The 144,179-nt window shown below is 33.7% G+C and overlaps 1 pseudogene; it reads right to left on the minus strand.

The window, feature by feature from the left end:
- Positions 1-44,404: 44,404 nt before the first annotated feature.
- Positions 44,405-48,009, minus strand: LOC136609904 (CCR4-NOT transcription complex subunit 8-like; annotated as a pseudogene).
- Positions 48,010-144,179: the final 96,170 nt, after the last annotated feature.

Consider the following 144,179-nt stretch of genomic DNA (forward strand, 5'->3'; position numbering starts at 1 on the left):
AGTTTGGCCAATCCGTATCCATATAAGTGCGGAACAAAAAATGATCAAGTCTTTACAACTATTTTATGAAAGGCAAAAACATTTTAAACATATTAGCCACAAACTTAATCTATCTGGCAGCTGGAAAAGTAAATGTGGATATTCAAAAGTTACAGCCTATCACATAAAACATGGGAAGAGAATGTGTGTTAAAAGACATTTTAGGGTCAAGACTAGGGAATTGAGTGTTTTTTAAAAGACTATATATGCAACATTGATGAGCAGTCATGGTATTTAGATTACCCCAACAAAATGCACTTTGTATATGATAGAAAAGTCAGTGCTTAAGTTTGGCCCATGTGGCTCCATTATTTGGGCATAGAAATAATACAGATGTATGCAAAATACTTTAGGATTGAAGGCATGTTAAAGCTCTTGTTTTGCTTAAATACAATTGGACAAAGTTTCTTCATAAGATTAAAAATTATTTTGAAGAGTAATTATGGCATTCAGATACACCAAACAGGAAGCACTTACTATATTTTAATTTAAGGCAAGTACTTTAGTTTGGCCAATCTGTATCCATATAAGTGTGGAACCAAAAAGGATCAAGTCTTTACAACTATTTTATGAAAGGCAAAAACATTTTAGTTAAATATATTAGCCACAAACTTTATCTATCTGGCAGGTAAAAAGGAAATTTTGATATTCAATAGTTAAAGCCTATCACATAAAACATGGGAAAAGAATGTGTGTTAAAAGACTTTAGGGTCAAGACTAGAGAATTGAGTGTTTTTTTAAAAGACTATATGTGCAACATTGATCAACAGTCATGGTATTTAGATTAACCAACAAAATGCACTAACTGTATAGGATAGAAAAGTCAATGACTAAGTTTGGCCCATGTGACTCCATGACTTGGTCATAGAAATGTTACAGATGCATGCAAATCACTTTGGGATTAAACACATGTTAAAGCTCTTGTTTTACTTAAATAGAATTGGACAAAGTTTCTTCAGAAGATTAAAACTTATTTTGAAGAGTAATTATGGCATTCAGATACACCAAACAGGAAGCACTTACTATATTTTAATTTAAAGCAAGTACTTTAGTTTGGCCAATCCGTATCCATATAAGTGCGGAACACAAAATGATCAAGTCTTTACAACTATTTTATGAAAAGCAAAAACATTTTTGTAAATATATTAGCCACAATCATTGTCTATCTGGCACCTGGATAAGCGTATTTTGATGTGCAATAGCTACAGACTAAGACATAGTACATGAGAACAGAATGAGTGTTGGAAAAGTCTTTTTAGGGTCAAGATCATTGACTTTAGTGTTTTCCAAAGACTATATATATATGCCATATTGTTGAACAGTAACAGTATTCAGATAAACCAAATAAAATGCAATTATTATATGTTATACAAAAGTCAGTGCTTGACTTTTGCCCATGTGTCTGCATCATTCGAGCATATAAATTATACAGATGCATGCATAACACTTTCTGATAAAGAGAAAAAAACAACTGCTTACCTAGGTTGTTAAAAGGACATGGTTCTTCCAGTTTCCATTTAGCAACTGCCACAGTATCAAAAATGTTGCCTATTTATAAGCCTAAAACCATAAGACTTTCAACCAATCACATGTTATTTGACCCTCCCTTAGTTTCATTAACACATTAGTATATCCAACCTGTATATTTTGCTAGTGGGTGAATGAATTCAATGATTAAAATGTACATGAGACTAAATTTGCAGAACAATAGTCTTTTGTTTATACACACATTCAATATCATGTTCTTGTTCATGCACACATTTAGTATCATTGTTTTAAAATGTGTGGTCCCACTGACACACCCTTCTAACATTTTTTTCCCAACTTCACTTTAGTGAAGCTACTTTCTTATGTGATCTCTTTTATACCATGTAATAGATACAGATTATTACATACTACTTGGGCATATTAGAAAAGATAATACTCTTGTGTTGGTTATAGAAAATCCAATACCATTTTGAAACAAGGCTTAAGGGAAAAATGATGATGAATCATGGTATTGAGATATACCAAACAAGAAGGACTTACTGTATTTTAAAGCAAAGCAAGTACTTTTGCTTGGCAAATCCGTATCCACAAAAAAGAGTGTCATAAAATGAGAAAATCTTTACAACAAATATTATTTGAAAGACAAAAACATTTTTGTTTAATATATTAGCCACTAACTTTATGTATCTGGTAGATGGGTAGCTATATTTTAATATGTAAAAGATACAGACTAACACCTAATACTTAGGGACAGAAGGAGTGCTAAAAGTTATTTTAGGGTCAAGACCATTGAATTGAGTGTTTTCAAAAGACTCTATATGCAACATTGATGAACAGTCATGGTATTTAGATTAACCAAACAAAATGCACTTACTGTGTATGATAGAAAAGTCAGTGATTAAGTTTGGCCCATGCGACTCCATGATTTGGGCATAGAAATGATACAGATGTATGCAAATCACTTTGGGATTAAAGACATGTTAAAGCTCTTGTTTTGCTAAACAGAATTGGACAAAGTTTCTTCATAAGATTAAAAATTATTTTGAAGAGTAATTATGGCATTCGGATACACCAAACAGGAAGCACTTACTATATTTAATCTGAAGCAAGTACTTTAGTTTGGCCAATCCGTATCCATATAAGTGAGGAACAAAAAATGATCAAGTCTTTACAACTATTTTATGAAAGGCAAAAACATTTTAAACATATTAGCTACAAACTTTATCTATCTGGCAACTGAAAAAGTAAATGTTGATATTCAAAAGTTACAGCCTATCACATAAAACATGGGAAGAGAATGTGTGTTAAAAGACATTTTAGGGTCAAGACTAGGGAATTGAGTGTTTTTTAAAAGACTATATATGCAACATTGATGAGCAGTCATGGTATTTAGATTACCCCAACAAAATGCACTTTGTATATGATAGGAAAGTCAGTGCTTAAGTTTGGCCCATGTGGCTCCATGATTTGGGCATAGAAATAATACAGATATATGCAAAATACTTTAGGATTGAAGGCATGTTAAAGCTCTTGTTTTACTTAAATAGAATTGGACAAAGTTTCTTCAGAAGATTAAAACTTATTTTGAAGAGTAATTATGGCATTCAGATACACCAAACAGGAAGCACTTACTATATTTTAATTTAAAGCAAGTACTTTAGTTTGGCCAATCCGTATCCATATAAGTGCGGAACACAAAATGATCAAGTCTTTACAACTATTTTATGAAAAGCAAAAACATTTTTGTAAATATATTAGCCACAATCATTGTCTATCTGGCACCTGGATAAGCGTATTTTGATGTGCAATAGCTACAGACTAAGGGCTCATGTCCACGGGGAAAATAGGATTTAGGATCCGCAGCGGATTTCCTGCATGCGGATCCGCATCCCATAGGGATGCATTGACCACCCGCGGGTACATAAATACCCGCGGATCGTCAATAAAAGTGATTTAAAAAAAATGGAGCATGAAAAAATCCGGACCATGCTCCAATTTCATGCGGGTCTCCCGCGGGGACGGCTCCTGCGGGCTTCTATTGAAGCCTATGGAAGCCGTCCGGATCCGCGGGAGACCTAAAATAAGAATTTAAAGTATTTACCTATCCGGCGCGGGCACGGAATGTCAGCTGTTCCTCACGGCCGCATCTTCCTTGCTTCGGCTCGGCGGATGTGCCCGGCGCATGCGCGCGGCACGTCGACGACGTGCCGGCGACGTGCCGCCGGCGTCAGGAATTCATCCGCCGGCCGAAAATGAAGATCCGGCCGTGAGGAACAGCTGACATTCCCCGCCCGCGCCGGATAGGTAAATACTTTTAAATTGCTATTTTCGGCGCTCATGTCCGCGGGGCAGGAGGGACCCGCTGCAGATTCTCCATGTAGAATCTGCAGCGGATCTGATTTTCCCCGTGGACATGAGGCCTTAGACATAGTACATGAGAACAGAATGAGTGTTGGAAAAGTCTTTTTAGGGTCAAGATCATTGACTTTAGTGTTTTCCAAAGACTATATATATATGCAATATTGTTGAACAGTAATAGTATTCAGATAAACCAAATAAAATGCAATTATTGTATGTTATACAAAAGTCAGTGCTTGACTTTTGCCCATGTGTCTGCATCATTCGAGCATATAAATTATACAGATGCATGCATAACACTTTCTGATAAAGAGAAAAAAACAACTGCTTACCTAGGTTGTTAAAAGGACATGGTTCTTCCAGTTTCCATTTAGCAACTGCCACAGTATCAAAAATGTTGCCTATTTATAAGCCTAAAACCATAAGACTTTCAACCAATCACATGTTATTTGACCCTCCCTTAGTTTCATTAACACATTAGTATATCCAACCTGTATATTTTGCTAGTGGGTGAATGAATTCAATGATTAAAATGTACATGAGACTAAATTTGCAGAACAATAGTCTTTTGTTTATACACACATTCAATATCATGTTCTTGCTCATGCACACATTTAGTATCATTGTTTTAAAATGTGTGGTCCCACTGACACACCCTTCTAACATTTTTTTCCCAACTTCACTTTAGTGAAGCTACTTTCTCATGTGATCTCTTTTATACCATGTAATAGATACAGATTATTACATACTACTTGGGCATATTAGAAAAGATAATACTCTTGTGTTGGTTATAGAAAATCCAATACCATTTTGAAACAAGGCTTAAGGGAAAAATGATGATGAATCGTGGTATTCAGATATACCAAACAAGAAGGACTTACTGTATTTTAAAGCAAAGCAAGTACTTTCGTTTGGCCAATCCGTATCCACAAAAAAGAGTGTCATAAAATGAGAAAATCTTTACAACAATTATTATTTGAAAGACAAAAACATTTTTGTTTAATATATTAGCCACTAACTTTATGTATCTGGTAGATGGGTAGCTATATTTTAATATGTAAAAGATACAGACTAACACCTAATACTTAGGGACAGAAGGAGTGCTAAAAGTTATTTTAGGGTCAAGACCATTGAATTGAGTGTTTTCAAAAGACTATATGCAACATTGATGAACAGTCATGGTATTTAGATTAACCAAACAAAATGCACTTACTGTATATGATAGAAAAGTCAGTGATTAAGTTTGGCCCATGCGACTCCATGATTTGGGCATAGAAATGATACAGATGTATGCAAATCACTTTGGGATTAAAGACATGTTAAAGCTCTTGTTTTGCTAAATAGAATTGGACAAAGTTTCTTCATAAGATTAAAAATTATTTTGAAGAGCAATTATGGCATTCAGATACACCAAACAGGAAGCACTTACTATATTTAATCTGAAGCAAGTACTTTAGTTTGGCCTTCCGTATCCATATAAGTGCGGAACAAAAAATGATCAAGTCCTTACAACTATTTTATGAAAGGCAAAAACAGTTTAAACATATTAGCCACAAACTTTATCTATCTGGCAGCTGAAAAAGTAAATGTTGATATTCAAAAGTTACAGCCTATCACATAAAACATGGGAAGAGAATGTGTGTTAAAAGACATTTTAGGGTCAAGACTAGGGAATTGAGTGTTTTTTAAAAGACTATATATGCAACATTGATGAGCAGTCATGGTATTTAGATTACCCCCAACAAAATGCACTTACTGTATATGATAGAAAAGTCAGTGCTTGAGTTTGGCCCATGTGGCTCCATGATTTGGGCATAGAAATAATACAGATGTATGCAAAATACTTTAGGATTGAAGGCATGTTAAAGCTCTTGTTTTGCTTAAATACAATTGGACAAAGTTTCTTCATAAGATTAAAAATTATTTTGAAGAGTAATTATGGCATTCAGATACACCAAACAGGAAGCACTTACTATATTTTAATTTAAAGCAAGTACTTTAGTTTGGCCAATCTGTATCCATATAAGTGCGGAACCAAAAAAGGATCAAGTCTTTACAACTATTTTATGAAAGGCAAAAACATTTTAGTTAAATATATTAGCCACAAACTTTATCCATCTGGCAGCTGAAAAAGTAAATGTTGATATTCAAAGGTTACAGCCTATCACATAAAACATGGGAAGAGAATGTGTGTTAAAAGACATTTTAGGGTCAAGACTAGGGAATTGAGTGTTTTTTAAAAGACTATATATGCAACATTGATGAGCAGTCATGGTATTTAGATTACCCCCAACAAAATGCACTTACTGTATATGATAGAAAAGTCAGTGCTTGAGTTTGGCCCATGTGGCTCCATGATTTGGGCATAGAAATAATACAGATGTATGCAAAATACTTTAGGATTGAAGGCATGTTAAAGCTCTTGTTTTGCTTAAATACAATTGGACAAAGTTTCTTCATAAGATTAAAAATTATTTTGAAGAGTAATTATGGCATTCAGATACACCAAACAGGAAGCACTTACTATATTTTAATTTAAAGCAAGTACTTTAGTTTGGCCAATCTGTATCCATATAAGTGCGGAACCAAAAAGGATCAAGTCTTTACAACTATTTTATGAAAGGCAAAAACATTTTAGTTAAATATATTAGCCACAAACTTTATCCATCTGGCAGGTAAAAAGGAAATTTTGTTATTCAATAGTTAAAGCCTATCACATAAAACATGGGAAGAGAATGTGTGTTAAAAGACTTTAGGGTCAAGACTAGAGAATTGAGTGTTTTTTTAAAAGACTATATATGCAACATTGATCAACAGTCATGGTATTTAGATTAACCAACAAAATGCACTAACTGTATAGGATAGAAAAGTCTCAGTGACTAAGTTTGGCCCATGTGACTCCATGACTTGGTCATAGAAATGTTACAGATGCATGCAAATCACTTTGGGATTAAACACACGTTAAAGCTCTTGTTTTACTAAAATAGAATTGGACAAAGTTTCTTCAGAAGATTAAAAATTATTTTGAAGAGTAATTAAGGCATTCAGATACACCAAACAGGAAGCACTTACTATATTTTAATTTAAAGCAAGTACTTCAGTTTGGCCAATCCGTATCCATATAAGTGTGGAACACAAAATGATCAAGTCTTTACAACTATTTTATGAAAAGCAAAAACATTTTTGTAAATATATTTGCCACAATCATTATCTATCTGGCCCCTGGACAAGCGTATTTTGATGTGCAATAGCCACAGATTAAGACATAGTACATGAGAACAGAATGAGTGTTGGAAAAGTCTTTTTAGGGTCAAGATCATTGACTTTAGTGTTTTCCAAAGACTATATATATATGCAATATTGTTGAACAGTAATAGTATTCAGATAAACCAAATAAAATGCAATTATTGTATGTTATACAAAAGTCAGTGCTTGACTTTTGCCCATGTGTCTGCATCATTCGAGCATATAAATTATACAGATGCATGCATAACACTTTCTGATAAAGAGAAAAAAACATGAAAAAACAACTGCTTACCTAGGTTGTTAAAAGGACATGGTTCTTCAAGTTTCCATTTAGCAACTGCCACAGTATCAAAAATGTTGCCTATTTATAAGCCTAAAACCATAAGACTTTCAACCAATCACATGTTATTTGACCCTCCCTTAGTTTCATTAACACATTAGTATATCCAACCTGTATATTTTGCCAGTGGGTGAATGAATTCAATGATTAAAATGTACATGAGACTAAATTTGCAGAACAATAGTCTTTTGTGTATACACACATTCAATATCATGTTCTTGCTCATGCACACATTTAGTATCATTGTTTTAAAATGTGTGGTCCCACTGACACATCCTTCTAACATTTTTTTTCCCAACTTCACTTTAGTGAAGCTACTTTCTTATGTGATCTCTTTTATACCATGTAATAGATACAGATTATTACATACTACTTGGGCATATTAGAAAAGATAATACTCTTGTGTTGGTTATAGAAAATCCAATACCATTTTGAAACAAGGCTTAAGGGAAAAATGATGATGAATCGTGGTATTGAGATATACCAAACAAGAAGGACTTACTGTATTTTAAAGCAAAGCAAGTACTTTCGTTTGGCCAATCCGTATCCACAAAAAAGAGTGTCATAAAATGAGAAAATCTTTACAACAATTATTATTTGAAAGACAAAAACATTTTTGTTTAATATATTAGCCACTAACTTTATGTATCTGGTAGATGGGTAGCTATATTTTAATATGTAAAAGATACAGACTAACACTTAATACTTAGGGACAGAAGGAGTGCTAAAAGTTATTTTAGGGTCAAGACCATTGAATTGAGTGTTTTCAAAAGACTATATGCAACATTGATGAACAGTCATGGTATTTAGATTAACCAAACAAAATGCACTTACTGTATATGATAGAAAAGTCAGTGATTAAGTTTGCCCATGCGACTCCATGATTTGGGCTTAGAAATGATACAGATGTATGCAAATCACTTTGGGATTAAAGACATGTTAAAGCTCTTGTTTTGCTAAACAGAATTGGACAAAGTTTCTTCATAAGATTAAAAATTATTTTGAAGAGCAATTATGGCATTCAGATACACCAAACAGGAAGCACTTACTATATTTAATCTGAAGCAAGTACTTTAGTTTGGCCTTCCGTATCCATATAAGTGCGGAACAAAAAATGATCAAGTCCTTACAACTATTTTATGAAAGGCAAAAACAGTTTAAACATATTAGCCACAAACTTTATCTATCTGGCAGCTGAAAAAGTAAATGTTGATATTCAAAAGTTACAGCCTATCACATAAAACATGGGAAGAGAATGTGTGTTAAAAGACATTTTAGGGTCAAGACTAGGGAATTGAGTGTTTTTTAAAAGACTATATATGCAACATTGATGAGCAGTCATGGTATTTAGATTACCCCCAACAAAATGCACTTACTGTATATGATAGAAAAGTCAGTGCTTGAGTTTGGCCCATGTGGCTCCATGATTTGGGCATAGAAATAATACAGATGTATGCAAAATACTTTAGGATTGAAGGCATGTTAAAGCTCTTGTTTTGCTTAAATACAATTGGACAAAGTTTCTTCATAAGATTAAAAATTATTTTGAAGAGTAATTATGGCATTCAGATACACCAAACAGGAAGCACTTACTATATTTTAATTTAAAGCAAGTACTTTAGTTTGGCCAATCTGTATCCATATAAGTGCGGAACCAAAAAAGGATCAAGTCTTTACAACTATTTTATGAAAGGCAAAAACATTTTAGTTAAATATATTAGCCACAAACTTTATCCATCTGGCAGCTGAAAAAGTAAATGTTGATATTCAAAGGTTACAGCCTATCACATAAAACATGGGAAGAGAATGTGTGTTAAAAGACATTTTAGGGTCAAGACTAGGGAATTGAGTGTTTTTTAAAAGACTATATATGCAACATTGATGAGCAGTCATGGTATTTAGATTACCCCCAACAAAATGCACTTACTGTATATGATAGAAAAGTCAGTGCTTGAGTTTGGCCCATGTGGCTCCATGATTTGGGCATAGAAATAATACAGATGTATGCAAAATACTTTAGGATTGAAGGCATGTTAAAGCTCTTGTTTTGCTTAAATACAATTGGACAAAGTTTCTTCATAAGATTAAAAATTATTTTGAAGAGTAATTATGGCATTCAGATACACCAAACAGGAAGCACTTACTATATTTTAATTTAAAGCAAGTACTTTAGTTTGGCCAATCTGTATCCATATAAGTGCGGAACCAAAAAGGATCAAGTCTTTACAACTATTTTATGAAAGGCAAAAACATTTTAGTTAAATATATTAGCCACAAACTTTATCCATCTGGCAGGTAAAAAGGAAATTTTGTTATTCAATAGTTAAAGCCTATCACATAAAACATGGGAAGAGAATGTGTGTTAAAAGACTTTAGGGTCAAGACTAGAGAATTGAGTGTTTTTTTAAAAGACTATATATGCAACATTGATCAACAGTCATGGTATTTAGATTAACCAACAAAATGCACTAACTGTATAGGATAGAAAAGTCAGTGACTAAGTTTGGCCCATGTGACTCCATGACTTGGTCATAGAAATGTTACAGATGCATGCAAATCACTTTGGGATTAAACACACGTTAAAGCTCTTGTTTTACTAAAATAGAATTGGACAAAGTTTCTTCAGAAGATTAAAAATTATTTTGAAGAGTAATTAAGGCATTCAGATACACCAAACAGGAAGCACTTACTATATTTTAATTTAAAGCAAGTACTTCAGTTTGGCCAATCCGTATCCATATAAGTGTGGAACACAAAATGATCAAGTCTTTACAACTATTTTATGAAAAGCAAAAACATTTTTGTAAATATATTAGCCACAATCATTATCTATCTGGCCCCTGGACAAGCGTATTTTGATGTGCAATAGCCACAGATTAAGACATAGTACATGAGAACAGAATGAGTGTTGGAAAAGTCTTTTTAGGGTCAAGATCATTGACTTTAGTGTTTTCCAAAGACTATATATATATGCAATATTGTTGAACAGTAATAGTATTCAGATAAACCAAATAAAATGCAATTATTGTATGTTATACAAAAGTCAGTGCTTGACTTTTGCCCATGTGTCTGCATCATTCGAGCATATAAATTATACAGATGCATGCATAACACTTTCTGATAAAGAGAAAAAAACATGAAAAAACAACTGCTTACCTAGGTTGTTAAAAGGACATGGTTCTTCAAGTTTCCATTTAGCAACTGCCACAGTATCAAAAATGTTGCCTATTTATAAGCCTAAAACCATAAGACTTTCAACCAATCACATGTTATTTGACCCTCCCTTAGTTTCATTAACACATTAGTATATCCAACCTGTGTATTTTGCCAGTGGGTGAATGAATTCAATGATTAAAATGTACATGAGACTAAATTTGCAGAACAATAGTCTTTTGTGTATACACACATTCAATATCATGTTCTTGCTCATGCGCACATTTAGTATCATTGTTTTAAAATGTGTGGTCCCACTGACACATCCTTCTAACATTTTTTTTCCCAACTTCACTTTAGTGAAGCTACTTTCTTATGTGATCTCTTTTATACCATGTAATAGATACAGATTATTACATACTACTTGGGCATATTAGAAAAGATAATACTCTTGTGTTGGTTATAGAAAATCCAATACCATTTTGAAACAAGGCTTAAGGGAAAAATGATGATGAATCGTGGTATTGAGATATACCAAACAAGAAGGACTTACTGTATTTTAAAGCAAAGCAAGTACTTTCGTTTGGCCAATCCGTATCCACAAAAAAGAGTGTCATAAAATGAGAAAATCTTTACAACAATTATTATTTGAAAGACAAAAACATTTTTGTTTAATATATTAGCCACTAACTTTATGTATCTGGTAGATGGGTAGCTATATTTTAATATGTAAAAGATACAGACTAACACTTAATACTTAGGGACAGAAGGAGTGCTAAAAGTTATTTTAGGGTCAAGACCATTGAATTGAGTGTTTTCAAAAGACTATATGCAACATTGATGAACAGTCATGGTATTTAGATTAACCAAACAAAATGCACTTACTGTATATGATAGAAAAGTCAGTGATTAAGTTTGCCCATGCGACTCCATGATTTGGGCTTAGAAATGATACAGATGTATGCAAATCACTTTGGGATTAAAGACATGTTAAAGCTCTTGTTTTGCTAAACAGAATTGGACAAAGTTTCTTCATAAGATTAAAAATTATTTTGAAGAGTAATTATGGCATTCAGATACACCAAACAGGAAGCACTTACTATATTTAATCTGAAGCAAGTACTTTAGTTTGGCCAATCCGTATCCATATAAGTGCGGAACAAAAAATGATCAAGTCTTTACAACTATTTTATGAAAGGCAAAAACATTTTAGTTAAACATATTAGCCACAAACTTTATCTATCTGGCAGCTGAAAAAGTAAATGTTGATATTCAAAAGTTGCAGCCTATCACATAAAACATGGGAAGAGAATGTGTGGTAAAATTCTTTTTAGGGTCAAGACTAGGGAATTGTTTTTTAAAAGACTATATATGCAACATTGATAAGCAGTCATGGTATTTAGATTAACCCAACAAAATGCACTTTGTATATGATAGAAAAGTCAGTGCTTAAGTTTGGCCCATGTGACTCCATGATTTGGGCATAGAAATAATACAGATGTATGCAAAATACTTTAGGATTGAAGGCATGTTAAAGCTCTTGTTTTGCTTAAATACAATTGGACAAAGTTTCTTCATAAGATTAAAAATTATTTTGAAGAGTAATTATGGCATTCAGATACACCAAACAGGAAGCACTTACTATATTTTAATTTAAGGCAAGTACTTTAGTTTGGCCAATCTGTATCCATATAAGTGTGGAACCAAAAAGGATCAAGTCTTTACAACTATTTTATGAAAGGCAAAAACATTTTAGTTAAATATATTAGCCACAAACTTTATCTGTCTGGCAGATAGTCAATAGTTAAAGCCTATCACATAAAACATGGGAAGAGAATGTGTGTTAAAAGACTTTAGGGTCAAGACTAGAGAATTGAGTGTTTTTTTAAAAGACTATATATGCAACATTGATCAACAGTCATGGTATTTAGATTAACCAAACAAAATACACTAACTGTATATGATAGAAAAGTCAGTGACTAAGTTTGGCCCATGTGACTCCATGACTTGGTCATAGAAATGTTACAGATGCATGCAAATCACTTTGGGATTAAAGACATGTTAAAGCTCTTGTTCTACTTAAATAGAATTGGACAAAGTTTCTTCAGAAGATTAAAAATTATTTTGAAGAGTAATTATGGCATTCAGATACACCAAACAGGAAGCACTTACTATATTTAATCTGAAGCAAGTACTTTAGTTTGGCCTTCCGTATCCATATAAGTGCGGAACAAAAAATGATCAAGTCCTTACAACTATTTTATGAAAGGCAAAAACAGTTTAAACATATTAGCCACAAACTTTATCTATCTGGCAGCTGAAAAAGTAAATGTTGATATTCAAAAGTTACAGCCTATCACATAAAACATGGGAAGAGAATGTGTGTTAAAAGACATTTTAGGGTCAAGACTAGGGAATTGAGTGTTTTTTAAAAGACTATATATGCAACATTGATGAGCAGTCATGGTATTTAGATTACCCCCAACAAAATGCACTTACTGTATATGATAGAAAAGTCAGTGCTTGAGTTTGGCCCATGTGGCTCCATGATTTGGGCATAGAAATAATACAGATGTATGCAAAATACTTTAGGATTGAAGACATGTTAAAGCTCTTGTTTTGCTTAAATACAATTGGACAAAGTTTCTTCATAAGATTAAAAATTATTTTGAAGAGTAATTATGGCATTCAGATACACCAAACAGGAAGCACTTACTATATTTTAATTTAAAGCAAGTACTTTAGTTTGGCCAATCTGTATCCATATAAGTGCGGAACCAAAAAGGATCAAGTCTTTACAACTATTTTATGAAAGGCAAAAACATTTTAGTTAAATATATTAGCCACAAACTTTATCTATCTGGCAGGTAAAAAGGAAATTTTGTTATTCAATAGTTAAAGCCTATCACATAAAACATGGGAAGAGAATGTGTGTTAAAAGACTTTAGGGTCAAGACTAGAGAATTGAGTGTTTTTTTAAAAGACTATATATGCAACATTGATCAACAGTCATGGTATTTAGATTAACCAACAAAATGCACTAACTGTATAGGATAGAAAAGTCAGTGACTAAGTTTGGCCCATGTGACTCCATGACTTGGTCATGGAAATGTTACAGATGCATGCAAATCACTTTGGGATTAAACACATGTTAAAGCTCTTGTTTTACTTCAATAGAATTGGACAAAGTTTCTTCAGAAGATTAAAAATTATTTTGAAGAGTAATTATGGCATTCAGATACACCAAACAGGAAGCACTTACTATATTTTAATTTAAAGCAAGTACTTTAGTTTGGCCAATCCGTATCCATATAAGTGCGGAACACAAAATGATCAAGTCTTTACAACTGTTTTATGAAAAGCAAAAACATTTTTGTAAATATATTAGCCACAATCATTGTCTATCTGGCACCTGGATAAGCGTATTTTGATGTGCAATAGCTACAGACTAAGACATAGTACATGAGAACAGAATGAGTGTTGGAAAAGTCTTTTTAGGGTCAAGATCATTGACTTTTGTGTTTTCCAAAGACTATATATATATGCAATATTGTTGAACAGTAATAGTATTCAGATAAACCAAATAAAATGCAATTATTGTATGTTATACAAAAGTCAGTGCTTGACTTTTGCCCATGTGTCTGCATCATTCGAGCATATAAATTATACAGATGCATGCATAACACTTTCTGATAAAGAGAAAAAAACATGAAAAAACAACTGCTTACCTAGGTTGTTAAAAGGACATGGTTCTTCAAGTTTCCATTTAGCAACTGCCACAGTATCAAAAATGTTGCCTATTTATAAGCCTAAAACCATAAGACTTTCAACCAATCACATGTTATTTGACCCTCCCTTAGTTTCATTAACACATTAGTATATCCAACCTGTATATTTTGCCAGTGGGTGAATGAATTCAATGATTAAAATGTACATGAGACTAAATTTGCAGAACAATAGTCTTTTGTTTATACACACATTCAATATCATGTTCTTGCTCATGCACACATTTAGTATCATTGTTTTAAAATGTGTGGTCCCACTGACACACCCTTCTAACATTTTTTTCCCAACTTCACTTTAGTGAAGCTACTTTCTTATGTGATCTCTTTTATACCATGTAATAGATACAGATTATTACATACTACTTGGGCATATTAGAAAAGATAATACTCTTGTGTTGGTTATAGAAAATCCAATACCATTTTGAAACAAGGCTTAAGGGAAAAATGATGATGAATCATGGTATTGAGATATACCAAACAAAAAGGACTTACTGTATTTTAAAGCAAAGCAAGTACTTTCGTTTGGCCAATCCGTATCCACAAAAAAGAGTGTCATAAAATGAGAAAATCTTTACAACAAATATTATTTGAAAGACAAAAACATTTTTGTTTAATATATTAGCCACAAACTTTATCTATCTGGTAGATGGGTAGCTATATTTTAATATGTAAAAGATACAGACTAACACCTAATACTTAGGGACAGAAGGAGTGCTAAAAGTTATTTTAGGGTCAAGACCATTGAATTGAGTGTTTTCAAAAGACTCTATATGCAACATTGATGAACAGTCATGGTATTTAGATTAACCAAACAAAATGCACTTACTGTATATGATAGAAAAGTGAGTGATTAAGTTTGGCCCATGCGACTCCATGATTTGGGCATAGAAATGTTACAGATGCATTCAAATCACTTTGGGATTAAAGACATGTTAAAGCTCTTGTTTTGCTAAACAGAATTGGACAAAGTTTCTTCATAAGATTAAAAATTATTTTGAAGAGTAATTATGGCATTCAGATACACCAAACAGGAAGCACTTACTATATTTAATCTGAAGCAAGTACTTTAGTTTGGCCAATCCGTATCCATATAAGTGCGGAACAAAAAATGATCAAGTCTTTACAACTATTTTATGAAAGGCAAAAACATTTTAGTTAAACATATTAGCCACAAACTTTATCTATCTGGCAGCTGAAAAAGTAAATGTTGATATTCAAAAGTTGCAGCCTATCACATAAAACATGGGAAGAGAATGTGTGGTAAAATTCTTTTTAGGGTCAAGACTAGGGAATTGTTTTTTAAAAGACTATATATGCAACATTGATAAGCAGTCATGGTATTTAGATTAACCCAACAAAATGCACTTTGTATATGATAGAAAAGTCAGTGCTTAAGTTTGGCCTATGTGACTCCATGATTTGGGCATAGAAATAATACAGATGCATGCAAAATACTTTAGGATTGAAGGCATGTTAAAGCTCTTGTTTTGCTTAAATACAATTGGACAAAGTTTCTTCATAAGATTAAAAATTATTTTGAAGAGTAATTATGGCATTCAGATACACCAAACAGGAAGCACTTACTATATTTTAATTTAAGGCAAGTACTTTAGTTTGGCCAATCCGTATCCATATAAGTGTGGAACCAAAAAGGATCAAGTCTTTACAACTATTTTATGAAAGGCAAAAACATTTAAGTTAAATATATTAGCCACAAACTTTATCTGTCTGGCAGATAGTCAATAGTTAAAGCCTATCACATAAAACATGGGAAGAGAATGTGTGTTAAAAGACTTTAGGGTCAAGACTAGAGAATTGAGTGTTTTTTTAAAAGACTATATATGCAACATTGATCAACAGTCATGGTATTTAGATTAACCAAACAAAATACACTAACTGTATATGATAGAAAAGTCAGTGACTAAGTTTGGCCCATGTGACTCCATGACTTGGTCATAGAAATGTTACAGATGCATGCAAATCACTTTGGGATTAAAGACATGTTAAAGCTCTTGTTCTACTTAAATAGAATTGGACAAAGTTTCTTCAGAAGATTAAAAATTATTTTGAAGAGTAATTATGGCATTCAGATACACCAAACAGGAAGCACTTACTATATTTAATTTAAAGCAAGTACTTTAGTTTGGCCAATCCGTATCCATATAAGTGCGGAACACAAAATGATCAAGTCTTTACAACTGTTTTATGAAAGGCAAAAACATTTTAAACATATTAGCCACAAACTTTATCTATCTGGCAGCTGAAAAAGTAAATGTTGATATTCAAAAGTTACAGCCTATCACATAAAACATGGGAAGAGAATGTGTGTTAAAAGACATTTTAGGGTCAAGACTAGGGAATTGAGTGTTTTTTAAAAGACTATATATGCAACATTGATGAGCAGTCATGGTATTTAGATTACCCCAACAAAATGCACTTTGTATATGATAGAAAAGTCAGTGCTTAAGTTTGGCCCATGGGGCTCCATGATTTGGGCATAGAAATAATACAGATGTATGCAAAATACTTTAGGATTGAAGGCATGTTAAAGCTCTTGTTTTGCTTAAATACAATTGGACAAAGTTTCTTCATAAAATTAAAAATTATTTTGAAGAGTAATTATGGCATTCAGATACACCAAACAGGAAGCACTTACTATATTTTAATTTAAAGCAAGTACTTTAGTTTGGCCAATCCGTATCCATATAAGTGCGGAACCAAAAAGGATCAAGTCTTTACAACTATTTTATGAAAGGCAAAAACATTTTTGTAAATATATTAGCCGTAATCATCATCTATCTGGCCCCTGGACAAGCGTATTTTGATGTGCAATAGCTACAGACTAAGACATAGTACATGAGAACAGAATGAGTGTTGGAAAAGTCTTTTTAGGGTCAAGATCATTGACTTTAGTGTTTTCCAAAGACTATATATGTATGCAATATTGTTGAACAGTAATAGTATTCAGATAAACCAAATAAAATGCAATTATTGTATGTTATACAAAAGTCAGTGCTTGACTTTTGCCCATGTGTCTGCATCATTCGAGCATATAAATTATACAGATGCATGCATAACACTTTCTGATAAAGAGAAAAAAGCATGAAAAAACAACTGCTTACCTAGGTTGTTAAAAGGACATGGTTCTTCAAGTTTCCATTTAGCAACTGCCACAGTATCAAAAATGTTGCCTATTTATAAGCCTAAAACCATAAGACTTTCAACCAATCACATGTTATTTGACCCTCCCTTAGTTTCATTAACACATTAGTATATCCAACCTGTATATTTTGCCAGTGGGTGAATGAATTCAATGATTAAAATGTACATGAGACTAAATTTGCAGAACAATAGTCTTTTGTTTATACACACATTCAATATCATGTTCTTGCTCATGCACACATTTAGTATCATTGTTTTAAAATGTGTGGTCCCACTGACACACCCTTCTAACATTTTTTTCCCAACTTCACTTTAGTGAAGCTACTTTCTTATGTGATCTCTTTTATACCATGCAATAGATACAGATTATTACATACTACTTGGGCATATTAGAAAAGATAATACTCTTGTGTTGGTTATAGAAAATCCAATACCATTTTGAAACAAGGCTTAAGGGAAAAATGATGATGAATCGTGGTATTCAGATATACCAAACAAGAAGGACTTACTGTATTTTAAAGCAAAGCAAGTACTTTCGTTTGGCCAATTCGTATCCACAAAAAAGAGTGTCATAAAATGAGAAAATCTTTACAACAATTATTATTTGAAAGACAAAAACATTTTTGTTTAATATATTAGCCACTAACTTTATGTATCTGGTAGATGGGTAGCTATATTTTAATATGTAAAAGATACAGACTAACACCTAATACTTAGGGACAGAAGGAGTGCTAAAAGTTATTTTAGGGTCAAGACCATTGAATTGAGTGTTTTCAAAAGACTATATGCAACATTGATGAACAGTCATGGTATTTAGATTAACCAAACAAAATGCACTTACTGTATATGATAGAAAAGTCAGTGATTAAGTTTGGCCCATGCGACTCCATGATTTGGGCATAGAAATGATACAGATGTATGCAAATCACTTTGGGATTAAAGACATGTTAAAGCTCTTGTTTTGCTAAACAGAATTGGACAAAGTTTCTTCATAAGATTAAAAATTATTTTGAAGAGTAATTATGGCATTCAGATACACCAAACAGGAAGCACTTACTATATTTAATCTGAAGCAAGTACTTTAGTTTGGCCAATCCGTATCCATATAAGTGCGGAACAAAAAATGATCAAGTCTTTACAACTATTTTATGAAAGGCAAAAACATTTTAAACATATTAGCCACAAACTTTATCTATCTGGCAGCTGAAAAAGTAAATGTTGATATTCAAAAGTTACAGCCTATCACATAAAACATGGGAAGAGAATGTGTGGTAAAAGACTTTTTAGAGTCATGACTAGGGAATTGTTTTTTAAAAGACTATATATGCAACATTGATGAACAGTCATGGTATTTAGATTAACCCAACAAAATGCACTTTGTATATGATAGAAAAGTCAGTGCTTAAGTTTGGCCCATGTGGCTCCATGATTTGGGCATAGAAATAATACAGATGTATGCAAAATACTTTAGGATTGAAGGCATGTTAAAGCTCTTGTTTTGCTTAAATACAATTGGACAAAGTTTCTTCATAAGATTAAAAATTATTTTGAAGAGTAATTATGGCATTCAGATACACCAAACAGGAAGCACTTACTATATTTTAATTTAAAGCAAGTACTTTAGTTTGGCCAATCTGTATCCATATAAGTGCGAACCAAAAAGGATCAAGTCTTTACAACTATTTTATGAAAGGCAAAAACATTTTAGTTAAATATATTAGCCACAAACTTTATCTATCTGGCAGGTAAAAAGGAAATTTTGATATTCAATAGTTAAAGCCTATCACATAAAACATGGGTAGAGAATGTGCGTTAAAAGACTTTAGGGTCAAGACTAGAGAATTGAGTGGTTTTTTTTAAAGACTATATATGCAACATTGATCAACAGTCATGGTATTTAGATTAACCAACAAAATGCACTAACTGTATAGGATAGAAAAGTCAGTGACTAAGTTTGGCCCATGTGACTCCATGACTTGGTCATAGAAATGTTACAGATGCATGCAAATCACTTTGGGATTAAACACATGTTAAAGCTCTTGTTTTACTTAAATAGAATTGGACAAAGTTTCTTCAGAAGATTAAAAATTATTTTGAAGAGTAATTATGGCATTCAGATACACCAAACAGGAAGCACTTACTATATTTAATCGGAAGCAAGTACTTTAGTTTGGCCAATCCGTATCCATATAAGTGCGGAACAAAAAATGATCAAGTCTTTACAACTATTTTATGAAAAGCAAAAACATTTTTGTAAATATATTAGCCACAATCATTATCTATCTGGCACCTGGATAAGCCTATTTTGATGTGCAATAGCTACAGACTAAGACATAGTACATGAGAACAGAATGAGTGCTGGAAAAGTCTTTTTAGGGTCAAGATCATTGACTTTAGTGTTTTCCAAAGACTATATGTATATGCAATATTGTTGAACAGTAACAGTATTCAGATAAACCAAATAAAATGCAATTATTGTATGTTATACAAAAGTCAGTGCTTGACTTTTGCCCATGTGTCTGCATCATTCGAGCATATAAATTATACAGATGCATGCATAACACTTTCTGATAAAGAGAAAAAAACATGAAAAAACAACTGCTTACCTAGGTTGTTAAAAGGACATGATTCTTCAAGTTTCCATTTAGCAACTGCCACAGTATCAAAAATGTTGCCTATTTATAAGCCTAAAACCATAAGACTTTCAACCAATCACATGTTATTTGACCCTCCCTTAGTTTCATTAACACATTAGTATAGCCAACCTGTATATTTTGCCAGTGGGTGAATGAATTCAATGATTAAAATGTACATGAGACTAAATTTGCAGAACAATAGTCTTTTGTTTATACACACATTCAATATCATGTTCTTGCTCATGCACACATTTAGTATCATTGTTTTAAAATGTGTGGTCCCACTGACACACCCTTCTAACATTTTTTTCCCAACTTCACTTTAGTGAAGCTACTTTCTTATGTGATCTCTTTTATACCATGTAATAGATACAGATTATTACATACTACTTGGGCATATTAGAAAAGATAATACTCTTGTGTTGGTTATAGAAAATCCAATACCATTTTGAAACAAGGCTTAAGGGAAAAATGATGATGAATCATGGTATTGAGATATACCAAACAAGAAGGACTTACTGTAATTTAAAGCAAAGCAAGTACTTTCGTTTGGCCAATCCGTATCCACAAAAAAGAGTGTCATAAAATGAGAAAATCTTTACAACAAATACTATTTGAAAGACAAAAGCATTTTTGTTTAATATATTAGCCACTAACTTTATGTATCTGGTAGATGGGTAGCTATATTTTAATATGTAAAAGATACAGACTAACACCTAATACTTAGGGACAGAAGGAGTGCTAAAAGTTATTTTAGGGTCAAGACCATTGAATTGAGTGTTTTCAAAAGACTCTATATACAACATTGATGAACAGTCATGGTATTTAGATTAACCAAACAAAATGCACTTACTGTATATGATAGAAAAGTCAGTGATTAAGTTTGGCCCATGCAACTCCATGATTTGGGCATAGAAATGATACAGATGTATGCAAATCACTTTGGGATTAAAGACATGTTAAAGGTCTTGTTTTGCTAAACAGAATTGGACAAAGTTTCTTCATAAGATTAAAAATTATTTTGAAGAGTAATTATGGCATTCAGATACACCAAACAGGAAGCACTTACTATATTTAATCTGAAGCAAGTACTTTAGTTTGGCCAATCCGTATCCATATAAGTGCGGAACAAAAAATGATCAAGTCTTTACAACTATTTTATGAAAGGCAAAAACATTTTAAACATATTAGCCACAAACTTTATCTATCTGGCAGCTGAAAGAGTAAATGTTGATATTCAAAAGTTACAGCCTATCACATAAAACATGGGAAGAGAATGTGTGTTAAAAGACAATTTAGGGTCAAGACTAGGGAATTGAGTGTTTTTTAAAAGACTATATATGCAACATTGATGAGCAGTCATGGTATTTAGATTACCCCAACAAAATGCACTTTGTATATGATAGAAAAGTCAGTGCTTAAGTTTGGCCCATGTGGCTCCATGATTTGGGCATAGAAATAATACAGATGTATGCAAAATACTTTAGGATTGAAGGCATGTTAAAGCTCTTGTTTTGCTTAAATACAATTGGACAAAGTTTCTTCATAAGATTAAAAATTATTTTGAAGAGTAATTATGGCATTCAGATACACCAAACAGGAAGCACTTACTATATTTAATCGGAAGCAAGTACTTTAGTTTGGCCAATCCGTATCCATATAAGTGCGGAACAAAAAATGATCAAGTCTTTACAACTATTTTATGAAAGGCAAAAACATTTTAAACATATTAGCCACAAACTTTATCTATCTGGCAGCTGAAAAAGTAAATATTGATATTCAAAAGTTACAGCCTATCACATAAAACATAGGAAGAGAATGTGTGTTAAAAGACATTTTAGGGTCAAGACTAGGGAATTGAGTGTTTTTTAAAAGACTATATATGCAACATTGATCAACAGTCATGGTATTTAGATTAACCATCAAAATGCACTAACTGTATAGGATAGAAAAGTCAATGACTAAGTTTGGCCCATGTGACTCCATGACTTGATCATAGAAATGTTACAGATGCATGCAAATCACTTTGGGATTAAACACATGTTAAAGCTCTTGTTTTACTTAAATAGATTTGGACAAAGTTTCTTCAGAAGATTAAAAATTATTTTGAAGAGTAATTATGGCATTCAGATACACAAACAGGAAGCACTTACTATATTTTAATTTAAAGCAAGTACTTTAGTTTGGCCAATCCGTATCCATATAAGTGCGGAACACAAAATGATCAAGTCTTTACAACTATTTTATGAAAAGCAAAAACATTTTTGTAAATATATTAGCCACAATCATTATCTATCTGGCACCTGGATAAGCCTATTTTGATGTGCAATAGCTACAGACTAAGACATAGTACATGAGAACAGAATGAGTGTTGGAAAAGTCTTTTTAGGGTCAAGATCATTGACTTTAGTGTTTTCCAAAGACTATATATATATGCAATATTGTTGAACAGTAATAGTATTCAGATAAACCAAATAAAATGCAATTATTGTATGTTATACAAAAGTCAGTGCTTGACTTTTGCCCATGTGTCTGCATCATTCGAGCATATAAATTATACAGATGCATGCATAACACTTTCTGATAAAGAGAAAAAAACATGAAAAAACAACTGCTTACCTAGGTTGTTAAAAGGACATGATTCTTCAAGTTTCCATTTAGCAACTGCCACAGTATCAAAAATGTTGCCTATTTATAAGCCTAAAACCATAAGACTTTCAACCAATCACATGTTATTTGACCCTCCCTTAGTTTCATTAACACATTAGTATATCCAACCTGTATATTTTGCCAGTGGGTGAATGAATTCAATGATTAAAATGTACATGAGACTAAATTTGCAGAACAATAGTCTTTTGTTTATACACACATTCAATATCATGTTCTTGCTCATGCACACATTTAGTATCATTGTTTTAAAATGTGTGGTCCCACTGACACACCCTTCTAACATTTTTTGCCCAACTTCACTTTAGTGAAGCTACTTTCTTATGTGATCTCTTTTATACCATGTAATAGATACAGATTATTACATACTACTTGGGCATATTAGAAAAGATAATACTCTTGTGTTGGTTACAGAAAGTCCAATACCATTTTGAAACAAGGCTTAAGGGAAAAATGATGATGAATCGTGGTATTCAGATATACCAAACAAGAAGGACTTACTGTATTTTAAAGCAAAGCAAGTACTTTCGTTTGGCCGATCCGTATCCCCAAAAAAGAGTGTCATAAAATGAGAAAATCTTTACAACAAATACTATTTGAAAGACAAAAGCATTTTTGTTTAATATATTAGCCACTAACTTTATGTATCTGGTAGATGGGTAGCTATATTTTAATATGTAAAAGATACAGACAAACACCTAATACTTAGGGACAGAAGGAGTGCTAAAAGTTATTTTAGGGTCAAGACCATTGAATTGAGTGTTTTCAAAAGACTATATGCAACATTGATGAACAGTCATGGTATTTAGATTAACCAAACAAAATGCACTTACTGTATATGATAGAAAAGTCAGTGATTAAGTTTGGCCCATGCGACTCCATGATTTGGGCATAGAAATGATACAGATGTATGCAAATCACTTTGGGATTAAAGACATGTTAAAGCTCTTGTTTTGCTAAACAGGATTGGACAAAGTTTCTTCATAAGATTAAAAATTATTTTGAAGAGTAATTATGGCATTCAGATACACCAAACAGGAAGCACTTACTATATTTTAATTTAAAGCAAGTACTTTAGTTTGGCCAATCTGTATCCATATAAGTGCGGAACCAAAAAGGATCAAGTCTTTACAACTATTTTATGAAAGGCAAAAACATTTTAGTTAAATATATTAGGCACAAACTTTATCTATCTGGCAGGTAAAAAGGAAATTTTGATATTCAATAGTTAAAGCCTATCACATAAAACATGGGAAGAGAATGTGTGTTAAAAGACTTTGGGGTCAAGACTAGAGAATTGAGTGTTTTTTTTAAAAGACTATATATGCAACATTGATCAACAGTCATGGTATTTAGATTAACCAACAAAATGCACTATCTGTATAGGATAGAAAAGTCAGTGACTAAGTTTGGCCCATGTGACTCCATGACTTGATCATAGAAATGTTACAGATGCATGCAAATCACTTTGGGATTAAACACATGTTAAAGCTCTTGTTTTACTTAAATAGAATTGGACAAAGTTTCTTCAGAAGATTAAAAATTATTTTGAAGAGTAATTATGGCATTCAGATACACCAAACAGGAAGCACTTACTATATTTTAATTTAAAGCAAGTACTTTAGTTTGGCCAATCCGTATCCATATAAGTGCGGAACACAAAATGATCAAGTCTTTACAACTATTTTATGAAAAGCAAAAACATTTTTGTAAATATATTAGCCACAATCATTATCTATCTGGCACCTGGATAAGCCTATTTTGATGTGCAATAGCTACAGACTAAGACATAGTACATGAGAACAGAATGAGTGTTGGAAAAGTCTTTTTAGGGTCAAGATCATTGACTTTAGTGTTTTCCAAAGGCTATATATATATATGCAATATTGTTGAACAGTAATAGTATTCAGATAAACCAAATAAAATGCAATTATTGTATGTTATACAAAAGTCAGTGCTTGACTTTTGCCCATGTGTCTGCATCATTCGAGCATATAAATTATACAGATGCATGCATAACACTTTCTGATAAAGAGAAAAAAACATGAAAAAACAACTGCTTACCTAGGTTGTTAAAAGGACATGGTTCTTCAAGTTTCCATTTAGCAACTGCCACAGTATCAAAAATGTTGCCTATTTATAAGCCTAAAACCATAAGACTTTCAACCAATCACATGTTATTTGACCCTCCCTTAGTTTCATTAACACATTAGTATATCCAACCTGTATATTTTGCTAGTGGGTGAATGAATTCAATGATTAAAATGTACATGAGACTAAATTTGCAGAACAATAGTCTTTTGTTTATACACACATTCAATATCATGTTCTTGCTCATGCACACATTTAGTATCATTGTTTTAAAATGTGTGGTCCCACTGACACACCCTTCTAACATTTTTTTCCCAACTTCACTTTAGTGAAGCTACTTTCTTATGTGATCTCTTTTATACCATGTAATAGATACAGATTATTACATACTACTTGGGCATATTAGAAAAGATAATACTCTTGTGTTGGTTATAGAAAATCCAATACCATTTTGAAACAAGGCTTAAGGGAAAAATGATGATGAATCATGGTATTGAGATATACCAAGCAAGAAGGACTTACTGTATTTTAAAGCAAAGCAAGTACTTTCGTTTGGCCAATCCGTATCCACAAAAAAAGAGTGTCATAAAATGAGACAATCTTTACAACAAATATTATTTGAAAGACAAAAACATTTTTGTTTAATATATTAGCCACTAACTTTATGTATCTGGTAGATGGGTAGCTATATTTTAATATGTAAAAGATACAGACTAGCACCTAATACTTACGGACAGAAGGAGTGCTAAAAGTTATTTTAGGGTCAAGACTATTGAATTGAGTGTTTTCAAAAGACTCTATATGCAACATTGATGAACAGTCATGGTATTTAGATTAACCAAACAAAATGCACTTACTGTATATGATAGAAAAGTCAGTGATTAAATTTGGCCCATGCGACTCCATGATTTGGGCATAGAAATGATACAGATGTATGCAAATCACTTTGGGATTAAAGACATGTTAAAGCTCTTGTTTTGCTAAACAGAATTGGACAAAGTTTCTTCATAAGATTAAAAATTATTTTGAAGAGTAATTATGGCATTTAGATACACCAAACAGGAAGCACTTACTATATTTAATCGGAAGCAAGTACTTTAGTTTGGCCAATCCGTATCCATATAAGTGCGGAACAAAAAATAATCAAGTCTTTACAACTATTTTATGAAGGGCAAAAACATTTTAAACATATTAGCCACAAACTTTATCTATCTGGCAACTGAAAAAGTAAATGTTGATATTCAAAAGTTACAGCCTATCACATAAAACATGGGAAGAGAATGTGTGTTAAAAGACATTTTAGGGTCAAGACTAGGGAATTGAGTGTTTTTTAAAAGACTATATATGCAACATTGATGAGCAGTCATGGTATTTAGATTACCCCAACAAAATGCACTTTGTATATGATAGAAAAGTCAGTGCTTAAGTTTGGCCCATGTGACTCCATGATTTGGGCATAGAAATAATACAGATGTATGCAAAATACTTTAGGATTGAAGGCATGTTAAAGCTCTTGTTTTGCTTAAATACAATTGGACAAAGTTTCTTCATAAGATTAAAAATTATTTTGAAGAGTAATTATGGCATTCAGATACACCAAACAGGAAGCACTTACTATATTTTAATTTAAAGCAAGTACTTTAGTTTGGCCAATCTGTATCCATATAAGTGCGGAACCAAAAAGGATCAAGTCTTTACAACTATTTTATGAAAGGCAAAAACATTTTAGTTAAATATATTAGCCACAAACTTTATCTATCTGGCAGGTAAAAAGGAAATTTTGATATTCAATAGTTAAAGCCTATCACATAAAACATGGGAAGAGAATGTGTGTTAAAAGACTTTAGGGTCAAGACTAGAGAATTGAGTGTTTTTTTAAAAGACTATATATGCAACATTGATCAACAGTCATGGTATTTAGATTAACCAACAAAATGCACTAACTGTATAGGATAGAAAAGTCAGTGACTAAGTTTGGCCCATGTGACTCCATGACTTGGTCATAGAAATGTTACAGATGCATGCAAATCACTTTGGGATTAAACACATGTTAAAGCTCTTGTTTTACTTAAATAGAATTGGACAAAGTTTCTTCATAAGATTAAAAATTATTTTGAAGAGTAATTATGGCATTCAGATACACCAAACAGGAAGCACTTACTATATTTTAATTTAAAGCAAGTACTTTAGTTTGGCCAATCCGTATCCATATAAGTGCGGAACACAAAATGATCAAGTCTTTACAACTATTTTAGGAAAAGCAAAAACATTTTTGTAAATATATTAGCCACAATCATTATCTATCTGGCAGCTGGATAAGCGTATTTTGATGTGCAATAGCTACAGACTAAGACATAGTACATGAGAACAGAATGAGTGTTGGAAAAGTCTTTTTAGGGTCAAGATCATTGACTTTAGTGTTTTCCAAAGACTATATATATATGCAATATTGTTGAACAGTAATAGTATTCAGATAAACCAAATAAAATGCAATTATTGTATGTTATACAAAAGTCAATGCTTGACTTTTGCCCATGTGTCTGCATCATTCAAGCATATAAATTATACAGATGCATGCATAACACTTTCTGATAAAGAGAAAAAAACATGAAAAAACAACTGCTTACCTAGGTTGTTAAAAGGACATGGTTCTTCAAGTTTCCATTTAGCAACTGCCACAGTATCAAAAATGTTGCCTATTTATAAGCCTAAAACCATAAGACTTTCAACCAATCACATGTTATTTGACCCTCCCTTAGTTTCATTAACACATTAGTACATCCAACCTGTATATTTTGCCAGTGGGTGAATGAATTCAATGATTAAAATGTACATGAGACTAAATTTGCAGAACAATAGTCTTTTGTTTATACACACATTCAATATCATGTTCTTGCTCATGCACACATTTAGTATCATTGTTTTAAAATGTGTGGTCCCACTGACACACCCTTCTAACATTTTTTTCCCAACTTCACTTTAGTGAAGCTACTTTCTTATGTAATCTCTTTTATACCTTGTAATAGATACAGATTATTACATACTACTTGGGCATATTAGAAAAGATAATACTCTTGTGTTGGTTATAGAAAATCCAATACCATTTTGAAACAAGGCTTAAGGGAAAAATGATGATGAATCGTGGTATTGAGATATACCAAACAAGAAGGACTTACTGTATTTTAAAGCAAAGCAAGTACTTTCGTTTTGCCAATCCGTATCCACAAAAAAGAGTGTCATAAAATGAGAAAATCTTTACAACAAATACTATTTGAAAGACAAAAACATTTTTGTTTAATATATTAGCCACTAACTTTATGTATCTGGTAGATGGGTAGCTATATTTTAATATGTAAAAGATACAGACTAACACCTAATACTTAGGGACAGAAGGAGTGCTAAAAGTTATTTTAGGGTCAAGACCATTGAATTGAGTGTTTTCAAAAGACTCTATATGCAACATTGATGAACAGTCATGGTATTTAGATTAACCAAACAAAATGCACTTACTGTATATGATAGAAAAGTCAGTGATTAAGTTTGGCCCATGCGACTCCATGATTTGGGCATAGAAATGATACAGATGTATGCAAATCACTTTGGGATTAAAGACATGTTAAAGCTCTTGTTTTGCTAAACAGAATTGGACAAAGTTTCTTCATAAGATTAAAAATTATTTTGAAGAGTAATTATGGCATTCAGATACACCAAACAGGAAGCACTTACTATATTTAATCTGAAGCAAGTACTTTAGTTTGGCCAATCCGTATCCATATAAGTGCGGAACAAAGAATGATCAAGTCTTTACAACTATTTTATGAAAGGCAAAAACATTTTAAACATTTTAGCCACAAACTTTATCTATCTGGCAGCTGAAAAAGTAAATGTTGATATTCAAAAGTTACAGCCTATCACATAAAACATGGGAAGAGAATGTGTGTTAAAAGACATTTTAGGGTCAAGACTAGGGAATTGAGTGTTTTTTAAAAGACTATATATGCAACATTGATGAGCAGTCATGGTATTTAGATAACCCAACAAAATGCACTTTATATATGATAGAAAAGTCAGTGCTTAAGTATGGCCCATGTGGCTCCATGATTTGGGCATAGAAATAATACAGATGTATGCAAAATACTTTAGGATTGAAGGCATGTTAAAGCTCTTGTTTTGCTTAAATACAATTGGACAAAGTTTCTTCATAAGATTAAAAATTATTTTGAAGAGTAATTATGGCATTCAGATACACCAAACAGGAAGCACTTACTATATTTTAATTTAAGGCAAGTACTTTAGTTTGGCCAATCTGTATCCATATAAGTGCGGAACACAAAATGATCAAGTCTTTACAACTATTTTATGAAAGGCAAAAACATTTTAGTTAAATATATTAGCCACAAACTTTATCTATCTGGCAGGTAAAAAGGAAATTTTGATATTCAATAGTTAAAGCCTATCACATAAAACATGGGAAGAGAATGTGTGTTAAAAGACTTTAGGGTCAAGACTAGAGAATTGAGTGTTTTTTTAAAAGACTATATATGCAACATTGATCAACAGTCATGGTATTTAGATTAACCAACAAAATGCACTAACTGTATAGGATAGAAAAGTCAGTGACTAAGTTTGGCCCATGTGACTCCATGACTTGGTCATAGAAATGTTACAGATGCATGCAAATCACTTTGGGATTAAAGACATGTTAAAGCTCTTGTTTTACTTAAATAGAATTGGACAAAGTTTCTTCAGAAGATTAAAAATTATTTTGAAGAGTAATTATGGCATTCAGATACACCAAACAGGAAGCACTTACTATATTTTAATTTAAAGCAAGTACTTTAGTTTGGCCAATCCGTATCCATATAAGTGCGGAACACAAAATGATCAAGTCTTTACAACTATTTTATGAAAAGCAAAAACATTTTTGTAAATATATTAGCCACAATCATTGTCTATCTGGCACCTGGATAAGCGTATTTTGATGTGCAATAGCTACAGACTAAGACATAGTACATGAGAACAGAATGAGTGTTGGAAAAGTCTTTTTAGGGTCAAGATCATTGACTTTAGTGTTTTCCAAAGACTATATATATATATGCAATATTGTTGAACAGTAATAGTATTCAGATAAACCAAATAAAATGCAATTATTGTATGTTATACGAAAGTCAGTGCTTGACTTTTGCCCATGTGTCTGCATCATTCAAGCATATAAATTATACAGATGCATGCATAACACTTTCTGATAAAGAGAAAAAAACATGAAAAAACAACTGCTTACCTAGGTTGTTAAAAGGACATGGTTCTTCAAGTTTCCATTTAGCAACTGTCACAGTATCAAAAATGTTGCCTATTTATAAGCCTAAAACCATAAGACTTTCAACCAATCACATGCTATTTGACCCTCCCTTAGTTTCATTAACACATTAGTATATCCAACCTGTATATTTTGCCAGTGGGTGAATGAATTCAATGATTAAAATGTACATGAGACTAAATTTGCAGAACAATAGTCTTTTGTTTATACACACATTCAATATCATGTTCTTGCTCATGCACACATTTAGTATCATTGTTTTAAAATGTGTGGTCCCACTGACACACCCTTCTAACATTTTTTTCCCAACTTCACTTTAGTGAAGCTACTTTCTTATGTGATCTCTTTTATACCATGTAATAGATACAGATTATTACATACTACTTGGGCATATTAGAAAAGATAATACTCTTGTGTTGGTTATAGAAAATCCAATACCATTTTGAAAGAAGGCTTAAGGGAAAAATGATGATGAATCGTGGTATTGAGATATACCAAACAAGAAGGACTTACTGTATTTTAAAGCAAAGCAAGTACTTTCGTTTGGCCAATCCATATCCACAAAAAAGAGTGTCATAAAATGAGAAAATCTTTACAACAAATACTATTTGAAAGACAAAAACATTTTTGTTTAATATATTAGCCACTAACTTTATGTATCTGGTAGATGGGTAGCTATATTTTAATATGTAAAAGATACAGACTAACACCTAATACTTAGGGACAGAAGGAGTGCTAAAAGTTATTTTAGGGTCCAGACCATTGAATTGAGTGTTTTCAAAAGACTCTATATGCAACATTGATGAACAGTCATGGTATTTAGATTAACCAAACAAAATGCACTTACTGTATATGATAGAAAAGTCAGTGATTAAGTTTGGCCCATGCGACTCCATGATTTGGGCATAGAAATGATACAGATGTATGCAAATCACTTTGGGATTAAAGACATGTTAAAGCTCTTGTTTTGCTAAACAGAATTGGACAAAGTTTCTTCATAAGATTAAAAATTATTTTGAAGAGTAATTATGGCATTCAGATACACCAAACAGGAAGCACTTACTATATTTAATCTGAAGCAAGTACTTTAGTTTGGCCAATCCGTATCCATATAAGTGCGGAACAAAAAATGATCAAGTCTTTACAACTATTTTATGAAAGGCAAAAACATTTTAAACATATTAGCCACAAAGATTATCTATCTGGCAGCTGAAAAAGTAAATGTTGATATTCAAAAGTTACAGCCTATCACATAAAACATGGGAAGAGAATGTGTGTTAAAAGACATTTTAGGGTCAAGACTAGGGAATTGAGTGTTTTTTAAAAGACTATATATGCAACATTGATGAGCAGTCATGGTATTTAGATTACCCCAACAAAATGCACTTTGTATATGATAGAAAAGTCAGTGCTTAAGCTTGGCCCATGTGGCTCCATGATTTGGGCATAGAAATAATACAGATGTATGCAAAATACTTTAGGATTGAAGGCATGTTAAAGCTCTTGTTTTGCTTAAATACAATTGGACAAAGTTTCTTCATAAGATTAAAAATTATTTTGAAGAGTAATTATGGCATTCAGATACACCAAACAGGAAGCACTTACTTTATTTTAATTTAAGGCAAGTACTTTAGTTTGGCCAATCTGTATCCATATAAGTGCGGAACCAAAAATAGTCTTTACAACTATTTTATGAAAGGCAAAAACATTTTAGTTAAATATATTAGCCACAAACTTTATCTGGCAGGTAAAAAGTAAATTTTGATATTCAATAGTTAAAGCCTATCACATAAAGCATGGGAAGAGTATGTGTGTTAAAAGACTTTAGGGTCAAGACTAGAGAATTGAGTGTTTTTTTAAAAGACTATATATGCAACATTGATCAACAGTCATGGTATTTAGATTAACCAACAAAATGCACTAACTGTATAGGATAGAAAAGTCAGTGACTAAGTTTGGCCCATGTGACTCCATGACTTGGTCATAGAAATGTTACAGATGCATGCAAATCACTTTGGGATTAAACACATGTTAAAGCTCTTGTTTTACTTAAATAGAATTGGACAAAGTTTCTTCAGAAGATTAAAAATTATTTTGAAGAGTAATTATGGCATTCAGATACACCAAACAGGAAGCACTTACTATATTTTAATTTAAAGCAAGTACTTTAGTTTGGCCAATCCGTATCCATATAAGTGCGGAACACAAAATGATCAAGTCTTTACAACTATTTTATGAAAAGCAAAAACATTTTTGTAAATATATTAGCCACAATCATTATCTATCTGGCACCTGGATAAGCGTATTTTGATGTGCAATAGCTACAGACTAAGACATAGTACATGAGAACAGAATGAGTGTTGGAAAAGTCTTTTTAGGGTCAAGATCATTTACTTTAGTGTTTTCCAAAGACTATATATATATATATGCAATATTGTTGAACAGTAATAGTATTCAGATAAACCAAATAAAATGCAATTATTGTATGTTATACAAAAGTCAGTGCTTTACTTTTGCCCATGTGTCTGCATCATTCAAGCATATAAATTATACAGATGCATGCATAACACTTTCTGATAAAGAGAAAAAAACATGAAAAAACAACTGCTTACCTAGGTTGTTAAAAGGACATGGTTCTTCAAGTTTCCATTTAGCAACTGTCACAGTATCAAAAATGTTGCCTATTTATAAGCCTAAAACCATAAGACTTTCAACCAATCACATGTTATTTGACCCTCCCTTAGTTTCATTAACACATTAGTATATCCAACCTGTATATTTTGCTAGTGGGTGAATGAATTCAATGATTAAAATGTACATGAGACTAAATTTGCAGAACAATAGTCTTGTTTATACACACATTCAATATCATGTTCTTGCTCATGCACACATTTAGTATCATTGTTTTAAAATGTGTGGTCCCACTGACACACCCTTCTAACATTTTTTTCGCAAGTTCACTTCAGTGAAGCTACTTTCTTATGTGATCTCTTTTATACCATGTAATAGATACAGATTATTACATACTACTTGGGCATATTAGAAAAGATAACACTCTTGTGTTGGTTATAGAAAATCCAATACCATTTTGAAACAAGGCTTAAGGGAAAAATGATGATGAATCGTGGTATTCAGATATACCAAACAAGAAGGACTTACTGTATTTTAAAGCAAAGCTAGTACTTTAGTTTGGCCAATCCGTATCCACAAAAAAGAGTGTCATAAAATGAGACAATCTTTACAACAAATATTATTTGAAAGGCAAAAACATTTTTGTTTAATATATTAGCCACTAACTTTATGTATCTGGTAGATGGGTAGCTATATTTTAATATGTAAAAGATACAGACTAACACATTATACTTAGGGACAGAAGGAGTGCTAAAAGTTATTTTAGGGTCAAGACCATTGAATTGAGTGTTTTCAAAAGACTCTATATGCAACATTGATGAACAGTCATGGTATTTAGATTAACCAAACAAAATGCACTTACTGTATATGATAGAAAAGTCAGTGATTAAGTTTGGCCCATGCGACTCCATGATTTGGGCATAGAAATGATACAGATGTATGCAAATCACTTTGGGATTAAAGACATGTTAAAGCTCTTGTTTTACTAAACAGAATTGGACAAAGTTTCTTCATAAGATTAAAAATTATTTTGAAGAGTAATTATGGCATTCAGATACACCAAACAGGAAGCACTTACTATATTTAATCTGAAGCAAGTACTTTAGTATGGCCAATCCGTATCCATATAAGTGCGGAACAAAAAATGATCAAGTCTTTACAACTATTTTATGAAAGGCAAAAACATTTTAAATATATTAGCCACAAATGTTATCTATCTGGCAGCTGAAAAAGTAAATGTTGATATTCAAAAGTTACAGCCTATCACATAAAACATGGGAAGAGAATGTGTGTTAAAAGACATTTTAGGGTCAAGACTAGGGAATTGAGTGTTTTTTAAAAGACTATATATGCAACATTGATGAGCAGTCATGGTATTTAGATTACCCCAACAAAATGCACTTACTGTATATGATAGAAAAGTCAGTGCTTAAGTTTGGCCCATGTGGCTCCATGATTTGGGCATAGAAATAATACAGATGTATGCAAAATACTTTAGGATTGAAGGCATGTTAAAGCTCTTGTTTTGCTTAAATACAATTGGACAAAGTTTCTTCATAAGATTAAAAATTATTTTGAAGAGTAATTATGGCATTCAGATACACCAAACAGGAAGCACTTACTATATTTTAATTTAAAGCAAGTACTTTAGTTTGGCCAATCTGTATCCATATAAGTGCGGAACCAAAAAGGATCAAGTCTTTACAACTATTTTATGAAAGGCAAAAACATTTTAGTTAAATATATTAGCCACAAACTTTATCTATCTGGCAGGTAAAAAGGAAATTTTGATATTCAATAGTTAAAGCCTATCACATAAAACATGGGAAGAGAATGTGTGTTAAAAGACTTTAGGGTCAAGACTAGAGAATTGAGTGTTTTTTTAAAAGACTATATATGCAACATTGATCAACAGTCATGGTATTTAGATTAACCAACAAAATGCACTAACTGTATAGGATAGAAAAGTCAGTGATTATGTTTGGCCCATGTGACTCCATGACTTGGTCATAGAAATGTTACAGATGCATGCAAATCACTTTGGGATTAAACACATGTTAAAGCTCTTGTTTTACTTAAATAGAATTGGACAAAGTTTCTTAAGAAGATTAAAAATTATTTTGAAGAGTAATTATGGCATTCAGATACACCAAACAGGAAGCACTTACTATATTTTAATTTAAAGCAAGTACTTTAGTTTGGCCAATCCGTATCCATATAAGTGCGGAACACAAAATGATCAAGTCTTTACAACTATTTTATAAAAGGCAAAAACATTTTTGTAAATATATTAGCCACAATCATTATCTATCTGGCACCTGGATAAGCGTATTTTGATGTGCAATAGTTACAGACTAAGACATAGTACATGAGAACAGAATGAGTGTTGGAAAAGTCTTTTTAGGGTCAAGATCATTGACTTTAGTGTTTTCCAAAGACTATATATATATATATGCAATATTGTTGAACAGTAATAGTATTCAGATAAACCAAATAAAATGCAATTATTGTATGTTATATAAAAGTCAGTGCTTTACTTTTGCCCATGTGTCTGCATCATTCGAGCATATAAATTATACAGATGCATGCATAACACTTTCTGATAAAGAGAAAAAACATGAAAAAGCAACTGCTCACCTAGGTTGTTAAAAGGAAATGGTTCTTCAAGTTTCCATTTAGCAACTGCCACAGTATAAAAAATCTTGCCTGTTTATAAGCCTGAAACCATAAGACAGCACCCTCCATATCGTCCCCCGGACGCTCCCGCGCAACCAACAGGTAGGAGAGGTCGGGGGACGGGGGGAGGAGGATCCTGGCTGCACACTGACATCACAGTGTGCTCCGGGATCAGCGCTGATTATTAGTGCTGGTTAATGAATACCAGCAGGGGAGTCACGGCCCCTGCTTGTATTCATTAACTGGGTGAGCGGCCGCGTGTCAGTGACTATGGCTACGCATGTCAGTGCTTACACGCTTGTCATAGATTCGCCATCACGCGCCTAGGAGTTCTTACTGTAAGATATTCTGAAGACATGACCTGTTGGGGCGCGCTTAGAACTGGACTTGGAAAACACTGCTCTAGATGATGTAGGCAGGGAGAGACCGGCATGGTGCAGCCCCCTTGACTCCAAATGCTGCTCATACTGGAACTTCAAAGTATGTTTCAGAATAGGGTGTACATGCCAGAAATGTACATACTTGTCCCGGTTCTGGCAGCATGAACCTGGTGAGAAGTTCCCTTTAGTTTTGGCTGCAGCTGTAGTTTAAAGTGGTATTCCTCTATAAACAAGGACAGAGGTTTTCCCATCTTATTGTGTGATGACCTGCTTCTTGAGTATTGGGGTTCCAACTTCTGGTATCTACACCAATCACAAGAATGAAAGGCCGCACTGTATGCCTTTTAATCTTTTTCCCTTGCACATGGACAGTTGGTGGTGTTGCTGTACAGGAGAAAATTAAGAAGGGACTTGGCACTAAATCAGCACCCCCTCCATTTTCAGTATGAGTGGGGGTCCCAATCAATCAAAAAGTGATCCTAGTGATGTCATCATATTAGAAAATGGAAAAAACCCTTTAATGCTCCTCTCACTGGATCTATTCCTGCCATGTATGAACTAAACCCGCAGAAAGGACTACCACCACCGTGTACCATCATTATCCTACTGCTGTAATGGGCATTGCTGACAGACAATGAGGAAGTTCTGTAATCATCATTTACATGTGATTTTTGCTTGTACACAATATAAGTTTTAGAACATCTGTGAATGGTGTTCCATAGGTTGTCTAGAGTAAGGAAAGGAGTTTGCCCCCATCAGCCCTGAAACAGCACTACTGCTGTCCATGGGCCATGTGTGGTATTGCAACTCGGCTCCATTCCAGTGTATGAGACTAAGCTGCAATAACAGCCACAATCCATGGCCAGGGGTGGTGCAGATGGGGGTGGGGATGGGGGAAGCCATAGCCCCCTATTCTAATCCTGGACTAGTCTCTTGTCACCACTAGAGGATAAGAGGGCTCGGAAAATGAAAAATGTACTTAATATATATAAATGTACTAGAAGATGTGAATGGTATTCTTCCAATCTGAGGAGGGGTCATAGTCACATTAAAACCTTTAAGGGGTAACTGATTTACATTTTTTTCTCATGCAAATATAAAATTTTGGAATAAATCTTAATACAGAAAAATGCCTCTATATCTGCTAAAAAGCCACTCCTTCTCCCTCCTGTACTGATCACTCCCTCTAAATCTGATAAGATGAACACACTGAGTGATCAAGTTTACCATACTGGAGTTTTTCTTTAAGTTATTCGGCTGATCTTGTATATCCAATAAAAACTAATGTCTAAACTAGGAGAGCAAGCAAGAAATTGAGGATGATTAATAATAGATTTTCTTAACCCCACTGATGACATCCACATTACAGTAAAGCCAGCCTATATGCTAGCATACCTTGTATGGCACCATCTATTGAGCCTTTTGCGTGGAGGAAGAGTGTGGTCAAATTTACAATATTAGATTTACCTTAAGACCAGGGGCGTACCTAAAGGCTCAGGGGCCCGGGTGCAAAAGTTCAGCTTTAGTATACGGTGGAGGGCAGCCTCTGGGCCCCCTCAAGCGCAGGGGCCGGGTCGCCATTGCGACCCCGGCACCCCCTGCTGGTACGCCTATGCTTAAGACCACTGCTGCTCTCTGATTTCCTAGAGGCAAGCAATACAATTCTCCCATAATTTCTTCAAAGCTTGCAACTAAAGAAAACCATCAGGTCTTTACTAGAGATGAGCGAGCACCAAAATGCTCGGGTGCTCGTTACTCGGGACGAAAACTTCGCGATGCTCGAGGGTTCGTTTCGAGTAATAAACCCCATTGAAGTCAATGGGCGACGCGAGCATTTTTGGATTTCGCCGATGCTCGCTAAGGTTTCCATTTGTGAAAATCTGGGCAATTCAAGAAAGTGATGGGAACGACACAGCAACAGATAGGGCAGGCGAGGGGCTACATGTTGGGCTGCATCTCAAGTTCCCAGGTCCCACTATTAAGCCACAATAGCGGCAAGAGTGCCCCCCCCCCCCAACAATTTTTACTTCTGAAAAACCCTCATTAGCAAGGCACACCTTAGCTAAGCACCACACTACCTCCAACAAAGCACAATCACTGCCTGCATGACACTCCACTGCCACTTCTCCCGGGTAACATGCTGCCCCCCCCCCTCCCGCACGACCTAGTGTCCACAGCGCACACCAAAGTGTTCCTGCGCAGTCTTCAGCTGCCCTCATGCCACACCACCCTCATGTCTATTTATAAGCGCATCTGCCATGAGGAGGAACCGCAGGCACACACTGCAGAGGGTTGGCACGGCCAGGCAGCGACCCTCTTTAAAAGGGGCGGGGTGATAGCCCACAATGCTGTACAGAAGCAATGAGAAATCCAATCCTGTGCCACCTCCATCAGGAGCTGCACACGTGGGCATAGCAATGGGGAGCCCATGTGCCACACACTATTCATTCTGTCAAGGTGTCTGCATGCCCCAGTCAGACCGGGGTTTTTTATAAATAGTCACAGGCAGGTACAACTCCGCAATGGGAATTCTGTGTGCACCCACAGCATGGGTGGCTACCTGGAACCCACCGGCTGTACATAAATGTATCCCATTGCAGTGCCCTGGACAGCAGAGCTAACGTCAGATTAAATGCAGGTGGGCTTCGGCCCACACTGCATGCCCCAGTCAGACTGGGGTTCTTTAGAAGTGGACACATGCAGTTACAACTCCGTGTGGACCGACAGCATGGGTGGCTCCCTGGAACCCACCGGCGGTACATAAATAAATCCCATTGCAGTGCCCATCATAGCTGAGGTAACGTCAGGTTTAATGCAGGTGGGCTAAAAATTAATTGGATTACACTGTAGGCGAGGGCCCCCAAAAATCGGTGTACCAACAGTACTAATGTACCTCAGAAAAATTGCCCATGCCCAACCAAGAGGGCAGGTGAAACCCATTAATCGCTTTGGTTAATGTGGCTTAATTTGTAACTAGGCCTGGAGGCAGCCCAGTGAAAGTAAAAATTGGTTCAGGTGCAAGTTTCAACGCTTTAATGAGCATTGAAACGTATAAAAATTGTTTACAAAAATTGTATGACTGAGCCTTGTGGGCCTAAGAAAAATTGCCCGTTCGGCGTGATTACGTGAGGTTTCAGGAGGAGGAGCAGGAGGAGGAGGATGAATATAATACACAGATTGATCAAGCTAAAAGGTCCCCGTTTTTTATGGTGATAGAGAACGATTCTTCCATCCGCGGGTGCAGCCTACGTATTGTTTAGGTATCGCTGCTATCCGCTGGTGGAGAAGAGAAGTCTGGGGAAATCCAGGCTTTGTTCATCTTTATGAGTGTAAGCCTGTCGGCACTGTCGGTTGACAGGCGGGTACGCTTATCCGTGATGATTCCCCCAGCCGCACTAAACACCCTCTCTGACAAGACGCTAGCCGCAGGACAAGCAAGCACCTCCAGGGCATATAGCGCGAGTTCAGGCCACGTGTCCAGCTTCGACACCCAGTAGTTGTAGGGGGCAGAGGCGTCACGGAGGACGGTTGTGCGATCGGCTACGTACTCCCTCACCATCCTTTTACAGTGCTCCCGCCAACTCAGCCTTGACTGGGGAGCGGTGACACAGTCTTGCTGGGGAGCCAGAAAGCTGTCAAAGGCCTTGGAGAGTGTTCCCCTGCCTGCGCTGTACATGCTACCTGATTTCCGCGCCTCCCCTGCTACCTGGCCCTCGGAATTGCGCCTTCTGCCACTAGCGCTGTTGGATGGGAATTTTACCATCAGTTTGTCCGCCAGGGTCCTGTGGTATAGCATCACTCTCGAACCCCTTTCCTCTTCGGGTATGAGAGTGGAAAGGTTCTCCTTATACCGTGGGTCGAGCAGTGTGTACACCCAGTAATCCGTAGTGGCCAGAATGCGTGTAACGCGAGGGTTACGAGAAAGGCATCCTAACATGAAGTCAGCCATGTGTGCCAGGGTACCTGTACGCAACACATGGCTGTCCTCACTAGGAAGATCACTTTCAGGATCCTCCTCCTCCTCCTCAGGCCATACACGCTGAAAGGATGACAGGCAAGCAGCATGGGTACCCTCAGCAGTGGGCCAAGCTGTCTCTTCCACCTCCTCCTCATGCTCCTCCACCGCCTCCTCCTCCTCCTCAACGCGCTGAGATATAGACAGGAGGGTGCTCTGACTATCCAGCGACATACTGTCTTCCCCCGGCTCTGTTTCCGAGTGCAAAGCGTCTGCCTTTATGCTTTGCAGGGAACTTCTCAAGAGGCATAGCAGAGGAATGGTGACGCTAATGATTGCAGCATCGCCGCTCACCATCTGGGTAGACTCCTCAAAGTTTCCAAGGACCTGGCAGATGTCTGCCAACCAGGCCCACTCTTCTGTAAAGAATTGAGGAGGCTGACTCCCACTACGCCGCCCATGTTGGAGTTGGTATTCCACTATAGCTCTACGCTGCTCATAGAGCCTGGCCAACATGTGGAGCGTAGAGTTCCACCGTGTGGGCACGTCGCACAGCAGTCGGTGCACTGGCAGATTAAACCGATGTTGCAGGGTGCGCAGGGTGGCAGTATCCGTGTGGGACTTGCGGAAATGTGCGCTGAGCCGGCGCACCTTTCCGAGCAGGTCTGACAAGCGTGGGTAGCGTTTAGAAAGCACTGAACCACCAAATTAAAGACGTGGGCCAGGCATGGCACGTGCGTGAGGCTGCCGAGCTGCCGAGCCGCCACCAGGTTACGGCCATTGTCACACACGACCATGCCCGGTTGGAGGCTCAGCGGCACAAGCCAGCGGTCGGTCTGCTCTGTCAGACCCTGCAGCAGTTCGTGGGCCATGTGCCTCTTCTCTCCTAAGCTGAGTAGTTTCATCTCGGCCTGCTGACGCTTGCCCACCGCTGTGCTGCCACGCCGCGCGACACCGACTGCTGGCGACGTGCTGCTGCTGACACATCTTGATTGCGAGACAGAGGTTGCGTAGGAGGAGGAGGAGGAGGGTGGTTTAGTGGAGGAAGCATACACCGCCACAGATACCACCACCGAGCTGGGGCCCGCAATTCTGGGGGTGGGTAGGACGTGAGCGGTCCCAGGCTCTGACTTGGTCCCAGCCTCCACTAAATTCACCCAATGTACCGTCAGGGAGATATAGTGGCCCTGCCTGCCTGTGCTTGTCCATGTGTCTGTTGTTAAGTGGACCTTGGCAGTAACCGCGTTGGTGAGGGCGCGTACAATGTTGCGGGAGACGTGGTCGTGCAGGGCTGGGACGGGAAAAGTAGTGGCGACTGGGAACCGAATAGCGCAGGGCTGCCGCCGCCATCATGCTTTTGAAAGCCTCCATTTCCACAAGCCTATACGGTAGCATCTCCAGGCTGATCAATTTGGCTATGTGCACGTTTAACGCTTGAGCGAGCAGGTGCGTGGCGGCGTACTTGCGCTTTTGCTCAAACACTTGCACTAGCGACGGCTGGACGGTGCGCTGAGAGACATTGGTGGATGGGGCCGAGGACAGCGGAGGTGAGGGTATGGGTGCACGCCAGGAGACGGTAGTGCCTGTGTCCTGAGAGGGAGGTTGGATCTCAGTGGCAGGTTGGGGCACAGGGGGAGAAGCAGTGGTGCAAACCGGAGGCGCTGAACGGCCTTCGTCCCACCTTGTAGGGTGCTTGGCCATCATATGTCTGCGCATGCTGGTGGTGGTGAGGCTGGTGGTGGTGGCTCCCCGGCTGATCTTGGCGTGACAAAGGTTGCACACCACTGTTCGTCGGTCGTCTGCACTCTCAGTGAAAAACTGCCAGACCTTTGAGCACCTCGGCCTCTGCAGGGTGGCATGGCGCGAGGGGGCGCTTTGGGAAACAGTTGGTGGATTATTCGGTCTGGCCCTGCCTCTACCCCTGGCCACCGCACTGCCTCTTCCAACCTGCCCTGCTGCTGCACTTGCCTCCCCCTCTGAAGACCTGTCCTCAGTAGGCTTAGCAAACCAGGTGGGGTCAGTCATCTCATCGTCCTGCTGCTCTTCCTCCGAATCCTCTGTGCGCTCCTCCCTCGGACTTACTGCAGTTACTACTACCTGAGTGATAGACAACTGTGTCTCATCGTCGTCGTCCTCCTCACTCACTGAAAGCTCTTGAGATAGTTGCCGGAAGTCCCCAGCCTCATCCCCCCCGACCCTGGGAACTTTCCAAAGGTTGGTCATCGGTCACGACAAACTCCTCCAGTGGGAGAGGATTCGGAACCATTGCTGCCCATTCTGGGCAGGGGCCCGAGAACAGTTCCTGAGAGTCTGCCTGCTCTTCAGAATGCGTCATTGTAATGGAATGAGGAGGCTGGGAGGAAGGAGGAGCAGCAGCCAGAGGATTCAGAGTTGCAGCAGTGGACGGTGCAGAACTCTTGGTGGTCGATAGATTGCTGGATGCACTTTCTGCCAACCACGACAGGACCTGCTCACACTGCTCATTTTCTAATAAAGGTCTACCGCGTGGACCCATTAATTGTGAGATTAATCTTGGGACGCCAGAAACGTGCCTCTCTCCTAATCCCGCAGGAGTCGGCTGCGATACACCTGGATCAGGAGCTTGGCCTGTGCCCACACCCTGACTTGGGCCTCCGCGTCCTCGCCCGCGTCCACGTCCTCTAGGCCTACCCCTACCCCTCAGCATGGTGTATTACCAGTAGTGCAGAAACAGAATGCTGTAATTAAATGTGCCGCTTATTGGCCTGTGGTTGGAGGCTGACTTCGCTTACAGAATGCACAGCAGAGCCAGGAAAGAATTTTGCGCAAGCCTGTAGTGAGACGTAGGTGCGTATGACTGAGCTAGTGGAATTCACAGCGCAGAAGCAGTCAAGTGTCCAAAGGCCACTAGTAGGCCTTAAGTGTTTTGCTTCTATTTTTTTAAAGGCTGAGCTGAGACAGCAGACAGATACTGTAGGCAGCGTATATATGTATACTGTTTCCCTCTGGACGGGATGGCGGCGGTGATGTAACGGGCAACGCAGAGCCAGGAAACACTTTTGCGCAAGCCTGCTGTAACACTTAGCTGTGTATTAATTAGGCCTACTACCCCCAGCAGAGACACAGTACACTGAGGACGGTCACAGGCAGCCCAAATATATATTTTTTTGCCAAATTTTTTAGAAAACGCCGACTGCCTATATAGACAGTATATCTCTTTCACCTTTCCCACTGTCCCTGCCTCACCACTACTTGCCCTATACTATGTAAAATTACTGCAGACTGTTTCTCTCTGGACGGGATGACGGCGGTGATGTAACGGGCAACGCAGAGCCAGGAAACACTTTTTTGCAAGCCTGCTGTAACACTTAGCTGTGTATTAATTAGGCCTACTACCCCCAGCAGAGACACAGTACACTGAGGACGGTCACAGGCAGCCCAAATATATTTTTTTTCCCAAATTTTTTTGAAAAACCCCACTGCCTATATAGACAGTATATCTCTTTCACCTTTCCCACTGTCCCTGCCTCACCACTACTGGCCCTATACTATGTAAAATTACTGCAGACTGAGAACGCAATGCTCTGCACGGCCGATATACAAAAAAAAAAATGTGCAGCACTGCTAAAAGCAGCCTCAACAGTACTGCACATGGTCAGATGTGGCCCTAAGAAGGACCGTTGGGGTTCTTGAAGCCTAAAATAACTCCTAACACTCTCCCTATAGCAGCTCCAGCATCAGCAGCACTTTCCCTGATCTATGTCAGAATGCATCTGTGGCGAGCCGCGGGAGGGGCCGATTTAAATACTCGGGTGACACCTGATCTCGCCAGCCACTCACTGCATGGGGGTGGTATAGGGCTTGAACGTCGCAGGAGGAAGTTGTAATGCCTTCCCTGTCTTTCTATTGGCCAGAAAAGCGCGCTAACGTCTCAGAGATGAAAGTGAAAGTAACTCGAACATCGCGTGGTACTCGCTTCTAGTAACGAGCATCTCAAACACGCTAATACTCGAACGAGTATCAAGCTCGGATGAGTACGTTCGCTCATCTCTAGTCTTTACTGAAACGTCCAATGCAGATATACCGGTACCTGGATAGGCAACATCGTCAGGTGCAACAATATTGACTACGCTGGTGCAGATGTAACTGCATAGAACCACATATCCAATGAAGAAGCAATGGCTGCTTTCTACTGCCAGGCCAGAGTAGACAACAGTGGATCTCTTTAAAGGTTTTCCGCTTTGTAGCAGTGGAGGACAAACACTGGTCGAAGAGATTCTCACTATGCTGCAGTTAAATATCCCACACTGAAAGCAAAATGAGATGTCTGCAATTGTACGAGAATGAGCAATGGATTGAGGTGTTCCTATAAGCCACAACCCACAAAATCGGTCACATGTGAAGTCATTCATGATGTTTACAAATGTTTTATTTTTTGTAAAAGCTTTAAAACAATGAAAAATGTTACATACAGTATATGGCACAATATTTGTAATCAAAGTCATTCCAACAACTGCTTGGGATCATAAAAATCATGGATCTTTGCAAGACCTGGAGAATATAGGAAAAGGGTGCAATATATTGGCAGGAGACGGGAGACCGAGTGAATGGTGTCTGATTGCTGGCCGTTGTTGATGAGACTTTTTGCTTATTTTCTCCTCTCTTGACTTGGGCGCCATTCTTGTTCCCAGCCCATACACATGTCCACAGAACTTGGCATCATCAATATGGTCCCCAAAAAAACGCTGTTAAAAGAAAAAGAAAAACAGAAAAAAGTGATGGTTAAGTCTAGCACATATTTAAAAATAGTAAAACCACTTTAACCTGTTAGTGCCCACCTGCCATAAACATACAATGGTCAGTCAAGGGTGAGATATGCAGATGGCTCAAGAGCAGAGCCTGCTCCATAAATGGCAAGAGTAGACTGCTTGAAACTGTAAAACACCCAATTGCAACAGTCACGAGGACATTCTACTACTAGGATGCTGCAGTTAATGTAGACCACAGCAACTAAGCAGCTTTCCAGAGAAGGGAACCCCTTCAGCACCTCATCAGCCCCCAAACCAGCCTGGATGTTCCCAGGGTTTCCATGTATTGCAGTCTCTTAAAGGGGCGTGAGACAGAATTTATCTGACTTACAGTCAGCCCACCTGCTCATCCTGAAGTGCACCACTGCTGCATTCATGTTAATGGGACCGCTGGACATTGCTAGCTCTGCTTTCTCTGTCGGTCTCAGTGTAGTGAACAAAGCTGTGGTGCACATGTGCGGCCAACCGCTACCATGCAATTCAGGACAAGCCATGGCTGGGCTATCTGCATGACAGGTAAACCCCATCATGAGACAATGCCTTTAAGTCTTGCCTGTAGACACTTGTAAAGTTTTCTCACTGAATGGTACAGAAAATAAACCCACCTTTTTCATACAGAAGAACACCTTGCTGGTTAGAAGCGAGTCCGAACCTGCTTGATGCTGTCCACCAATCCTCTGCAGATTTAACTGATCGGCCACCTCCTGAAGACCCCCCTGTACAAAATAAACGTATGGCTTTAGACAAGAGATAAACTTCAGTAGCGTTCATTATACCATCTGCATACATGATGCTATAATCACTACCACACAGAGCAAACCTAAGGCCAGGTTTACACAAGGCAACTTTATAACCCACCTTGATATAAAAGCAGCTTTTCATTAAGTATTTTACATCATAGATGGAAGGGAAGAAGAGATTCAGTAGATGGAAGAACTCGTGTTCCTCCTTCGGAAGTCGAGAGTTCGTTAGAAGTTTTATCAAATATCCAAAGTCAAAAGAGCTGCAGGGGACAAAGATAATAATTAATAATATAACAAGACCAGATGAGGTCGAAACAATACAAATCCATCAACACCAAGAATAGAGGTTATACAGCAACAATCCACAACATATGTACAGTACAGTGACCGCTATTTAACAAAACTACTTCACACCTCAGATTTCTTTAAGATGGATTTTTAAATCCAGGCTCCAGTATATTATATAAGCAATTGGAAGATTGCAAGTTCAAGTCCCCTATGAGGACAAGAAACCCACTTTAAAAAAATCTGTTAAACCTAATTATTAAAATATTAAACAATTAAAAAACGTTTCCCCATTTTTAACATTAAAAGGTACATTATGTTGTGCAATAAATGGTACCAATGAAACATACAATTTATCCCGCAAAAAGCAAGCCCTCATACGGCTAGGTCGCTGGGAAGATAAAGTTATGATTTTTTTTTTTTTTTTTAAGTAAGGAAGTGAAAAAATACAAATGAACATTTGTTCAAGGGGTTAAAAGCCTGGATAACCACTTTAAGATGTGACTCCATATGAGCGTTAACGGGCTATTCCCAACAGAACACTGCAAAACCTCACCTGTGAAATGACAGCCACTTCACATTATCACACAGAACCACTCCAGAGGTCCTAAGCAACTCTGCAAACGTCAGCCTGTCGATGCCTTCTTCTTCATGCTTCTGGAACTGAAGCCCGCAATTTGCTAAAAAATTGATGGAGTCTTGAGAATATTTATCCTTCCTGCAAGAGTAGAAGAAAATGATGAAATTCCATGACACATTGCAGAATTCTCAGACTCTGTATATCTCTTGCACACAGGGAAGACTGTGGCTCCAGCACACTTTTAACATAAAACCCAAGATGAGATAACTCAAGAGGCTGCTGCTGCAGCCAAGCCCGCTCCATACCTGGCACCTTTCAGCTGCTTCATACACCTGATAGCCACCCACAATTGGCAGTTCCAATCCTACGTATTTAACAGATTGGATGCTGACTCCCCTGATTTCTTTCTTTGGTTTATACCCGCCCCTGTGTGACCTCTTAGATTCGGCTCCCGGAACTGTTAATATCTCTTAGCGGGTCTGCAGCTGCAAAGCTATGCATACGGTCTTGCTGACATCCCTGATAGAGAATCTGATTTATACATTTAAGTCCTCCTTCCAGTCTTATTTATTCGTTAGGTCAGTTTTGCAAATTAAAATGTCCAGTGGGTTTGTGTTACAACTCCCATTAAACCCTTTTACAATGATCAGACTTACCTGAGGTTAAACTTGAAGTTAAATTGCCAGGTGTTGGTTCCGGGTGGGTACTCACCCTTCTCATTTATGAAGGTGAGACCGAGCTGTATAATTTTTAGCAAATCCACATTGCAGCGTATGAGCTGATACTGATAATCCATATTTCTTCGGATAAATGGCCTCGTCACCACACCAGGAAACTCTGTGTCCTGCCAACAGCAATGGGAGAAAAATCATCACTAAGTCAATGAAATGCAGCCTGAATACAAAGATTTTAGGGGGTCAATTGTAATAAACTACAATGGGAATATATTACACAGCTGAAGCATTATTAAACATAATAGAGGGAAGCAACCCTAACCACAAATGAAGCCTGTATGTGTGTATATATATATAAATATATATAAGCTACACTAAAACCACTAAGTCCAACACACAAGACACAGGAACACTGGAACATAGGTAATAGAATTTTATCAGAATGTTCCTGAACCCCGACGCACGTTTCACCACCTGCTTTCTCAAGCGATTGTGTGAGCCTGTTGTAAGGACACTGCATGCTATGTTTTTTAGAATATTTTTGGTCCTCTTGAGTTCTAATAAAAATTTATTTCCCATGCTCCTGTGTCTTGTGTGATGGACTTACTGATCTGGTACAGCTGAAGCATTATGGAGTGTCCAGTCAAATCAAAAGTGGTGCTGTGTTTAGAAGAAAGCAGCCATGTTTTTCTAACCCTGGACGAGCCCTTTAAGCTTAGTTGCTGTGTAGTAAAATATGCTGCACATGAGGCATAACTGGATCCCCATGCTATTGCCATAGAAGACAAGTGCTGCTCCGCTGTATACATAATAGAGTCCATGATGCAGGAAAACACGCTCTTGAGCTGGTGAATATCCCTTTAGTATTTTCAGACACAGTCCTATACCTTGCAGATAACAGCACTCACCATTGCAATGTATCTGTAGGAGCGGACAAGCTCACTGATCTTACGCATCTCCTCGTCCAGGTTCAATGCCCAAACCTCACAGATCACTTTACTGTTGGCAGCGGGCATCATGATAGGATTCATGGTTATCACGGGATGATGACTTGTATAGCGGGAGAGGCTTGTTCTGGATAGACGGAGGGTTTTACACCTGTGGGTTTAATACAAACAGATATTATTGCAGCGTTTATGATTTAGCCTCAATATCCTTTAAAATGGCCTGCTTGTTCCACAGCTGATTTCGGCAACACAAAAATGGTCCCTTGTTGGCTGTACGGCTATCCTAAGGGGATACAATTCTGCGTCCGTGTAAGCGATTCTCGGCCAATGTCAAGCAAAGTAAATGAGCGGTGACTGACATGCATGTGGATCAGTGCATTTTATATAGACTGACAATTCGGCCCACATAAAGACGTCTTACATTTATACAATGAGTGATAATTCCTTCACTTATTGTACATTGTTCAGTTTCTGCAGCCATAAAAATCAAACGACAATCGGCCTGTGTAAACAGATAGTCATTCATCTAGGAACGACTGTCTGTATACTATGAATGGAGTCTGGAAGAGATCTCTGATGCGTTCTGCACTCACTGAACGATTATCTATCTGTTCACATGGCCGTATTTTTTACAGCTGTGTTTTAAAGAAGCAGCACACACTACTTTTGTTGCCTCTGTTTTTGCCTTCATTGTTACTATTTTTTGTTGGGCAAATACGGCTCCATATTTGCATAAGAGAAAATAAAACCAAAGATAGCAAAAGCAGAGGTAACAACAAACCAAATACTAGTGACTGGCCGCACCCAATCATCACTAACACAATGAGGGGCGTCCGGGCGGTTTCTTTTTTTTTTGCTGCTAACCAATTGTTTTTGAATAAGATTCAACAATTACTAATTGACTTGTGTATCCCAGTGTCAAGTAGTCCATTATACGTATGCTAAGTGATGTGGATTGCTAGATATAGTTGGGTGGCGGGCGGGTAGACCGGATTTGTGTATAACTCTGTTGCTTAAGTTCAAAATTAAAAGCTTCAATAAAAATAACATGATAAAAAGAAATGCGACAACATCAATTCTTTGTGCTCTGATAGTAAAACCTTTCATGGACCCAATCAATCATTTAGAAGAATTTTGACAATCAATTCAACAATCTAAAATTAAAGCAACTCTCTAGTTTCAAAAGAAATTTCAATCTCAGGACCAGAGGGGGCAAGAGAATATTTCCTGCAGTTGTTCTTCTCTGCCACCCCTTTCAATTTGCCACTCCAGGTGCCACTTTTGGCCATCTGAGATGGCCAATGCAATCTTCAGACTACCTAATCATCACAGTGCACTGTTAAAACTATTAATTCACTATACCTGCTCTCTGATTGGTCAAAGCTACTCACATGATCAGCACTGCTCAATCAGAGATCCGTGCACAGTAACTAAGGGCATAGAATACTATGTGTCAATTAGGGGTTAATTCACAGTAGTTTAGCTTAATGAAGTAATTAGAAAAAAGATTTTTTTAGGTAACTAGCAGGATATGATGTAGAGGTGAACAAGACTGTGATAAGAGTTGAAACGCGTTCTCCATTCTTTCTGTGAGCATTATATGCAACATTGATGAGCAGTCATGGTATTTAGATTAACCAACAAAATGCACTTTGTATATGATAGAAAAGTCAGTGACTAAGTTTGGCCCATGCGGCTCCATGATTTGGGCATAGAAATGATACAGATGTATGCAAATCACTTTGGGATTAAAGACATGTTAAAGCTCTTGTTTTGCTAAATAGAATTGGACAAAGTTTCTTCATAAGATGAAAAATTATTTTGAAGAGTAATTATGGCATTCAGATACACCAAACAGGAAGCACTTACTATATTTAATCTGAAGCAAGTACTTTAGTTTGGCCAATCCGTATCCATATAAGTGCTGAACACAAAATGATCAAGTCTTTACAACTATTTTATGAAAGGCAAAAACATTTTAGTTAAATATATTAGCCACAATCATTATCTGTCTGGCAGGTAAAAAAGAAATTTTGATATTCAATAGTTAAAGCCTATCACATAAAACATGGGAAGAGAATGTGTGGTAAAAGACTTTTAGGGTCAAGACTAGAGAATTGAGTGTTTTTTAAAAGACTCTATATGCAACATTGATCAACAGTCATGGTATTTAGATTAACCAACAAAATGCACTAACTGTAGAGGATAGAAAAGTCAGTGACTAAGTTTGGCCCATGTGACTCCATGATTTGGGCATAGAAATGTTACAGATGCATGCAAATCACTTTGGGATTAAAGACATGTTAAAGCTCTTGTTTTACTTAAATAGAATTGGACAAAGTTTCTTCATAAGATTACAAATTATTTTGAAGAGTAATTATGGCATTCAGATACACCAAACAGGAAGCACTTACTACATTTTAATGTAAGGTAAGTACTTTAGTTTGGCCAATCCGTATCCATATAAGTGCGGAACACAAAATGATCAAGTCTTTACAACTATTTTATGAAAGAAAAAAACATTTTTGTTAAATATATTAGCCACAATCATTATCTATTTAACACTTTCTGATAAAGAGAAAAAACATGAAAAAACAACTGCTTACCTATGTTGTTAAAAGGACATGGTTCTTCAAGTTTCCATTTAGCAACTGCCACAGTACCAAAAATGTTGCCTATTTATAAGCCTAAAACCATAAGACTTTCAACCAATCACATGTTATTTGACCCTCCCTTAGTTTCATTAACACATTAGTATATCCAACCTGTATATTTTGCCAGTGGGTGAATGAATTCAATGATCAAAATGTACATGAGACTAAATTTGCAGAACAATAGTCTTTTGTTTATACACACATTCAATATCATGTTCTTGCTCATGCACACATTTAGTATCATTGTTCTAAAATGTGTGGTCCCACTGACACACCCTTCTAACATTTTTTTCGCAAGTTCACTTTAGTGAAGCTACTTTCTTATGTGATCTCTTTTATACCATGTAATAGATACAGATTATTACATACTACTTGGGCATATTAGAAAAGATAATACTCTTGTGTTGGTTATAGAAAATCCAATACCATTTTGAAACAAGGCTTAAGGGAAAAATGATGATGAATCATGGTATTGAGATATACCAAACAAGAAGGACTTACTGTATTTTAAAGCAAAGCAAGTACTTTCGTTTGGCCAATCCGTATCCACAAAATAGAGTGTCAAAAATGAGACAATCTTTATAACAAATATTATTTGAAGGACAAAAACATTTTTGTTTAATATATTAGCCACTAACTTTATGTATCTGGTAGATGGGTAGCTATATTTTAATATGTAAAAGATACAGACTAACACCTAATACTTAGGGACAGAAGGAGTGCTAAAAGTTATTTTAGGGTCAAGACCATTGAATTCACTGTTTTCAAAAGACTCTATATGCAACATTGATGAACAGTCATGGTATTTAGATTAACCAAACAAAATGCACTTACTGTATATGATAGAAAAGTCAGTGATTAAGTTTGGCCCATGCGACTCCATGATTTGGGCATAGAAATGATACAGATGTATACAAATCACTTTGCGATTAAAGACATGTTAAAGGTCTTGTTTTGCTTAAATACAATTGGACAAAGTTTCATCATAAGATTAAAAATTATTTTGAAGAGTAATTATGGCATTCAGATACACCAAACAGGAAGCACTTACTATATTTAAATTTAAAGCAAGTACTTTAGTTTGGCCAATCTGTATCCATATAAGTGCGGAACCAAAAATGATCAAGTCTTTACAACTATTTTATGAAAGGCAAAAACATTTTAGTTAAATATATTAGTCACAAACTTTATCTATCTGGCAGGTAAAAAGGACATTTTGATATTCAATAGTTAAAGCCTATCACATAAAACATGGGAAGAGAATGTGTGTTAAAAGACTTTAGGGTCAAGTCTACAAAATTAAGTGTTTTTTAAAAGACTATATATGCAACATTGATGAACAGTCATGGTATTTAGATTAACCAAACAAAATGCACTAACTGTATATGATAGAAAAGTCAGTGATTAAGTTTGGCCATGCGACTCCATGACTTGGTCATAGAACTGTTACAGATGCATGCAAATCACTTTGGGATTAAACACATGTTAAAGCTCTTGTTTTGCTTAAACAGAATTGGCCAAAGTTTCTTCATAAGATTAAAAATTATTTTGAAGAGTAATTATGGCATTCAGATACACCAAACAGGAAGCACTTACTATATTTAATCTGAAGCAAGTACTTTAGTTTGGCCAATCCGTATCCATATAAGTGCTGAACACAAAATGATCAAGTCTTTACAACTATTTTATGAAAGGCAAAAACATTTTAGTTAAATATATTAGCCACAATCATTATCTGTCTGGCAGGTAAAAAAGAAATTTTGATATTCAATAGTTAAAGCCTATCACATAAAACATGGGAAGAGAATGTGTGGTAAAAGACTTTTAGGGTCAAGACTAGAGAATTGAGTGTTTTTTAAAAGACTCTATATGCAACATTGATCAACAGTCATGGTATTTAGATTAACCAACAAAATGCACTAACTGTAGAGGATAGAAAAGTCAGTGACTAAGTTTGGCCCATGTGACTCCATGATTTGGGCATAGAAATGTTACAGATGCATGCAAATCACTTTGGGATTAAAGACATGTTAAAGCTCTTGTTTTACTTAAATAGAATTGGACAAAGTTTCTTCATAAGATTACAAATTATTTTGAAGAGTAATTATGGCATTCAGATACACCAAACAGGAAGCACTTACTATATTTTAATGTAAGGTAAGTACTTTAGTTTGGCCAATCCGTATCCATATAAGTGCGGAACACAAAATGATCAAGTCTTTACAACTATTTTATGAAAGAAAAAAACATTTTTGTTAAATATATTAGCCACAATCATTATCTATTTAACACTTTCTGATAAAGAGAAAAAACATGAAAAAACAACTGCTTACCTATGTTGTTAAAAGGACATGGTTCTTCAAGTTTCCATTTAGCAACTGCCACAGTACCAAAAATGTTGCCTATTTATAAGCCTAAAACCATAAGACTTTCAACCAATCACATGTTATTTGACCCTCCCTTAGTTTCATTAACACATTAGTATATCCAACCTGTATATTTTGCCAGTGGGTGAATGAATTCAATGATTAAAATGTACATGAGACTAAATTTGCAGAACAATAGTCTTTTGTTTATACACACATTCAATATCATGTTCTTGCTCATGCACACATTTAGTATCATTGTTCTAAAATGTGTGGTCCCACTGACACACCCTTCTAACATTTTTTTCGCAAGTTCACTTTAGTGAAGCTACTTTCTTATGTGATCTCTTTTATACCATGTAATAGATACAGATTATTACATACTACTTGGGCATATTAGAAAAGATAATACTCTTGTGTTGGTTATAGAAAATCCAATACCATTTTGAAACAAGGCTTAAGGGAAAAATGATGATGAATCATGGTATTGAGATATACCAAACAAGAAGGACTTACTGTATTTTAAAGCAAAGCAAGTACTTTCGTTTGGCCAATCCGTATCCACAAAAAAGAGTGTCATAAAATGAGAAAATCTTTACAACAAATATTATTTGAAAGACAAAAACATTTTTGTTTAATATATTAGCCACTAACTTTATGTATCTGGTAGATGGGTAGCTATATTTTAATATGTAAAAGATACAGACTAACACCTAATACTTAGGGACAGAAGGAGTGCTAAAAGTTATTTTAGGGTCAAGACCATTGAATTCACTGTTTTCAAAAGACTCTATATGCAACATTGATGAACAGTCATGGTATTTAGATTAACCAAACAAAATGCACTTACTGTATATGATAGAAAAGTCAGTGATTAAGTTTGGCCCATGCGACTCCATGATTTGGGCATAGAAATGATACAGATGTATACAAATCACTTTGCGATTAAAGACATGTTAAAGGTCTTGTTTTGCTTAAATACAATTGGACAAAGTTTCATCATAAGATTAAAAATTATTTTGAAGAGTAATTATGGCATTCAGATACACCAAACAGGAAGCACTTACTATATTTAAATTTAAAGCAAGTACTTTAGTTTGGCCAATCTGTATCCATATAAGTGCGGAACCAAAAATGATCAAGTCTTTACAACTATTTTATGAAAGGCAAAAACATTTTAGTTAAATATATTAGTCACAAACTTTATCTATCTGGCAGGTAAAAAGGACATTTTGATATTCAATAGTTAAAGCCTATCACATAAAACATGGGAAGAGAATGTGTGTTAAAAGACTTTAGGGTCAAGTCTACAAAATTAAGTGTTTTTTAAAAGACTATATATGCAACATTGATGAACAGTCATGGTATTTAGATTAACCAAACAAAATGCACTAACTGTATATGATAGAAAAGTCAGTGATTAAGTTTGGCCATGCGACTCCATGACTTGGTCATAGAACTGTTACAGATGCATGCAAATCACTTTGGGATTAAACACATGTTAAAGCTCTTGTTTTGCTTAAACAGAATTGGCCAAAGTTTCTTCATAAGATTAAAAATTATTTTGAAGAGTAATTATGGCATTCAGATACACCAAACAGGAAGCACTTACTATATTTAATTTAAAGCAAGTACTTTAGTTTGGCCAATCTGTATCCATATAAGTGCAGAACCAAAAAGGATCAAGTCTTTACAACTATTTTATGAAAGGCAAAAACATTTTAGTTAAATATATTAGCCACAAACATTATCAATCTGGCAGGTAAAAATGAAATTTTGATATTCAAAAGTTACAGCCTATCACATAAAACATGGGAAGAGAATGTGTGCTAAAAGACTTTAGGGTCAAGACTAGGGAATTGAGTGTTTTTTAAAAGACTATTTATGCAACATTGATCAACAGTCATGGTATTTAGATTAAACCAACAAAATGCACTTACTGTATATGATAGAAAAGTCAGTGACTACGTTTGGCCCATGTGACTCCATGACTTGGTCATAGAAATGTTACAGATGCATGCAAATCACTTTGGGATTAAACACATGTTAAAGCTCTTGTTTTACTTAAATAGAATTGGACAAAGTTTCTGCAGAAGATTAAAAATTATTTTGAAGAGTAATTATGGCATTCAGATACACCAAATAGGAAGCACTTACTATATTTTAATTTAAAGCAAGTACTTTAGTTTGGCCAATCCGTATCCATATAAGTGCGGAACACAAAATGATCAAGTCTTTACAACTATTTTATGAAAGGCAAAAACATTTTTGTAAATATATTAGCCACAATCATTATCTATCTGGCAGCTGGATAAGCGTATTTTGATGTGCAATAGCTACAGACTAAGACATAGTACATGAGAACAGAATGAGTGTTGGAAAAGTCTTTTTAGGGTCAAGATCATTGACTTTAGTGTTTTCCAAAGACTATATATATATGCCATATTGTTGAACAGTAATAGTATTCAGATAAACCAAATAAAATGCAATTATTGTATGTTATACAAAAGTCAGTGCTTGACTTTTGCCCATGTGTCTGCATCATTCGAGCATATAAATTATACAGATGCATGCATAACACTTTCTGATAAAGAGAAAAAAACATGAAAAAACAACTGCTTACCTAGGTTGTTAAAAGGACATGGTTCTTCAAGTTTCCATTTAGCAACTGCCACAGTATGAAAAATGTTGCCTATTTATAAGCCTAAAACCATAAGACTTTCAACCAATCACATGTTATTTGACCCTCCCTTAGTTTCATTAACACATTAGTATATCCAACCTGTATATTTTGCCAGTGGGTGAATGAATTCAATGATCAAAATGTACATGAGACTAAATTTGCAGAACAATAGTCTTTTGTTTATACACACATTCAATATCATGTTCTTGCTCATGCACACATTTAGTATCATTGTTTTAAAATGTGGGGTCCCACTGACACACCCTTCTAACATTTTTTTTGCAAGTTCACTTTAGTGAAGCTACTTTCTTATGTGATCTCTTTTATACCATGTAATAGATACAGATTATTACATACTACTTGGGCATATTAGAAAAGATAATACTCTTGTGTTGGTTATAGAAAATCCAATACCATTTTGAAACAAGGCTTAAGGGAAAAATGATGATGAATCGTGGTATTCAGATATACCAAACAAGAAGGACTTACTGTATTTTAAAGCAAAGCAAGTACTTTCGTTTGGCCAATCCGTATCCACAAAAAAGAGTGTCATAAAATGAGAAAATCTTTACAACAAATATTATTTGAAAGACAAAAACATTTTTGTTTAATATATTAGCCACTAACTTTATGTATCTGGTAGATGGGTAGCTATATTTTAATATGTAAAAGATACAGACTAACACCTAATACTTAGGGACAGAAGGAGTGTTAAAAGTTATTTTAGGGTCAAGACCATTGAATTGAGTGTTTTCAAAAGACTCTATATGCAACATTGATGAGCAGTCATGGTATTTAGATTAACCAAACAAAATGCACTTACTGTATATGATAGAAAAGTCAGTGATTAAGTTTGGCCCATGCAACTCGATGATTTGGGCATAGAAATGATACAGATGTATGCAAATCACTTTGGGATTAAAGACATGTTAAAGCTCTTGTTTTGCTAAACAGAATTGGACAAAGTTTCTTCATAAGATTATAAATTATTTTGAAGAGTGATTATGGCATTCAGATACACCAAACAAGAAGCACTTACTATATTTTAATTTAAGGCAAGTACTTTAGTTTGGCCAATCCGTATCCATATAAGTGTGGAACACAAAATGATCAAGTCTTTACAACTATTTTATGAAAGGCAAAAACATTTTAGTTAAATATATTAGTCACAAATTTTATCTATTTGGCAGGTAAAAAGGAAATTTTGATATTCAATAGTTAAAGCCTATCACATAAAACATGGGAAGAGATTGTGTGTTAAAAGACTTTAGGGTCAGGACTAGAGAATTGAGTGTTTTTTTAAAAGACTATATATGAAACATTGATCAACAGTCATGGTATTTAGATTAACCAACAAAATGCACTAACTGTATATGATAGAAAAGTCTGTGACTAAGTTTGGCCCATGTGACTCCATGACTTGGTCATAGAAATGTTACAGATGCATGCAAATCACTTTGGGATTAAACACATGTTAAAGCTCTTGTTCTACTTAAATACAATTGGACAAAGTTTCGTCAGAAGATTAAAAATTATTTTGAAGAGTAATTATGGCATTCAGATACACCAAACAGGAAGCACTTACTATATTTTAATTTAAAGCAAGCACTTTAGTTTGGCCAATCTGTATCCATATAAGTGCGGAACACAAAATGATCAAGTCTTTACAACTATTTTATGAAAGGCAAAAACATTTTTGTTAAATATATTAGCCACGGGGGCGTGGCCTGAATGCCGACCGAGCCAGTCGCACCTTTCTGAGCTCTTCCGGCCTAATCTCTTCCCCAGCAACTAAAAAGCAACTAAGAGGGAAGAAAACCAGCTCACCAGCGTCAAGAAAGACCAGGGACACAGCGGAGATGTCTAAGAGAAGGACATCCAAACACCCGCCGCATAGAGTGTCGGACTTCTTCACAGCCCGCACCGCCGGCAGAGACGGAGCCGCAGTAGCTGACATTGAGGGAGAAGATACGAGCCCTCCAGCTGCCGCTGCCTGCTTTGAAGGGGCCAGCTCTGTCAGCAATAAGACCGGATGAAGCGCTGGAGGCTCTGCACAGCGCAGACTACCACTGGCACCCCGAGAACAGCGTCAGAGAAAGGTGAGTGGAGAAACTTTCCCCCATAGCTCAGGCGGGAAAACAGATAAAATGGCGTCCATAGCTAAGTCCCAAGGGGAGGGAAACCCTTCCCCCTCCTCAAGCCCAGAAAAACAAAAACCTAGAATAACTTCTCCATCCCCATCAACCACTAACCTGTGCCTGTCTGAAGATCCGATGCTAACCCTCCCTTCCTCAGACCAACCTGCTTCGGAACTCTTGATCAAAAACATAATGGTTGCGCTGAGAAAATCAATGCATAATGATTTCAATCAGCTATCATCCGCTGTAAACGCATCCCTCCAAAATTTAGGTGAGCGTACGGAGCACATAGAAAACAAGATGGAGGAGCTTACCACCTCACATAACAACTTGATTGACTCTCATTATTCCTTAGAAGATGAAGTCGCCGCCATTAAAAATAAGCTAGCGGATTTAGAAGACAGGAACAGGCGTAACAACATAAAGTTCCGTGGGATACCAGAAAATATCAGTCAATCCAACTTAAGTGAACACCTCTCTAAGCTCATTAACGCCATCCTCCCAGATATACCAGAATCTGAACGGATCATTGATAGAGCCCACAGACTTCCCAAACCAAACTTCCTCCCTGCTGAAACCCCAAGAGATGTCGTAGCATGGATTCATTTCTTTCACGTAAAAGAAGCTATGATGCAGACATCCAGAAAAATGGGCACTCTCCCAGAACCTTTCACAAAAATCCAGATGTTCGCTGATCTTTCTCAAGCAACAATCCAAGCAAGGAAATCCTTCGCTTCGATCACTTCAGCCCTACGCACAAACAAGATCCTATATAAATGGGGTTTCCCAACAAAATTGTTAATTCATAAAGAGGGGTCCCTCCGTGTGATTTCGTCCCCCCAAGAAGGCAACAAAATCCTAGCGTCATGGAATATCTCCATACCAAGGGATGTACAAAATACCATAGCTGCAAGATCAAACAAGATCCCCAACTCCTGGTCTCGAGCAACAACCACTTGAAGATAATCCCGGATAGATCCCATACCTTCGCATTTCCCGACTCTCTTTACCTTGAGTAAATTTACCCAAGGTATCCCAAGTGGAAGAGATTGACTTTAGGTGAACTTTTATCCGTTCCCCCACAAGTATGCAGGCAATAATTCCTGCTTTTCACACTGTTCTATATTTCTATTTTGTTTCTTAACCTTTCTTTACAGGAATCAAGATTTCAGTGCTACAAATCTTCGCTTTAAAGAACATGATGCCTTTCTAGCAGTATGTATAAGCATTAATGTTGTTGTTATTGTTTACACGGTCTTTTACCATCCTCAGTATACTACCAATCTGCTAATTAATAGTCATGTCACTTAAACTCACATCCCAAAATGCAAGGGGGTTAAACTCACCTTTTAAGAGAGCGTCAATATGGCAAGATGCTAAACAATCAGGAGCGGAAGTGATATGCGTACAAGAAACTCACTTCTCCTCAGCATGTCCAAAATTTACTAACAAAAACTTTCCATTAATATATATGTCCTGCGCCCCTAAAAAGCAAGCAGGAGTGCTGATTGCCTTCAAATCAAATATTAACTTTATCCACAAAACGAGCCTTGTAGACCCTAAGGGCAGATACCTTGTTGTGGTTGGCACTATAAATGAGTGTCCTATCACAATCGCCAATATTTATGCCCCAAATAAATCGCAAATCTTTTTTTTAAATAGAACAATAAAGAAAATAAAAATAATACAAACGGGAAAACTGATAATTTGTGGCGATTTCAATAGCATTCCGGATAGATATTTAGACTCAACAAACAAACATAGGACCTCCCCCACACTCTTTCCTTGGTTACACAAAGAGGCATTATATGACTCATTTAGATGCCTAAACTCCTCATCCAAAGAATTTACCCATTTTTCCCACAGGCACAAATCATTCTCACGTATTGACCTGTTCCTAGTAGATAGATGGACTCTCCCACTAGTCACCTCCTCAGAAATAGGTACAGCCACATGATCGGACCATGCCCCAATAGCATTGAAAATAAATTTAGGACACCCCAAGATAAATACAAAAATTTTGCGTATCAATGTCCCTCTAATTAAATCCCAAACAAACAAAAACATAATAACCAAAGCCTTAGAGGAATATTTTAGTTTAAATGAAAGCCCAGAGATAAGCCCCTTTACCCTATGGAACGCGCATAAAGCGCTTATCCGGGGCATATTAATCAATCTAAACTCCCAGCACAAAAGAAATAAGCAAAAGCTAGTAGATGAACTCTTGAGTCAAATACAAATAATTGAAAAAAGATTGCAAACATTCCCTTTGAATACAGATCAAAAAGAGTTGAGCAACCTTAGAAGACAATTACGGACTATTCTTATAGAAGAACATAATAAAAACTATATGTTTATGAAAGCTAACTACTACTCTCATCATAATAAGCCATCCAAACTGATGTCAAATAAAGTAAAGACAAAGCACATAAAAGCAAATATCCCCTTCTTAACTAAATTAAACAGCTCAAAAAACAAAGTTAACTCACCCACAAGACATAGCCAACGAATTTAGCTCATTCTACGCCAACCTATGCAACCTAAAAAATGACACAACAACGCCCCAACCGAACTTGCACACTATCAACGATTTTCTACAAAAAATGTCCCTCCCCAAAATTGACCCCTCGCACTATACACTAGATGATCCTATTTCAACGAAAGAAGTCAACTCCGCGATAAAATTACTAAAAAACTACAAATCGCCCGGACCTGATGGCTTTACAAATGAATATTACAAAACATATGCTCAAATATTATCCCCTTATCTTGCCTCTATTTTTAATGAAGCCATGCACTCAGGAGATATGCCCTCGGAGATGCTCCAAGCAACTATTGTCACAATCCCTAAACCCAGAAAGCCAACAGATACACCCGCAAATTTCAGACCCATCTCCCTCCTCAATTCTGACACAAAATTACTATCCAAAATCTTAGCGTTAAGACTACTCCAAATACTTCCAAATCTAATACATAGCGATCAGGTGGGCTTCGTTAAGGGCAGGCAATCATCTGATGGCACAAGGAGGCTCATTAACCTCCTGGCCGGGGTGGGGTCGAGTCAGGCGCCTTCTCTCCTCCTTGCCCTGGATGCAGAGAAGGCGTTTGATAGACTTCATTGGGGTTTCATGTTCGCCACCCTGGAAAAGTTTGGCATGGGAGGTAGTTTTCTGAGGGCAATTAAGGCTCTGTACTCCTCCCCATCTGCCAGAGTGCTGATAGATGGGACCTTGTCTAGGCCCTTCCTGATAACGAACGGTTCAAGACAGGGCTGCCCCCTTTCGCCATTGCTATTTATAATGGGGATGGAACCTTTAGCAGAGTTAATTAGAACCTCACTTCTCATCAGTGGCTTCCCAAGGGGAGGCAGGCAACACAAGATCGGATTATATGCCGACGATGTAATTCTAACACTATCCAACCCACTAGAATCTTTAAGAGCAGCACAAAACATCATAACAGATTTTAGTAACACATCTTACTATAAGCTAAACATAAATAAATCCCAAATCCTGGGAATAAATATCCCCTCCTTATTGAAACAAGCCATCCAATCCGAATTCCAGTATCTGTGGAAGACCTCGATCCCATACCTAGGGATAACCATATCCTACCCACTCTCAGAGATGATCTCAACTAACCTAGACCCCCTATGCCTCTCAATTTAGGAGGAACTGAATTCTCTGAGCAAACTCGAATACTCGTGGATTCGGAGAATCACGCTTTACAAAATGATAATACTACCTAAACTTTTATATATCTTCCGCACGATGGCTCTCCCAATACCACACACCAAAGTGATGGAATTCCAAAAGCAACTATCTAGATTCATATGGAACAACAAAAAACCTAGAGTTGCGTCCACGATTCTATCTCTCAACCTTAGACAGGGGGGTCTGGGAGTACCGGATCTATGGGCATATTGCCAGGCCATAAACCTAAACACATCCAAGTCCTGGTTTAATGAGACTCATCCCCTCCCCCCGTGGCTCTACATTAAGAAACAATTTAACAAAAACAGAGGGCTGAACTCCCTTCTATTCGCAGCAGCATCAGCCGCAACTGTTTCTCATTCTCCCCTAGATTTAAATCTACAAGGCCTCTCTCCTCCAATGTTAGCCACTTTACAAGCATGGAACACCTGCAACCTTAAATTAAAGGTGAGCTCAAATAAAAAAGAAATCAAACTTCCAATAGAAACTCTCACCTACTTTATCCCAGGTCTCTCCATCTCAGCTTGGTCGAAAGTGGCAATAACACATATATCAGATTTATACTTAGAGGGAAGGATGCTCTCCTTCCAAATAATAAAAGACAAATACGATATCCCTTCCAATGAGCTATACACATACTATCAGATACGATCTTGTCTGACAACATCCCATCTGGGAAAATGCTCTCTGCCTATTAAATTAATTTCTTTATTTTCCGGACAAAAACAGCTAAAGTCCTCTCTGACAGGGAGACTATACAATATACTTGCAGGAGAACTAGGCCCAAAAAAGAAGATGCACCCATTGAATTGGGAATTAGACCTGAGAAAGTCATTCTCCATTGACCAATGGTTAACAGCTTTTACCTGGGCAAACAAATCTACTCTATCTGCAGATCTCCTCCAGGTATATTACAAAACCCTAACCAGATGGTATTATACACCCTCTAAATTAGCAAGATATATTCCAGGCTTCGACAAAAACTGTTGGAGAGGTTGCGGTCAAGTGGGCTCCCTTATGCACTTATTTTGGGACTGTACATTTATACAAGCCCTCTGGAGAGAGATTTTCCAAGTTATTAGGAGAGTCTCGAGCCACCCGGTTCCTAGGTCTCCAGAACTCGCGCTATTTTAATTGAATTGCAACAATATACCCCCTCATAACCGAAAGTTGGTGTGCCACCTGCTGATGGTGACGAAATTGGCCATAACCAGAAAATGGAGACCTACTGCCCCTCCACCTGTAGCTGAAGTTTTGGATATTATGGCAGATCATTGCGCATATGAGAAGATACTTGCCTTGGCAGGGGACTCCATGCCCAAATTCCTCCACACTTGGAATTCATGGATTAGATATATGCAAGGAACCCCTTGACAAAATAAACACCCAAAAAACTTTACTGATGTTCTACTGTGGATGTGATGAAGAAAAAAAAAAAAGACCGTTTAATGTTTTTGAGATAACTTTAAAACTGTTTCAAGGTTTCTCTCTCATAATTCTGTTTAGCATTACAAACACTATTTACGTAAAGTCAATAGATCCTGATATTCATATCACCTGCTATTTACATTGTTGTGGGAAAAACAACTAATTTTACAGTTTGCATTTTAAGATATATGGTCTCTTAACAATGTATAATTTCAAAGAAAAAGATTTGACTTGTAATGTAACTATATTTTGTAAAACCCAATAAAAACTTATTTGTTTAAAAATATATATATATTAGCCACAATCATTATCTATCTGGCACCTGGATAAGCGTATTTTGATGGGCAATAGTTACAGACTAAGACATAGTACATGAGAACAGAATGAGTGTTGGAAAAGTCTTTTTAGGGTCAAGATCATTGACTTTAGTGTTTTCCAAAGACTATATATATATGCAATATTGTTGAACAGTAACAGTATTCAGATAAACCAAATAAAATGCAATTATTGTATGTTATACAAAAGTCAGTGCTTGACTTTTGCCCATGTGTCTGCATCATTCGAGCATATAAATTATACAGATGCATGCATAACACTTTCTGATAAAGAGAAAAAACATGAAAAAACAACTGCTTACCTAGGTTGTTAAAAGGACATGGTTCTTCAAGTTTCCATTTAGCAACTACCACAGTATCAAAAATGTTGCCTATTTATAAGCCTAAAACCATAAGACTTTCAACCAATCACATGTTATTTGACCCTCCCTTAGTTTCATTAACACATTAGTATATCCAACCTGTATATTTTGCCAGTGGGTGAATGAATTCAATGATCAAAATGTACATGAGACTAAATTTGCAGAACAATAGTCTTTTGTTTATACACACATTCAATATCATGTTCTTGCTCATGCACACATTTAGTATCATTGTTTTAAAATGTGTGGTCCCACTGACACACCCTTCTAACATTTTTTTCCCAACTTCACTTTAGTGAAGCTACTTTCTTATGTGATCTCTTTTATACCATGTAATAGATACAGATTATTACATACTACTTGGGCATATTAGAAAAGATAATACTCTTGTGTTGGTTATAGAAAATCCAATACCATTTTGAAACAAGGCTTAAGGGAAAAATGATGATGAATCATGGTATTGAGATATACCAAACAAGAAGGACTTACTGTATTTTAAAGCAAAGCAAGTACTTTCGTTTGGCCAATCCGTATCCACAAAATAGAGTGTCAAAAATGAGACAATCTTTATAACAAATATTATTTGAAGGACAAAAACATTTTTGTTTAATATATTAGCCACTAACTTTATGTATCTGGTAGATGGGTAGCTATATTTTAATATGTAAAAGATACAGACTAACACCTAATACTTAGGGACAGAAGGAGTGCTAAAAGTTATTTTAGGGTCAAGACCATTGAATTGAGTGTTTTCAAAAGACTCTATATGCAACATTGATGAACAGTCATGGTATTTAGATTAACCAAACAAAATGCACTTACTGTATATGATAGAAAAGTCAGTGATTAAGTTTGGCCCATGCGACTCCATGATTTGGGCATAGAAATGATACAGATGTATGCAAATCACTTTGGGATTAAAGACATGTTAAAGCTCTTGTTTTGCTAAACAGAATTGGACAAAGTTTCTTCATAAGATTAAAAATTATTTTGAAGAGTAATTATGGCATTCAGATACACCAAACAGGAAGCACTTACTATATTTAATCGGAAGCAAGTACTTTAGTTTGGCCAATCCGTATCCATATAAGTGCGGAACAAAAAATGATCAAGTCTTTACAACTATTTTATGAAAGGCAAAAACATTTTAAACATATTAGCCACAAACTTTATCTATCTGGCAGCTGAAAAAGTAAATGTTGATATTCAAAAGTTACAGCCTATCACATAAAACATGGGAAGAGAATGTGTGTTAAAAGACATTTTAGGGTCAAGACTAGGGAATTGAGTGTTTTTTAAAAGACTATATATGCAACATTGATGAGCAGTCATGGTATTTAGATTACCCCAACAAAATGCACTTTGTATTTGATAGAAAAGTCAGTGCTTAAGTTTGTCCCATGTGGCTCCATGATTTGGGCATAGAAATGATACAGATGTATGCAAATCACTTTGGGATTAAAGGCATGTTAAAGCTCTTGTTTTGCTAAACAGAATTGGACAAAGTTTCTTCATAAGATTAAAAATTATTTTGAAGAGTAATTATGGCATTCAGATACACCAAACAGGAAGCACTTACTATATTTAATCGGAAGCAAGTACTTTAGTTTGGCCAATCCGTATCCATATAAGTGCGGAACAAAAAATGATCAAGTCTTTACAACTATTTTATGAAAGGCAAAAACATTTTAAACATATTAGCCACAAACTTTATCTATCTGGCAGCTGAAAAAGTAAATGTTGATATTCAAAAGTTACAGCCTATCACATAAAACATGGGAAGAGAATGTGTGTTAAAAGACATTTTAGGGTCAAGACTAGGGAATTGAGTGTTTTTTAAAAGACTATATATGCAACATTGATGAGCAGTCATGGTATTTAGATTACCCCAACAAAATGCACTTTGTATATGATAGAAAAGTCAGTGCTTAAGTTTGGCCCATGTGGCTCCATGATTTGGGCATAGAAATAATACAGATGTATGCAAAATACTTTAGGATTGAAGGCATGTTAAAGCTCTTGTTTTGCTTAAATTCTTCATAAGATTAAAAATTATTTTGAAGAGTAATTATGGCATTCAGATACACCAAACAGGAAGCACTTACTATATTTTAATTTAAAGCAAGTACTTTAGTTTGGCCAATCTGTATCCATATAAGTGCGGAACCAAAAAGGATCAAGTCTTTACAACTATTTTATGAAAGGCAAAAACATTTTAGTTAAATATATTAGCCACAAACTTTATCTATCTGGCAGGTAAAAAGGAAATTTTGATATTCAATAGTTAAAGCCTATCACATAAAACATGGGAAGAGAATGTGTGTTAAAAGACTTTAGGGTCAAGACTAGAGAATTGAGTGTTTTTTTAAAAGACTATATATGCAACATTGATCAACAGTCATGGTATTTAGATTAACCAACAAAATGCACTAACTGTATAGTATAGAAAAGTCAGTGACTACGTTTGGTCCATGTGACTCCATGACTTGGTCATAGAAATGTTATAGATGCATGCAAATCACTTTGGGATTAAACACATGTTAAAGCTCTTGTTTTACTTAAATAGAATTGAACAAAGTTTCTTCAGAAGATTAAAAATAAGTTTGAAGAGTAATTATGGCATTCAGATACACCAAACAGGAAGCACTTACTATATTTTAATTTAAAGCAAGTACTTGAGTTTGGCCAATCCGTATCCATATAAGTGCGGAACACAAAATTATCAAGTCTTTACAACTATTTCATGAAAAGCAAAAACATATTTGTAAATATATTAGCCACAATCATTATCTATCTGGCACCTGGATAAGCGTATTTTGATGTGCAATAGCTACAGACTAAGACATAGTACATGAGAACAGAATGAGTGTTGGAAAAGTCTTTTTAGGGTCAAGATCATTGACTTTAGTGTTTTCCAAAGACTATATATATATGCAATATTGTTGAACAGTAATAGTATTCAGATAAACCAAATAAAATGCAATTATTGTATGTTATACAAAAGTCAGTGCTTGACTTTTGCCCATGTGTTTGCATCATTCGAGCATATAAATTATACAGATGCATGCATAACACTTTCTGATAAAGAGAAAAAAACATGAAAAAACAACTGCTTACCTAGGTTGTTAAAAGGACATGGTTCTTCAAGTTTCCATTTAGCAACTGCCACAGTATCAAAAATGTTGCCTATTTATAAGCCTAAAACCATAAGACTTTCAACCAATCACATGTTATTTGACCCTCCCTTAGTTTCATTAACACATTAGTATATCCAACCTGTATATTTTGCCAGTGGGTGAATGAATTCAATGATTAAAATGTACATGAGACTAAATTTGCAGAACAATAGTCTTTTGTTTATACACACATTCAATATCATGTTCGTGCTCATGCACACATTTAGTATCATTGTTTTAAAATGTGTGGTCCCACTGACACACCCTTCTAACATTTTTTTTCCCAACTTCACTTTAGTGAAGCTACTTTCTTATGTGATCTCTTTTATACCATGTAATAGATACAGATTATTACATACTACTTGGGCATATTAGAAAAGATAATACTCTTGTGTTGGTTATAGAAAATCCAATACCATTTTGAAACAAGGTTTAAGGGAAAAATGATGATGAATCATGGTATTGAGATATACCAAACAAGAAGGACTTACTGTATTTTAAAGCAAAGCAAGTACTTTCGTTTGGCCAATCCGTATCCACAAAATAGAGTGTCATAAAATGAGAAAATCTTTACAACAAATATTATTTGAAAGACAAAAACATTTTTGTTTAATATATTAGCCACTAACTTTATGTATCTGGTAGATGGGTAGCTATATTTTAATATGTAAAAGATACAGATTAACACCTAATACTTAGGGACAGAAGGAGTGCTAAAAGTTATTTTAGGGTCAAGACCATTGAATTGAGTGTTTTCAAAAGACTCTATATGCAACATTGATGAACAGTCATGGTATTTAGATTAACCAAACAAAATGCACTTACTGTATATGATAGAAAAGTCAGTGATTAAGTTTGGCCCATGCGACTCCATGATTTGGGCATAGAAATGATACAGATGTATGCAAATCACTTTGGGATTAAAGACATGTTAAAGCTCTTGTTTTGCTAAACAGAATTATACAAAGTTTCTTCATAAGATTAAAAATTATTTTGAAGAGTAATTATGGCATTCAGATACACCAAACAGGAAGCACTTACTATATTTAATCTGAAGCAAGTACTTTAGTTTGGCCAATCCGTATCCATATAAGTGCGAAACAAAAAATGATCAAGTCTTTACAACTATTTTATGAAAGGCAAAAACATTTTAAACATATTAGCCACAAATGTTATCTATCTGGCAGCTGAAAAAGTAAATGTTGATATTCAAAAGTTACAGCCTATCACATAAAACATGGGAAGAGAATGTGTGTTAAAAGACATTTTAGGGTCAAGACTAGGGAATTGAGTGTTTTTTAAAAGACTATATATGCAACATTGATGAGCAGTCATGGTATTTAGATTACCCCCAACAAAATGCACTTACTGTATATGATAGAAAAGTCAGTGCTTAAGTTTGGCCCATGTGGCTCCATGATTTGGGCATAGAAATAATACAGATGTATGCAAAATACTTTAGGATTGAAGGCATGTTAAAGCTCTTGTTTTGCTTAAATACAATTGGACAAAGTTTCTTCATAAGATTAAAAATTATTTTGAAGAGTAATTATGGCATTCAGATACACCAAACAGGAAGCACTTACTATATTTTAATTTAAAGCAAGTACTTTAGTTTGGCCAATCTGTATCCATATAAGTGCGGAACCAAAAAGGATCAAGTATTTACAACTATTTTATGAAAGGCAAAAACATTTTAGTTAAACATATTAGCCACAAACTTTATCCATCTGGCAGGTAAAAAGGAAATTTTGTTATTCAATAGTTAAAGCCTATCACATAAAACATGGGAAGAGAATGTGTGTTAAAAGACTTTAGGGTCAAGACTAGAGAATTGAGGTTTTTTTTTAAAGACTATATATGCAACATTGATCAACAGTCATGGTATTTAGATTAACCAACAAAATGCACTAACTGTATAGGATAGAAAAGTCTCAGTGACTAAGTTTGGCCCATGTGACTCCATGACTTGGTCATAGAAATGTTACAGATGCATGCAAATCACTTTGGGATTAAACACACGTTAAAGCTCTTGTTTTACTAAAATAGAATTGGAGAAAGTTTCTTCAGAAGATTAAAAATTATTTTGAAGAGTAATTATGGCATTCAGATACACCAAACAGGAAGCACTTACTATATTTTAATTTAAAGCAAGTACTTTAGTTTGGCCAATCCGTATCCATATAAGTGCGGAACACAAAATGATCAAGTCTTTACAACTATTTTATGAAAAGCAAAAACATTTTTGTAAATATATTAGCCACAATCATTGTCTATCTGGCCCCTGGACAAGCGTATTTTGATGTGCAATAGCTACAGACTAAGACATAGTACATGAGAACAGAATGAGTGTTGGAAAAGTCTTTTTAGGGTCAAGATCATTGACTTTAGTGTTTTCCAAAGACTATATATATATGCAATATTGTTGAACAGTAATAGTATTCAGATAAACCAAATAAAATGCAATTATTGTATGTTATACAAAAGTCAGTGCTTGACTTTTGCCCATGTGTCTGCATCATTCGAGCATATAAATTATACAGATGCATGCATAACACTTTCTGATAAAGAGAAAAAAACATGAAAAAACAACTGCTTACCTAGGTTGTTAAAAGGACATGGTTCTTCAAGTTTCCATTTAGCAACTGCCACAGTATCAAAAATGTTGCCTATTTATAAGCCTAAAACCATATGACTTTCAACCAATCACATGTTATTTGACCCTCCCTTTGTTTCATTAACACATTAGTATATCCAACCTGTATATTTTGCCAGTGGGTGAATGAATTCAATGATTAAAATGTACATGAGACTAAATTTGCAGAACAATAGTCTTTTGTTTATACACACATTCAATATCATGTTCTTGCTCATGCACACATTTAGTATCATTGTTTTAAAATGTGTGGTCCCACTGACACACCCTTCTAACATTTTTTTCCCAACTTCACTTTAGTGAAGCAACTTTCTTATGTGATCTCTTTTATACCATGTAATAGATACAGATTATTACATACTACTTGGGCATATTAGAAAAGATAATACTCTTGTGTTGGTTATAGAAAATCCAATACCATTTTGAAACAAGGCTTAAGGGAAAAATGATGATGAATCGTGGTATTCAGATATACCAAACAAGAAGGACTTACTGTATTTTAAAGCAAAGCAAGTACTTTCGTTTGGCCAATCCGTATCCACAAAAAAGAGTGTCATAAAATGAGAAAATCTTTACAACAAATATTATTTGAAAGACAAAAACATTTTTGTTTAATATATTAGCCACTAACTTTATGTATCTGGTAGATGGGTAGCTATATTTTAATATGTAAAAGATACAGACTAACACCTAATACTTAGGGACAGAAGGAGTGCTAAAAGTTTTTTTAGGGTCAAGACCATTGAATTGAGTGTTTTCAAAAGACTATATGCAACATTGATGAACAGTCATGGTATTTAGATTAACCAAACAAAATGCACTTACTGTATATGATAGAAAAGTCAGTGATTAAGTTTGGCCCATGCGACTCCATGATTTGGGCATAGAAATGATACAGATGTATGCAAATCACTTTGGGATTAAAGACATGTTAAAGCTCTTGTTTTGCTAAACAGAATTGGACAAAGTTTCTTCATAAGATTAAAAATTATTTTGAAGAGTAATTATGGCATTCAGATACACCAAACAGGAAGCACTTACTATATTTAATCTGAAGCAAGTACTTTAGTTTGGCCAATCCGTATCCATATAAGTGCGGAACAAAAAATGATCAAGTCTTTACAACTATTTTATGAAAGGCAAAAACATTTTAGTTAAACATATTAGTCACAAACTTTATCTATCTGGCAGCTGAAAAAGTAAATGTTGATATTACAAAAGTTACAGCCTATCACATAAAACATGGGAAGAGAATGTGTGGTAAAAGACATTTTAGGGTCAAGACTAGGGAATTGAGTGTTTTTTAAAAGACTATATATGCAACATTGATGAGCAGTCATGGTATTTAGATTACCCCAACAAAATGCACTTTGTATATGATAGAAAAGTCAGTGCTTAAGTTTGGCCCATGTGGCTCCATGATTTGGGCATAGAAATAATACAGATGTATGCAAAATACTTTAGGATTGAAGGCATGTTAAAGCTCTTGTTTTGCTTAAATACAATTGGACAAAGTTTCTTCATAAGATTAAAAATTATTTTGAAGAGTAATTATGGCATTCAGATACACCAAACAGGAAGCACTTACTATATTTTAATTTAAAGCAAGTACTTTAGTTTGGCCAATCTGTATCCATATAAGTGCGGAACCAAAAAGGATCAAGTCTTTACAACTATTTTATGAAAGGCAAAAACATTTTAGTTAAATATATTAGCCACAAACTTTATCTATCTGGCAGGTAAAAAGGAAATTTTGATATTCAATAGTTAAAGCCTATCACATAAAACATGGGAAGAGAATGTGTGTTAAAAGACTTTAGGGTCAAGACTAGAGAATTGAGTGTTTTTTAAAAAAAACTATATATGCAACATTGATCAACAGTCATGGTATTTAGATTAACCAACAAAATGCACTAACTGTATAGGATAGAAAAATCAGTGACTAAGTTTGGCCCATGTGACTCCATGACTTGGTCATGGAAATGTTACAGATGCATGCAAATCACTTTGGGATTAAACACATGTTAAAGCTCTTGTTTTACTTCAATAGAATTGGACAAAGTTTCTTCAGAAGATTAAAAATTATTTTGAAGAGTAATTATGGCATTCAGATACACCAAACAGGAAGCACTTACTATATTTTAATTTAAAGCAAGTACTTTAGTTTGGCCAATCCGTATCCATATAAGTGCGGAACACAAAATGATCAAGTCTTTACAACTATTTTATGAAAAGCAAAAACATTTTTGTAAATATATTAGCCACAATCATTATCTATCTGGCACCTGGATAAGCGTATTTTGATGTGCAATAGCTACAGACTAAGACATAGTACATGAGAACAGAATGAGTGTTGGAAAAGTCTTTTTAGGGTCAAGATCATTGACTTTAGTGTTTTCCAAAGACTATATATATATGCAATATTGTTGAACAGTAACAGTATTCAGATAAACCAAATAAAATGCAAATATTGTATGTTATACAAAAGTCAGTGCTTGACTTTTGCCCATGTGTCTGCATCATTCGAGCATATAAATTATACAGATGCATGCATAACACTTTCTGATAAAGAGAAAAAAACATGAAAAAACAACTGCTTACCTAGGTTGTTAAAAGGACATGGTTCTTCAAGTTTCCATTTAGCAACTGCCACAGTATCAAAAATGTTGCCTATTTATAAGCCTAAAACCATAAGACTTTCAACCAATCACATGTTATTTGACCCTCCCTTAGTTTCATTAACACATTAGTATATCCAACCTGTATATTTTACTAGTGGGTGAATGAATTCAATGATTAAAATGTACATGAGACTAAATTTGCAGAACAATAGTCTTTTGTTTATACACACATTCAGTATCATGTTCTTGCTCATGCACACATTTAGTATCATTGTTTTAAAATGTGTGGTCCCACTGACACACCCTTCTAACATTTTTTTCCCAACTTCACTTTAGTGAAGCTACTTTCTTATGTGATCTCTTTTATACCATGTAATAGATACAGATTATTACATACTACTTGGGCATATTAGAAAAGATAATACTCTTGTGTTGGTTATAGAAAATCCAATACCATTTTGAAACAAGGCTTAAGGGAAAAATGATGATGAATCATGGTATTGAGATATACCAAACAAGAAGGACTTACTGTATTTTAAAGCAAAGCAAGTACTTTCGTTTGGCCAATCCGTATCCACAAAAAAGAGTGTCATAAAATGAGAAAATCTTTACAACAAATATTATTTGAAAGACAAAAACATTTTTGTTTAATATATTAGCCACAAACTTTATGTATCTGGTAGATGGGTAGCTATATTTTAATATGTAAAAGATACAGACTAACACCTAATACTTAGGGACAGAAGGAGTGCTAAAAGTTATTTTAGGGTCAAGACCATTGAATTGAGTGTTTTCAAAAGACTCTATATGCAACATTGATGAACAGTCATGGTATTTAGATTAACCAAACAAAATGCACTTACTGTATATGATAGAAAAGTCAGTGATTAAGTTTGGCCCATGCGACTCCATGATTTGGGCATAGAAATTATACAGATGTATGCAAATCACTTTGGGATTAAAGACATGTTAAAGCTCTTGTTTTGCTAAACAGAATTGGACAAAGTTTCTTCATAAGATTAAAAATTATTTTGAAGAGTAATTATGGCATTCAGATACACCAAACAGGAAGCACTTACTATATTTAATCGGAAGCAAGTACTTTAGTTTGGCCAATCCGTATCCATATAAGTGCGGAACAAAAAATGATCAAGTCTTTACAACTATTTTATGAAAGGCAAAAACATTTTAAACATATTAGCCACAAACTTTATCTATCTGGCAACTGAAAAAGTAAATGTTGATATTCAAAAGTTACAGCCTATCACATAAAACATGGGAAGAGAATGTGTGTTAAAAGACATTTTAGGGTCAAGACTAGGGAATTGAGTGTTTTTAAAAGACTATATATGCAACATTGATGAGCAGTCATGGTATTTAGATTACCCCAACAAAATGCACTTTGTATATGATAGAAAAGTCAGTGCTTAAGTTTGGCCCATGTGGCTCCATGATTTGGGCATAGAAATAATACAGATGTATGCAAAATACTTTAGGATTGAAGGCATGTTAAAGCTCTTGTTTTGCTTAAATACAATTGGACAAAGTTTCTTCATAAGATTAAAAATTATTTTGAAGAGTAATTATGGCATTCAGATACACCAAACAGGAAGCACTTACTATATTTTAATTTAAAGCAAGTACTTTAGTTTGGCCAATCTGTATCCATATAAGTGCGGAACCAAAAAGGATCAAGTCTTTACAACTATTTTATGAAAGGCAAAAACATTTTAGTTAAATATATTAGCCACAAACTTTATCTATCTGGCAGGTAAAAAGGAAATTTTGATATTCAATAGTTAAAGCCTATCACATAAAACATGGGAAGAGAATGTGTGTTAAAAGACTTTAGGGTCAAGACTAGAGAATTGAGTGTTTTTTTAAAAGACTATATATGCAACATTGATCAACAGTCATGGTATTTAGATTAACCAACAAAATGCACTAACTGTATAGGATAGAAAAGTCAGTGACTAAGTTTGGCCCATGTGACTCCATGACTTGGTCATGGAAATGTTACAGATGCATGCAAATCACTTTGGGATTAAACACATGTTAAAGCTCTTGTTTTACTTCAATAGAATTGGACAAAGTTTCTTCAGAAGATTAAAAATTATTTTGAAGAGTAATTATGGCATTCAGATACACCAAACAGGAAGCACTTACTATATTTTAATTTAAAGCAAGTACTTTAGTTTGGCCAATCCGTATCCATATAAGTACGGAACACAAAATGATCAAGTCTTTACAACTGTTTTATGAAAAGCAAAAACATTTTTGTAAATATATTAGCCACAATCATTGTCTATCTGGCACCTGGATAAGCGTATTTTGATGTGCAATAGTTACAGACTAAGACATAGTACATGAGAACAGAATGAGTGTTGGAAAAGTCTTTTTAGGGTCAAGATCATTGACTTTAGTGTTTTCCAAAGACTATATATATATGCAATATTGTTGAACAGTAACAGTATTCAGATAAACCAAATAAAATGCAATTATTGTATGTTATACAAAAGTCAGTGCTTGACTTTTGCCCATGTGTCTGCATCATTCGAGCATATAAATTATACAGATGCATGCATAACACTTTCTGATAAAGAGAAAAAAACATGAAAAAACAACTGCTTACCTAGGTTGTTAAAAGGACATGGTTCTTCAAGTTTCCATTTAGCAACTGCCACAGTATCAAAAATGTTGCCTATTTATAAGCCTAAAACCATAAGACTTTCAACCAATCACATGTTATTTGACCCTCCCTTAGTTTCATTAACACATTAGTATATCCAACCTGTATATTTTGCTAGTGGGTGAATGAATTCAATGATTAAAATGTACATGAGACTAAATTTGCAGAACAATAGTCTTTTGTTTATACACACATTCAATATCATGTTCTTGCTCATGCACACATTTAGTATCATTGTTTTACAATGTGTGGTCCCACTGACACACCCTTCTAACATTTTTTTCCCAACTTCACTTTAGTGAAGCTACTTTCTTATGTGATCTCTTTTACACCATGTAATAGATACAGATTATTACATACTACTTGGGCATATTAGAAAAGATAATACTCTTGTGTTGGTTATAGAAAATCCAATACCATTTTGAAACAAGGCTTAAGGGAAAAATGATGATGAATCATGGTATTGAGATATACCAAACAAGAAGGACTTACTGTATTTTAAAGCAAAGCAAGTACTTTAGTTTGGCCAATCCGTATCCACAAAAAAGAGTGTCATAAAATGAGAAAATCTTTACAACAAATATTATTTGAAAGACAAAAACATTTTTGTTTAATATATTAGCCACTAACGTTATGTATCTGGTAGATGGGTAGCTATATTTTAATATGTAAAAGATACAGACTAACACCTAATACTTAGGGACAGAAGGAGTGCTAAAAGTTATTTTAGGGTCAAGACCATTGAATTGAGTGTTTTCAAAAGACTCTATATGCAACATTGATGAACAGTCATGGTATTTAGATTAACCAAACAAAATGCACTTACTGTATATGATAGAAAAGTCAGTGATTAAGTTTGGCCCATGCGACTCCATGATTTGGGCATAGAAATTATACAGATGTATGCAAATCACTTTGGGATTAAAGACATGTTAAAGCTCTTGTTTTGCTAAACAGAATTGGACAAAGTTTCTTCATAAGATTAAAAATTATTTTGAAGAGTAATTATGGCATTCAGATACACCAAACAGGAAGCACTTACTATATTTAATCGGAAGCAAGTACTTTAGTTTGGCCAATCCGTATCCATATAAGTGCGGAACAAAAAAGGATCAAGTCTTTACAACTATTTTATGAAAGGCAAAAACATTTTAAACATATTAGCCACAAACTTTATCTATCTGGCAACTGAAAAAGTAAATGTTGATATTCAAAAGTTACAGCCTATCACAAAAAACATGGGAAGAGAATGTGTGTTAAAAGACATTTTAGGGTCAAGACTAGGGAATTGAGTGTTTTTTAAAAGATTATATATGCAACATTGATGAGCAGTCATGGTATTTAGATTACCCCAACAAAATGCACTTTGTATATGATAGAAAAGTCAGTGCTTAAGTTTGGCCCATGTGGCTCCATGATTTGGGCATAGAAATAATACAGATGTATGCAAAATACTTTAGGATTGAAGGCATGTTAAAGCTCTTGTTTTGCTTAAATACAATTGGACAAAGTTTCTTCATAAGATTAAAAATTATTTTGAAGAGTAATTATGGCATTCAGATACACCAAACAGGAAGCACTTACTATATTTAATCTGAAGCAAGTACTTTAGTTCGGCCAATCCGTATCCATATAAGTGTGGAACAAAAAATGATCAAGTCTTTACAACTATCTTATGAAAGGCAAAAACATTTTAAACATATTAGCCACAAACTTTATCTATCTGGCAGCTGAAAAAGTAAATGTTGATATTCAAAAGTTACAGCCTATCATATAAAACATGGGAAGAGAATGTGTGGTAAAAGACTTTTTAGGGTCAAGATTAGGGAATTGAGTGTTTTTTAAAAGACTATATATGCAACATTGATGAGCAGTCATGGTATTTAGATTACCCCCAACAAAATGCACTTTGTATATGATAGAAAAGTCAGTGCTTAAGTTTGGCCCATGTGGCTCCATGATTTGGGCATAGAAATAATACAGATGTATGCAAAATACTTTAGGATTGAAGACATGTTAAAGCTCTTGTTTTGCTTAAATACAATTGGACAAAGTTTCTTCTTAAGATTTAAAATTATTTTGAAGAGTAATTATGGCATTCAGATACACCAAACAGGAAGCACTTACTATATTTAATCGGAAGCAAGTACTTTAGTTTGGCCAATCCGTATCCATATAAGTGCGGAACAAAAAATGATCAAGTCTTTACAACTATTTTATGAAAGGCAAAAACATTTTAGTTAAATATATTAGCCACAAACTGTATCTATCTGGCAGGTAAAAAGGAAATTTTGATATTCAATAGGTAAAGCCTATCACATAAAACATGGGAAGAGAATGTGTGTTAAAAGACTTTAGGGTCAAGACTAGAGAATTGAGTGTTTTTTTAAAAGACTATATATGCAACATTGATCAACAGTCATGGTATTTAGATTAACCAACAAAATGCACTAACTGTAGAGGATAGAAAAGTCAGTGACTAAGTTTGGCCCATGCGACTCCATGATTTGGGCATAGAAATGATACAGATGTATGCAAATCACTTTGGGATTAAAGACATGTTAAAGCTCTTGTTTTGCTAAACAGAATTGGACAAAGTTTCTTCATAAGATTAAAAATTATTTTGAAGAGTAATTATGGCATTCAGATACACCAAACAGGAAGCACTTACTATATTTAATCTGAAGCAAGTACTTTAGTTTGGCCAATCCGTATCCATATAAGTGCGGAACAAAAAATGATCAAGTCTTTACAACTATTTTATGAAAGGCAAAAACATTTTAAACATATTAGCCACAAATGTTATCTATCTGGCAGCTGAAAAAGTAAATGTTGATATTCAAAAGTTACAGCCTATCACATAAAACATGGGAAGAGAATGTGTGTTAAAAGACATTATAGGGTCAAGACTAGGGAATTGAGTGTTTTTTAAAAGACTATATATGCAACATTGATGAGCAGTCATGGTATTTAGATTACCCCAACAAAATGCACTTTGTATATGATAGAAAAGTCAGTGCTTAAGTTTGGCCCATGTGACTCCATGATTTGGGCATAGAAATAATACAGATGTATGCAAAATACTTTAGGATTGAAGGCATGTTAAAGCTCTTGTTTTGCTTAAATACAATTGGACAAAGTTTCTTCATAAGATTAAAAATTATTTTGAAGAGTAATTATGGCATTCAGATACACCAAACAGGAAGCACTTACTATATTTTAATTTAAGGCAAGTACTTTAGTTTGGCCAATCTGTATCCATATAAGTGTGGAACCAAAAAGGATCAAGTCTTTACAACTATTTTATGAAAGGCAAAAACATTTTAGTTAAATATATTAGCCACAAACTTTATCTATCTGGCAGGTAAAAAGGAAATTTTGATAGTCAATAGTTAAAGCCTATGACATAAAACATGGGAAGAGAATGTGTGTTAAAAAACTTTAGGGTCAAGACTAGAGAATTGAGTGTTTTTTTAAAAGACTATATATGCAACATTGATCAACAGTCATGGTATTTAGATTAACCAACAAAATGCACTAACTGTATATGATAGAAAAGTCAGTGACTAAGTTTGGCCCATGTGACTCCATGACTTGGTCATAGAATTGTTACAGATGCATGCAAATCACTTTGGGATTAAAGACATGTTAAAGCTCTTGTTCTACTTAAATAGAATTGGACAAAGTTCCTTCAGAAGATTAAAAATTATTTTGAAGAGTAATTATGGCATTCAGATACACCAAACAGGAAGCACTTACTATATTTTAATTTAAAGCAAGTACTTTAGTTTGGCCAATCCGTATCCATATAAGTGCGGAACACAAAATGATCAAGTCTTTACAACTATTTTATGAAAGGCAAAAACATTTTTGTAAATATATTAGCCACAATCATTATCTATCTGGCAGCTGGATAAGCGTATTTTGATGTGCAATAGTTACAGACTAAGACATAGTACATGAGAACAGAATGAGTGTTGGAAAAGTCTTTTTAGGGTCAAGATCATTGACTTTAGTGTTTTCCAAAGAATATATATATATATGCCATATTGTTGAACAGTAACAGTATTCAGATAAACCAAATAAAATGCAATTATTGTATGTTATACAAAAGTCAGTGCTTTACTTTTGCCCATGTGTCTGCATCATTCGAGCATATAAATTATACAGATGCATGCATAACACTTTCTGATAAAGAGAAAAAAACATGAAAAAACAACTGCTTACCTAGGTTGTTAAAAGGACATGGTTCTTCAAGTTTCCATTTAGCAACTGCCACAGTATCAAAAATGTTGCCTATTTATAAGCCTAAAACCATAAGACTTTCAACCAATCACATGTTATTTGACCCTCCCTTAGTTTCATTAACACATTAGTATATCCAACCTGTATATTTTGCCAGTGGGTGAATGAATTCAATGATTAAAATGTACATGAGACTAAATTTGCAGAACAATAGTCTTTTGTTTATACACACATTCAATATCATGTTCTTGTTCATGCACACATTTAGTATCATTGTTCTAAAATGTGTGGTCCCACTGACACACCCTTCTAACATTTTTTTCCCAACTTCACTTTAGTGAAGCTACTTTCTTATGTGATCTCTTTTATACCATGTAATAGATACAGATTATTACATACTACTTGGGCATATTAGAAAAGATAATACTCTTGTGTTGGTTATAGAAAATCCAATACCATTTTGAAACAAGGCTTAAGGGAAAAATGATGATGAATCGTGGTATTCAGATATACCAAACAAGAAGGACTTACTGTATTTTAAAGCAAAGCAAGTACTTTCGTTTGGCCAATCCAAATCCACAAAAAAGAGTGTCATAAAATGAGACAATCTTTACAACAAATATTATTTGAAAGACAAAAACATTTTTGTTTAATATATTAGCCACTAACTTTATCTATCTGGTAGATGGGTAGCTATATTTTAAGGAGTGTTAAAAGTTATTTTAGGGTCAAGACCAGTGAATTGAGTGTTTTCAAAAGACTCTATATGCAACATTGATGAACAGTCATGGTATTTAGATTAACCAAACAAAATGCACTTACTGTATAGGATAGAAAAGTCAGTGATTAAGTTTGGCCCATGCGACTCCATGATTTGGGCATAGAAATGTTACAGATGCATGCAAATCACTTTGGGATTAAAGACATGTTAAAGCTCTTGTTTTGCTAAACAGAATTGGACAAAGTTTCTTCATAAGATTAAAAATTATTTTGAAGAGTAATTATGGCATTCAGATACACCAAACAGGAAGCACTTACTATATTTAATCTGAAGCAAGTACTTTAGTTTGGCCAATCCGTATCCATATAAGTGCGGAACAAAAAATGATCAAGTCTTTACAACTATTTTATGAAAGGCAAAAACATTTTAGTTAAACATATTAGCCACAAACTTTATCTATCTGGCAGCTGAAAAAGTAAATGTTGATATTCAAAAGTTACAGCCTATCACATAAAACATGGGAAGAGAATGTGTGGTAAAATACTTTTTACGGTCAAGACTAGGGAATTGTTTTTTAAAAGACTATATATGCAACATTGATGAGCAGTCATGGTATTTAGATTAACCCAACAAAATGCACTTTGTATATGATAGAAAAGTCAGTGCTTAAGTTTGGCCCATGTGACTCCATGATTTGGGCATAGAAATAATACAGATGTATGCAAAATACTTTAGGATTGAAGGCATGTTAAAGCTCTTGTTTTGCTTAAATACAATTGGACAAAGTTTCTTCATAAGATTAAAAATTATTTTGAAGAGTAATTATGGCATTCAGATACACCAAACAGGAAGCACTTACTATATTTTAATTTAAAGCAAGTACTTTAGTTTGGCCAATCCGTATCCATATAAGTGCGGAACACAAAATGATCAAGTCTTTACAACTATTTTATGAAAGGCAAAAACATTTTTGTAAATATATTAGCCACAATCATTATCTATCTGGCAGCTGGATAAGCGTATTTTGATGTGCAATAGTTACAGACTAAGACATAGTACATGAGAACAGAATGAGTGTTGGAAAAGTCTTTTTAGGGTCAAGATCATTGACTTTAGTGTTTTCCAAAGAATATATATATATGCCATATTGTTGAACAGTAACAGTATTCAGATAAACCAAATAAAATGCAATTATTGTATGTTATACAAAAGTCAGTGCTTTACTTTTGCCCATGTGTCTGCATCATTCGAGCATATAAATTATACAGATGCATGCATAACACTTTCTGATAAAGAGAAAAAAACATGAAAAAACAACTGCTTACCTAGGTTGTTAAAAGGACATGGTTCTTCAAGTTTCCATTTAGCAACTGCCACAGTATCAAAAATGTTGCCTATTTATAAGCCTAAAACCATAAGACTTTCAACCAATCACATGTTATTTGACCCTCCCTTAGTTTCATTAACACATTAGTATATCCAACCTGTATATTTTGCCAGTGGGTGAATGAATTCAATGATTAAAATGTACATGAGACTAAATTTGCAGAACAATAGTCTTTTGTTTATACACACATTCAATATCATGTTCTTGTTCATGCACACATTTAGTATCATTGTTCTAAAATGTGTGGTCCCACTGACACACCCTTCTAACATTTTTTTCCCAACTTCACTTTAGTGAAGCTACTTTCTTATGTGATCTCTTTTATACCATGTAATAGATACAGATTATTACATACTACTTGGGCATATTAGAAAAGATAATACTCTTGTGTTGGTTATAGAAAATCCAATACCATTTTGAAACAAGGCTTAAGGGAAAAATGATGATGAATCGTGGTATTCAGATATACCAAACAAGAAGGACTTACTGTATTTTAAAGCAAAGCAAGTACTTTCGTTTGGCCAATCCAAATCCACAAAAAAGAGTGTCATAAAATGAGACAATCTTTACAACAAATATTATTTGAAAGACAAAAACATTTTTGTTTAATATATTAGCCACTAACTTTATCTATCTGGTAGATGGGTAGCTATATTTTAAGGAGTGTTAAAAGTTATTTTAGGGTCAAGACCAGTGAATTGAGTGTTTTCAAAAGACTCTATATGCAACATTGATGAACAGTCATGGTATTTAGATTAACCAAACAAAATGCACTTACTGTATAGGATAGAAAAGTCAGTGATTAAGTTTGGCCCATGCGACTCCATGATTTGGGCATAGAAATGTTACAGATGCATGCAAATCACTTTGGGATTAAAGACATGTTAAAGCTCTTGTTTTGCTAAACAGAATTGGACAAAGTTTCTTCATAAGATTAAAAATTATTTTGAAGAGTAATTATGGCATTCAGATACACCAAACAGGAAGCACTTACTATATTTAATCTGAAGCAAGTACTTTAGTTTGGCCAATCCGTATCCATATAAGTGCGGAACAAAAAATGATCAAGTCTTTACAACTATTTTATGAAAGGCAAAAACATTTTAGTTAAACATATTAGCCACAAACTTTATCTATCTGGCAGCTGAAAAAGTAAATGTTGATATTCAAAAGTTACAGCCTATCACATAAAACATGGGAAGAGAATGTGTGGTAAAATACTTTTTACGGTCAAGACTAGGGAATTGTTTTTTAAAAGACTATATATGCAACATTGATGAGCAGTCATGGTATTTAGATTAACCCAACAAAATGCACTTTGTATATGATAGAAAAGTCAGTGCTTAAGTTTGGCCCATGTGACTCCATGATTTGGGCATAGAAATAATACAGATGTATGCAAAATACTTTAGGATTGAAGGCATGTTAAAGCTCTTGTTTTGCTTAAATACAATTGGACAAAGTTTCTTCATAAGATTAAAAATTATTTTGAAGAGTAATTATGGCATTCAGATACACCAAACAGGAAGCACTTACTATATTTTAATTTAAGGCAAGTACTTTAGTTTGGCCAATCTGTATCCATATAAGTGTGGAACCAAAAAGGATCAAGTCTTTACAACTATTTTATGAAAGGCAAAAACATTTTAGGTAAATATATTAGCCACAAACTTTATCTATCTGGCAGGTAAAAAGGAAATTTTGATAGTCAATAGTTAAAGCCTATCACATAAAACATGGGAAGAGAATGTGTGTTAAAATACTTTAGGTTCAAGACTAGAGAATTGAGTGTTTTTTTAAAAGACTATATATGCAACATTGATCAACAGTCATGGTATTTAGATTAACCAACAAAATGCACTAACTATATATGATAGAAAAGTCAGTGACTAAGTTTGGCCCATGTGACTCCATGACTTGGTCATAGAAATGTTACAGATGCATGCAAATCACTTTGGGATTAAAGACATGTTAAAGCTCTTGTTCTACTTAAATAGAATTGGACAAAGTTTCTTCAGAAGATTAAAAATTATTTTGAAGAGTAATTATGGCATTCAGATACACCAAACAGGAAGCACTTACTATATTTTAATTTAAAGCAAGTACTTTAGTTTGGCCAATCCGTATCCATATAAGTGCGGAACACAAAATGATCAAGTCTTTACAACTATTTTATGAAAGGCAAAAACATTTTTGTAAATATATTAGCCACAATCATTATCTATCTGGCAGCTGGATAAGCGTATTTTGATGTGCAATAGTTACAGACTAAGACATAGTACATGAGAACAGAATGAGTGTTGGAAAAGTCTTTTTAGGGTCAAGATCATTGACTTTAGTGTTTTCCAAAGACTATATATATATATGCCATATTGTTGAACAGTAACAGTATTCAGATAAACCAAATAAAATGCAATTATTGTATGTTATACAAAAGTCAGTGCTTTACTTTTGCCCATGTGTCTGCATCATTCGAGCATATAAATTATACAGATGCATGCATAACACTTTCTGATAAAGAGAAAAAAACATGAAAAAACAACTGCTTACCTAGGTTGTTAAAAGGACATGGTTCTTCAAGTTTCCATTTAGCAACTGCCACAGTATCAAAAATGTTGCCTATTTATAAGCCTAAAACCATAAGACTTTCAACCAATCACATGTTATTTGACCCTCTCTTAGTTTCATTAACACATTAGTATATCCAACCTGTATATTTTGCCAGTGGGTGAATGAATTCAATGATCAAAATGTACATGAGACTAAATTTGCAGAACAATAGTCTTTTGTTTATACACACATTCAATATCATGTTCTTGTTCATGCACACATTTAGTATCATTGTTCTAAAATGTGTGGTCCCACTGACACACCCTTCTAACATTTTTTTCCCAACTTCACTTTAGTGAAGCTACTTTCTTATGTGATCTCTTTTATACCATGTAATAGATACAGATTATTACATACTACTTGGGCATATTAGAAAAGATAATACTCTTGTGTTGGTTATAGAAAATCCAATACCATTTTGAAACAAGGCTTAAGGGAAAAATGATGATGAATCATGGTATTGAGATATACCAAACAAGAAGGACTTACTGTATTTTAAAGCAAAGCAAGTACTTTCGTTTGGCCAATCCAAATCCACAAAAAAGAGTGTCATAAAATGAGACAATCTTTACAACAAATATTATTTGAAAGACAAAAACATTTTTGTTTAATATATTAGCCACTAACTTTATCTATCTGGTAGATGGGTAGCTATATTTTAAGGAGTGTTAAAAGTTATTTTAGGGTCAAGACCAGTGAATTGAGTGTTTTCAAAAGACTCTATATGCAACATTGATGAACAGTCATGGTATTTAGATTAACCAAACAAAATGCACTTACTGTATAGGATAGAAAAGTCAGTGATTAAGTTTGGCCCATGCGACTCCATGATTTGGGCATAGAAATGTTACAGATGCATGCAAATCACTTTGGGATTAAAGACATGTTAAAGCTCTTGTTTTGCTAAACAGAATTGGACAAAGTTTCTTCATAAGATTAAAAATTATTTTGAAGAGTAATTATGGCATTCAGATACACCAAACAGGAAGCACTTACTATATTTAATCTGAAGCAAGTACTTTAGTTTGGCCAATCCGTATCCATATAAGTGCGGAACAAAAAATGATCAAGTCTTTACAACTATTTTATGAAAGGCAAAAACATTTTAGTTAAACATATTAGCCACAAACTTTATCTATCTGGCAGCTGAAAAAGTAAATGTTGATATTCAAAAGTTACAGCCTATCACATAAAACATGGGAAGAGAATGTGTGGTAAAATACTTTTTACGGTCAAGACTAGGGAATTGTTTTTTAAAAGACTATATATGCAACATTGATGAGCAGTCATGGTATTTAGATTAACCCAACAAAATGCACTTTGTATATGATAGAAAAGTCAGTGCTTAAGTTTGGCCCATGTGACTCCATGATTTGGGCATAGAAATAATACAGATGTATGCAAAATACTTTAGGATTGAAGGCATGTTAAAGCTCTTGTTTTGCTTAAATACAATTGGACAAAGTTTCTTCATAAGATTAAAAATTATTTTGAAGAGTAATTATGGCATTCAGATACACCAAACAGGAAGCACTTACTATATTTTAATTTAAGGCAAGTACTTTAGTTTGGCCAATCTGTATCCATATAAGTGTGGAACCAAAAAGGATCAAGTCTTTACAACTATTTTATGAAAGGCAAAAACATTTTAGGTAAATATATTAGCCACAAACTTTATCTATCTGGCAGGTAAAAAGGAAATTTTGTTATTCAATAGTTAAAGCCTATCACATAAAACATGGGAAGAGAATGTGTGTTAAAAGACTTTAGGGTCAAGACTAGAGAATTGAGTTTTTTTTTTAAAGACTATATATGCAACATTGATCAACAGTCATGGTATTTAGATTAACCAACAAAATGCACTAACTGTATAGGATAGAAAAGTCTCAGTGACTAAGTTTGGCCCATGTGACTCCATGACTTGGTCATAGAAATGTTACAGATGCATGCAAATCACTTTGGGATTAAACACACGTTAAAGCTCTTGTTTTACTAAAATAGAATTGGAGAAAGTTTCTTCAGAAGATTAAAAATTATTTTGAAGAGTAATTATGGCATTCAGATACACCAAACAGGAAGCACTTACTATATTTTAATTTAAAGCAAGTACTTTAGTTTGGCCAATCCGTATCCATATAAGTGCGGAACACAAAATGATCAAGTCTTTACAACTATTTTATGAAAAGCAAAAACATTTTTGTAAATATATTAGCCACAATCATTGTCTATCTGGCCCCTGGACAAGCGTATTTTGATGTGCAATAGCTACAGACTAAGACATAGTACATGAGAACAGAATGAGTGTTGGAAAAGTCTTTTTAGGGTCAAGATCATTGACTTTAGTGTTTTCCAAAGACTATATATATATGCAATATTGTTGAACAGTAATAGTATTCAGATAAACCAAATAAAATGCAATTATTGTATGTTATACAAAAGTCAGTGCTTGACTTTTGCCCATGTGTCTGCATCATTCGAGCATATAAATTATACAGATGCATGCATAACACTTTCTGATAAAGAGAAAAAAACATGAAAAAACAACTGCTTACCTAGGTTGTTAAAAGGACATGGTTCTTCAAGTTTCCATTTAGCAACTGCCACAGTATCAAAAATGTTGCCTATTTATAAGCCTAAAACCATATGACTTTCAACCAATCACATGTTATTTGACCCTCCCTTTGTTTCATTAACACATTAGTATATCCAACCTGTATATTTTGCCAGTGGGTGAATGAATTCAATGATTAAAATGTACATGAGACTAAATTTGCAGAACAATAGTCTTTTGTTTATACACACATTCAATATCATGTTCTTGTTCATGCACACATTTAGTATCATTGTTCTAAAATGTGTGGTCCCACTGACACACCCTTCTAACATTTTTTTCCCAACTTCACTTTAGTGAAGCAACTTTCTTATGTGATCTCTTTTATACCATGTAATAGATACAGATTATTACATACTACTTGGGCATATTAGAAAAGATAATACTCTTGTGTTGGTTATAGAAAATCCAATACCATTTTGAAACAAGGCTTAAGGGAAAAATGATGATGAATCGTGGTATTCAGATATACCAAACAAGAAGGACTTACTGTATTTTAAAGCAAAGCAAGTACTTTCGTTTGGCCAATCCGTATCCACAAAAAAGAGTGTCATAAAATGAGAAAATCTTTACAACAAATATTATTTGAAAGACAAAAACATTTTTGTTTAATATATTAGCCACTAACTTTATGTATCTGGTAGATGGGTAGCTATATTTTAATATGTAAAAGATACAGACTAACACCTAATACTTAGGGACAGAAGGAGTGCTAAAAGTTTTTTTAGGGTCAAGACCATTGAATTGAGTGTTTTCAAAAGACTATATGCAACATTGATGAACAGTCATGGTATTTAGATTAACCAAACAAAATGCACTTACTGTATATGATAGAAAAGTCAGTGATTAAGTTTGGCCCATGCGACTCCATGATTTGGGCATAGAAATGATACAGATGTATGCAAATCACTTTGGGATTAAAGACATGTTAAAGCTCTTGTTTTGCTAAACAGAATTGGACAAAGTTTCTTCATAAGATTAAAAATTATTTTGAAGAGTAATTATGGCATTCAGATACACCAAACAGGAAGCACTTACTATATTTAATCTGAAGCAAGTACTTTAGTTTGGCCAATCCGTATCCATATAAGTGCGGAACAAAAAATGATCAAGTCTTTACAACTATTTTATGAAAGGCAAAAACATTTTAGTTAAACATATTAGTCACAAACTTTATCTATCTGGCAGCTGAAAAAGTAAATGTTGATATTACAAAAGTTACAGCCTATCACATAAAACATGGGAAGAGAATGTGTGGTAAAAGACATTTTAGGGTCAAGACTAGGGAATTGAGTGTTTTTTAAAAGACTATATATGCAACATTGATGAGCAGTCATGGTATTTAGATTACCCCAACAAAATGCACTTTGTATATGATAGAAAAGTCAGTGCTTAAGTTTGGCCCATGTGGCTCCATGATTTGGGCATAGAAATAATACAGATGTATGCAAAATACTTTAGGATTGAAGGCATGTTAAAGCTCTTGTTTTGCTTAAATACAATTGGACAAAGTTTCTTCATAAGATTAAAAATTATTTTGAAGAGTAATTATGGCATTCAGATACACCAAACAGGAAGCACTTACTATATTTTAATTTAAAGCAAGTACTTTAGTTTGGCCAATCTGTATCCATATAAGTGCGGAACCAAAAAGGATCAAGTCTTTACAACTATTTTATGAAAGGCAAAAACATTTTAGTTAAATATATTAGCCACAAACTTTATCTATCTGGCAGGTAAAAAGGAAATTTTGATATTCAATAGTTAAAGCCTATCACATAAAACATGGGAAGAGAATGTGTGTTAAAAGACTTTAGGGTCAAGACTAGAGAATTGAGTGTTTTTTTAAAAAAACTATATATGCAACATTGATCAACAGTCATGGTATTTAGATTAACCAACAAAATGCACTAACTGTATAGGATAGAAAAATCAGTGACTAAGTTTGGCCCATGTGACTCCATGACTTGGTCATGGAAATGTTACAGATGCATGCAAATCACTTTGGGATTAAACACATGTTAAAGCTCTTGTTTTACTTCAATAGAATTGGACAAAGTTTCTTCAGAAGATTAAAAATTATTTTGAAGAGTAATTATGGCATTCAGATACACCAAACAGGAAGCACTTACTATATTTTAATTTAAAGCAAGTACTTTAGTTTGGCCAATCCGTATCCATATAAGTGCGGAACACAAAATGATCAAGTCTTTACAACTATTTTATGAAAAGCAAAAACATTTTTGTAAATATATTAGCCACAATCATTATCTATCTGGCACCTGGATAAGCGTATTTTGATGTGCAATAGCTACAGACTAAGACATAGTACATGAGAACAGAATGAGTGTTGGAAAAGTCTTTTTAGGGTCAAGATCATTGACTTTAGTGTTTTCCAAAGACTATATATATATGCAATATTGTTGAACAGTAACAGTATTCAGATAAACCAAATAAAATGCAATTATTGTATGTTATACAAAAGTCAGTGCTTGACTTTTGCCCATGTGTCTGCATCATTCGAGCATATAAATTATACAGATGCATGCATAACACTTTCTGATAAAGAGAAAAAAACATGAAAAAACAACTGCTTACCTAGGTTGTTAAAAGGACATGGTTCTTCAAGTTTCCATTTAGCAACTGCCACAGTATCAAAAATGTTGCCTATTTATAAGCCTAAAACCATAAGACTTTCAACCAATCACATGTTATTTGACCCTCCCTTAGTTTCATTAACACATTAGTATATCCAACCTGTATATTTTGCTAGTGGGTGAATGAATTCAATGATTAAAATGTACATGAGACTAAATTTGCAGAACAATAGTCTTTTGTTTATACACACATTCAGTATCATGTTCTTGCTCATGCACACATTTAGTATCATTGTTTTAAAATGTGTGGTCCCACTGACACACCCTTCTAACATTTTTTTCCCAACTTCACTTTAGTGAAGCTACTTTCTTATGTGATCTCTTTTATACCATGTAATAGATACAGATTATTACATACTACTTGGGCATATTAGAAAAGATAATACTCTTGTGTTGGTTATAGAAAATCCAATACCATTTTGAAACAAGGCTTAAGGGAAAAATGATGATGAATCATGGTATTGAGATATACCAAACAAGAAGGACTTACTGTATTTTAAAGCAAAGCAAGTACTTTCGTTTGGCCAATCCGTATCCACAAAAAAGAGTGTCATAAAATGAGAAAATCTTTACAACAAATATTATTTGAAAGACAAAAACATTTTTGTTTAATATATTAGCCACAAACTTTATGTATCTGGTAGATGGGTAGCTATATTTTAATATGTAAAAGATACAGACTAACACCTAATACTTAGGGACAGAAGGAGTGCTAAAAGTTATTTTAGGGTCAAGACCATTGAATTGAGTGTTTTCAAAAGACTCTATATGCAACATTGATGAACAGTCATGGTATTTAGATTAACCAAACAAAATGCACTTACTGTATATGATAGAAAAGTCAGTGATTAAGTTTGGCCCATGCGACTCCATGATTTGGGCATAGAAATTATACAGATGTATGCAAATCACTTTGGGATTAAAGACATGTTAAAGCTCTTGTTTTGCTAAACAGAATTGGACAAAGTTTCTTCATAAGATTAAAAATTATTTTGAAGAGTAATTATGGCATTCAGATACACCAAACAGGAAGCACTTACTATATTTAATCGGAAGCAAGTACTTTAGTTTGGCCAATCCGTATCCATATAAGTGCGGAACAAAAAATGATCAAGTCTTTACAACTATTTTATGAAAGGCAAAAACATTTTAAACATATTAGCCACAAACTTTATCTATCTGGCAACTGAAAAAGTAAATGTTGATATTCAAAAGTTACAGCCTATCACATAAAACATGGGAAGAGAATGTGTGTTAAAAGACATTTTAGGGTCAAGACTAGGGAATTGAGTGTTTTTAAAAGACTATATATGCAACATTGATGAGCAGTCATGGTATTTAGATTACCCCAACAAAATGCACTTTGTATATGATAGAAAAGTCAGTGCTTAAGTTTGGCCCATGTGGCTCCATGATTTGGGCATAGAAATAATACAGATGTATGCAAAATACTTTAGGATTGAAGGCATGTTAAAGCTCTTGTTTTGCTTAAATACAATTGGACAAAGTTTCTTCATAAGATTAAAAATTATTTTGAAGAGTAATTATGGCATTCAGATACACCAAACAGGAAGCACTTACTATATTTTAATTTAAAGCAAGTACTTTAGTTTGGCCAATCTGTATCCATATAAGTGCGGAACCAAAAAGGATCAAGTCTTTACAACTATTTTATGAAAGGCAAAAACATTTTAGTTAAATATATTAGCCACAAACTTTATCTATCTGGCAGGTAAAAAGGAAATTTTGATATTCAATAGTTAAAGCCTATCACATAAAACATGGGAAGAGAATGTGTGTTAAAAGACTTTAGGGTCAAGACTAGAGAATTGAGTGTTTTTTTAAAAGACTATATATGCAACATTGATCAACAGTCATGGTATTTAGATTAACCAACAAAATGCACTAACTGTATAGGATAGAAAAGTCAGTGACTAAGTTTGGCCCATGTGACTCCATGACTTGGTCATGGAAATGTTACAGATGCATGCAAATCACTTTGGGATTAAACACATGTTAAAGCTCTTGTTTTACTTCAATAGAATTGGACAAAGTTTCTTCAGAAGATTAAAAATTATTTTGAAGAGTAATTATGGCATTCAGATACACCAAACAGGAAGCACTTACTATATTTTAATTTAAAGCAAGTACTTTAGTTTGGCCAATCCGTATCCATATAAGTGCGGAACACAAAATGATCAAGTCTTTACAACTGTTTTATGAAAAGCAAAAACATTTTTGTAAATATATTAGCCACAATCATTGTCTATCTGGCACCTGGATAAGCGTATTTTGATGTGCAATAGTTACAGACTAAGACATAGTACATGAGAACAGAATGAGTGTTGGAAAAGTCTTTTTAGGGTCAAGATCATTGACTTTAGTGTTTTCCAAAGACTATATATATATGCAATATTGTTGAACAGTAACAGTATTCAGATAAACCAAATAAAATGCAATTATTGTATGTTATACAAAAGTCAGTGCTTGACTTTTGCCCATGTGTCTGCATCATTCGAGCATATAAATTATACAGATGCATGCATAACACTTTCTGATAAAGAGAAAAAAACATGAAAAAACAACTGCTTACCTAGGTTGTTAAAAGGACATGGTTCTTCAAGTTTCCATTTAGCAACTGCCACAGTATCAAAAATGTTGCCTATTTATAAGCCTAAAACCATAAGACTTTCAACCAATCACATGTTATTTGACCCTCCCTTAGTTTCATTAACACATTAGTATATCCAACCTGTATATTTTGCTAGTGGGTGAATGAATTCAATGATTAAAATGTACATGAGACTAAATTTGCAGAACAATAGTCTTTTGTTTATACACACATTCAATATCATGTTCTTGCTCATGCACACATTTAGTATCATTGTTTTACAATGTGTGGTCCCACTGACACACCCTTCTAACATTTTTTTCCCAACTTCACTTTAGTGAAGCTACTTTCTTATGTGATCTCTTTTACACCATGTAATAGATACAGATTATTACATACTACTTGGGCATATTAGAAAAGATAATACTCTTGTGTTGGTTATAGAAAATCCAATACCATTTTGAAACAAGGCTTAAGGGAAAAATGATGATGAATCGTGGTATTCAGATATACCAAACAAGAAGGACTTACTGTATTTTAAAGCAAAGCAAGTACTTTAGTTTGGCCAATCCGTATCCACAAAAAAGAGTGTCATAAAATGAGAAAATCTTTACAACAAATATTATTTGAAAGACAAAAACATTTTTGTTTAATATATTAGCCACTAACGTTATGTATCTGGTAGATGGGTAGCTATATTTTAATATGTAAAAGATACAGACTAACACCTAATACTTAGGGACAGAAGGAGTGCTAAAAGTTATTTTAGGGTCAAGACCATTGAATTGAGTGTTTTCAAAAGACTCTATATGCAACATTGATGAACAGTCATGGTATTTAGATTAACCAAACAAAATGCACTTACTGTATATGATAGAAAAGTCAGTGATTAAGTTTGGCCCATGCGACTCCATGATTTGGGCATAGAAATTATACAGATGTATGCAAATCACTTTGGGATTAAAGACATGTTAAAGCTCTTGTTTTGCTAAACAGAATTGGACAAAGTTTCTTCATAAGATTAAAAATTATTTTGAAGAGTAATTATGGCATTCAGATACACCAAACAGGAAGCACTTACTATATTTAATCTGAAGCAAGTACTTTAGTTCGGCCAATCCGTATCCATATAAGTGTGGAACAAAAAATGATCAAGTCTTTACAACTATCTTATGAAAGGCAAAAACATTTTAAACATATTAGCCACAAACTTTATCTATCTGGCAGCTGAAAAAGTAAATGTTGATATTCAAAAGTTACAGCCTATCACATAAAACATGGGAAGAGAATGTGTGGTAAAAGACTTTTTAGGGTCAAGATTAGGGAATTGAGTGTTTTTTAAAAGACTATATATGCAACATTGATGAGCAGTCATGGTATTTAGATTACCCCCAACAAAATGCACTTTGTATATGATAGAAAAGTCAGTGCTTAAGTTTGGCCCATGTGGCTCCATGATTTGGGCATAGAAATAATACAGATGTATGCAAAATACTTTAGGATTGAAGACATGTTAAAGCTCTTGTTTTGCTTAAATACAATTGGACAAAGTTTCTTCATAAGATTTAAAATTATTTTGAAGAGTAATTATGGCATTCAGATACACCAAACAGGAAGCACTTACTATATTTAATCGGAAGCAAGTACTTTAGTTTGGCCAATCCGTATCCATATAAGTGCGGAACAAAAAATGATCAAGTCTTTACAACTATTTTATGAAAGGCAAAAACATTTTAAACATATTAGCCACAAACTTTATCTATCTGGCAGCTGAAAAAGTAAATGTTGATATTCAATAGTTAAAGCCTATCACATAAAACATGGGAAGAGAATGTGTGTTAAAAGACTTTAGGGTCAAGACTAGAGAATTGAGTGTTTTTTTAAAAGACTATATATGCAACATTGATCAACAGTCATGGTATTTAGATTAACCAACAAAATGCACTAACTGTATATGATAGAAAAGTCAGTGACTAAGTTTGGCCCATGTGACTCCATGACTTGGTCATAGAAATGTTACAGATGCATGCAAATCACTTTGGGATTAAACACATGTTAAAGCTCTTGCTTTACTTAAATAGAATTGGACAAAGTTTCTTCAGAAGATTAAAAATTATTTTGAAGAGTAATTATGGCATTCAGATACACCAAACAGGAAGCACTTACTATATTTTAATTTAAAGCAAGTACTTTAGTTTGGCCAATCCGTATCCATATAAGTGCGGAACACAAAATGATCAAGTCTTTACAACTATTTTATGAAAGGCAAAAACATTTTTGTAAATATATTAGCCACAATCATTATCTATCTGGCACCTGGATAAGCGTATTTTGATGTGCAATAGTTACAGACTAAGACATAGTACATGAGAACAGAATGAGTGTTGGAAAAGTCTTTTAAGGGTCAAGATCATTGACTTTAGTGTTTTCCAAAGACTATATATATATATGCAATATTGTTGAACAGTAATAGTATTCAGATAAACCAAATAAAATGCAATTATTGTATGTTATATAAAAGTCAGTGCTTGACTTTTGCCCATGTGTCTGCATCATTCGAGCATATAAATTATACAGATGCATGCATAACACTTTCTGATAAAGAGAAAAAAACATGAAAAAACAACTGCTTACCTAGGTTGTTAAAAGGACATGGTTCTTCAAGTTTCCATTTAGCAACTGCCACAGTATCAAAAATGTTGCCTATTTATAAGCCTAAAACCATAAGACTTTCAACCAATCACATGTTATTTGACCCTCCCTTAGTTTCATTAACACATTAGTATATCCAACCTGTATATTTTGCTAGTGGGTGAATGAATTCAATGATTAAAATGTACATGAGACTAAATTTGCAGAACAATAGTCTTTTGTTTATACACACATTCAATATCATGTTCTTGCTCATGCACACATTTAGTATCATTGTTTTACAATGTGTGGTCCCACTGACACACCCTTCTAACATTTTTTTCCCAACTTCACTTTAGTGAAGCTACTTTCTTATGTGATCTCTTTTACACCATGTAATAGATACAGATTATTACATACTACTTGGGCATATTAGAAAAGATAATACTCTTGTGTTGGTTATAGAAAATCCAATACCATTTTGAAACAAGGCTTAAGGGAAAAATGATGATGAATCATGGTATTGAGATATACCAAACAAGAAGGACTTACTGTATTTTAAAGCAAAGCAAGTACTTTAGTTTGGCCAATCCGTATCCACAAAAAAGAGTGTCATAAAATGAGAAAATCTTTACAACAAATATTATTTGAAAGACAAAAACATTTTTGTTTAATATATTAGCCACTAACGTTATGTATCTGGTAGATGGGTAGCTATATTTTAATATGTAAAAGATACAGACTAACACCTAATACTTAGGGACAGAAGGAGTGCTAAAAGTTATTTTAGGGTCAAGACCATTGAATTGAGTGTTTTCAAAAGACTCTATATGCAACATTGATGAACAGTCATGGTATTTAGATTAACCAAACAAAATGCACTTACTGTATATGATAGAAAAGTCAGTGATTAAGTTTGGCCCATGCGACTCCATGATTTGGGCATAGAAATTATACAGATGTATGCAAATCACTTTGGGATTAAAGACATGTTAAAGCTCTTGTTTTGCTAAACAGAATTGGACAAAGTTTCTTCATAAGATTAAAAATTATTTTGAAGAGTAATTATGGCATTCAGATACACCAAACAGGAAGCACTTACTATATTTAATCTGAAGCAAGTACTTTAGTTCGGCCAATCCGTATCCATATAAGTGTGGAACAAAAAATGATCAAGTCTTTACAACTATCTTATGAAAGGCAAAAACATTTTAAACATATTAGCCACAAACTTTATCTATCTGGCAGCTGAAAAAGTAAATGTTGATATTCAAAAGTTACAGCCTATCACATAAAACATGGGAAGAGAATGTGTGGTAAAAGACTTTTTAGGGTCAAGATTAGGGAATTGAGTGTTTTTTAAAAGACTATATATGCAACATTGATGAGCAGTCATGGTATTTAGATTACCCCCAACAAAATGCACTTTGTATATGATAGAAAAGTCAGTGCTTAAGTTTGGCCCATGTGGCTCCATGATTTGGGCATAGAAATAATACAGATGTATGCAAAATACTTTAGGATTGAAGACATGTTAAAGCTCTTGTTTTGCTTAAATACAATTGGACAAAGTTTCTTCATAAGATTTAAAATTATTTTGAAGAGTAATTATGGCATTCAGATACACCAAACAGGAAGCACTTACTATATTTAATCGGAAGCAAGTACTTTAGTTTGGCCAATCCGTATCCATATAAGTGCGGAACAAAAAATGATCAAGTCTTTACAACTATTTTATGAAAGGCAAAAACATTTTAGTTAAATATATTAGCCACAAACTGTATCTATCTGGCAGGTAAAAAGGAAATTTTGATATTCAATAGTTAAAGCCTATCACATAAAACATGGGAAGAGAATGTGTGTTAAAAGACTTTAGGGTCAAGACTAGAGAATTGAGTGTTTTTTTAAAAGACTATATATGCAACATTGATCAACAGTCATGGTATTTAGATTAACCAACAAAATGCACTAACTGTATATGATAGAAAAGTCAGTGACTAAGTTTGGCCCATGTGACTCCATGACTTGGTCATAGAAATGTTACAGATGCATGCAAATCACTTTGGGATTAAACACATGTTAAAGCTCTTGCTTTACTTAAATAGAATTGGACAAAGTTTCTTCAGAAGATTAAAAATTATTTTGAAGAGTAATTATGGCATTCAGATACACCAAACAGGAAGCACTTACTATATTTTAATTTAAAGCAAGTACTTTAGTTTGGCCAATCCGTATCCATATAAGTGCGGAACACAAAATGATCAAGTCTTTACAACTATTTTATGAAAGGCAAAAACATTTTTGTAAATATATTAGCCACAATCATTATCTATCTGGCACCTGGATAAGCGTATTTTGATGTGCAATAGTTACAGACTAAGACATAGTACATGAGAACAGAATGAGTGTTGGAAAAGTCTTTTAAGGGTCAAGATCATTGACTTTAGTGTTTTCCAAAGACTATATATATATATGCAATATTGTTGAACAGTAATAGTATTCAGATAAACCAAATAAAATGCAATTATTGTATGTTATATAAAAGTCAGTGCTTGACTTTTGCCCATGTGTCTGCATCATTCGAGCATATAAATTATACAGATGCATGCATAACACTTTCTGATAAAGAGAAAAAAACATGGAAAAACAACTGCTTACCTAGGTTGTTAAAAGGACATGGTTCTTCAAGTTTCCATTTAGCAACTGCCACAGTATCAAAAATGTTGCCTATTTATAAGCCTAAAACCATAAGACTTTCAACCAATCACATGTTATTTGACCCTCCCTTAGTTTCATTAACACATTAGTATATCCAACCTGTATATTTTGCCAGTGGGTGAATGAATTCAATGATTAAAATGTACATGAGACTAAATTTGCAGAATAATAGTCTTTTGTTTATACACACATTCAATATCATGTTCTTGCTCATGCACACATTTAGTATCATTGTTCTAAAATGTGTGGTCCCACTGACACACCCTTCTAACATTTTTTTCCCAACTTCACTTTAGTGAAGCTACTTTCTTATGTGATCTCTTTTATACCATGTAATAGATACAGATTATTACATACTACTTGGGCATATTAGAAAAGATAATACTCTTGTGTTGGTTATAGAAAATCCAATACCATTTTGAAACAAGGCTTAAGGGAAAAATGATGATGAATCGTGGTATTGAGATATACCAAACAAGAAGGACTTACTGTATTTTAAAGCAAAGCAAGTACTTTCGTTTGGCCAATCCGTATCCACAAAAAAGAGTGTCATAAAATGAGACAATCTTTACAACAAATATTATTTGAAAGACAAAAACATTTTTGTTTAATATATTAGCCACTAACTTTATGTATCTGGTAGATGGGTAGCTATATTTTAATATGTAAAAGATACAGACTAACACCTAATACTTAGGGACAGAAGGAGTGCTAAAAGTTATTTTAGGGTCAAGACCATTGAATTGAGTGTTTTCAAAAGACTCTATATGCAACATTGATGAACAGTCATGGTATTTAGATTAACCAAACAAAATGCACTTACTGTATATGATAGAAAAGTCAGTGATTAAGTTTGGCCCATGCGACTCCATGATTTGGGCATAGAAATGATACAGATGTATGCAAATCACTTTGGGATTAAAGACATGTTAAAGCTCTTGTTTTGCTAAACAGAATTGGACAAAGTTTCTTCATAAGATTAAAAATTATTTTGAAGAGTAATTATGGCATTCAGATACACCAAACAGGAAGCACTTACTATATTTAATCTGAAGCAAGTACTTTAGTTTGGCCAATCCCTATCCATATAAGTGTGGAACAAAAAATGATCAAGTCTTTACAACTATCTTATGAAAGGCAAAAACATTTTAAACATATTAGCCACAAACTTTATCTATCTGGCAGCTGAAAAAGTAAATGTTGATATTCAAAAGTTACAGCCTATCACATAAAACATGGGAAGAGAATGTGTGGTAAAAGACTTTTTAGGGTCAAGACTAGGGAATTGAGTGTTTTTTAAAAGACTATATATGCAACATTGATGAGCAGTCATGGTATTTAGATTACCCCCAACAAAATGCACTTTGTATATGATAGAAAAGTCAGTGCTTAAGTTTGGCCCATGTGGCTCTATGATTTGAGCATAGAAATAATACAGATGTATGCAAAATACTTTAGGATTGAAGGCATGTTAAAGCTCTTGTTTTGCTTAAATACAATTGGACAAAGTTTCTTCATAAGATTAAAAATTATTTTAAATAGTAATTATGGCATTCAGATACACCAAACAGGAAGCACTTACTATATTTAATCGGAAGCAAGTACTTTAGTTTGGCCAATCCGTATCCATATAAGTGCGGAACAAAAAATGATCAAGTCTTTACAACTATTTTATGAAAGGCAAAAACATTTTAGTTAAATATATTAGCCACAAACTGTATCTATCTGGCAGGTAAAAAGGAAATTTTGATATTCAATAGGTAAAGCCTATCACATAAAACATGGGAAGAGAATGTGTGTTAAAAGACTTTAGGGTCAAGACTAGAGAATTGAGTGTTTTTTTAAAAGACTATATATGCAACATTGATCAACAGTCATGGTATTTAGATTAACCAACAAAATGCACTAACTGTAGAGGATAGAAAAGTCAGTGACTAAGTTTGGCCCATGCGACTCCATGATTTGGGCATAGAAATGATACAGATGTATGCAAATCACTTTGGGATTAAAGACATGTTAAAGCTCTTGTTTTGCTAAACAGAATTGGACAAAGTTTCTTCATAAGATTAAAAATTATTTTGAAGAGTAATTATGGCATTCAGATACACCAAACAGGAAGCACTTACTATATTTAATCTGAAGCAAGTACTTTAGTTTGGCCAATCCGTATCCATATAAGTGCGGAACAAAAAATGATCAAGTCTTTACAACTATTTTATGAAAGGCAAAAACATTTTAAACATATTAGCCACAAATGTTATCTATCTGGCAGCTGAAAAAGTAAATGTTGATATTCAAAAGTTACAGCCTATCACATAAAACATGGGAAGAGAATGTGTGTTAAAAGACATTATAGGGTCAAGACTAGGGAATTGAGTGTTTTTTAAAAGACTATATATGCAACATTGATGAGCAGTCATGGTATTTAGATTACCCCAACAAAATGCACTTTGTATATGATAGAAAAGTCAGTGCTTAAGTTTGGCCCATGTGACTCCATGATTTGGGCATAGAAATAATACAGATGTATGCAAAATACTTTAGGATTGAAGGCATGTTAAAGCTCTTGTTTTGCTTAAATACAATTGGACAAAGTTTCTTCATAAGATTAAAAATTATTTTGAAGAGTAATTATGGCATTCAGATACACCAAACAGGAAGCACTTACTATATTTTAATTTAAGGCAAGTACTTTAGTTTGGCCAATCTGTATCCATATAAGTGTGGAACCAAAAAGGATCAAGTCTTTACAACTATTTTATGAAAGGCAAAAACATTTTAGTTAAATATATTAGCCACAAACTTTATCTATCTGGCAGGTAAAAAGGAAATTTTGATAGTCAATAGTTAAAGCCTATGACATAAAACATGGGAAGAGAATGTGTGTTAAAAAACTTTAGGGTCAAGACTAGAGAATTGAGTGTTTTTTTAAAAGACTATATATGCAACATTGATCAACAGTCATGGTATTTAGATTAACCAACAAAATGCACTAACTGTATATGATAGAAAAGTCAGTGACTAAGTTTGGCCCATGTGACTCCATGACTTGGTCATAGAATTGTTACAGATGCATGCAAATCACTTTGGGATTAAAGACATGTTAAAGCTCTTGTTCTACTTAAATAGAATTGGACAAAGTTCCTTCAGAAGATTAAAAATTATTTTGAAGAGTAATTATGGCATTCAGATACACCAAACAGGAAGCACTTACTATATTTTAATTTAAAGCAAGTACTTTAGTTTGGCCAATCCGTATCCATATAAGTGCGGAACACAAAATGATCAAGTCTTTACAACTATTTTATGAAAGGCAAAAACATTTTTGTAAATATATTAGCCACAATCATTGTCTATCTGGCAGCTGGATAAGTGTATTTTGATGTGCAATAGTTACAGACTAAGACATAGTACATGAGAACAGAATGAGTGTTGGAAAAGTCTTTTTAGGGTCAAGATCATTGACTTTAGTGTTTTCCAAAGAATATATATATATATGCCATATTGTTGAACAGTAACAGTATTCAGATAAACCAAATAAAATGCAATTATTGTATGTTATACAAAAGTCAGTGCTTTACTTTTGCCCATGTGTCTGCATCATTCGAGCATATAAATTATACAGATGCATGCATAACACTTTCTGATAAAGAGAAAAAAACATGAAAAAACAACTGCTTACCTAGGTTGTTAAAAGGACATGGTTCTTCAAGTTTCCATTTAGCAACTGCCACAGTATCAAAAATGTTGCCTATTTATGAGCCTAAAACCATAAGACTTTCAACCAATCACATGTTATTTGACCCTCCCTTAGTTTCATTAACACATTAGTATATCCAACCTGTATATTTTGCCAGTGGGTGAATGAATTCAATGATTAAAATGTACATGAGACTAAATTTGCAGAACAATAGTCTTTTGTTTATACACACATTCAATATCATGTTCTTGTTCATGCACACATTTAGTATCATTGTTCTAAAATGTGTGGTCCCACTGACACACCCTTCTAACATTTTTTTCCCAACTTCACTTTAGTGAAGCTACTTTCTTATGTGATCTCTTTTATACCATGTAATAGATACAGATTATTACATACTACTTGGGCATATTAGAAAAGATAATACTCTTGTGTTGGTTATAGAAAATCCAATACCATTTTGAAACAAGGCTTAAGGGAAAAATGATGATGAATCGTGGTATTCAGATATACCAAACAAGAAGGACTTACTGTATTTTAAAGCAAAGCAAGTACTTTTGTTTGGCCAATCCAAATCCACAAAAAAGAGTGTCATAAAATGAGACAATCTTTACAACAAATATTATTTGAAAGACAAAAACATTTTTGTTTAATATATTAGCCACTAACTTTATCTATCTGGTAGATGGGTAGCTATATTTTAAGGAGTGTTAAAAGTTATTTTAGGGTCAAGACCAGTGAATTGAGTGTTTTCAAAAGACTCTATATGCAACATTGATGAACAGTCATGGTATTTAGATTAACCAAACAAAATGCACTTACTGTATAGGATAGAAAAGTCAGTGATTAAGTTTGGCCCATGCGACTCCATGATTTGGGCATAGAAATGTTACAGATGCATGCAAATCACTTTGGGATTAAAGACATGTTAAAGCTTTTGTTTTGCTAAACAGAATTGGACAAAGTTTCTTCATAAGATTAAAAATTATTTTGAAGAGTAATTATGGCATTCAGATACACCAAACAGGAAGCACTTACTATATTTAATCTGAAGCAAGTACTTTAGTTTGGCCAATCCGTATCCATATAAGTGCGGAACAAAAAATGATCAAGTCTTTACAACTATTTTATGAAAGGCAAAAACATTTTAGTTAAACATATTAGCCACAAACTTTATCTATCTGGCAGCTGAAAAAGTAAATGTTGATATTCAAAAGTTACAGCCTATCACATAAAACATGGGAAGAGAATGTGTGGTAAAATACTTTTTACGGTCAAGACTAGGGAATTGTTTTTTAAAAGACTATATATGCAACATTGATGAGCAGTCATGGTATTTAGATTAACCCAACAAAATGCACTTTGTATATGATAGAAAAGTCAGTGCTTAAGTTTGGCCCATGTGACTCCATGATTTGGGCATAGAAATAATACAGATGTATGCAAAATACTTTAGGATTGAAGGCATGTTAAAGCTCTTGTTTTGCTTAAATACAATTGGACAAAGTTTCTTCATAAGATTAAAAATTATTTTGAAGAGTAATTATGGCATTCAGATACACCAAACAGGAAGCACTTACTATATTTTAATTTAAGGCAAGTACTTTAGTTTGGCCAATCTGTATCCATATAAGTGTGGAACCAAAAAGGATCAAGTCTTTACAACTATTTTATGAAAGGCAAAAACATTTTAGGTAAATATATTAGCCACAAACTTTATCTATCTGGCAGGTAAAAAGGAAATTTTGATAGTCAATAGTTAAAGCCTATCACATAAAACATGGGAAGAGAATGTGTGTTAAAAGACTTTAGGGTCAAGACTAGAGAATTGAGTGTTTTTTTAAAAGACTATATATGCAACATTGATCAACAGTCATGGTATTTAGATTAACCAACAAAATGCACTAACTGTATATGATAGAAAAGTCAGTGACTAAGTTTGGCCCATGTGACTCCATGACTTGGTCATAGAAATGTTACAGATGCATGCAAATCACTTTGGGATTAAAGACATGTTAAAGCTCTTGTTCTACTTAAATAGAATTGGACAAAGTTTCTTCAGAAGATTAAAAATTATTTTGAAGAGTAATTATGGCATTCAGATACACCAAACAGGAAGCACTTACTATATTTTAATTTAAAGCAAGTACTTTAGTTTGGCCAATCCGTATCCATATAAGTGCGGAACACAAAATGATCAAGTCTTTACAACTATTTTATGAAAGGCAAAAACATTTTTGTAAATATATTAGCCACAATCATTATCTATCTGGCAGCTGGATAAGCGTATTTTGATGTGCAATAGTTACAGACTAAGACATAGTACATGAGAACAGAATGAGTGTTGGAAAAGTCTTTTTAGGGTCAAGATCATTGACTTTAGTGTTTTCCAAAGAATATATATATATGCCATATTGTTGAACAGTAACAGTATTCAGATAAACCAAATAAAATGCAATTATTGTATGTTATACAAAAGTCAGTGCTTTACTTTTGCCCATGTGTCTGCATCATTCGAGCATATAAATTATACAGATGCATGCATAACACTTTCTGATAAAGAGAAAAAAACATGAAAAAACAACTGCTTACCTAGGTTGTTAAAAGGACATGGTTCTTCAAGTTTCCATTTAGCAACTGCCACAGTATCAAAAATGTTGCCTATTTATAAGCCTAAAACCATAAGACTTTCAACCAATCACATGTTATTTGACCCTCCCTTAGTTTCATTAACACATTAGTATATCCAACCTGTATATTTTGCCAGTGGGTGAATGAATTCAATGATTAAAATGTACATGAGACTAAATTTGCAGAACAATAGTCTTTTGTTTATACACACATTCAATATCATGTTCTTGTTCATGCACACATTTAGTATCATTGTTCTAAAATGTGTGGTCCCACTGACACACCCTTCTAACATTTTTTTCCCAACTTCACTTTAGTGAAGCTACTTTCTTATGTGATCTCTTTTATACCATGTAATAGATACAGATTATTACATACTACTTGGGCATATTAGAAAAGATAATACTCTTGTGTTGGTTATAGAAAATCCAATACCATTTTGAAACAAGGCTTAAGGGAAAAATGATGATGAATCGTGGTATTCAGATATACCAAACAAGAAGGACTTACTGTATTTTAAAGCAAAGCAAGTACTTTCGTTTGGCCAATCCAAATCCACAAAAAAGAGTGTCATAAAATGAGACAATCTTTACAACAAATATTATTTGAAAGACAAAAACATTTTTGTTTAATATATTAGCCACTAACTTTATCTATCTGGTAGATGGGTAGCTATATTTTAAGGAGTGTTAAAAGTTATTTTAGGGTCAAGACCAGTGAATTGAGTGTTTTCAAAAGACTCTATATGCAACATTGATGAACAGTCATGGTATTTAGATTAACCAAACAAAATGCACTTACTGTATAGGATAGAAAAGTCAGTGATTAAGTTTGGCCCATGCGACTCCATGATTTGGGCATAGAAATGTTACAGATGCATGCAAATCACTTTGGGATTAAAGACATGTTAAAGCTCTTGTTTTGCTAAACAGAATTGGACAAAGTTTCTTCATAAGATTAAAAATTATTTTGAAGAGTAATTATGGCATTCAGATACACCAAACAGGAAGCACTTACTATATTTAATCTGAAGCAAGTACTTTAGTTTGGCCAATCCGTATCCATATAAGTGTGGAACAAAAAATGATCAAGTCTTTACAACTATTTTATGAAAGGCAAAAACATTTTAGTTAAACATATTAGCCACAAACTTTATCTATCTGGCAGCTGAAAAAGTAAATGTTGATATTCAAAATTTACAGCCTATCACATAAAACATGGGAAGAGAATGTGTGGTAAAATACTTTTTACGGTCAAGACTAGGGAATTGTTTTTTAAAAGACTATATATGCAACATTGATGAGCAGTCATGGTATTTAGATTAACCCAACAAAATGCACTTTGTATATGATAGAAAAGTCAGTGCTTAAGTTTGGCCCATGTGACTCCATGATTTGGGCATAGAAATAATACAGATGTATGCAAAATACTTTAGGATTGAAGGCATGTTAAAGCTCTTGTTTTGCTTAAATACAATTGGACAAAGTTTCTTCATAAGATTAAAAATTATTTTGAAGAGTAATTATGGCATTCAGATACACCAAACAGGAAGCACTTACTATATTTTAATTTAAGGCAAGTACTTTAGTTTGGCCAATCTGTATCCATATAAGTGTGGAACCAAAAAGGATCAAGTCTTTACAACTATTTTATGAAAGGCAAAAACATTTTAGGTAAATATATTAGCCACAAACTTTATCTATCTGGCAGGTAAAAAGGAAATTTTGATAGTCAATAGTTAAAGCCTATCACATAAAACATGGGAAGAGAATGTGTGTTAAAAGACTTTAGGGTCAAGACTAGAGAATTGAGTGTTTTTTTAAAAGACTATATATGCAACATTGATCAACAGTCATGGTATTTAGATTAACCAACAAAATGCACTAACTGTATATGATAGAAAAGTCAGTGACTAAGTTTGGCCCATGTGACTCCATGACTTGGTCATAGAAATGTTACAGATGCATGCAAATCACTTTGGGATTAAAGACATGTTAAAGCTCTTGTTCTACTTAAATAGAATTGGACAAAGTTTCTTCAGAAGATTAAAAATTATTTTGAAGAGTAATTATGGCATTCAGATACACCAAACAGGAAGCACTTACTATATTTTAATTTAAAGCAAGTACTTTAGTTTGGCCAATCCGTATCCATATAAGTGCGGAACACAAAATGATCAAGTCTTTACAACTATTTTATGAAAGGCAAAAACATTTTTGTAAATATATTAGCCACAATCATTATCTATCTGGCAGCTGGATAAGCGTATTTTGATGTGCAATAGTTACAGACTAAGACATAGTACATGAGAACAGAATGAGTGTTGGAAAAGTCTTTTTAGGGTCAAGATCATTGACTTTAGTGTTTTCCAAAGAATATATATATATGCCATATTGTTGAACAGTAACAGTATTCAGATAAACCAAATAAAATGCAATTATTGTATGTTATACAAAAGTCAGTGCTTTACTTTTGCCCATGTGTCTGCATCATTCGAGCATATAAATTATACAGATGCATGCATAACACTTTCTGATAAAGAGAAAAAAACATGAAAAAACAACTGCTTACCTAGGTTGTTAAAAGGACATGGTTCTTCAAGTTTCCATTTAGCAACTGCCACAGTATCAAAAATGTTGCCTATTTATAAGCCTAAAACCATAAGACTTTCAACCAATCACATGTTATTTGACCCTCCCTTAGTTTCATTAACACATTAGTATATCCAACCTGTATATTTTGCCAGTGGGTGAATGAATTCAATGATTAAAATGTACATGAGACTAAATTTGCAGAACAATAGTCTTTTGTTTATACACACATTCAATATCATGTTCTTGTTCATGCACACATTTAGTATCATTGTTCTAAAATGTGTGGTCCCACTGACACACCCTTCTAACATTTTTTTCCCAACTTCACTTTAGTGAAGCTACTTTCTTATGTGATCTCTTTTATACCATGTAATAGATACAGATTATTACATACTACTTGGGCATATTAGAAAAGATAATACTCTTGTGTTGGTTATAGAAAATCCAATACCATTTTGAAACAAGGCTTAAGGGAAAAATGATGATGAATCGTGGTATTCAGATATACCAAACAAGAAGGACTTACTGTATTTTAAAGCAAAGCAAGTACTTTCGTTTGGCCAATCCAAATCCACAAAAAAGAGTGTCATAAAATGAGACAATCTTTACAACAAATATTATTTGAAAGACAAAAACATTTTTGTTTAATATATTAGCCACTAACTTTATCTATCTGGTAGATGGGTAGCTATATTTTAAGGAGTGTTAAAAGTTATTTTAGGGTCAAGACCAGTGAATTGAGTGTTTTCAAAAGACTCTATATGCAACATTGATGAACAGTCATGGTATTTAGATTAACCAAACAAAATGCACTTACTGTATAGGATAGAAAAGTCAGTGATTAAGTTTGGCCCATGCGACTCCATGATTTGGGCATAGAAATGTTACAGATGCATGCAAATCACTTTGGGATTAAAGACATGTTAAAGCTCTTGTTTTGCTAAACAGAATTGGACAAAGTTTCTTCATAAGATTAAAAATTATTTTGAAGAGTAATTATGGCATTCAGATACACCAAACAGGAAGCACTTACTATATTTAATCTGAAGCAAGTACTTTAGTTTGGCCAATCCGTATCCATATAAGTGCGGAACAAAAAATGATCAAGTCTTTACAACTATTTTATGAAAGGCAAAAACATTTTAGTTAAACATATTAGCCACAAACTTTATCTATCTGGCAGCTGAAAAAGTAAATGTTGATATTCAAAAGTTACAGCCTATCACCTAAAACATGGGAAGAGAATGTGTGGTAAAATACTTTTTACGGTCAAGACTAGGGAATTGTTTTTTAAAAGACTATATATGCAACATTGATGAGCAGTCATGGTATTTAGATTAACCCAACAAAATGCACTTTGTATATGATAGAAAAGTCAGTGCTTAAGTTTGGCCCATGTGACTCCATGATTTGGGCATAGAAATAATACAGATGTATGCAAAATACTTTAGGATTGAAGGCATGTTAAAGCTCTTGTTTTGCTTAAATACAATTGGACAAAGTTTCTTCATAAGATTAAAAATTATTTTGAAGAGTAATTATGGCATTCAGATACACCAAACAGGAAGCACTTACTATATTTTAATTTAAGGCAAGTACTTTAGTTTGGCCAATCTGTATCCATATAAGTGTGGAACCAAAAAGGATCAAGTCTTTACAACTATTTTATGAAAGGCAAAAACATTTTAGGTAAATATATTAGCCACAAACTTTATCTATCTGGCAGGTAAAAAGGAAATTTTGATAGTCAATAGTTAAAGCCTATCACATAAAACATGGGAAGAGAATGTGTGTTAAAATACTTTAGGTTCAAGACTAGAGAATTGAGTGTTTTTTTAAAAGACTATATATGCAACATTGATCAACAGTCATGGTATTTAGATTAACCAACAAAATGCACTAACTATATATGATAGAAAAGTCAGTGACTAAGTTTGGCCCATGTGACTCCATGACTTGGTCATAGAAATGTTACAGATGCATGCAAATCACTTTGGGATTAAAGACATGTTAAAGCTCTTGTTCTACTTAAATAGAATTGGACAAAGTTTCTTCAGAAGATTAAAAATTATTTTGAAGAGTAATTATGGCATTCAGATACACCAAACAGGAAGCACTTACTATATTTTAATTTAAAGCAAGTACTTTAGTTTGGCCAATCCGTATCCATATAAGTGCGGAACACAAAATGATCAAGTCTTTACAACTATTTTATGAAAGGCAAAAACATTTTTGTAAATATATTAGCCACAATCATTATCTATCTGGCAGCTGGATAAGCGTATTTTGATGTGCAATAGTTACAGACTAAGACATAGTACATGAGAACAGAATGAGTGTTGGAAAAGTCTTTTTAGGGTCAAGATCATTGACTTTAGTGTTTTCCAAAGACTATATATATATATGCCATATTGTTGAACAGTAACAGTATTCAGATAAACCAAATAAAATGCAATTATTGTATGTTATACAAAAGTCAGTGCTTTACTTTTGCCCATGTGTCTGCATCATTCGAGCATATAAATTATACAGATGCATGCATAACACTTTCTGATAAAGAGAAAAAAACATGAAAAAACAACTGCTTACCTAGGTTGTTAAAAGGACATGGTTCTTCAAGTTTCCATTTAGCAACTGCCACAGTATCAAAAATGTTGCCTATTTATAAGCCTAAAACCATAAGACTTTCAACCAATCACATGTTATTTGACCCTCTCTTAGTTTCATTAACACATTAGTATATCCAACCTGTATATTTTGCCAGTGGGTGAATGAATTCAATGATCAAAATGTACATGAGACTAAATTTGCAGAACAATAGTCTTTTGTTTATACACACATTCAATATCATGTTCTTGTTCATGCACACATTTAGTATCATTGTTCTAAAATGTGTGGTCCCACTGACACACCCTTCTAACATTTTTTTCCCAACTTCACTTTAGTGAAGCTACTTTCTTATGTGATCTCTTTTATACCATGTAATAGATACAGATTATTACATACTACTTGGGCATATTAGAAAAGATAATACTCTTGTGTTGGTTATAGAAAATCCAATACCATTTTGAAACAAGGCTTAAGGGAAAAATGATGATGAATCATGGTATTGAGATATACCAAACAAGAAGGACTTACTGTATTTTAAAGCAAAGCAAGTACTTTCGTTTGGCCAATCCAAATCCACAAAAAAGAGTGTCATAAAATGAGACAATCTTTACAACAAATATTATTTGAAAGACAAAAACATTTTTGTTTAATATATTAGCCACTAACTTTATCTATCTGGTAGATGGGTAGCTATATTTTAAGGAGTGTTAAAAGTTATTTTAGGGTCAAGACCAGTGAATTGAGTGTTTTCAAAAGACTCTATATGCAACATTGATGAACAGTCATGGTATTTAGATTAACCAAACAAAATGCACTTACTGTATAGGATAGAAAAGTCAGTGATTAAGTTTGGCCCATGCGACTCCATGATTTGGGCATAGAAATGTTACAGATGCATGCAAATCACTTTGGGATTAAAGACATGTTAAAGCTCTTGTTTTGCTAAACAGAATTGGACAAAGTTTCTTCATAAGATTAAAAATTATTTTGAAGAGTAATTATGGCATTCAGATACACCAAACAGGAAGCACTTACTATATTTAATCTGAAGCAAGTACTTTAGTTTGGCCAATCCGTATCCATATAAGTGCGGAACAAAAAATGATCAAGTCTTTACAACTAATTTATGAAAGGCAAAAACATTTTAGTTAAACATATTAGCCACAAACTTTATCTATCTGGCAGCTGAAAAAGTAAATGTTGATATTCAAAAGTTACAGCCTATCACATAAAACATGGGAAGAGAATGTGTGGTAAAATACTTTTTACGGTCAAGACTAGGGAATTGTTTTTTAAAAGACTATATATGCAACATTGATGAGCAGTCATGGTATTTAGATTAACCCAACAAAATGCACTTACTGTATAGGATAGAAAAGTCAGTGCTTAAGTTTGGCCCATGTGACTCCATGATTTGGGCATAGAAATAATACAGATGTATGCAAAATACTTTAGGATTGAAGGCATGTTAAAGCTCTTGTTTTGCTTAAATACAATTGGACAAAGTTTCTTCATAAGATTAAAAATTATTTTGAAGAGTAATTATGGCATTCAGATACACCAAACAGGAAGCACTTACTATATTTTAATTTAAGGCAAGTACTTTAGTTTGGCCAATCTGTATCCATATAAGTGTGGAACCAAAAAGGATCAAGTCTTTACAACTATTTTATGAAAGGCAAAAACATTTTAGTTAAATATATTAGCCACAAACTTTATCTATCTGGCAGGTAAAAAGGAAATTTTGATAGTCAATAGTTAAAGCCTATCACATAAAACATGGGAAGAGAATGTGTGTTAAAAGACTTTAGGGTCAAGACTAGAGAATTGAGTGTTTTTTTAAAAGACTATATATGCAACATTGATCAACAGTCATGGTATTTAGATTAACCAACAAAATGCACTAACTGTATATGATAGAAAAGTCAGTGACTAAGTTTGGCCCATGTGACTCCATGACTTGGTCATAGAAATGTTACAGATGCATGCAAATCACTTTGGGATTAAAGACATGTTAAAGCTCTTGTTCTACTTAAATAGAATTGGACAAAGTTTCTTCAGAAGATTAAAAATTATTTTGAAGAGTAATTATGGCATTCAGATACACCAAACAGGAAGCACTTACTATATTTTAATTTAAAGCAAGTACTTTAGTTTGGCCAATCCGTATCCATATAAGTGCGGAACACAAAATGATCAAGTCTTTACAACTATTTTATGAAAGGCAAAAACATTTTTGTAAATATATTAGCCACAATCATTATCTATCTGGCAGCTGGATAAGCGTATTTTGATGTGCAATAGTTACAGACTAAGACATAGTACATGAGAACAGAATGAGTGTTGGAAAAGTCTTTTTAGGGTCAAGATCATTGACTTTAGTGTTTTCCAAAGACTATATATATATATGCCATATTGTTGAACAGTAACAGTATTCAGATAAACCAAATAAAATGCAATTATTGTATGTTATACAAAAGTCAGTGCTTGACTTTTGCCCATGTGTCTGCATCATTCGAGCATATAAATTATACAGATGCATGCATAACACTTTCTGATAAAGAGAAAAAAAACATGAAAAAACAACTGCTTACCTAGGTTGTTAAAAGGACATGGTTCTTCAAGTTTCCATTTAGCAACTGCCACAGTATCAAAAATGTTGCCTATTTATAAGCCTAAAACCATAAGACTTTCAACCAATCACATGTTATTTGACCCTCCCTTAGTTTCATTAACACATTAGTATATCCAACCTGTATATTTTGCCAGTGGGTGAATGAATTCAATGATCAAAATGTACATGAGACTAAATTTGCAGAACAATAGTCTTTTGTTTATACACACATTCAATATCATGTTCTTGTTCATGCACACATTTAGTATCATTGTTCTAAAATGTGTGGTCCCACTGACACACCCTTCTAACATTTTTTTCGCAAGTTCACTTTAGTGAAGCTACTTTCTTATGTGATCTCTTTTATACCATGCAATAGATACAGATTATTACATACTACTTGGGCATATTAGAAAAGATAATACTCTTGTGTTGGTTATAGAAAATCCAATACCATTTTGAAACAAGGCTTAAGGGAAAAATGATGATGAATCGTGGTATTCAAAAATACCAAACAAGAAGGACTTACTGTATTTTAAAGCAAAGCAAGTACTTTCGTTTGGCCAATCCATATCCACAAAAAAGAGTGTCATAAAATGAGACAATCTTTACAACAAATATTATTTGAAAGACAAAAACATTTTTGTTTAATATATTAGCCACTAACTTTATCTATCTGGTAGATGGGTAGCTATATTTTAAGGAGTGTTAAAAGTTATTTTAGGGTCAAGACCAGTGAATTGAGTGTTTTCAAAAGACTCTATATGCAACATTGATGAACAGTCATGGTATTTAGATTAACCAAACAAAATGCACTTACTGTATAGGATAGAAAAGTCAGTGATTAAGTTTGGCCCATGCGACTCCATGATTTGGGCATAGAAATGTTACAGATGCATGCAAATCACTTTGGGATTAAAGACATGTTAAAGCTCTTGTTTTGCTAAACAGAATTGGACAAAGTTTCTTCATAAGATTAAAAATTATTTTGAAGAGTAATTATGGCATTCAGATACACCAAACAGGAAGCACTTACTATATTTAATCTGAAGCAAGTACTTTAGTTTGGCCAATCCGTATCCATATAAGTGCGGAACAAAAAATGATCAAGTCTTTACAACTATTTTATGAAAGGCAAAAACATTTTAGTTAAACATATTAGCCACAAACTTTATCTATCTGGCAGCTGAAAAAGTAAATGTTGATATTCAAAAGTTACAGCCTATCACATAAAACATGGGAAGAGAATGTGTGGTAAAATACTTTTTACGGTCAAGACTAGGGAATTGTTTTTTAAAAGACTATATATGCAACATTGATGAGCAGTCATGGTATTTAGATTAACCCAACAAAATGCACTTTGTATATGATAGAAAAGTCAGTGCTTAAGTTTGGCCCATGTGACTCCATGATTTGGGCATAGAAATAATACAGATGTATGCAAAATACTTTAGGATTGAAGGCATGTTAAAGCTCTTGTTTTGCTTAAATACAATTGGACAAAGTTTCTTCATAAGATTAAAAATTATTTTGAAGAGTAATTATGGCATTCAGATACACCAAACAGGAAGCACTTACTATATTTTAATTTAAGGCAAGTACTTTAGTTTGGCCAATCTGTATCCATATAAGTGTGGAACCAAAAAGGATCAAGTCTTTACAACTATTTTATGAAAGGCAAAAACATTTTAGGTAAATATATTAGCCACAAACTTTATCTATCTGGCAGGTAAAAAGGAAATTTTGATAGTCAATAGTTAAAGCCTATCACATAAAACATGGGAAGAGAATGTGTGTTAAAAGACTTTAGGGTCAAGACTAGAGAATTGAGTGTTTTTTTAAAAGACTATATATGCAACATTGATCAACAGTCATGGTATTTAGATTAACCAACAAAATGCACTAACTGTATATGATAGAAAAGTCAGTGACTAAGTTTGGCCCATGTGACTCCATGACTTGGTCATAGAAATGTTACAGATGCATGCAAATCACTTTGGGATTAAAGACATGTTAAAGCTCTTGTTCTACTTAAATAGAATTGGACAAAGTTTCTTCAGAAGATTAAAAATTATTTTGAAGAGTAATTATGGCATTCAGATACACCAAACAGGAAGCACTTACTATATTTTAATTTAAAGCAAGTACTTTAGTTTGGCCAATCCGTATCCATATAAGTGCGGAACACAAAATGATCAAGTCTTTACAACTATTTTATGAAAGGCAAAAACATTTTTGTAAATATATTAGCCACAATCATTATCTATCTGGCAGCTGGATAAGCGTATTTTGATGTGCAATAGTTACAGACTAAGACATAGTACATGAGAACAGAATGAGTGTTGGAAAAGTCTTTTTAGGGTCAAGATCATTGACTTTAGTGTTTTCCAAAGAATATATATATATGCCATATTGTTGAACAGTAACAGTATTCAGATAAACCAAATAAAATGCAATTATTGTATGTTATACAAAAGTCAGTGCTTTACTTTTGCCCATGTGTCTGCATCATTCGAGCATATAAATTATACAGATGCATGCATAACACTTTCTGATAAAGAGAAAAAAACATGAAAAAACAACTGCTTACCTAGGTTGTTAAAAGGACATGGTTCTTCAAGTTTCCATTTAGCAACTGCCACAGTATCAAAAATGTTGCCTATTTATAAGCCTAAAACCATAAGACTTTCAACCAATCACATGTTATTTGACCCTCCCTTAGTTTCATTAACACATTAGTATATCCAACCTGTATATTTTGCCAGTGGGTGAATGAATTCAATGATTAAAATGTACATGAGACTAAATTTGCAGAACAATAGTCTTTTGTTTATACACACATTCAATATCATGTTCTTGTTCATGCACACATTTAGTATCATTGTTCTAAAATGTGTGGTCCCACTGACACACCCTTCTAACATTTTTTTCCCAACTTCACTTTAGTGAAGCTACTTTCTTATGTGATCTCTTTTATACCATGTAATAGATACAGATTATTACATACTACTTGGGCATATTAGAAAAGATAATACTCTTGTGTTGGTTATAGAAAATCCAATACCATTTTGAAACAAGGCTTAAGGGAAAAATGATGATGAATCGTGGTATTCAGATATACCAAACAAGAAGGACTTACTGTATTTTAAAGCAAAGCAAGTACTTTCGTTTGGCCAATCCAAATCCACAAAAAAGAGTGTCATAAAATGAGACAATCTTTACAACAAATATTATTTGAAAGACAAAAACATTTTTGTTTAATATATTAGCCACTAACTTTATCTATCTGGTAGATGGGTAGCTATATTTTAAGGAGTGTTAAAAGTTATTTTAGGGTCAAGACCAGTGAATTGAGTGTTTTCAAAAGACTCTATATGCAACATTGATGAACAGTCATGGTATTTAGATTAACCAAACAAAATGCACTTACTGTATAGGATAGAAAAGTCAGTGATTAAGTTTGGCCCATGCGACTCCATGATTTGGGCATAGAAATGTTACAGATGCATGCAAATCACTTTGGGATTAAAGACATGTTAAAGCTCTTGTTTTGCTAAACAGAATTGGACAAAGTTTCTTCATAAGATTAAAAATTATTTTGAAGAGTAATTATGGCATTCAGATACACCAAACAGGAAGCACTTACTATATTTAATCTGAAGCAAGTACTTTAGTTTGGCCAATCCGTATCCATATAAGTGCGGAACAAAAAATGATCAAGTCTTTACAACTATTTTATGAAAGGCAAAAACATTTTAGTTAAACATATTAGCCACAAACTTTATCTATCTGGCAGCTGAAAAAGTAAATGTTGATATTCAAAAGTTACAGCCTATCACATAAAACATGGGAAGAGAATGTGTGGTAAAATACTTTTTACGGTCAAGACTAGGGAATTGTTTTTTAAAAGACTATATATGCAACATTGATGAGCAGTCATGGTATTCAGATTAACCCAACAAAATGCACTTTGTATATGATAGAAAAGTCAGTGCTTAAGTTTGGCCCATGTGACTCCATGATTTGGGCATAGAAATAATACAGATGTATGCAAAATACTTTAGGATTGAAGGCATGTTAAAGCTCTTGTTTTGCTTAAATACAATTGGACAAAGTTTCTTCATAAGATTAAAAATTATTTTGAAGAGTAATTATGGCATTCAGATACACCAAACAGGAAGCACTTACTATATTTTAATTTAAGGCAAGTACTTTAGTTTGGCCAATCTGTATCCATATAAGTGTGGAACCAAAAAGGATCAAGTCTTTACAACTATTTTATGAAAGGCAAAAACATTTTAGGTAAATATATTAGCCACAAACTTTATCTATCTGGCAGGTAAAAAGGAAATTTTGATAGTCAATAGTTAAAGCCTATCACATAAAACATGGGAAGAGAATGTGTGTTAAAAGACTTTAGGGTCAAGACTAGAGAATTGAGTGTTTTTTTAAAAGACTATATATGCAACATTGATCAACAGTCATGGTATTTAGATTAACCAACAAAATGCACTAACTGTATATGATAGAAAAGTCAGTGACTAAGTTTGGCCCATGTGACTCCATGACTTGGTCATAGAAATGTTACAGATGCATGCAAATCACTTTGGGATTAAAGACATGTTAAAGCTCTTGTTCTACTTAAATAGAATTGGACAAAGTTTCTTCAGAAGATTAAAAATTATTTTGAAGAGTAATTATGGCATTCAGATACACCAAACAGGAAGCACTTACTATATTTTAATTTAAAGCAAGTACTTTAGTTTGGCCAATCCGTATCCATATAAGTGCGGAACACAAAATGATCAAGTCTTTACAACTATTTTATGAAAGGCAAAAACATTTTTGTAAATATATTAGCCACAATCATTATCTATCTGGCAGCTGGATAAGCGTATTTTGATGTGCAATAGTTACAGACTAAGACATAGTACATGAGAACAGAATGAGTGTTGGAAAAGTCTTTTTAGGGTCAAGATCATTGACTTTAGTGTTTTCCAAAGAATATATATATATGCCATATTGTTGAACAGTAACAGTATTCAGATAAACCAAATAAAATGCAATTATTGTATGTTATACAAAAGTCAGTGCTTTACTTTTGCCCATGTGTCTGCATCATTCGAGCATATAAATTATACAGATGCATGCATAACACTTTCTGATAAAGAGAAAAAAACATGAAAAAACAACTGCTTACCTAGGTTGTTAAAAGGACATGGTTCTTCAAGTTTCCATTTAGCAACTGCCACAGTATCAAAAATGTTGCCTATTTATAAGCCTAAAACCATAAGACTTTCAACCAATCACATGTTATTTGACCCTCCCTTAGTTTCATTAACACATTAGTATATCCAACCTGTATATTTTGCCAGTGGGTGAATGAATTCAATGATTAAAATGTACATGAGACTAAATTTGCAGAACAATAGTCTTTTGTTTATACACACATTCAATATCATGTTCTTGTTCATGCACACATTTAGTATCATTGTTCTAAAATGTGTGGTCCCACTGACACACCCTTCTAACATTTTTTTCCCAACTTCACTTTAGTGAAGCTACTTTCTTATGTGATCTCTTTTATACCATGTAATAGATACAGATTATTACATACTACTTGGGCATATTAGAAAAGATAATACTCTTGTGTTGGTTATAGAAAATCCAATACCATTTTGAAACAAGGCTTTAGGGAAAAATGATGATGAATCGTGGTATTCAGATATACCAAACAAGAAGGACTTACTGTATTTTAAAGCAAAGCAAGTACTTTCGTTTGGCCAATCCAAATCCACAAAAAAGAGTGTCATAAAATGAGACAATCTTTACAACAAATATTATTTGAAAGACAAAAACATTTTTGTTTAATATATTAGCCACTAACTTTATCTATCTGGTAGATGGGTAGCTATATTTTAAGGAGTGTTAAAAGTTATTTTAGGGTCAAGACCAGTGAATTGAGTGTTTTCAAAAGACTCTATATGCAACATTGATGAACAGTCATGGTATTTAGATTAACCAAACAAAATGCACTTACTGTATAGGATAGAAAAGTCAGTGATTAAGTTTGGCCCATGCGACTCCATGATTTGGGCATAGAAATGTTACAGATGCATGCAAATCACTTTGGGATTAAAGACATGTTAAAGCTCTTGTTTTGCTAAACAGAATTGGACAAAGTTTCTTCATAAGATTAAAAATTATTTTGAAGAGTAATTATGGCATTCAGATACACCAAACAGGAAGCACTTACTATATTTAATCTGAAGCAAGTACTTTAGTTTGGCCAATCCGTATCCATATAAGTGCGGAACAAAAAATGATCAAGTCTTTACAACTATTTTATGAAAGGCAAAAACATTTTAGTTAAACATATTAGCCACAAACTTTATCTATCTGGCAGCTGAAAAAGTAAATGTTGATATTCAAAAGTTACAGCCTATCACATAAAACATGGGAAGAGAATGTGTGGTAAAATACTTTTTACGGTCAAGACTAGGGAATTGTTTTTTAAAAGACTATATATGCAACATTGATGAGCAGTCATGGTATTTAGATTAACCCAACAAAATGCACTTTGTATATGATAGAAAAGTCAGTGCTTAAGTTTGGCCCATGTGACTCCATGATTTGGGCATAGAAATAATACAGATGTATGCAAAATACTTTAGGATTGAAGGCATGTTAAAGCTCTTGTTTTGCTTAAATACAATTGGACAAAGTTTCTTCATAAGATTAAAAATTATTTTGAAGAGTAATTATGGCATTCAGATACACCAAACAGGAAGCACTTACTATATTTTAATTTAAGGCAAGTACTTTAGTTTGGCCAATCTGTATCCATATAAGTGTGGAACCAAAAAGGATCAAGTCTTTACAACTATTTTATGAAAGGCAAAAACATTTTTGTAAATATATTAGCCACAATCATTATCTATCTGGCACCTGGATCAGCGTATTTTGATGTGCAATAGCTACAGACTAAGACATAGTACATGAGAACAGAATGAGTGTTGGAAAAGTCTTTTTAGGGTCAAGATCATTGACTTTAGTGTTTTCCAAAGACTATATATATATATGCCATATTGTTGAACAGTAACAGTATTCAGATAAACCAAATAAAATGCAATTATTGTATGTTATACAAAAGTCAGTGCTTTACTTTTACCCATGTGTCTGCATCATTCGAGCATATAAATTATACAGATGCATGCATAACACTTTCTGATAAAGAGAAAAAAACATGAAAAAACAACTGCTTACCTAGGTTGTTAAAAGGACATGGTTCTTCAAGTTTCCATTTAGCAACTGCCACAGTATCAAAAATGTTGCCTATTTATAAGCCTAAAACCATAAGACTTTCAACCAATCACATGTTATTTGACCCTCCCTTAGTTTCATTAACACATTAGTATATCCAACCTGTATATTTTGCCAGTGGGTGAATGAATTCAATGATCAAAATGTACATGAGACTAAATTTGCAGAACAATAGTCTTTTGTTTATACACACATTCAATATCATGTTCTTGTTCATGCACACATTTAGTATCATTGTTCTAAAATGTGTGGTCCCACTGACACACCCTTCTAACATTTTTTTCCCAACTTCACTTTAGTGAAGCTACTTTCTTATGTGATCTCTTTTATACCATGTAATAGATACAGATTATTACATACTACTTGGGCATATTAGAAAAGATAATACTCTTGTGTTGGTTATAGAAAATCCAATACCATTTTGAAACAAGGCTTAAGGGAAAAATGATGATGAATCGTGGTATTCAGATATACCAAACAAGAAGGACTTACTGTATTTTAAAGCAAAGCAAGTACTTTCGTTTGGCCAATCCGTATCCACAAAAAAGAGTGTCATAAAATGAGACAATCTTTACAACAAATATTATTTGAAAGACAAAAACATTTTTGTTTAATATATTAGCCACTAACTTTATCTATCTGGTAGATGGGTAGCTATATTTTAAGGAGTGTTAAAAGTTATTTTAGGGTCAAGACCAGTGAATTGAGTGTTTTCAAAAGACTCTATATGCAACATTGATGAACAGTCATGGTATTTAGATTAACCAAACAAAATGCACTTACTGTATAGGATAGAAAAGTCAGTGATTAAGTTTGGCCCATGCGACTCCATGATTTGGGCATAGAAATGTTACAGATGCATGCAAATCACTTTGGGATTAAAGACATGTTAAAGCTCTTGTTTTGCTAAACAGAATTGGACAAAGTTTCTTCATAAGATTAAAAATTATTTTGAAGAGTAATTATGGCATTCAGATACACCAAACAGGAAGCACTTACTATATTTAATCTGAAGCAAGTACTTTAGTTTGGCCAATCCGTATCCATATAAGTGCGGAACAAAAAATGATCAAGTCTTTACAACTATTTTATGAAAGGCAAAAACATTTTAGTTAAACATATTAGCCACAAACTTTATCTATCTGGCAGCTGAAAAAGTAAATGTTGATATTCAAAAGTTACAGCCTATCACATAAAACATGGGAAGAGAATGTGTGCTAAAATACTTTTTACGGTCAAGACTAGGGAATTGTTTTTTAAAAGACTATATATGCAACATTGATGAGCAGTCATGGTATTTAGATTAACCCAACAAAATGCACTTTGTATATGATAGAAAAGTCAGTGCTTAAGTTTGGCCCATGTGACTCCATGATTTGGGCATAGAAATAATACAGATGTATGCAAAATACTTTAGGATTGAAGGCATGTTAAAGCTCTTGTTTTGCTTAAATACAATTGGACAAAGTTTCTTCATAAGATTAAAAATTATTTTGAAGAGTAATTATGGCATTCAGATACACCAAACAGGAAGCACTTACTATATTTTAATTTAAGGCAAGTACTTTAGTTTGGCCAATCTGTATCCATATAAGTGTGGAACCAAAAAGGATCAAGTCTTTACAACTATTTTATGAAAGGCAAAAACATTTTAGTTAAATATATTAGCCACAAACTTTATCTATTTGGCAGGTAAAAAGGAAATTTTGATAGTCAATAGTTAAAGCCTATCACATAAAACATGGGAAGAGAATGTGTGTTAAAAGACTTTAGGGTCAAGACTAGGGAATTGAGTGTTTTTTTAAAAGACTATATATGCAACATTGATCAACAGTCATGGTATTTAGATTAACCAACAAAATGCACTAACTGTATATGATAGAAAAGTCAGTGACTAAGTTTGGCCCATGTGACTCCATGACTTGGTCATAGAAATATTACAGATGCATGCAAATCACTTTGGGATTAAAGACATGTTAAAGCTCTTGTTCTACTTAAATAGAACTGGACAAAGTTTCTTCAGAAGATTAAAAATTATTTTGAAGAGTAATTATGGCATTCAGATACACCAAACAGGAAGCACTTACTATATTTTAATTTAAAGCAAGTACTTTAGTTTGGCCAATCCGTATCCATATAAGTGCGGAACACAAAATGATCAAGTCTTTACAACTATTTTATGAAAGGCAAAAACATTTTTGTAAATATATTAGCCACAATCATTATCTATCTGGCAGCTGGATAAGCGTATTTTGATGTGCAATAGTTACAGACTAAGACATAGTACATGAGAACAGAATGAGTGTTGGAAAAGTCTTTTTAGGGTCAAGATCATTGACTTTAGTGTTTTCCAAAGACTATATATATATATATGCCATATTGTTGAACAGTAACAGTATTCAGATAAACCAAATAAAATGCAATTATTGTATGTTATACAAAAGTCAGTGCTTTACTTTTGCCCATGTGTCTGCATCATTCGAGCATATAAATTATACAGATGCATGCATAACACTTTCTGATAAAGAGAAAAAAACATGAAAAAACAACTGCTTACCTAGGTTGTTAAAAGGACATGGTTCTTCAAGTTTCCATTTAGCAACTGCCACAGTATCAAAAATGTTGCCTATTTATAAGCCTAAAACCATAAGACTTTCAACCAATCACATGTTATTTGACCCTCCCTTAGTTTCATTAACACATTAGTATATCCAACCTGTATATTTTGCCAGTGGGTGAATGAATTCAATGATCAAAATGTACATGAGACTAAATTTGCAGAACAATAGTCTTTTGTTTATACACACATTCAATATCATGTTCTTGTTCATGCACACATTTAGTATCATTGTTCTAAAATGTGTGGTCCCACTGACACACCCTTCTAACATTTTTTTCCCAACTTCACTTTAGTGAAGCTACTTTCTTATGTGATCTCTTTTATACCATGTAATAGATACAGATTATTACATACTACTTGGGCATATTAGAAAAGATAATACTCTTGTGTTGGTTATAGAAAATCCAATACCATTTTGAAACAAGGCTTAAGGGAAAAATGATGATGAATCGTGGTATTCAGATATACCAAACAAGAAGGACTTACTGTATTTTAAAGCAAAGCAAGTACTTTCGTTTGGCCAATCCAAATCCACAAAAAAGAGTGTCATAAAATGAGACAATCTTTACAACAAATATTATTTGAAAGACAAAAACATTTTTGTTTAATATATTAGCCACTAACTTTATCTATCTGGTAGATGGGTAGCTATATTTTAAGGAGTGTTAAAAGTTATTTTAGGGTCAAGACCAGTGAATTGAGTGTTTTCAAAAGACTCTATATGCAACATTGATGAACAGTCATGGTATTTAGATTAACCAAACAAAATGCACTTACTGTATAGGATAGAAAAGTCAGTGATTAAGTTTGGCCCATGCGACTCCATGATTTGGGCATAGAAATGTTACAGATGCATGCAAATCACTTTGGGATTAAAGACATGTTAAAGCTCTTGTTTTGCTAAACAGAATTGGACAAAGTTTCTTCATAAGATTAAAAATTATTTTGAAGAGTAATTATGGCATTCAGATACACCAAACAGGAAGCACTTACTATATTTAATCTGAAGCAAGTACTTTAGTTTGGCCAATCCGTATCCATATAAGTGCGGAACAAAAAATGATCAAGTCTTTACAACTATTTTATGAAAGGCAAAAACATTTTAGTTAAACATATTAGCCACAAACTTTATCTATCTGGCAGCTGAAAAAGTAAATGTTGATATTCAAAAGTTACAGCCTATCACATAAAACATGGGAAGAGAATGTGTGGTAAAATACTTTTTACGGTCAAGACTAGGGAATTGTTTTTTAAAAGACTATATATGCAACATTGATCAACAGTCATGGTATTTAGATTAACCAACAAAATGCACTAACTGTATATGATAGAAAAGTCAGTGACTAAGTTTGGCCCATGTGACTCCATGATTTGGGCATAGAAATAATACAGATGTATGCTAAATACTTTAGGATTGAAGGCATGTTAAAGCTCTTGTTTTGCTTAAATACAATTGGACAAAGTTTCTTCATAAGACTAAAAATTATTTTGAAGAGTAATTATGGCATTCAGATACACCAAACAGGAAGCACTTACTATATTTTAATTTAAGGCAAGTACTTTAGTTTGGCCAATCTGTATCCATATAAGTGCGGAACAAAAAATGATCAAGTCTTTACAACTATTTTATGAAAGGCAAAAACATTTTAGTTAAATATATTAGCCACAAACTTTATCTATCTGGCAGGTAAAAAGGAAATTTTGATAGTCAATAGTTAAAGCCTATCACATAAAACATGGGAAGAGAATGTGTGTTAAAAGACTTTAGGGTCAAGACTAGAGAATTGAGTGTTTTTTTAAAAGACTATATATGCAACATTGATCAACAGTCATGGTATTTAGATTAACCAACAAAATGCACTAACTGTATATGATAGAAAAGTCAGTGACTAAGTTTGGCCCATGTGACTCCATGACTTGGTCATAGAAATATTACAGATGCATGCAAATCACTTTGGGATTAAAGACATGTTAAAGCTCTTGTTCTACTTAAATAGAATTGGACAAAGTTTCTTCAGAAGATTAAAAATTATTTTGAAGAGTAATTATGGCATTCAGATACACCAAACAGGAAGCACTTACTATATTTTAATTTAAAGCAAGTACTTTAGTTTGGCCAATCCGTATCCATATAAGTGCGGAACACAAAATGATCAAGTCTTTACAACTATTTTATGAAAGGCAAAAACATTTTTGTAAATATATTAGCCACAATCATTATCTATCTGGCAGCTGGATAAGCGTATTTTGATGTGCAATAGTTACAGACTAAGACATAGTACATGAGAACAGAATGAGTGTTGGAAAAGTCTTTTTAGGGTCAAGATCATTGACTTTAGTGTTTTCCAAAGACTATATATATATGCCATATTGTTGAACAGTAACAGTATTCAGATAAACCAAATAAAATGCAATTATTGTATGTTATACAAAAGTCAGTGCTTTACTTTTGCCCATGTGTCTGCATCATTCGAGCATATAAATTATACAGATGCATGCATAACACTTTCTGATAAAGAGAAAAAAAACATGAAAAAACAACTGCTTACCTAGGTTGTTAAAAGGACATGGTTCTTCAAGTTTCCATTTAGCAACTGCCACAGTATCAAAAATGTTGCCTATTTATAAGCCTAAAACCATAAGACTTTCAACCAATCACATGTTATTTGACCCTCCCTTAGTTTCATTAACACATTAGTATATCCAACCTGTATATTTTGCCAGTGGGTGAATGAATTCAATGATCAAAATGTACATGAGACTAAATTTGCAGAACAATAGTCTTTTGTTTATACACACATTCAATATCATGTTTTTGTTCATGCACACATTTAGTATCATTGTTCTAAAATGTGTGGTCCCACTGACACACCCTTCTAACATTTTTTTCCCAACTTCACTTTAGTGAAGCTACTTTCTTATGTGATCTCTTTTATACCATGTAATAGATACAGATTATTACATACTACTTGGGCATATTAGAAAAGATAATACTCTTGTGTTGGTTATAGAAAATCCAATACCATTTTGAAACAAGGCTTAAGGGAAAAATGATGATGAATCGTGGTATTCAGATACACCAAACAGGAAGCACTTACTATATTTTAATTTAAGGCAAGTACTTTAGTTTGGCCAATCTGTATCCATATAAGTGTGGAACCAAAAAGGATCAAGTCTTTACAACTATTTTATGAAAGGCAAAAACATTTTAGTTAAATATATTAGCCACAAACTTTATCTATCTGGCAGGTAAAAAGGAAATTTTGATAGTCAATAGTTAAAGCCTATCACATAAAACATGGGAAGAGAATGTGTGTTAAAAGACTTTAGGGTCAAGACTAGAGAATTGAGTGTTTTTTTAAAAGACTATATATGCAACATTGATCAACAGTCATGGTATTTAGATTAACCAACAAAATGCACTAACTGTATATGATAGAAAAGTCAGTGACTAAGTTTGGCCCATGTGACTCCATGACTTGGTCATAGAAATATTACAGATGCATGCAAATCACTTTGGGATTAAAGACATGTTAAAGCTCTTGTTCTACTTAAATAGAATTGGACAAAGTTTCTTCAGAAGATTAAAAATTATTTTGAAGAGTAATTATGGCATTCAGATACACCAAACAGGAAGCACTTACTATATTTTAATTTAAAGCAAGTACTTTAGTTTGGCCAATCCGTATCCATATAAGTGCGGAACACAAAATGATCAAGTCTTTACAACTATTTTATGAAAGGCAAAAACATTTTTGTAAATATATTAGCCACAATCATTATCTATCTGGCAGCTGGATAAGCGTATTTTGATGTGCAATAGTTACAGACTAAGACATAGTACATGAGAACAGAATGAGTGTTGGAAAAGTCTTTTTAGGGTCAAGATCATTGACTTTAGTGTTTTCCAAAGACTATATATATATATGCCATATTGTTGAACAGTAACAGTATTCAGATAAACCAAATAAAATGCAATTATTGTATGTTATACAAAAGTCAGTGCTTTACTTTTGCCCATGTGTCTGCATCATTCGAGCATATAAATTATACAGATGCATGCATAACACTTTCTGATAAAGAGAAAAAAACATGAAAAAACAACTGCTTACCTAGGTTGTTAAAAGGACATGGTTCTTCAAGTTTCCATTTAGCAACTGCCACAGTATCAAAAATGTTGCCTATTTATAAGCCTAAAACCATAAGACTTTCAACCAATCACATGTTATTTGACCCTCCCTTAGTTTCATTAACACATTAGTATATCCAACCTGTATATTTTGCCAGTGGGTGAATGAATTCAATGATCAAAATGTACATGAGACTAAATTTGCAGAACAATAGTCTTTTGTTTATACACACATTCAATATCATGTTCTTGTTCATGCACACATTTAGTATCATTGTTCTAAAATGTGTGGTCCCACTGACACACCCTTCTAACATTTTTTTCCCAACTTCACTTTAGTGAAGCTACTTACTTATGTGATCTCTTTTATACCATGTAATAGATACAGATTATTACATACTACTTGGGCATATTAGAAAAGATAATACTCTTGTGTTGGTTATAGAAAATCCAATACCATTTTGAAACAAGGCTTAAGGGAAAAATGATGATGAATCGTGGTATTCAGATATACCAAACAAGAAGGACTTACTGTATTTTAAAGCAAAGCAAGTACTTTCGTTTGGCCAATCCAAATCCACAAAAAAGAGTGTCATAAAATGAGACAATCTTTACAACAAATATTATTTGAAAGACAAAAACATTTTTGTTTAATATATTAGCCACTAACTTTATCTATCTGGTAGATGGGTAGCTATATTTTAAGGAGTGTTAAAAGTTATTTTAGGGTCAAGACCAGTGAATTGAGTGTTTTCAAAAGACTCTATATGCAACATTGATGAACAGTCATGGTATTTAGATTAACCAAACAAAATGCACTTACTGTATAGGATAGAAAAGTCAGTGATTAAGTTTGGCCCATGCGACTCCATGATTTGGGCATAGAAATGTTACAGATGCATGCAAATCACTTTGGGATTAAAGACATGTTAAAGCTCTTGTTTTGCTAAACAGAATTGGACAAAGTTTCTTCATAAGATTAAAAATTATTTTGAAGAGTAATTATGGCATTCAGATACACCAAACAGGAAGCACTTACTATATTTAATCTGAAGCAAGTACTTTAGTTTGGCCAATCCGTATCCATATAAGTGCGGAACAAAAAATGATCAAGTCTTTACAACTATTTTATGAAAGGCAAAAACATTTTAGTTAAACATATTAGCCACAAACTTTATCTATCTGGCAGCTGAAAAAGTAAATGTTGATATTCAAAAGTTACAGCCTATCACATAAAACATGGGAAGAGAATGTGTGGTAAAATACTTTTTACGGTCAAGACTAGGGAATTGTTTTTTAAAAGACTATATATGCAACATTGATGAGCAGTCATGGTATTTAGATTAACCCAACAAAATGCACTTTGTATATGATAGAAAAGTCAGTGCTTAAGTTTGGCCCATGTGACTCCATGATTTGGGCATAGAAATAATACAGATGTATGCTAAATACTTTAGGATTGAAGGCATGTTAAAGCTCTTGTTTTGCTTAAATACAATTGGACAAAGTTTCTTCATAAGATTAAAAATTATTTTGAAGAGTAATTATGGCATTCAGATACACCAAACAGGAAGCACTTACTATATTTTAATTTAAGGCAAGTACTTTAGTTTGGCCAATCTGTATCCATATAAGTGTGGAACCAAAAAGGATCAAGTCTTTACAACTATTTTATGAAAGGCAAAAACATTTTAGTTAAATATATTAGCCACAAACTTTATCTATCTGGCAGGTAAAAAGGAAATTTTGATAGTCAATAGTTAAAGCCTATCACATAAAACATGGGAAGAGAATGTGTGTTAAAAGACTTTAGGGTCAAGACTAGAGAATTGAGTGTTTTTTTAAAAGACTATATATGCAACATTGATCAACAGTCATGGTATTTAGATTAACCAACAAAATGCACTAACTGTATATGATAGAAAAGTCAGTGACTAAGTTTGGCCCATGTGACTCCATGACTTGGTCATAGAAATATTACAGATGCATGCAAATCACTTTGGGATTAAAGGCATGTTAAAGCTCTTGTTCTACTTAAATAGAATTGGACAAAGTTTCTTCAGAAGATTAAAAATTATTTTGAAGAGTAATTATGGCATTCAGATACACCAAACAGGAAGCACTTACTATATTTTAATTTAAAGCAAGTACTTTAGTTTGGCCAATCCGTATCCATATAAGTGCGGAACACAAAATGATCAAGTCTTTACAACTATTTTATGAAAGGCAAAAACATTTTTGTAAATATATTAGCCACAATCATTATCTATCTGGCAGCTGGATAAGCGTATTTTGATGTGCAATAGTTACAGACTAAGACATAGTACATGAGAACACAATGAGTGTTGGAAAAGTCTTTTTAGGGTCAAGATCATTGACTTTAGTGTTTTCCAAAGACTATATATATATATGCCATATTGTTGAACAGTAACAGTATTCAGATAAACCAAATAAAATGCAATTATTGTATGTTATACAAAAGTCAGTGCTTTACTTTTGCCCATGTGTCTGCATCATTCGAGCATATAAATTATACAGATGCATGCATAACACTTTCTGATAAAGAGAAAAAAAACATGAAAAAACAACTGCTTACCTAGGTTGTTAAAAGGACATGGTTCTTCAAGTTTCCATTTAGCAACTGCCACAGTATCAAAAATGTTGCCTATTTATAAGCCTAAAACCATAAGACTTTCAACCAATCACATGTTATTTGACCCTCCCTTAGTTTCATTAACACATTAGTATATCCAACCTGTATATTTTGCCAGTGGGTGAATGAATTCAATGATCAAAATGTACATGAGACTAAATTTGCAGAACAATAGTCTTTTGTTTATACACACATTCAATATCATGTTTTTGTTCATGCACACATTTAGTATCATTGTTCTAAAATGTGTGGTCCCACTGACACACCCTTCTAACATTTTTTTCCCAACTTCACTTTAGTGAAGCTACTTTCTTATGTGATCTCTTTTATACCATGTAATAGATACAGATTATTACATACTACTTGGGCATATTAGAAAAGATAATACTCTTGTGTTGGTTATAGAAAATCCAATACCATTTTGAAACAAGGCTTAAGGGAAAAATGATGATGAATCATGGTATTCAGATATACCAAACAAGAAGGACTTACTGTATTTTAAAGCAAAGCAAGTACTTTCGTTTGGCCAATCCAAATCCACAAAAAAGAGTGTCATAAAATGAGACAATCTTTACAACAAATATTATTTGAAAGACAAAAACATTTTTGTTTAATATATTAGCCACTAACTTTATCTATCTGGTAGATGGGTAGCTATATTTTAAGGAGTGTTAAAAGTTATTTTAGGGTCAAGACCAGTGAATTGAGTGTTTTCAAAAGACTCTATATGCAACATTGATGAACAGTCATGGTATTTAGATTAACCAAACAAAATGCACTTACTGTATAGGATAGAAAAGTGAGTGATTAAGTTTGGCCCATGCGACTCCATGATTTGGGCATAGAAATGTTACAGATGCATGCAAATCACTTTGGGATTAAAAACATGTTAAAGCTCTTGTTTTGCTAAACAGAATTGGACAAAGTTTCTTCATAAGATTAAAAATTATTTTGAAGAGTAATTATGGCATTCAGATACACCAAACAGGAAGCACTTACTATATTTAATCTGAAGCAAGTACTTTAGTTTGGCCAATCCGTATCCATATAAGTGCGGAACAAAAAATGATCAAGTCTTTACAACTATTTTATGAAAGGCAAAAACATTTTAGTTAAACATATTAGCCACAAACTTTATCTATCTGGCAGCTGAAAAAGTAAATGTTGATATTCAAAAGTTACAGCCTATCACATAAAACATGGGAAGAGAATGTGTGGTAAAATACTTTTTACGGTCAAGACTAGGGAATTGTTTTTTAAAAGACTATATATGCAACATTGATGAGCAGTCATGGTATTTAGATTAACCCAACAAAATGCACTTTGTATATGATAGAAAAGTCAGTGCTTAAGTTTGGCCCATGTGACTCCATGATTTGGGCATAGAAATAATACAGATGTATGCAAAATACTTTAGGATTGAAGGCATGTTAAAGCTCTTGTTTTGCTAAAATACAATTGGACAAAGTTTCTTCATAAGATTAAAAATTATTTTGAAGAGTAATTATGGCATTCAGATACACCAAACAGGAAGCACTTACTATATTTTAATTTAAGGCAAGTACTTTAGTTTGGCCAATCTGTATCCATATAAGTGTGGAACCAAAAAGGATCAAGTCTTTACAACTATTTTATGAAAGGCAAAAACATTTTACTTAAATATATTAGCCACAAACTTTATCTATCTGGCAGGTAAAAAGGAAATTTTGATAGTCAATAGTTAAAGCCTATCACATAAAACATGGGAAGAGAATGTGTGTTAAAAGACTTTAGGGTCAAGACTAGAGAATTGAGTGTTTTTTTAAAAGACTATATATGCAACATTGATCAACAGTCATGGTATTTAGATTAACCAACAAAATGCACTAACTGTATATGATAGAAAAGTCAGTGACTAAGTTTGGCCCATGTGACTCCATGACTTGGTCATAGAAATATTACAGATGCATGCAAATCACTTTGGGATTAAAGACATGTTAAAGCTCTTGTTCTACTTAAATAGAACTGGACAAAGTTTCTTCAGAAGATTAAAAATTATTTTGAAGAGTAATTATGGCATTCAGATACACCAAACAGGAAGCACTTACTATATTTTAATTTAAAGCAAGTACTTTAGTTTGGCCAATCCGTATCCATATAAGTGCGGAACACAAAATGATCAAGTCTTTACAACTATTTTATGAAAGGCAAAAACATTTTTGTAAATATATTAGCCACAATCATTATCTATCTGGCAGCTGGATAAGCGTATTTTGATGTGCAATAGTTACAGACTAAGACATAGTACATGAGAACAGAATGAGTGTTGGAAAAGTCTTTTTAGGGTCAAGATCATTGACTTTAGTGTTTTCCAAAGACTATATATATATATGCCATATTGTTGAACAGTAACAGTATTCAGATAAACCAAATAAAATGCAATTATTGTATGTTATACAAAAGTCAGTGCTTGACTTTTGCCCATGTGTCTGCATCATTCGAGCATATAAATTATACAGATGCATGCATAACACTTTCTGATAAAGAGAAAAAAAACATGAAAAAACAACTGCTTACCTAGGTTGTTAAAAGGACATGGTTCTTCAAGTTTCCATTTAGCAACTGCCACAGTATCAAAAATGTTGCCTATTTATAAGCCTAAAACCATAAGACTTTCAACCAATCACATGTTATTTGACCCTCCCTTAGTTTCATTAACACATTAGTATATCCAACCTGTATATTTTGCCAGTGGGTGAATGAATTCAATGATCAAAATGTACATGAGACTAAATTTGCAGAACAATAGTCTTTTGTTTATACACACATTCAATATCATGTTCTTGTTCATGCACACATTTAGTATCATTGTTCTAAAATGTGTGGTCCCACTGACACACCCTTCTAACATTTTTTTCGCAAGTTCACTTTAGTGAAGCTACTTTCTTATGTGATCTCTTTTATACCATGTAATAGATACAGATTATTACATACTACTTGGGCATATTAGAAAAGATAATACTCTTGTGTTGGTTATAGAAAATCCAATACCATTTTGAAACAAGGCTTAAGGGAAAAATGATGATGAATCGTGGTATTCAGATATACCAAACAAGAAGGACTTACTGTATTTTAAAGCAAAGCTTGTACTTTCGTTTGGCCAATCCAAATCCACAAAAAAGAGTGTCATAAAATGAGACAATCTTTACAACAAATATTATTTGAAAGACAAAAACATTTTTGTTTAATATATTAGCCACTAACTTTATCTATCTGGTAGATGGGTAGCTATATTTTAAGGAGTGTTAAAAGTTATTTTAGGGTCAAGACCAGTGAATTGAGTGTTTTCAAAAGACTCTATATGCAACATTGATGAACAGTCATGGTATTTAGATTAACCAAACAAAATGCACTTACTGTATAGGATAGAAAAGTCAGTGATTAAGTTTGGCCCATGCGACTCCATGATTTGGGCATAGAAATGTTACAGATGCATGCAAATCACTTTGGGATTAAAGACATGTTAAAGCTCTTGTTTTGCTAAACAGAATTGGACAAAGTTTCTTCATAAGATTAAAACTTATTTTGAAGAGTAATTATGGCATTCAGATACACCAAACAGGAAGCACTTACTATATTTAATCTGAAGCAAGTACTTTAGTTTGGCCAATCCGTATCCATATAAGTGCGGAACAAAAAATGATCAAGTCTTTACAACTATTTTATGAAAGGCAAAAACATTTTAGTTAAACATATTAGCCACAAACTTTATCAATCTGGCAGCTGAAAAAGTAAATGTTGATATTCAAAAGTTACAGCCTATCACATAAAACATGGGAAGAGAATGTGTGGTAAAATACTTTTTAGGGTCAAGACTAGGGAATTGTTTTTTAAAAGACTATATATGCAACATTGATGAGGAGTCATGGTATTTAGATTAACCCAACAAAATGCACTTTGTATATGATAGAAAAGTCAGTGCTTAAGTTTGGCCCATGTGACTCCATGATTTGGGCATAGAAATAATACAGATGTATGCAAAATACTTTAGGATTGAAGGCATGTTAAAGCTCTTGTTTTGCTTAAATACAATTGGACAAAGTTTCTTCATAAGATTAAAAATTATTTTGAAGAGTAATTATGGCATTCAGATACACCAAACAGGAAGCACTTACTATATTTTAATTTAAGGCAAGTACTTTAGTTTGGCCAATCTGTATCCATATAAGTGTGGAACCAAAAAGGATCAAGTCTTTACAACTATTTTATGAAAGGCAAAAACATTTTAGGTAAATATATTAGCCACAAACTTTATCTATCTGGCAGGTAAAAAGGAAATTTTGATAGTCAATAGTTAAAGCCTATCACATAAAACATGGGAAGAGAATGTGTGTTAAAGGACTTTAGGGTCAAGACTAGAGAATTGAGTGTTTTTTTAAAAGACTATATATGCAACATTGATCAACAGTCATGGTATTTAAATTAACCAACAAAATGCACTAACTGTATATGATAGAAAAGTCAGTGACTAAGTTTGGCCCATGTGACTCCATGACTTGGTCATAGAAATGTTACAGATGCATGCAAATCACTTTGGGATTAAAGACATGTTAAAGCTCTTGTTCTACTTAAATAGAATTGGACAAAGTTTCTTCAGAAGATTAAAAATTATTTTGAAGAGTAATTATGGCATTCAGATACACCAAACAGGAAGCACTTACTATATTTTAATTTAAAGCAAGTACTTTAGTTTGGCCAATCCGTATCCATATAAGTGCGGAACACAAAATGATCAAGTCTTTACAACTATTTTATGAAAGGCAAAAACATTTTTGTAAATATATTAGCCACAATCATTATCTATCTGGCAGCTGGATAAGCGTATTTTGATGTGCAATAGTTACAGACTAAGACATAGTACATGAGAACAGAATGAGTGTTGGAAAAGTCTTTTTAGGGTCAAGATCATTGACTTTAGTGTTTTCCAAAGACTATATATATATATATGCCATATTGTTGAACAGTAACAGTATTCAGATAAACCAAATAAAATGCAATTATTGTATGTTATACAAAAGTCAGTGCTTGACTTTTGCCCATGTGTCTGCATCATTCGAGCATATAAATTATACAGATGCATGCATAACACTTTCTGATAAAGAGAAAAAAAACATGAAAAAACAACTGCTTACCTAGGTTGTTAAAAGGACATGGTTCTTCAAGTTTCCATTTAGCAACTGCCACAGTATCAAAAATGTTGCCTATTTATAAGCCTAAAACCATAAGACTTTCAACCAATCACATGTTATTTGACCCTCCCTTAGTTTCATTAACACATTAGTATATCCAACCTGTATATTTTGCCAGTGGGTGAATGAATTCAATGATCAAAATGTACATGAGACTAAATTTGCAGAACAATAGTCTTTTGTTTATACACACATTCAATATCATGTTCTTGTTCATGCACACATTTAGTATCATTGTTCTAAAATGTGTGGTCCCACTGACACACCCTTCTAACATTTTTTTCGCAAGTTCACTTTAGTGAAGCTACTTTCTTATGTGATCTCTTTTATACCATGTAATAGATACAGATTATTACATACTACTTGGGCATATTAGAAAAGATAATACTCTTGTGTTGGTTATAGAAAATCCAATACCATTTTGAAACAAGGCTTAAGGGAAAAATGATGATGAATCGTGGTATTCAGATATACCAAACAAGAAGGACTTACTGTATTTTAAAGCAAAGCAAGTACTTTCGTTTGGCCAATCCAAATCCACAAAAAAGAGTGTCATAAAATGAGACAATCTTTACAACAAATATTATTTGAAAGACAAAAACATTTTTGTTTAATATATTAGCCACTAACTTTATCTATCTGGTAGATGGGTAGCTATATTTTAAGGAGTGTTAAAAGTTATTTTAGGGTCAAGACCAGTGAATTGAGTGTTTTCAAAAGACTCTATATGCAACATTGATGAACAGTCATGGTATTTAGATTAACCAAACAAAATGCACTTACTGTATAGGATAGAAAAGTCAGTGATTAAGTTTGGCCCATGCGACTCCATGATTTGGGCATAGAAATGTTACAGATGCATGCAAATCACTTTGGGATTAAAGACATGTTAAAGCTCTTGTTTTGCTAAACAGAATTGGACAAAGTTTCTTCATAAGATTAAAAATTATTTTGAAGAGTAATTATGGCATTCAGATACACCAAACAGGAAGCACTTACTATATTTAATCTGAAGCAACTACTTTAGTTTGGCCAATCCGTATCCATATAAGTGCGGAACAAAAAATGATCAAGTCTTTACAACTATTTTATGAAAGGCAAAAACATTTTAGTTAAACATATTAGCCACAAACTTTATCTATCTGGCAGCTGAAAAAGTAAATGTTGATATTCAAAAGTTACAGCCTATCACATAAAACATGGGAAGAGAATGTGTGGTAAAATACTTTTTAGGGTCAAGACTAGGGAATTGCTTTTTAAAAGACTATATATGCAACATTGATGAGCAGTCATGGTATTTAGATTAACCCAACAAAATGCACTTTGTATATGATAGAAAAGTCAGTGCTTAAGTTTGGCCCATGTGACTCCATGATTTGGGCATAGAAATAATACAGATGTATGCAAAATACTTTAGGATTGAAGGCATGTTAAAGCTCTTGTTTTGCTTAAATACAATTGGACAAAGTTTCTTCATAAGATTAAAAATTATTTTGAAGAGTAATTATGGCATTCAGATACACCAAACAGGAAGCACTTACTATATTTTAATTTAAGGCAAGTACTTTAGTTTGGCCAATCTGTATCCATATAAGTGTGGAACCAAAAAGGATCAAGTCTTTACAACTATTTTATGAAAGGCAAAAACATTTTAGTTAAATATATTAGCCACAAACTTTATCTATCTGGCAGGTAAAAAGGAAATTTTGATAGTCAATAGTTAAAGCCTATCACATAAAACATGGGAAGAGAATGTGTGTTAAAAGACTTTAGGGTCAAGACTAGAGAATTGAGTGTTTTTTTAAAAGACTATATATGCAACATTGATCAACAGTCATGGTATTTAGATTAACCAACAAAATGCACTAACTGTATATGATAGAAAAGTCAGTGACTAAGTTTGGCCCATGTGACTCCATGACTTGGTCATAGAAATGTTACAGATGCATGCAAATCACTTTGGGATTAAAGACATGTTAAAGCTCTTGTTCTACTTAAATAGAATTGGACAAAGTTTCTTCAGAAGATTAAAAATTATTTTGAAGAGTAATTATGGCATTCAGATACACCAAACAGGAAGCACTTACTATATTTTAATTTAAAGCAAGTACTTTAGTTTGGCCAATCCGTATCCATATAAGTGCGGAACACAAAATGATCAAGTCTTTACAACTATTTTATGAAAGGCAAAAACATTTTTGTAAATATATTAGCCACAATCATTATCTATCTGGCAGCTGGATAAGCGTATTTTGATGTGCAATAGTTACAGACTAAGACATAGTACATGAGAACAGAATGAGTGTTGGAAAAGTCTTTTTAGGGTCAAGATCATTGACTTTAGTGTTTTCCAAAGACTATATATATATATGCCATATTGTTGAACAGTAACAGTATTCAGATAAACCAAATAAAATGCAATTATTGTATGTTATACAAAAGTCAGTGCTTGACTTTTGCCCATGTGTCTGCATCATTCGAGCATATAAATTATACAGATGCATGCATAACACTTTCTGATAAAGAGAAAAAAAACATGAAAAAACAACTGCTTACCTAGGTTGTTAAAAGGACATGGTTCTTCAAGTTTCCATTTAGCAACTGCCACAGTATCAAAAATGTTGCCTATTTATAAGCCTAAAACCATAAGACTTTCAACCAATCACATGTTATTTGACCCTCCCTTAGTTTCATTAACACATTAGTATATCCAACCTGTATATTTTGCCAGTGGGTGAATGAATTCAATGATCAAAATGTACATGAGACTAAATTTGCAGAACAATAGTCTTTTGTTTATACACACATTCAATATCATGTTCTTGTTCATGCACACATTTAGTATCATTGTTCTAAAATGTGTGGTCCCACTGACACACCCTTCTAACATTTTTTTCGCAAGTTCACTTTAGTGAAGCTACTTTCTTATGTGATCTCTTTTATACCATGTAATAGATACAGATTATTACATACTACTTGGGCATATTAGAAAAGATAATACTCTTGTGTTGGTTATAGAAAATCCAATACCATTTTGAAACAAGGCTTAAGGGAAAAATGATGATGAATCGTGGTATTCAGATATACCAAACAAGAAGGACTTACTGTATTTTAAAGCAAAGCTTGTACTTTCGTTTGGCCAATCCAAATCCACAAAAAAGAGTGTCATAAAATGAGACAATCTTTACAACAAATATTATTTGAAAGACAAAAACATTTTTGTTTAATATATTAGCCACTAACTTTATCTATCTGGTAGATGGGTAGCTATATTTTAAGGAGTGTTAAAAGTTATTTTAGGGTCAAGACCAGTGAATTGAGTGTTTTCAAAAGACTCTATATGCAACATTGATGAACAGTCATGGTATTTAGATTAACCAAACAAAATGCACTTACTGTATAGGATAGAAAAGTCAGTGATTAAGTTTGGCCCATGCGACTCCATGATTTGGGCATAGAAATGTTACAGATGCATGCAAATCACTTTGGGATTAAAGACATGTTAAAGCTCTTGTTTTGCTAAACAGAATTGGACAAAGTTTCTTCATAAGATTAAAACTTATTTTGAAGAGTAATTATGGCATTCAGATACACCAAACAGGAAGCACTTACTATATTTAATCTGAAGCAAGTACTTTAGTTTGGCCAATCCGTATCCATATAAGTGCGGAACAAAAAATGATCAAGTCTTTACAACTATTTTATGAAAGGCAAAAACATTTTAGTTAAACATATTAGCCACAAACTTTATCAATCTGGCAGCTGAAAAAGTAAATGTTGATATTCAAAAGTTACAGCCTATCACATAAAACATGGGAAGAGAATGTGTGGTAAAATACTTTTTAGGGTCAAGACTAGGGAATTGTTTTTTAAAAGACTATATATGCAACATTGATGAGCAGTCATGGTATTTAGATTAACCCAACAAAATGCACTTTGTATATGATAGAAAAGTCAGTGCTTAAGTTTGGCCCATGTGACTCCATGATTTGGGCATAGAAATAATACAGATGTATGCAAAATACTTTAGGATTGAAGGCATGTTAAAGCTCTTGTTTTGCTTAAATACAATTGGACAAAGTTTCTTCATAAGATTAAAAATTATTTTGAAGAGTAATTATGGCATTCAGATACACCAAACAGGAAGCACTTACTATATTTTAATTTAAGGCAAGTACTTTAGTTTGGCCAATCTGTATCCATATAAGTGTGGAACCAAAAAGGATCAAGTCTTTACAACTATTTTATGAAAGGCAAAAACATTTTAGGTAAATATATTAGCCACAAACTTTATCTATCTGGCAGGTAAAAAGGAAATTTTGATAGTCAATAGTTAAAGCCTATCACATAAAACATGGGAAGAGAATGTGTGTTAAAGGACTTTAGGGTCAAGACTAGAGAATTGAGTGTTTTTTTAAAAGACTATATATGCAACATTGATCAACAGTCATGGTATTTAGATTAACCAACAAAATGCACTAACTGTATATGATAGAAAAGTCAGTGACTAAGTTTGGCCCATGTGACTCCATGACTTGGTCATAGAAATGTTACAGATGCATGCAAATCACTTTGGGATTAAAGACATGTTAAAGCTCTTGTTCTACTTAAATAGAATTGGACAAAGTTTCTTCAGAAGATTAAAAATTATTTTGAAGAGTAATTATGGCATTCAGATACACCAAACAGGAAGCACTTACTATATTTTAATTTAAAGCAAGTACTTTAGTTTGGCCAATCCGTATCCATATAAGTGCGGAACACAAAATGATCAAGTCTTTACAACTATTTTATGAAAGGCAAAAACATTTTTGTAAATATATTAGCCACAATCATTATCTATCTGGCAGCTGGATAAGCGTATTTTGATGTGCAATAGTTACAGACTAAGACATAGTACATGAGAACAGAATGAGTGTTGGAAAAGTCTTTTTAGGGTCAAGATCATTGACTTTAGTGTTTTCCAAAGACTATATATATATATATGCCATATTGTTGAACAGTAACAGTATTCAGATAAACCAAATAAAATGCAATTATTGTATGTTATACAAAAGTCAGTGCTTGACTTTTGCCCATGTGTCTGCATCATTCGAGCATATAAATTATACAGATGCATGCATAACACTTTCTGATAAAGAGAAAAAAAACATGAAAAAACAACTGCTTACCTAGGTTGTTAAAAGGACATGGTTCTTCAAGTTTCCATTTAGCAACTGCCACAGTATCAAAAATGTTGCCTATTTATAAGCCTAAAACCATAAGACTTTCAACCAATCACATGTTATTTGACCCTCCCTTAGTTTCATTAACACATTAGTATATCCAACCTGTATATTTTGCCAGTGGGTGAATGAATTCAATGATCAAAATGTACATGAGACTAAATTTGCAGAACAATAGTCTTTTGTTTATACACACATTCAATATCATGTTCTTGTTCATGCACACATTTAGTATCATTGTTCTAAAATGTGTGGTCCCACTGACACACCCTTCTAACATTTTTTTCGCAAGTTCACTTTAGTGAAGCTACTTTCTTATGTGATCTCTTTTATACCATGTAATAGATACAGATTATTACATACTACTTGGGCATATTAGAAAAGATAATACTCTTGTGTTGGTTATAGAAAATCCAATACCATTTTGAAACAAGGCTTAAGGGAAAAATGATGATGAATCGTGGTATTCAGATATACCAAACAAGAAGGACTTACTGTATTTTAAAGCAAAGCAAGTACTTTTGTTTGGCCAATCCAAATCCACAAAAAAGAGTGTCATAAAATGAGACAATCTTTACAACAAATATTATTTGAAAGACAAAAACATTTTTGTTTAATATATTAGCCACTAACTTTATCTATCTGGTAGATGGGTAGCTATATTTTAAGGAGTGTTAAAAGTTATTTTAGGGTCAAGACCAGTGAATTGAGTGTTTTCAAAAGACTCTATATGCAACATTGATGAACAGTCATGGTATTTAGATTAACCAAACAAAATGCACTTACTGTATAGGATAGAAAAGTCAGTGATTAAGTTTGGCCCATGCGACTCCATGATTTGGGCATAGAAATGTTACAGATGCATGCAAATCACTTTGGGATTAAAGACATGTTAAAGCTCTTGTTTTGCTAAACAGAATTGGACAAAGTTTCTTCATAAGATTAAAAATTATTTTGAAGAGTAATTATGGCATTCAGATACACCAAACAGGAAGCACTTACTATATTTAATCTGAAGCAAGTACTTTAGTTTGGCCAATCCGTATCCATATAAGTGCGGAACAAAAAATGATCAAGTCTTTACAACTATTTTATGAAAGGCAAAAACATTTTAGTTAAACATATTAGCCACAAACTTTATCTATCTGGCAGCTGAAAAAGTAAATGTTGATATTCAAAAGTTACAGCCTATCACATAAAACATGGGAAGAGAATGTGTGGTAAAATTCTTTTTAGGGTCAAGACTAGGGAATTGTTTTTTAAAAGACTATATATGCAACATTGATGAGCAGTCATGGTATTTAGATTAACCCAACAAAATGCACTTTGTATATGATAGAAAAGTCAGTGCTTAAGTTTGGCCCATGTGACTCCATGATTTGGGCATAGAAATAATACAGATGTATGCAAAATACTTTAGGATTGAAGGCATGTTAAAGCTCTTGTTTTGCTTAAATACAATTGGACAAAGTTTCTTCATAAGATTAAAAATTATTTTGAAGAGTAATTATGGCATTCAGATACACCAAACAGGAAGCACTTACTATATTTTAATTTAAGGCAAGTACTTTAGTTTGGCCAATCTGTATCCATATAAGTGTGGAACCAAAAAGGATCAAGTCTTTACAACTATTTTATGAAAGGCAAAAACATTTTAGGTAAATATATTAGCCACAAACTTTATCTATCTGGCAGGTAAAAAGGAAATTTTGATAGTCAATAGTTAAAACCTATCACATAAAACATGGGAAGAGAATGTGTGTTAAAAGACTTTAGGGTCAAGACTAGAGAATTGAGTGTTTTTTTAAAAGACTATATATGCAACATTGATCAACAGTCATGGTATTTAGATTAACCAACAAAATGCACTAACTGTATATGATAGAAAAGTCAGTGACTAAGTTTGGCCCATGTGACTCCATGACTTGGTCATAGAAATGTTACAGATGCATGCAAATCACTTTGGGATTAAAGACATGTTAAAGCTCTTGTTCTACTTAAATAGAATTGGACAAAGTTTCTTCAGAAGATTAAAAATTATTTTGAAGAGTAATTATGGCATTCAGATACACCAAACAGGAAGCACTTACTATATTTTAATTTAAAGCAAGTACTTTAGTTTGGCCAATCCGTATCCATATAAGTGCGGAACACAAAATGATCAAGTCTTTACAACTATTTTATGAAAGGCAAAAACATTTTTGTAAATATATTAGCCACAATCATTATCTATCTGGCAGCTGGATAAGCGTATTTTGATGTGCAATAGTTACAGACTAAGACATAGTACATGAGAACAGAATGAGTGTTGGAAAAGTCTTTTTAGGGTCAAGATCATTGACTTTAGTGTTTTCCAAAGACTATATATATATATATGCCATATTGTTGAACAGTAACAGTATTCAGATAAACCAAATAAAATGCAATTATTGTATGTTATACAAAAGTCAGTGCTTGACTTTTGCCCATGTGTCTGCATCATTCGAGCATATAAATTATACAGATGCATGCATAACACTTTCTGATAAAGAGAAAAAAAACATGAAAAAACAACTGCTTACCTAGGTTGTTAAAAGGACATGGTTCTTCAAGTTTCCATTTAGCAACTGCCACAGTATCAAAAATGTTGCCTATTTATAAGCCTAAAACCATAAGACTTTCAACCAATCACATGTTATTTGACCCTCCCTTAGTTTCATTAACACATTAGTATATCCAACCTGTATATTTTGCCAGTGGGTGAATGAATTCAATGATCAAAATGTACATGAGACTAAATTTGCAGAACAATAGTCTTTTGTTTATACACACATTCAATATCATGTTTTTGTTCATGCACACATTTAGTATCATTGTTCTAAAATGTGTGGTCCCACTGACACACCCTTCTAACATTTTTTTCCCAACTTCACTTTAGTGAAGCTACTTTCTTATGTGATCTCTTTTATACCATGTAATAGATACAGATTATTACATACTACTTGGGCATATTAGAAAAGATAATACTCTTGTGTTGGTTATAGAAAATCCAATACCATTTTGAAACAAGGCTTAAGGGAAAAATGATGATGAATCGTGGTATTCAGATATACCAAACAAGAAGGACTTACTGTATTTTAAAGCAAAGCAAGTACTTTCGTTTGGCCAATCCAAATCCACAAAAAAGAGTGTCATAAAATGAGACAATCTTTACAACAAATATTATTTGAAAGACAAAAACATTTTTGTTTAATATATTAGCCACTAACTTTATCTATCTGGTAGATGGGTAGCTATATTTTAAGGAGTGTTAAAAGTTATTTTAGGGTCAAGACCAGTGAATTGAGTGTTTTCAAAAGACTCTATATGCAACATTGATGAACAGTCATGGTATTTAGATTAACCAAACAAAATGCACTTACTGTATAGGATAGAAAAGTCAGTGATTAAGTTTGGCCCATGCGACTCCATGATTTGGGCATAGAAATGTTACAGATGCATGCAAATCACTTTGGGATTAAAGACATGTTAAAGCTCTTGTTTTGCTAAACAGAATTGGACAAAGTTTCTTCATAAGATTAAAAATTATTTTGAAGAGTAATTATGGCATTCAGATACACCAAACAGGAAGCACTTACTATATTTAATCTGAAGCAAGTACTTTAGTTTGGCCAATCCGTATCCATATAAGTGCGGAACAAAAAATGATCAAGTCTTTACAACTATTTTATGAAAGGCAAAAACATTTTAGTTAAACATATTAGCCACAAACTTTATCTATCTGGCAGCTGAAAAAGTAAATGTTGATATTCAAAAGTTACAGCCTATCACATAAAACATGGGAAGAGAATGTGTGGTAAAATACTTTTTAGGGTCAAGACTAGGGAATTGTTTTTTAAAAGACTATATATGCAACATTGATGAGCAGTCATGGTATTTAGATTAACCCAACAAAATGCACTTTGTATATGATAGAAAAGTCAGTGCTTAAGTTTGGCCCATGTGACTCCATGATTTGGGCATAGAAATAATACAGATGTATGCAAAATACTTTAGGATTGAAGGCATGTTAAAGCTCTTGTTTTGCTTAAATACAATTGGACAAAGTTTCTTCATAAGATTAAAAATTATTTTGAAGAGTAATTATGGCATTCAGATACACCAAACAGGAAGCACTTACTATATTTTAATTTAAGGCAAGTACTTTAGTTTGGCCAATCTGTATCCATATAAGTGTGGAACCAAAAAGGATCAAGTCTTTACAACTATTTTATGAAAGGCAAAAACATTTTAGGTAAATATATTAGCCACAAACTTTATCTATCTGGCAGGTAAAAAGGAAATTTTGATAGTCAATAGTTAAAGCCTATCACATAAAACATGGGAAGAGAATGTGTGTTAAAAGACTTTAGGGTCAAGACTAGAGAATTGAGTGGTTTTTTTAAAAGACTATATATGCAACATTGATCAACAGTCATGGTATTTAGATTAACCAACAAAATGCACTAACTGTATATGATAGAAAAGTCAGTGACTAAGTTTGGCCCATGTGACTCCATGACTTGGTCATAGAAATGTTACAGATGCATGCAAATCACTTTGGGATTAAAGACATGTTAAACCTCTTGTTCTACTTAAATAGAATTGGACAAAGTTTCTTCAGAAGATTAAAAATTATTTTGAAGAGTAATTATGGCATTCAGATACACCAAACAGGAAGCACTTACCATATTTTAATTTAAAGCAAGTACTTTAGTTTGGCCAATCCGTATCCATATAAGTGCGGAACACAAAATGATCAAGTCTTTACAACTATTTTATGAAAGGCAAAAACATTTTTGTAAATATATTAGCCACAATCATTATCTATCTGGCAGCTGGATAAGCGTATTTTGATGTGCAATAGTTACAGACTAAGACATAGTACATGAGAACAGAATGAGTGTTGGAAAAGTCTTTTTAGGGTCAAGATCATTGACTTTAGTGTTTTCCAAAGACTATATATATATATATGCCATATTGTTGAACAGTAACAGTATTCAGATAAACCAAATAAAATGCAATTATTGTATGTTATACAAAAGTCAGTGCTTGACTTTTGCCCATGTGTCTGCATCATTCGAGCATATAAATTATACAGATGCATGCATAACACTTTCTGATAAAGAGAAAAAAAACATGAAAAAACAACTGCTTACCTAGGTTGTTAAAAGGACATGGTTCTTCAAGTTTCCATTTAGCAACTGCCACAGTATCAAAAATGTTGCCTATTTATAAGCCTAAAACCATAAGACTTTCAACCAATCACATGTTATTTGACCCTCCCTTAGTTTCATTAACACATTAGTATATCCAACCTGTATATTTTGCCAGTGGGTGAATGAATTCAATGATCAAAATGTACATGAGACTAAATTTGCAGAACAATAGTCTTTTGTTTATACACACATTCAATATCATGTTCTTGTTCATGCACACATTTAGTATCATTGTTCTAAAATGTGTGGTCCCACTGACACACCCTTCTAACATTTTTTTCCCAACTTCACTTTAGTGAAGCTACTTTCTTATGTGATCTCTTTTATACCATGTAATAGATACAGATTATTACATACTACTTGGGCATATTAGAAAAGATAATACTCTTGTGTTGGTTATAGAAAATCCAATACCATTTTGAAACAAGGCTTAAGGGAAAAATGATGATGAATCGTGGTATTCAGATATACCAAACAAGAAGGACTTACTGTATTTTAAAGCAAAGCAAGTACTTTCGTTTGGCCAATCCAAATCCACAAAAAAGAGTGTCATAAAATGAGACAATCTTTACAACAAATATTATTTGAAAGACAAAAACATTTTTGTTTAATATATTAGCCACTAACTTTATCTATCTGGTAGATGGGTAGCTATATTTTAAG

This window comes from Eleutherodactylus coqui, chromosome 2 (assembly GCF_035609145.1).
Source record: "Eleutherodactylus coqui strain aEleCoq1 chromosome 2, aEleCoq1.hap1, whole genome shotgun sequence".
Taxonomy (NCBI): Eukaryota; Metazoa; Chordata; class Amphibia; order Anura; family Eleutherodactylidae; genus Eleutherodactylus; species Eleutherodactylus coqui.